The sequence below is a fragment of the Camelus bactrianus genome, chromosome 16, assembly GCF_048773025.1.
Source record: "Camelus bactrianus isolate YW-2024 breed Bactrian camel chromosome 16, ASM4877302v1, whole genome shotgun sequence".
In the NCBI taxonomy this organism is placed as follows: domain Eukaryota; kingdom Metazoa; phylum Chordata; class Mammalia; order Artiodactyla; family Camelidae; genus Camelus; species Camelus bactrianus.
In genome coordinates this window covers 42782240-42923850 of record NC_133554.1, presented here as the reverse complement: position 1 = coordinate 42923850, position 141611 = coordinate 42782240, and the positions used below count along the sequence as shown (strand labels likewise).

The 141611-nt window shown below is 46.0% G+C and overlaps 4 protein-coding genes across 12 annotated transcripts; 3 read left to right on the top strand and 1 right to left on the bottom strand.

The window, feature by feature from the left end:
• Positions 1 to 54970: 54970 nt before the first annotated feature.
• Positions 54971 to 67686, top strand: MEIOC (meiosis specific with coiled-coil domain). Its single transcript, XM_074343300.1, has 8 exons — positions 54971 to 55284; positions 55827 to 55961; positions 58856 to 59013; positions 61013 to 61117; positions 62000 to 63866; positions 64333 to 64467; positions 66838 to 67018; positions 67457 to 67686. Exons 1-8 carry the CDS (start codon positions 55279 to 55281, stop codon positions 67684 to 67686), a joined length of 2817 nt encoding a protein of 938 aa, XP_074199401.1. The 5' UTR covers positions 54971 to 55278.
• Positions 67687 to 70534: 2848 nt separating this feature from the next.
• Positions 70535 to 80002, bottom strand: CCDC43 (coiled-coil domain containing 43). 2 transcript variants are annotated; one of them, XM_074343306.1, is made up of 5 exons: positions 79727 to 80002; positions 75937 to 76024; positions 74604 to 74739; positions 73148 to 73259; positions 70535 to 72136 (listed from the first exon to the last, which is right to left on the bottom strand). In XM_074343306.1, the coding sequence occupies exons 1-5, from the start codon at positions 79928 to 79930 to the stop codon at positions 72011 to 72013; spliced, it is 666 nt and encodes a 221-aa protein (XP_074199407.1). In that variant the 5' UTR covers positions 79931 to 80002; the 3' UTR covers positions 70535 to 72010. The 2 variants fall into 2 exon arrangements, with proteins under 2 accessions (XP_074199407.1, XP_010957882.2); XM_010959580.3 differs by having other exon boundaries at positions 73201 to 73259; positions 79727 to 79996.
• Positions 80003 to 80035: 33 nt separating this feature from the next.
• On the top strand, positions 80036 to 111503 carry DBF4B (DBF4B-CDC7 kinase regulatory subunit). 6 transcript variants are annotated; one of them, XM_010959515.3, is made up of 16 exons: positions 80086 to 80152; positions 89387 to 89473; positions 90066 to 90114; positions 90677 to 90915; positions 91374 to 91436; positions 93640 to 93794; positions 97225 to 97410; positions 98236 to 98286; positions 99075 to 99138; positions 100286 to 100359; positions 101935 to 101968; positions 103447 to 103492; positions 105618 to 105734; positions 108186 to 108294; positions 108445 to 108569; positions 109433 to 111503. In XM_010959515.3, the coding sequence occupies exons 5-16, from the start codon at positions 91403 to 91405 to the stop codon at positions 110295 to 110297; spliced, it is 1860 nt and encodes a 619-aa protein (XP_010957817.1). In that variant the 5' UTR covers positions 80086 to 80152; positions 89387 to 89473; positions 90066 to 90114; positions 90677 to 90915; positions 91374 to 91402; the 3' UTR covers positions 110298 to 111503. The 6 variants fall into 6 exon arrangements, with proteins under 6 accessions (XP_074199402.1, XP_074199405.1, XP_010957817.1 ...); XM_074343302.1 differs by lacking the exon at positions 90677 to 90915; XM_045520001.2 differs by lacking the exon at positions 93640 to 93794.
• Positions 111504 to 117058: 5555 nt separating this feature from the next.
• On the top strand, positions 117059 to 136667 carry ADAM11 (ADAM metallopeptidase domain 11). 3 transcript variants are annotated; one of them, XM_074343299.1, is made up of 26 exons: positions 117059 to 117213; positions 117690 to 117865; positions 125887 to 125963; positions 126143 to 126209; positions 127181 to 127266; positions 127353 to 127428; positions 127819 to 127885; positions 127954 to 128021; positions 128387 to 128461; positions 128541 to 128612; positions 128808 to 128974; positions 129438 to 129522; positions 129640 to 129730; positions 129849 to 129900; positions 130414 to 130513; positions 130596 to 130667; positions 130769 to 130861; positions 131195 to 131275; positions 131813 to 131863; positions 131967 to 132030; positions 132253 to 132352; positions 132561 to 132680; positions 132772 to 132940; positions 133030 to 133144; positions 133232 to 133322; positions 134515 to 136667. In XM_074343299.1, the coding sequence occupies exons 1-26, from the start codon at positions 117144 to 117146 to the stop codon at positions 134528 to 134530; spliced, it is 2301 nt and encodes a 766-aa protein (XP_074199400.1). In that variant the 5' UTR covers positions 117059 to 117143; the 3' UTR covers positions 134531 to 136667. The 3 variants fall into 3 exon arrangements, with proteins under 3 accessions (XP_074199400.1, XP_074199399.1, XP_045375956.1); XM_074343298.1 differs by having other exon boundaries at positions 133977 to 136667; XM_045520000.2 differs by lacking the exons at positions 117059 to 117213; positions 117690 to 117865; positions 125887 to 125963; positions 126143 to 126209; positions 127181 to 127266 and having other exon boundaries at positions 127954 to 128017; positions 133977 to 136667.
• The last annotated feature ends 4944 nt before the right edge of the window (positions 136668 to 141611 follow it).

Sequence of the window (141611 nt, the reverse complement as noted above, 5' to 3'; positions counted from 1 at the left end):
GCCACACCTAGAGAGGGGTCTGTCTCTGCCCCCTTGTTTGGAAAAGCCAATTAAACACATGGGCTTGGAGGTCTGCTTTTGTAGATTTCTAGGTCGCCCTATAGTTAGGGAAAGGTTTACTCCTTGTAAGTAGGTTGGTCCCTCCCTCTGGAAGAGTGAGGCTTTGGTGGAGGGTCTAGGGCCCAGAAAGAAAGCCCTTCACCTGAGGCTCCCAGGCTTGGGGCAGGTGTCAGACCACAGATGCTTTCTACCTGCCCTCCCACCCTCTGCACCCCCTCCCGCAAAGGAACGATGGTGCTGGTTCTCTAGGAACAGGGCATCTCTCTCCCAGACTCCCCTGCCTCCTTGATCAGACTTTTGCTTTTCCTCTCCCCAATCCGACTCCCCTCCTGAAGATGCTTCCATTTTCTACAAACTCTTTGTCCTCTAAAATGCCCCAGAAAAGAACACTAAGATTTTTCAAGACAAAATTCTTCTGAACATCCCCAAAGAGTGAGGGTCAGTGGGATTTGGAGCTGTGGACTTTCAGATTATTCCAAAAGGCTTTCCAAGAGGGAGTTGGGGTCCCAAATCTGAGCTGGATTCTGGGAGTGGGGAGATGCTGTCCCAGGGTGCTGTGGGGCACATCTGGGGGAGCAGAGCCCAAGCTCTGCCACTTCCAAAGCATCATCCCTTTGATAGTCTCACCCATCACTGTAGTAGGGTCCCTTCCTTCTCCAGACATACTATTCACATCTTGAAATTGCTTCTTAAGCTTCTGGGGCTTAGTGTCCTTTTCTGGGGCATTTTAGAGGACAAAGAATTTGTAGAAAATGGAAGCATCTTCAGGAGGGGAATCAGATGGGGGGAGGAAAAGCAACCTTCAGGTTCCTTTGAGAACCTGAAATATCTTTGGACATCCTCCTGAGAAAAAAAAAATGGCTAGATCCTGGTGAACACAATTTTGCATGTAAATTTAGGAGGTTTACGGACTGTCTAATCTGTGCACACCCCTCCCCCACCCTACCCCCAAACTGGTTTTTCAGTCCCTGGTTTAGACACTATCTAGTCTTCATCACTGGGTATCTCTACTTCTTTTGGGGCAATCTTTACCTTCTCAGACTGCAGCGTCCCCCAGTCTGTAATTCCCTCTGCTATGGAAAGGCGGGTCTGGAGGGAAAACCATCAGACCTACAAAACCAGGAACATCTCCAAACTAGATTATTCACTTGAGCCTGTCTGTTCCGCAGGTATCAAGACACAACAGAGTGGAATGAATGTGTAATACTTTTATAGTCGAGGGAAAAAAGGAAAAAGAAACAGGCCATGTATGGGGAGTTACAGGCGTCGGCATGAGACAGTGCCAGCTGTGAGCCCTTGTGGTAGTCTCCTAACCTCTGAGCCTCAGTCCTCATCTGTAAAAAAGGTGATGGTACCTGTCCAACAAGGTTGTTGTGAAGATTAGATCAGATGATTCATGATGCACAGAGCCGGCACATAGCAGAATCTCAATAAATTGTAACACTATTCCAATTACTTAGGACAAGTTCTGAAAATGAGAATCAACGGATCAAATGATGGGCATGTCTTAAGGACTTTTTGACTTGGAGTTACTGGTAGTTTTTTTTTTTTTTTCAAACAGTCCTTTTTGTTTGTTTGTTTCCTTTGGTGATGGGAATTGGGTTTATTTATTTATTTGTTTTTAATGGAGGTACTGGGGATTGAACCCAGGACCTTGTGCATGTACTCTACCACTTAAGCTATATCTCCCCGCTGGTAGTTTTAACAAAATAGAATGATTTCCTGTGCTCCCACTTTTTCTACCTGCCTTGGGGTGCCAGCTCACAATTCCAGGGGTAGTGGTAGGCAGTGTTTTTCTCCCTCTCTCTCCTCTGATTAGGACAGAAATATCTTACCCGCCTGAGTGAGCAGAGCACACACGCAGGCGGGCTTTCTCTCCGGCCGGCTTTGAAGCTGGCTAATTAGAGCTAGGGCTGTCACAGCTGGCTTCCCCTGCATCTACCCCTCCCCCTGCTCTGCCCCATCCCCAGCCTCACAGCCTGAAAGCCCCTCCCCAGCTGCCTTACCTTCCAATGCAGGCTTGCGACTCTTCTAAGCCATCTGGGAAGACCCTGGGATTTGAGGCCTGGAAGGGCCAAGGTGAAAGCAATTGAGAAAATACAAGCTAGGACTTGGGACATGGAACAAGCTCACAGACCATTGACTGGGTTCAGAGAAGACGGCCTGGGCCCGGGACCCCTCCTTATTTCTCATGAAGCCTGGAGAGGAGCCGGCCTGGGCTGGGGGCTGAGCACTGGGTCCTTTGTTTGAAAGCCAAGCTTTCTGAAGGCTCCAGCCTCCCAACCTGGCCCTTATAATTAGTCCCAATCAGAGTGTTTATGTCGGGGCCTCGTGCGGAACTCAGAGCCCCATGATTTCATTCCAAACCTGGGGGAGGAGAGGGGAGGGAAGGGAAAGGGATTTGTGTGGGGATGGGCAAAATGGAGGATGAAGGTAGGAAGTGATGTGGGGATCCTGGAGAGGGGAGGACCACCACCCTCCATTTGACCATTGCAGGGATCAGGACCCCTCCCAGAGTAGCTGGCGCCCTAGCATCCTGGGCCAGGCCTGCACGCCTCTGGGCAGGCTCTGTGGGTGGGTGGGCTTGTGCCAATCGGAAATGGCTTGGATATAATTAACGCAGCTAATCACCAGCCTCAGCCTGGTGGGAGGGGAGGGTACAGCCCAGAGCCTTGGCTCCCCCAGGAAGCTCCGGTCTCCCTGCTCTCCTTCCTCTGACTGGGGCCTGGGGTGTGCCTGGCTTTGCAGCTGCTTAGGATGGTGGAGTCAGAGGGTGGGCGGGGAAGGGATGTAGGAAGGAAGGGCACTTCATTCTGATCTCTGGCCTCACCCAGCAGGTGACAGGAGGGAGTGTGCCTGAGGTGACTACAGTGGTGGTGGTTGGGGACTGGGGGGTGACAGTAGGAATCCTAGGCAGGAGGGAAAGAAGATTCCCAGGTGGTACTGGATGTGTATCAGACTCAGCATCTCACTCCATGTCTAGGCCCCCCAGGGCCTCTCTGGGGTGGGATGTGGCTTGTAGGGAATTATGTGTACTGGGTTTGGTGTCCTGTGGGTGGAGAGGTGGGCAGAGTTCGGAGTCTGAGCTTCTTAATTCTGTGAAGCCTCCAAGGAATGTCCCAACTCCTGCCCTCACTCAGCACATAAAGCTTTCCAAGAAGTGGATCTGGCTCCTATGTCTCCAGTCTCACTCCCCACCTCTCCTCCCTACATTTTTACCTGCCAGCCTCCAGAACTCTTCTGTTCTCAAACCAGTCATGCTCCATGACTTCACACATACTGTTCCTGTGACCCAAATGCCCTTCCTTTCCCCTAGCCTGGATATTAACTACTTGTCTGAGTTCAGGTGGCCCTTCTGCAGAAAGCCATATCCCAGGCCAATCCTGCCCCTACACCGTGTTCTCACCTGTCACAGCATATCCCATTATTGTTAGTTATCTCCTTTCTTGACTGTGACCTCTTTGAGGAAGAGTCTGTGGTCTTTTACCTCTGTATCCCTGAGTTCAGCGATATCCCTGGCACATAGTGGGTGCCCAAGATCACAGGTTCTGGAGCCGGACTACCTAGGCTTGAATCCTGTCTCAGCCCCTTGCTAGCTGTTGAGCTTGGACAAGGTGATTAACCTCTCTGTGTATTATCTGTAATTGAGGATAGTAATTATACTTACCTTGCGAGACTGGTTTGAAAATTAAACAAACTGATTCAAGTAAAATGTTTTAAAAAGTGGCTGGCTCATAGTAAGTGCCTAATAAATGCTAATTAAGCTTATTCATTCATGTGTTGTCTCCATAGATGTGTATTTAGCGTTTACCATGAGTGAGGCACTTGCTAAGTTTTAGAGATGCGTGAATTCAGTCCTTGCCCATATGTAGCCTACCATCTAGTTTGTTGAATCAATCAATGGATAAGTGTTAGGTGTGGTAGTTGTGACTTTGTTATGTGTTTTGTTAAAAAAGCTCACTATATAACTAAGAATGTGTCCAGGCTCAAATATGGAATCACAGTGGTGTAACTGGATTTTGTAGAACAAGCAATGCAATTGTGGTCGATCCCTTATAAACTTGACATATGTAATCTGGTGTTTGTAGCACATGAGGAAGCTTATCCAGGACAGAGGATCCTGGAAGCCTCCTGCTCAATCTTCACTGCTAATGAGAATATTAAAATTTTTTTCTGCAAGGCAGAGTAATTACTCTTATAGAAATATACAATGAACACATCCAAATTTTCACTTAACTCATTACTTAATGATGGAACCAGTAAGACGTTTGAAGACGAATCCAAAGAACAGAACATATCCAGACGATCAAGAAGGCTGAAATAAACTTGCTTAATGCAAAACTGGGCAATATCCACTGGGCAACAATCAATTGCATCTCCACCAGACACAATTTACATTTTTATGAACAAAATCATTTCCATTATTATCAGTTGTCTGAGTCGTAAAATAACTGAATGATAAGAAAACTCAGTGATGATCTTTAAGGACATACAGTAATCTTTTTGTATACTTCAAAGTCTTTTAGTTTTCCTCAGTAAGAAGTTCTGAGCTCAGACACCACAAAGTGACAAGTACCACTCTCCCCTTCCAAACGAAGAGCTTTAGTGCCAGTAGGGGGGCCAGTCCCATCCAGAGAGAGCTGGAAATCTTCCAGCCATCCCCAGACTTTGCCCACCTATTCTTCCCCACCCTTATCTCTCTGATTCTTCTCTCTCCCTTGCCTTCATCTTCCCCACCCCCACTACTCACATCCCCTCTAATTGTGCAGCCCATCCATTCGTCCCTGTACATGGTAGCCATCATTTATTGAATAGTTTCTATGTGCTAGACACTGTGCTAAGCACTATACATTCATCATAGCACTTAATGTTCAAAAGAGCTATGAAATTAATGCTATCTTCACCTCAAATGACAGCATACTAAAGTAACTGAAGCTTGTGAAAACAGTTATTCTGAGGGTACCTAGGTAGTCAGAGCAGAGCAAAGGCAATCAGACTCTTAACCACAATACCAGAAAAAGCAAATGGGGTCATTTCCTATGCCAACTGTAATTAATTGGTAGTGCCTACCTGGAATACTGTGTTAAGATGGATTCTGAGGCATCCCCTTGGTTCAGTGGGAGATAGTGCTGGGATCTACTAGTGATGTCTGCCATGATCACAGAATCAGAGAATACAAGGGTTGGCAAGCATGCCAGGTATTTGTCAGGCTGGCTTTATACTATATTGTCTCTTGCATCATCTCCTGAATTTTTTTTACATTGTGGATGGCAGTGTATCCTTTTATTGCCTGTGCCCTGAGCCCTCCCTCAGTGTCTGGATCTTAATGCCAGTTTTCTAGATCTTTGCCACTCAAAGTGCATTTGTTTTCTGCCCTGCCCTCCCCAACACCCCCAGCAGTGCCATCACCTGGGGCTTGTTAGAAAAGTAGAATCTTGAGTCTGACCTCATACCTACCAAATCAGAAGCTGCATTTTTAACAAGATTCCCAGGGGATTTGTTTGCACATTCAAGTGTGAGGAGCACTGGTCCAAGGGACCTCTTTACTCAACTGCAGCTGCCCCCACCTCAATAGCCAGAATCATCTTCCAGGAAGGTGCTGGCTCAGGACCAGGTCTAAGTATTCACGAGGGATCCTAACACTTAACCCAGCAGAACCAGGTGTGTTTATAGACTATTTCAATTGAGGCATAAGGACTTTAAGACATCCTCCCCCAACCCTGGAAAAACCTTGCAGGATTCTCTGGCTTTTCCCACTAGGAGTGTGAGTGCCTCTGGGTCTGCTGGCCACACCTCCACAGCTCAGCACCACGTTCTTTCCTGTTTTCTGAGACTCTGCAGAGTCTCCCTGGGGCCTTAAGAATCCAGCCCAAACTTTCCATCCTAGCCTTTGAGACCTTTGCCCCTTCTCACAGGGGTCCAGGGAGTTGGGGTGGAGTTGGACAGCACAGAGATGTGGAAGAGAAATCATTGCTGAATCTGAGAGCAATAGCTGCTCATTCAATCAGTGGTCTAACCAGTGTTGTTGAGAACTGCTTTGTGCCAGGAAGTGAGTGAATACAGCACTGGCCTCTGCTCTTGAAGAAAGTGGACATGTAAGCAGATAATTGCAATGGCAGGTGATACAGAAGGCAGACACTTGGGTTTTCAGGAAAAAGACAAGGGTGTTCAATGCAGAGGGAACAACATAGTCAAAGCCATGGAAGTTCAGGGAACAGTGAGAAGGAGAGTGGATCTGGGACATAGGCTGAGTGTGGAGGAGAGTGGCAGGGCTGATCTAAGTGAGGATTTGGGCTGATCCCCAGCAAAATTTAAATCTCACGCTGGCTTGGCCCGACAACATATGTCTGAGCCACGCCTGCCTGCTCATCAACACCAGATCTCATTTCTTTACTGACTTGAGCCAATGAGAATCAAGAGACATTTACACACAAGTGCAACATGTTTAACAAGACATGTTAAAGACAAGTGTAAGTGGGTTTGGGATCTATGCGCCCTCTCCAATCGAAGACTGGTTCCATTGCTGCCAACATTCCCTTTCACACCAGGAGGGGCAGGAATGGGCAGTGAATTAGGGAAAGAACTCAGGGCAGGACTTTGGGTCTCATCTAGAGATGGGGGCAGGCTTGACTACAGATCTGACTCTGACTGTGCCTGTATGTGTGTGGATGTATATGTGTGAGCATACACATGCACACTTCCGGAAAGGGGCAGGAATTGGTTCCCTCGAAATTTCAAGAGATATCATCCCAATTCCTTATCAGAGAAAGAGGGATAGACTGTTCCATTGACACCCCTCTGGGATTTACATGGGAAGCCTACTTAGGGCTTGTGGTGTGAGGGGGCTTTAATACATAACTTCAAATATTTGACACTCTTCCTATTGAGAGATGGGGTCTATGTCTCTTCATCTTGAATCTGGGCTACTCTGACCAGTTGAATATGATGAAAGTGATGCTCTGTGACATCCAAGTCTGGATCATAAAAGCCAGTTTCAACCATGTTTGTTGGAATTCTCACCCCTTGAGCAGCTTGAGCTACCATGTAAGAAGTCAGACTATCCTGAGGCCGCCATGCTAGCAAAGCCAAAAGTAGGTGCTTGTTTTCATAGTTCTCGCTGAGCCTGGCCTTTCAGCCATCCCCACTGACACACCAGACATGTGGGTGTTGAAACTCTTGAATCACCCAGACCAGCCCATCCACCAGCTGAATCTCATCAAGTGTCCTCAACAATGCCTTGTGGAACAGAAGAATCACATAGCCAAACTCTGCCCAAATTCCTAACCCATAAAATGGTGAGATATAATAAAATGGTGGTTGTTTGAAGCTACAACGTTTAGGGGAACTTTGTCATTCAGCAATAGATAATGGAAACAAATGGAAATAATAAAGTTTGTTAAGTACTTACTGCATATCTGGCACTGTTCTAAGTATTTGACATGTATTATCTCATTTATCTCATATCTAAGAAGAGGATGCAGAAATCAGAGGAATTAGTTAATTTTCTCAAGGTAACAGCTTGTAAGTGGGATCACTTAGACTTGAACCCACGCAGTCTAACACCATAGTCTATGCTCCTAACCCTTACCTTAGACTGTAGAATAATAGACATCAAAAGAATCTTAGAGATCACATGACTGAACTCCCTTATTTTACAGAAAAAGAAGTGAATACCATTAAATTCACCCTTGTAAAATAATTAATTGGTTTCAGTTATATTCATGAGCTATACAACCATCACCACTATCTAATTTTAGAGCCTGTTCATCACCCCCAAAAAGGAACCCTGTATCTATTGGCAGGCATGCCCCTTAATTCCACTTTCCCCTCCAGGAGCCCACTAAAATGCTTTTTATCTCTATAGGTCCCTGTCTCTACAGATGGATATTTCATATGAATGAAATTATATAATATGAGGTCTTTTGTGTCTGGCTTCTTCCACTTGGTATAATGTTTTCAAGGTTCATCTATATTGTCTCGTATGTCAGCACTTCATTTCTTTTTATTGCCCAATAACATTCCATTGTATGGATATATCAGTGTATGGAGAACTAGGAAAATTCTTTCTTTTTAATCTATTTTTTAAATTCCTTTCTTATTTACAAACCCTTATGTCGAGGCAGACTTTCAGTAGATCTCAACGGGGGAGCTGCTCTGCTACTTATGAAACCCCCATCCAGAATCAGGTTATCTACTAATGGTTTAGCACCAGGTTCCCCACGAACCTGGTGCTTTGAGTGACGGGCTCAGGGGCGGCTGCCACGACAAAGGGCTCCCTGCAATGGACCCCGGTCCCAAAATGTAGCAGGGTGTGCAGTGCCACGCAGGGACGCCGCGTGCGTTCCCACTGGCATGGACTGTGGGGGACCCGCTATCTGAGGTGAGAACCAGGAGAATTAAAAGAATAACTCCAGGACCCCACAGTCTCTTTGTGCTGAGTCAGGACCAGATCCCAAGTTTGTTGCCTCCCACTCCATGAAAAAATACAGAATGGAACACTCTTCTATCTCAAAACCCATTTCCTTCTGGACCACCATGCCTACTTCCTGTCCTAGGGTCACCGTACCAAAAATCTTGGTTTCAATCTCTGCTATTCACTAGATTTGCAAAACTAACTAGGTCCTTCTGGGGACTTCCAGGTACACACACACACACACACACACACACACACACACACACACACACACACACAATTTCATCAGACCCTACATAAAATTTCTGTTGATACCATCTCAGTGATCAGGATTTTTACTTTCAAAGGTATTAACCTGGCTCAAGATCCTGCACAAAGAACATCTCTTGTCTCTCTCTTCCTTTCCATTCTTTCCTCATGTCATTTAAAGTGGAAAAAGTCTGACTACATGTGGTTGGCAGCTTCTAAGTTGAATCCCTGGTTCCTGGTGTTCACATCTCATATAATCTCCTCTCTATGAGGGACTCGGACCTGCTCACACCCATATAAATGAGTTTGGAAGCAGATTCCCTTACCCTCACCCTGCCCTAGTCAAGTCTTTGGATGAGACCCCAACCCCAGCTGGCAGCTTCACTGCAGTCTCACAATATGTCGGGCCAAAGACAACCACCTAAGCTGTGCCCAACTTCATGACCTACAGAAACTGCAAGACAATAAATGTTTGTTGTTTAAAACTACCAAGTTTGGGGGTAATTATTTACACAACAACCAATAACTAATACACTGCATATTAAGGAAAGCTTGGGGGTGAAAATGAGCTATATGTTAAGGAAGAGATAGATGTAAGAGAATTCTTTCCATCTATCTACCTGTTTGCTCATTCTTCAATATGTTTTTACCTCCTTTGCCTCTAAGGGTATAAAGATTAATGGTATCATTTCTGCCACCAAGGAGCTTCCATTCTAGGGGAGAGGCAAATTTTTAAATAAATTAATAAATCTATTAGTCAGGATTATGTAGATTACGCTGCGGTAACAGATAACCTCAAAAATTCATTGGCTTAACAAAACAAAGGTCTTTTTTATTTTCTCACTCATATTACTGGACCCTTGTGGTCACCTGAGGTGTTTATGCCATCACTCAGAGATCCAAGCTGACAGGGGCTCCACCATTTTGTATCTGCACCATCTTGAACACGTGGCTCCTTCAGGTACCTCTTCAGTCACATGGCAAGGGAAGAGAGAGACACTAGAGAATTGTGTATGGATTTACTTTTTTACCAAAACCAGCTCAGCAATGATTCACATCACTTCCACTCACATTTCATTGGCCAGAAACTGTATATGGCCTCTTCTAACTACAGACGGTTGGAAAGTATAGTAGAGCACATGGAATACTTGGTGAGCATGATTGTCTCTGCCATACAGAGGTAATAAACACATTACTCAGTTTTGAACACATTTACCTTGAGGAGGAGATATGGAGTAGGCAGTTGGAAATGTGGTTCTGAGGCTCAGACAGGAGTTGGGAGTCTGACCTGTAGGTTTGAGCACTAACATTGTCTCTTCCTTCTAGAGGGCTTACATTCTAGACAGGGACAGAAACATACAGAAATAGCTGTGATCTACAAAAGATCAAGTTACATGCTATCTGTCTATGAACAAAATGCCATGAAAAGAAAGATAGAGGAGCAGGGAATCCCATGAGGGTGAGTAGGAGACCCCTAAGCAAAGAGCAATGATAGCTGACCTCTCAGTGGACCAACAGACCTAAACAGGTAAGGAGTTCATGGAAGCAGCAGAGTATGGTGGACTTGAGGAGAAAGGGCACAAGGCAAATAGATAAGCATAGAAAGGCAGGGGGTGGGCAGATAGAATGTTTTAATGCCAGGTCAAGAAGCCCAGGCTCTATGCTATAGTTGTGGAGCAGCAGTGGAGGCTTTGGGTTGGGGCAGGTTGATATGAGAAGAATGGATGGGCAAAGTTTTTGCATTACTTTCCTCCTTTCAATATAAACCAGCTTCTTCTCTCATTTGCACACATACATGTACACACACACATACACACACACACACACACGACTTTTTCTGCCCAAATGCCAGTTCTATACCTTAGTCCTAGATTATAACTAGTTTGTCAGTGTTTCCAACCAGGCAGTTTGCCTGAATTTCTGGCCAGATAATTCCCTCATTTCCTTCTTTCCTTCCTTCCTTCCTTCCTTCTTTTCTACTTTCTTATTGACATCTAATAGAAAAATACATAAAGTGCATTTTAATTTTAAATAGAGATTAATGAATTTTTACATGTGTCTACACTCAAGTAACACTACTTAAATCAAGATACAGGACATTTTCTTCTTTCCAGTGAGTCCCATTCTAGAGGAACCACCATTCTGACTTCTGTCATTATTGATTAATTTTGCCTGTTCTAGAACTTCTAGAGATGGAATCATATAATATGCCCTCTTTTGTTTCTAATGTCTGTGAGATCCATCCATGTGGTGGGATCCTGGCCACATTCTGAGCTGCTCCAGCTTTTCAACCAACTTGTCTTTCTTCTCTTCCACTTTCCTCCTTTTCTTTCTTCCTTCCTCTTTCTTTCTTCCCCCAGTGTGTAGTAAGTACCCTGGCATAGGTGCTCAGGAAACAGCCGTGAGCAACACAGGCTTGGTTCCTGCCCTGTGGGAAGTGTGTGCTCTAGTGGAAGGGATGAGGTGAAGCAGCAGGTCATTACAATAGAGCATGGTGAGCACAGTGCTCATCAAATCCAGGCACTATGGGAATTCATAGAAGAGGTGTCAAATCCCAACTTTATGGACTATGGAAGATTTCCTGGAGGAAACATCTAAGCTAAGGCCCAAAGGATGATGAGTGTTGTGAGGAGTCACCTGTGCAAAAACTGCAAGGCAAGAGAAAAAATCGTGTTTTCAAGGAACTACAGGAAGTTCGAAGTACTATTTCTGCTCAGGTGGAGCACAGAATGCAAAGTGGGTGATGAGGCTGCAGGTAAGGCGGGGCAGATCATGAAGGGCTTTGTAAGCTCCACTTAGGAGTCTAAACTTTTTCCTGGGAGCCCTGGGCCATCACTGAGGGGCTTCATTAGAAGACTGAATGAGGGCTTGGTTAATTTGATCTATTATTAAATTTTATTTTGATTGTGAATAGTTTTTTAAAAGGCATTTTAGTTTTGGGGGTAGGTACATACATGGTACAAAAGGGAACATAATGTACAGAAATGCAACAGGTTTATGTATGTTAATTTTGTATCTGCCACTTTACCGAGTTCATTGACGAGCTCTAGTAGGTTCTTTGGTGGCATCTTTAGGATTTTCTCTTTATAGTATCATGTCATCTGCAAACATTGACAGTTTTACTTCTTCCTTTCCAATTTAGAGTCTCTCTTTTTTTTTTTTTTTTTTTTTTTTTGTCTGATTGCTATGGCTAGGACTTCCTATACTATGTTGAATAAAAGTGGCAAGAGTGGGCATCCTTGTGTTGTTCCTGATCTTAGAGGAAATGCCAAAAGAGCACATAATTAAGCACAGGTCTCACTGGCTCTCTTGTCCCCAACTCCCTCAGCACCCCCATAGGTGTGGCTTTTAGAATGATTGCGCTGGCTGCAGTATGGGAAGCAACACAGTAATGAAGCTAAGATGGAAACAGGAGATCTTTTAGAAAGCTATTGAGCATTCCAAGTAACAGAGGATGGTAGAAACCATGGGAGTGATTAGAGAGACACTGAGGAAGCAGAAACAATAGAACTTAGGCACTGATTAGACATAGATATGAGAGAGGAAGGGGTTAAGGATGACACCCCACAGAGGAGGAGAGTGCCCTTCAGTGAGCCAAGGGGGAACCAAAGGGAGCACAGTTAGGGGAATGTGGTGGATGGTGTGCAAAAACGGCCCCCAGCAGTGCCTTCCCCATACTTTCATCTATTTTTCTCTCTCTTTGAATCTGGGTGGCCCTGTGACTGGCTTTAACAGGATGCAGCAAAATTGATGTCCTGACAGTTCAGATCTAAGTCTTAAAAGGCTTGGCACAGCTTTCTCTTTTGCCCTCTTGGAAGCCAGTCACCATGTCCAGAAGTCCAAACACCCCATAGGAGAGAGAGAGACTACATATAAAGAGAGGGAGAGAGACACCCTGTGGATGATGAGAGACTATGAAGAGAAAGAGAGAGGTCCAGCCAGCCCCTGTCTCTTCCAGCCATGCCAGTGGAGCTGCCCAGGCTTCAGACAATACTGAATGGAGCTGAGGCAAGCTGTCCATATCAAATCCTGCCCAAAGTGCAGAATTGTGGGCAAATAAAAGATTGTTCTTGTTTTAAGTTTTGGGGTGGATTATTACTCAATAGACAGCTGAAAGAGGTGGGGTTGGGGGTGGGAGAGAGAGATTATGAGTTTAGTGTCTTGCCCATCTCTACTTTAGAGTTCCATAACCATGGTCTGCTGCTTTCTTCCTTTCATTTTTAAAATCCCTAATATAGTCTGGAGCTTTCATCTAGGAGGTTCAGGTGTCCTGGTCTGTTGTTTCTCCAGTGCCCACATTCAACAGCTCTGCCACCCATTGCAGGTTGATTACTGTTTTCTTAAGCCAGCTGAGGGTTGGTTCCAATTCCATCTTTTGGTTTGGGGGAAGTAATTTTTTTTCTGACATCCTACCGCTGGGGGAAATGTTATTTCTTTGTATTCCTCATTTTCTAATGCAGGACTGAATATAAAGTAGTTGTTCATTAAATGTTAGATGAATGGGTAAGGAAGCTTGCTTGGAGAGAGTCCTAAATGGAGTCCAGTTCCTGAGTTCCTGTCCCCAACCCAAACCCTTCAGTTTCTCTATTTATTTGAGGAGAAGTTCTCACCTCATCCTTTCTCTCCAACTCAGGAGCTGGTCCTTAGCTGGGGGTGGAGAGTGAGGTGGTAATGATGAGTTAAAGGGCTCAGACACCATCAGAGAGCCATCCCCTCTGTGCCTCCTAAGAGAATAGCGGGGGCCCAGGAAGAAGCAGATGATGTGATATGGGCAGGTGACTGATGGGGACAAAGACGTGAGAGGTGTGTCTGCATTCCTCAGCGGGGCCCGGGAGGAGGGCATGTGTGTCTGCTGGTGTACATGACTGACCCCAGGTTCTCTGTCTCAGTGACCCTCTTCTCCCCTAACACAGGACTGCCACCAAGAGCTTAGCCATCTGGGAGAGATGCCATTACCTGCCTCCATGTCTAGTGTTTCCCTAGGGCAGGGACCACCTCCTTCCTCTGAACTGCCCCTCCAGGGCACCCTCCTTACAGTCCCTGTTGACTGCTCTTTGTGGTCACCCAGCACCCATTTCTCCACAGCTCTGAGGGGACGGAGCATCTTCCATGGGCCCCCAAGCCTAGCTCAGTCACAGTGAACTCTAAGCAGGGATGCAGGAGAGACTAGTTCAACCTTCTCATATTCAAAATAGGAAACCAAGGCCAGGTCATGGGAGGCACTTGCCCAAAGTCCTCAGCTGGTTCAGGGCAGACTTGGGGCCAAGACCCACATTTCTAAACTCCTAAGTCGATGCCCTTGGTGGCCTCCAGCCTCTAGAGGGGCTCAATCCTCTCTGAGTTCCATTTTCTCTTTACCATTCTCTTTTCTGTGCGTCTCTGGTCCACACCCCCTGGGTAGAGGCACTTTCCATGGGGGAAGGCCGGCCAGCAGGCAGCCTTTCCTAATCAGCATGGAACTTACAAAGCCCATTTCTGCACACTGAGGTGGGTGTGCACTTGCACACACACACCCACCTGCAGACACCATCGTGGTGCCGCTTACCACGGTTGCTGGTGCTTGGGCACCAGACATGTGCGCACCAGAGAGTCACAGACACGCCTCCACTGGGATCGCCTGTGCTCTCCACAGTCCCCCTCTGCAGATGGACCCTGGCACAAACACAAGTCATAGGACTCCCCGCCTGGCCTCAGCCCTTGGTGTCCTCCAAACTGGCCTAACTGGTGGCAACTGAGCAAAGACAGCTGAACGACCAGTTCTGGCCCCGAATCCAGAGGTGGGAAGCAGAGACAGACAGGTGCAGAGCTGTCCTCAGTCCAGACACAGCTCTGTCCCCTTAGCGCTCCTGCCAATGGGTCCCTGAATGTTCCTTCCTGAGTGGATAATGAGAGGGTAAGGACCCCACTTTCCTTCTTCCTGCTCCCTGGGCCACCCCTCCCCCTTCTTGATAAGAATCTGTTTGAATGAAGCTCCTGCCAGGCCGGTTCCATCTGAGACACAGCTGGATCTCTTAAAACACAAGGGGAGATGTTTACCTTTCCTCTCAGCCCTGCCCTGTCACCTCCTCCTGGGCACTGCCAGCCAAGGGCACTGCCTGGTGAGACAAATTAGGTAAGACGGTGCTGGGCCCCTGGAACCTACGGTGTCAGTGGGGAGGGTGGGCAGCAGAGCCGGAGGGGAGGGGCAGGTAGGGCAGGAACTTCTGAGGTCCCTTCAGTGTTTGTTCACCTCTTCCCTGCCCCCACCTCCCCTGGCCCCAGCCATTCCAGTGCCCCCACCTCTGGAAAAGCTGAATTGGGATTCGATCCTCAGCAAGTTGCCAGAGTTCCGGAGCAGCTGTCCCAGGCTTGAGGGGGAGGGGGCCAGGAATGCTGGGGCTGAGGCCTGGGCCGCCCCAGACAGAGCCGGCTCTGAATTCTGGGAATGTTTGTGCAGCTGGAGCCCATTAGGGGAGGGAGCCGGGCCGCTTATTAATCCCAGCCTTGTTCCTTGGGAGGGGCTGGGGCCCTGCACATGAGCGGAGGGGGCCAGGGCCCTGCTATGGGCGGCCGGGCCCCCAGCCCTCAGCCGCCTGCTTGCTTGAGTCTCAGACAGGAGTTTGGAGATCTGGCGCCCTGCACCTCGGTTTTGCATGGTGACCATGTGTGTTGGGGGGTATGGGCACGTGTAGGGGGCCTGTGGGGGCCACACTAAGGTTTGACAGAAGTGCTCCTACCTGGGAGGTGGGAGGCACACAGCGGTCCCGGGAAGGGGTGCTGGGTACTCCTCAGTGATCCTCACCTGCCCAGCAGGGACTGTGGCAGTCACCCTTGCTAGGGAGAGAAGAGAAGGAGGGAATGAATTACTATTGCCCAATGTTTGAATGTGTGCACAGAGGGGGCTGAGGTGTGAGTGTGGAGGCAGCCACATGGGTCATATCCGGCCACAACTCCAGAGGATGCCATTTACAAGGGGCACCCTCTGCAGTCCTGCAGCGTGTGACGTGCTCAGCCACGCATGGTGCTCCTGCGTGCAGGGAGCCTGGGGGCCTGGATTTGGTTCCAAGCTAGCACGGCTATAGGATATAGTACCCCAAAAGACCTGGCATGGTGTTCCAGCTCTACTGACTAGCTGTGGGGCCTTGGATATATTTCTTACCTCTCTGAGCCTTACTTGCTTTATCTGCAAGTTGGCTTAAGGTCTGTTCTCGTAGGGCTGTTGCATAGATCATGTTCCTCTGCCTGTCCACGTATCCATCCATCTGTCTATCCGTCTAGCCCACAAACCTGATGGCTACTATATACTACACACTCGTTTGGTTACTGGGGCCACAAAAGTGAATAAGGACCCTGACCATTAAAAGCTCATCCTTAATAGTATGGGGTGGGGTAGGGTGGGGTTAGTTACACACACACACATACACACACACACAGTGTGAATGGACAGCACTCTAACTCTGGGCCATAGAGAGTGGAGGAGGAAGCACTGCTGGCCAGCCTGTTACCTGTATGTTCTTAAGATGACATCTGTGAAGATGCCTGGACACTGTGAGGCCCAGCCCAGTGTGGGGAGAGGCTGTGCAGGACCCTCTGGGACAGAACTGAGGTCCCCTGTACTGCACATGCTCAGACTCTGCCACATCTCTGGCTGGCGGCCGGGGCTGTTAGATGCTCAGGATGATAATACCAGAAAGGTTCCAGAAGGAATTCTACTAGAACCTTGAACAGGTTGGCAGCTGTGACCAAAAGCAGCACCCTCCTTTTTTCTTTTTTATTGAAGTGTAGTTGATTTACAATGTTGTCTTAGTTTCTGGTGTACAGCATAGTGATTCAGTTATACACATACATATTCCTTTTCATATTCTTTTTCAGGCTATTACAGTAGGACCTTGTTGTTTATCTATTCCAGCACCCTCTTTAGGGAGCATTGAGGAAGGCTCTATGACCAATTCCTTAGAGAGAAGGTTAGCTTTGATGTCTTCACTGAAGTACAGTCCCAGTTCATCACGGGAGATGGAGATGGGAGGGACCGGGGCAAATGAGAGGGAGAAGGTCACTGAGGGGCAGGGGCCTGGGGAGCTTTGAGCAGGGATCCTCTGCCTCAGCTGTCCCAAGGCCTTAGCCAAGGGGAGGAAGGAAGGCCTCCCCTCTACCCCTCATTTCCCACAAGACTCCCTTAGTTCATTCACAGGGTCTCCAGTTTAGGTAGGGTGAGCTCCTTTCAAAACTTAGAGAATTTCCCCTAAAGGGCTGATGGGACGGGAATCACCAAACACCAAACCTGGTAATTAGTGTGACAAAAATTTGGAATCAAGGGATGGGCAAGGAGTGGGAACAGCTGTCTGAGAATTCCCTAGTCATATCCCAAAGCAGTGGCCCCAGTGGCTCCAAATGCCACCAGCCATTTTAGGCAGAGATAGTCTCTGAATTGAGTACTGCTTGTCCAAGGGCCTCATTGAACTTGAGCCCCAGACCCCATGGCTAAGGGACTAACACCAGAATGTCTCTGTTGAAGAGAATCATGGGGGTGAGAAGGAGGCTCCCAGCATTCTGGAGGCTCAGTTCCTGCTTTTAGGAAACCCCAGTCTAATAGGGGAGATGGCCCCTGCCCTCAGGGAACTCCTATTCTAATGGAAGGGAGACATCATTTGTCGTCTAGGAATACCTAGACTGATGGTAGAGGCATAGTTTCTGTCCTTGGGAAACCCCCAGTCTGATGGTAGAGGCTGCATGCACATACTCACACACACACACACACACAAACACACACACACACACACATGGCACAAAAAGTTATAAACATGCAGTGAATACAAGATGACCTATTCATGACTTAGTATCAGTTATGAACAGTCAGGACTAGTAGAATGAGTGACAGGGGAGGAGAAATGTGGACTTGAATCAAGGAAGACCCCGTGTACTGAAATGGATGAGAGTCAGTTGGGGGAGGGCATTTTCTATGCACAGATGCCCTGACTCTCTCTCCCCTTAGAGGGGAGGGCTGTAAAATGTCCAGACTGAACTAGCTGATCCCTAAGACCCCTGGCAACTCTAACAGCCTAGACTTCCTGACCCCAGCCCTCTCACCCCTGCTTCCTCTCCCTCAGAGCCTCCCCCACCCCTGCCCTTCCTCTCAGCCTCCCATTTGGTCTCTCCTGAGGCAGGTGGTCCAGCCAGCTGCTTGGCCTGTGTGGCGATGAGATCCCACCCACAGTGTGGGATGGCGTTCAGTGGGGGTGGGCTGTGACCCGAGGAGCTGACAGCTGGGTTTGGGGCTCTGGCTGGGGGCGCTGACATGGCTTGGGACAGTTTTCCCCAATACCCTCAAGAAGGGGAGATTTGTGGGGACGGAGAGAAGTTTTTGGAAGTCATCATGGGTTCAGGCTGTGGTAGGTCTGGGTCCCTTGTGGAGACCTGGGCGGGGCCATCAAGGAAGAACAGGTTGAACTTCACTTCCCCTGAGCTGGGGGACACTGGGGCTAGAGTCGGGCCAGGCTGGGTGGTTCCTGCAGCTGCTGGGTGTGCTTGTTGTGAGGGAGCTGGGGGGCGTGGGGGTGCGATGCGGATTGGAAAGGACAGCTGGCTCTGCCGGGAAACATCGCCTGACACCCCTCCTGAGACCCTTCCCCTCCCCCACCCCACACACGTGGGCCAGGGTCGGGTGGGGGGACTCTCCACCTACCAGAACAAGAGGCCAGAGGCTGGGGAGAGCCTAGAGAGGGAGTTGGGCCTAAGGGAGCCCTGTTATTTCCATCTCCGTGCCTTTCCCTTGACAGGCTTCCATGAAAAGAGTGCCCAGCGTAGATGACGTAGATGACGGCTGGATGGCTGAATGGATGGATGCATGAAGGACTCAGCTCCTATTGTCACAGATTCAGCCTATAGCACTTCCTCTATACCGCTGGTTCTTAAACTTGCACAGCACCTAAGTATCCCTTGGTGGGCTTGTTAAAACATAATGCCAGGAAGGCCACCTCACTTCAAGATTTTGATTCAGTAGGTCAAGGGCGATGGCTGAGCATTTGAATTTCCAACAAATTCCCTGGCGATGCTGATGCTCCGGGTCCCCAGGCCATGCTTTACTCCTTCTTCCTCCCCTCCCTGCTCAGCTGTCTCATCCCTCTCCCAGCCACTGCCTGCCTGCCCCAACCCCGCTACCCCAAGTTCAAGCCACCCCAGCTGTTAGGGGCTAAGCACATGGCTGGGGTGGCAGAGGGCCAGAGGCAGATCCTGTGGGAGGAGAGTGTGCGGAGCTGGGCTCAGCCTGGCTTTTTCTGTCTGATCCAGACCCTAGCAACACACTGAGGTGATTTTCTATCCCCTCCTTTCCTCTCTTCCCCAGCACGGTGACCTTCAACCTGTGGGGGCCCTGAGAATTCATAGATGGACCAAACATCATCTGCAGATTGCAGATTTCCTACTGTCCCCCAGATCTGGGTGCTGTTGTTCTTCAAATATGGCTGGATGCTGTTGTGGTGAAAAAAACATAAAATCACTTAAAAGTCTTAATGAATTTATTCTTTTTTAACTTAAAAACTTATAAAACATATCATACTTATAAAGCATGTTAGCATTTTGGCAAGGTGAATTTTGGCAAGATGAATGACCATTAACAGCCTCTGAGAGCATGCAGGGCTTGCTCCAGTCTCATTTAAGTTCCCTCTGTGTCCTCACCACATAAGCCTTTCTTCAATTATACAAATGGACCTGTTCCCTCTGGCCTCTGGGCCTTTGCATATGCTGTTCCCTCTGCCTACAACAATCCAATAACCTGTCTCACTTTACACCCACTCCCTCCAGTCCTTGGCCTGGTTAACTCTTACTTTTCCCTCAAATCTAGACTAAACACTTCCTTAATGAATCTTTCCCATCCCCTAACCATGTTAATTCTCCCATTAGAGGCTCTCTCAATACATATTTATGTATTCTTCTGTCCGTAGCCCTCAACATTGTTTTAACTTTACATTATGTACGTGGTTTTGATTAATTTCTGACTCCCCTATCAGTCTGAAATTTCCTTGAGGCAGAGCCCATTTGTTGCAGCTCTAGAGCTAACCACAGTGCCTGGCACAAACTAGGTGTTTAATAAACATCTGATAAGTGATGTAGTCAATTAGCCAATTGACAAATAAAAGACCCCCTCCATCGCTGAAAGCACTGGCCAGGGGCTTCTTATGGGGATTTTCTGACCACCTGTTCTCATAGGTGGACCATGGCTTTGACTCCCACAGTGGAAGTGAGAGAGAAGCAGAGGTGATTGGCTGGCAGCCAGAGAAGTAGGAGTGGGGAGGAAGAGAGGACATTGGAAGGAGAAGAGTAGAGAAGGGAGAGAAGAAAGTGCAGAGAGAGAGAAGAGAGAAGCGAAGAAAGATCCGAAAAGGAGAAAGAGGACAAAGCCCTCTTAGGATAAAGTGAAAGGAAGAGAATTTCCAGAGATCAGGATGGGGTCATAGGGTGGGGTCAGAGGGGTGTCATTTGACTGCCTTGCTTTGTGACCTCCTCCACCATGCTCAGTCACCTTCTCTCTTTCCCCATCTCTCCCTCCCCCTTTGCCCCAGGAGCTGGGCTAGTTTATTTTCCTTGGGAAGGCTTCCTGAAAGGGGAGCCTGGTTTTCCTGACACATGAAAAGTGTCTCAGACTGCCATCTGACCCCTCCTGCAGAGCCCCAGCTCCAGGGAGTTTGTCTGACATGCAGTCACACACGTGGACACATGCATATATCCTGGCACATGGCACACACATGCACCCAGGGACTCCAGGGTAAGTCTAGGAGTTGTGTAACCTCAGAGGTGTTTGTAAACAGGCACTCCTTCGCAAGCAGATGAGATGTAATGCACATAAACCCAAAGCATATCCCCTACATGGGTGCCTGGTACCTGTGTTTGCCTGCTGGCAAGTGAAACGTTCGCACGTGAGACGTTATTCTGAACACCCTGAGTGTATGCATTTCACTGTACTCTTGGTGGCAAGAAGAGTTAGAGTGATGGACACATGTGGTGTGACTGGTGGTGTGAATGGCGGGTGTGGCCCAGAGCCAGCTGCAGCTTCTCCCTGAGTCAGAGGAGGAGTTGGCCCAAGAGACCACCCACTGCGTTGAAGTGGGTCCTCCCCTTGCCTGTGGGTGGGAGGTGGGATGTCTGTGTCCTCAGCGCTCCCTGACTTCAGGCTCTTGTGGAGTCCTTACACCATCTGTACTTCCATAGAGGGCCCCTGGGAATTGGGAGGGAGTTTTCTGCTTCACACACACTTCTTCCTCCTAGACTCACTGTCCGGGGACCAAGCCCGCTCCACTGGGCTTAGGGCTCTTGCCGTCTAAGAAGAGCCTCATTGTGGGGTGGAAAGCTCAGGGACTGCTCTGCCCGCTACCAGTTGTGGGACTGTGCGAAAATAATAATCTCAGCACTGACTACACATCACTTGTCAGGTATTTCTTGCACTATATATTATTTAATACTTCCATCAAGTCTGTGAAGAGCTTTATCCTTTAGGAATGGGGAAGCTGAGGCTTTGGGGGATAAAAATCTTGCCCCATTCATAGAGCTAATGGGGCCAAGAGCTGGTATTTGGTCTCAGGTCTGTTTGCTGCCCAAGTCCATGGTCTTGAACACTGCACCATACTGCCTCCAACTTCGCTTGCCTCACCCTGTCTTTGGCTATAAAAATACCTACTTCAGAAGTTTTCCAGCAAGGAATTGAGATGATTTTTGTAAAATGGCCTAGCACAGTGCCTGGCATGTAGGGAGCATTTGAAAACTCGGTTTTCTTTCTCCTTTGGGTCCCTGTATGGAGAAAAGTGGGGCGTGCAATGCTCCCCTGACCTGAGGGAGTAGGCTTTGGCAGCAGGGAACAAGGTGGGAAGGTAGGCAAAGAGGTAAATTAGAAACCAAGCCCTCCCATCTACCACTTTGACCTCTAGAACCTGGCTCTCGTGGGAAGCCAAAGAGACCAGTGATCATCATCCCACACCCCCAACACTGACCCACGCCTCCTCACCCGCTACGGGAGGCGTGCAACTGGAGTGGACAAGGAACCTCCCCACCCAGAGCTTGTCGGCCTTCTCTCTGACACCCCCCAGGGAAAGGAGGCATTCCCAGACTCCCAGACAGAAGGAGGAAAGGGAGGGGGTGGGGGGAGGGGAGGAGGGGCCGCCACACACTGAAGCCTTTGTGGGATTCCCAAGCGTCGAGGTGGAAACACTTCATATATCAAGTGTGTTTGTCCCTCCCTGGGGAAGGTGGAGGCAAGAGGGAGGGAGGAGGGGGTAGAGGCCAGGCCATCGGCTTGGGCTTTGGGCCTGAAATAGGAAACACCAGCGTGTAACCCGAGTCGATGGGGAGGGGTCCGCCCAGAACCCTTTCTTGAGGAAAAGACCTGTTCTTGGCTCCTGGGATTCATAATGGAGGCTTCGGCTCCCCTTCTCGAGGCCTCAAGTCACTGTGCAGAAACATGCACACCCGTCACTCCTTCCAGATCCCAGGTTCTTCCTGCCAGGCTCTGGAGCTCCCTTCCCTGCATCCTACTCCTGCTAACCCCCTGGCCTGCCCTTCAGTCCTCCCAGAGCCCGCTCTTCCCTCCCTCCCATCCCCCACCCTATGCCTGGATCCCTTTCCCCTTCCTTCAGTCTTCCAAATCCTGCTCTGGTTGAGCCCCTGAAACCCCTGGCCTCCACCTCACCTGGATTTCCTCCTGGACCTCACACTCTCTTCAACTACAACCTTGCCTCCTTCTGCCCCAAACTGTTCCAGGACCCTAGTTCATTTTCCTCCAAGTCTTGACACATTCTCTGCCTCTGTTCCCTAACTCACGGCCTTGACCCAGCTGACAACATGATGATAACAAGGATGCCAGGCTGGCACTGAGTCACTGTCCCAGGAACCTTGTAATGGCTATGACTGTGATGATTTTGGAATTTAGTGCTATCCATTCACTTATTCAAGAATTATTTATTGAGAGCCTCCTACATACCAGATCCTCTGCTAGATGCTGGACACCTTCATGGAGCTCACAGTTAGTATGCATTACCCTTGGGGTCTAGGCAAGAGGATTCTCTGTTCTGGGAGCCTCCAGTTGCTCACCACCCCGCAGAGCAAAGAGTTCATGGGATGCGCCTACTCTGAGCCTACATGGCCCCCTCCACTCTCCCTCCTAGATCATGCTCTGGGTTCCTGGCCCAGCGCTGTGTGGAACTGTATTGAAGTCTGAGTCCTCCCTCCCCCCCAACACACACACAAAAAAAACACCATAATACTGATCCCATCTTAGAAAAAAATGTTATTTTGTTTATCATGGGCCTTTTACATTCATTTTGATTTTTAAAATACTGCATTAAAGATTATTTATCATTATTTTGGGCATCCATTAAATTTTGCACCTCAGCTGGAGGCCTCACTGATCCCCAGAATTTCCTATTTAAGTGACCCCAGACTGTTTTCAAGACCTTCAGATTTCTTTCCCCTTTCATCTTACCTACCCGTAAGGGCAGGCCAAGGGCAAGTGTGTGTACCCTTGGGGCAGACAGGTGGGTGGGACTTGCACATGGGAGTTGGGGAGGTGTCCTCACCTGAGCAGAGCAGAAAGGAACTGTTGGTGAGAAGAGAAGGTGAGTAGGTGAGAGGATGGGCAGAGCTGTCACATTCCAGCACTAAACTCCAGAGTCGTTTTGAAAGTAGATCCATGAAGGTTAGAGGGTAGGATAGATCTTAGTTAACATTTGTTCACTTGATTGATAAATTTTAAATATTTAGAAATATGGTTTGCAGCTTTTTATTTGTACTCTTGCCCCAAGCCTGCAAGATGTTAAGGGCAGCCCTGCTTAGAGGGATGGCGAGTGGAGGGACGGAAGTTACCAGGGTACAGGAGATCAGTCTGATCTCTTCACCGCGACTGAGTTCCCACCTGTGTACCTTTGCTCCTGTTCTTCCCACCATCAACTCCTACCCACCCTTTAAGTCCCTCTCCTCCCTCTGCAAAGTCTTCAGTGATCCCCGCTGCCCTTGGTGGCCTCTCTCTCCTCCAAACTGTGCCATTTACTGCCAGCACCACTCCCCGGGCCCTCCTTGCCCGCGCTGTCTGGTATCAGTCCTCCAAAAGCTATTTTGCGCTGTCGTCTTAACTTTCCCTGCGTGTCCGTGCCCGCGCATGCGCACGAGCATAAAGTCCCGGGAACTGGCTTGTCAGTGTTTTAATGGTGCTGACGATGTATCCTTCAAGTTTATTCTTCAAATTCCCTACAGTGTTAGGCCTCAGGGGGAAATGGGTTTGAAATTAGCCAGAGACCTAGGATTGATGCTGTCCCTACCCGTTATTAGCTATATGACTTTGAGCAAGTTAACCTCCCCAAGTCACAGATTTCTGCTTATAAAACAGTAAAGGCTGTTTGGCAGGGTGTTATGAACGTAAGAGGTAATATATATAAAAGGCCTGACAACGTAGGCAGTCAATAAAATGTTAACTATAATAATTATGTTATTACACTTGGTATATTACTGTATAGTTTACATTTATTATGTGCCTGCTATTGTTCATATAAAAATTATAATTAAATATGATTAAAGGAATTATATAAACCGGATGGCTGAATGGGATGATCGGAAGGCCGAAGAAACCTAACAGAACAGAGATGGAGCTCTTCTGACTTGAGACTTTGCAGACTGGGAAAGACTGAGGACATCTGGAACTGGGCTGCTTTGATAAGGGGATCCTTGGACCCTGTGGTTCCTCTCTAGGCATTTAGCATAGAAGTGAGCAATACAGGGCTCAGAATTAATCCTTCCACATGGCTAAAGCCTCTTGACCCCGAGTGCTGCATTTAGCCACACCAGCCACACCCTTGGCACAACCTTGTCCCTGCCCTGCTAGCAGAGGCTGCTGTGTGTCAGGCATCACTTCCAACTGCGGTGGAGTTGGCCGGTCTTCCCAGGTGGGTCTCCTGCCCCAGCACACCCCAGAGCACCCGCTTAGGAGAAACCACGAGAACCAAGGGCTAGGGGAGCCAGAGACACTGGATCCCAGCTCCCAGGACCACCCACCCTGACCTCCTCCCCTAAGATTATTAAAAACATATTTCCAGGGGATTAGCAACTATGCCTGGGATGTTGATCGCTAACCTTCAGTCCAACCAATGGTTTTAATCACTAGCTGCAGCCACATTAACATTACTAACTAATGAGCAGTCTGCAAGGTGGCGTGGGCATAGAGTGAAGGATTGGGGTGGGGAGGAAGGCACCTGCTGTGTGACTGAGCCAAGGGGCCACCCTGGGAGAGAGTGGCTCAAAACTGCATCCCCCCTCGCCAGGAGACCAGCTCTGTAGGGCACTGAAGACACCAGTTTGGGGATGGAGAGCCTAGGTCCAGGCATTCTGAATTACTACATCTTGGGGTAACCACCAGTTAGATTCCCTGTGGGTGAGTCCAGAACAGGGAGCTCATCTGTGCTTGGCCAACTTCCTAGACTGGAACCCTTGTAAAGACCTAGCTCTTGGCTCACAAGTGTGTGCAGAATGTAGATGATCCAGATTCAGAGCCTTTGCTATTATCCCATGGCAGGAATGATGGCTAAAAGTCCACTCCTAGTCTTACCTCCACCCTTCCCAGCTGGGATCCCATTTGCAGCAAGCTATGGGAAAAGAATTGTCCAGTAAGGGAGGCTAAAAGGTGGCCATTGGGGTACTCAAGTTCCCTCTGTCTGGGAGCATTAAGAGAGCAGATGGGAAGTCGATAAAGCAGGAAGAGCATGGCCCAGGAATATGACAGGAAGGAAAAAACAGAGGTACATGAGGTGGTGGAGTGAGAGTTAACAGGTTAAGGAGGTTCTGGAGACCCCTGTGGCTTTTTAAGAACACCCTGGAAGAAGCTAGCTGACCAGAAAGGATTCAGTCCTTGTAGATCATGGCTGGAAACTTTGATGTTCAGCAACTGGTTACCAAAGCCCTGGCCCTGTTACCATCCTCACTTTTTCTGTCTCTCTCTGTCTCTGTCTCTGTCTCTGTCTCTCTCTCTCCCTCTCACCTCTGTTTGTGCTCTAATGAATGGCTAAGGCCTGGAGTTGGCGTCCTCTTCACCCAGTGCAGATTTTCCCCCAGGGATGGTCCTAGGAGCTCTGCTCTAGGGCCACTAGCTCTTCGTTCTGTACTATCAGCCTCTCAGAAAGCAGCTCCTCCACTCATCCACCTGGACAGAGCACCCCCTCTCCTCTGTGTGCACACTCTGTGCTAGCCCCCTGAGAATGAGCCATGGGAAGGAAGGGTCCTGCTAGAACCTGCAGGAACTCAGAAGTAAGAAAGGTGCAGATTCCAGAGACAAATGGAGCCAAATGTTAGTCAAATAGCTGAGTACATGTTCAGCCAATCAGTTGAAAAGAAAAGCAAGAAAGGCTCTTCTGAAGAAGACGAGGAGGTGTAGAAGGAGCTGGGGTCCAGGCCCAGGTACAGAGAGGCTAAGGTGCAGAGTGGAGAGCTGTTTGCTTGGAGTAAGCCCATGGGCTCTGAGGTGAGGGCTGGTAGTAGGGAGGGGGATGTAGTGTGGACTTGACCCCTGGAAGCTCAGATTAAAATGTCTGGTGTAAATTTGAAGGAGATGGAGGCTCCTCTGTGGAGCCCTGGGCAGAACAGCATCCCTCTGTGCTTTCCCCAGGCAGAGGCAGGCCTGGTGGAGAGAGTGTCCTGGGACAGTTACCCTGGAAACTGTCCAGTAACCTGCTACCCAACCCAATCTGATGTCTCTGAAATCAAGGGCCTCAGCAGCCCCTCCTGTCCCACCCCGCACTGCCAGTGACAGCAGAACCATCTCTGAAATAAACACCATATAAGAACAACAACCTCTAGAAACTCCAAAGGGGCTTTGATGTTGGGGCCAAGGGTTTTGACTAAACAAACTGGAAGCGATTTAGGCCAGAGAATGCTGGCGGCGGCGCTGAGGCGGCTGCACTGGGGAATTGAGTCAGGCCGCCAGGAGCTAGAAAAGGACTCTACCCTCCCCACCCCCAATCAGCCACCCTGGGACCTCAGAGACCAGTCCAGAGATTCACAGAGATGCATGCATCTCCCCTACTTTCCTCCTTCCTCCTGCCAGAGGGGCTGGACCATCTAAGGACATCATATCCACCCAGCCAATGCTGAGCTATGAAGTGGACCAGACTGGTGGGATGTCCTCCCCTCCTCCAAAATCCCACTCCAATCACACACCCACTGCCCTCCATTTTCTCCCTGTCTTCTCCCCAGCCAGTCCTTATCTCAAATGTCTACATAAGGAACAACTAATTCTAGGAACAAATCTGGATTCAGTCTGAAAAGTCCTTGACCCCGTAACAGCCACCTCTCTCTGGCACTGAGAGGGGTCAGTCCCAGTTAGAGTGAGAAGTTCAATCCTTAGAGTGTCACCGATTCCCTCCCTAGAGAGTGGCCTCCATGAGGGCAGGAACTGCATCTTTTCCATCTCTGTGTACCCCATCATGCCTAGCATCATGTCTAAGGAAGATAGGTGTTCAGTACCTGTTTGTTGAATGAACAAATAAATTATCACTTGGGGAAATCATGGAGGGTTAAATTCCTGGCACAATCATAAGTCTCAGCTTCCTCTGCCAAGAGGTAATACCCAGCTCATAATTGGTGTTATATACTCATACGTACATACCTGCACACATACATACATATATACTTACATTCATACATTTATACATTCTGTTGATTCAAAAAGTATATGAAGTGTGCAGCCAGGGTTCAACAGGCAACAGGCACAATATGGCTGAGTTTAAGTGTTTTTATGATTTAGGCTACTTCCCAACTGGTCAATATCTCATTTGTAGCAAAAAGAACCTACATTTGTGAAAGTGCAGAGAAGAGCTTAGAAGAAAGGGGTTGATAATCCTTTCAGGGTGGTGATTCAGTCAAGAAGGCAGTAGCTGCTCCCTCCTCTGCCCAGCCATGGAAGCAGGGAGAAAGCTGAACCTCTCTGGAAGTGTGTGATGTCTTTCTCTATCAGAGATGAGGCAGGAGCGGGGGCGGCGGGGAGCTGAGGCTTTAATCTGACCCCTTAAAAGAGACTCTCTGCCTTGCAAGAAGGTCCCCCTCTTCTCTCCCCTCTGACTCTACTCTGGCTGTTTCCAGCCCTCATGTCCTCTCCCTGAAGGCCATCTGCCTTCCTGCCTTCCTTTTTTTAAATCTTAATTATTGTTTTACATTTAATCACCAAGTCTTGGGTAATAAGATCCTAAAGAGCTAGCGAGGTCTCCGCAGGCTGGACTGACTCTCACAAAGGAACAAAACAAAACAAAGGAGCCACTAACAGAGCCCCAGACACATGCTTACACACTTTCTTACACATACACATACACATATAAGAGTCTTATACACAAACAAAAAAGTATCAGGAAGACAGGCGTGCCACACAGACACATGGGCACACGCACTTAGACACATACACACACTGTCTCAAACACGGACCGCTACACACACACACATACATTCAATACAAACAAAGAAACCCCAACAAAGCAGCACATACACACGCTCACACACACACACACACGGAATTACAGGAGGCCCGATGACTGTACTTCAAGCTTCACCTCCCAACCCAAGTCCAAAAATCTGTCTCCAATTATCTGGCCCGTGTTGGGAGCAACAGGAAATCCAGAGCTGCCTCTGTCTTCTGGGGGAGATGCCGGGATTTCAGCCATTTCTCCATCTTTGGAAAACAAAAGCCTTCTGGTCTTGCCTCCTTCTCCTGGCTTCCAAGGCAGCTGGGGCTAGGAGGGTGTGGGTAGGGGTGGGAGGGGGTGTGGAACCCAGCCTAAGAACAGCTTGACGAGGCTGGGAAAGCAGCTAGGGGTCTCTGAATCCCGAATACGAGCTTTTCTGACTTGCCCCAAAACACCGAATGGGGCAGTTGCTTGGGTCAAGGATAGGGGCCTACAGTGGGGACCTGGGAATCAGTAATGACCCTAGGCACCAGCCTCGTAGGGTGACAACGCGGCACAGTGCAACAGACATCAGCCTTACTATTAGAAGACCTGGGCTCAGGTCCCAAGTCTGCAGTGAACCAGCTGCCAGTGATTTCACGTCTCAAAACCTCACATAGATATTGAGGGTGAGACAGTGACATGCCTTACAGGGTGGCTCTGAGCAGTAAGTGAGCTGGTCCAAGTTCTCGTGTAGTTATTGGCTATGGGATGGTGTCTCAACCTGTGTAAGTGGCCGATCTCATCCCATAATAGGAAGCTCTCCTTTTCTCCTCCAGATATGTTTGGCTATTCCCACAGAAGAGAAAATACTGTTTCAAGGTTACTTGACTGCACAGCCCGCTCCCCACCACGTCCACCCACAATGATCCTCATATCATCTGAAAAATTGGAAGTGGCTTGGAGTAGTGGGAAGATCACTGGATTCAGGGGTCTTATTTTTAAAGACTCCTAACCCAGAGGGCAGCTTCCCCTAATTCAGCCCAGAGTTAATTTCCCTTGACAATGGACACTGCTTGGCTTTGTTTAGGGGAGTGTTAGAAATTATGACCACATACATGTGATGGTTCCCACAAGGGCTTTAAGGAAGGAACTTTTGAAGGACTCTTGTCACAATTCCAACTGCTCTCTGGAGCTTCTGCATTTTGTAGGATTTGCAGCTGGGGACATACTGCTCTGGGGAAGAGCATTTCACCAATTTTGTCTAAATTCCTCTACTCAACGGAGAGTTCCCAGAGACCAAACTCTGTCCTCCTCACCAGACAGAGAGTTCTGGGTCACCCACTCAACACTCCAGTCAGGTCCTGACCCAAGCATGTAAGGAGAGTGGGCTGTGTGGTGTGCCAGAATCGCAGACAGACGGTAATGACTCAGCAGCCCCTCCCTGGGCCTCTGGCATGGGGCGATCTTGCTGGAGACCCAGACTTCAGTGGGCACTCAAAATAGAGGGCCTCCTATGAACCAATAGAGTAAGATGGAAAAGGAAGACATTTCCCACCTCTCTTCTTCATATTGTGAAAGATCTGATGGGCTGATGTAGTTAGGTTGGGAGGGAGGTCAGTAGGATGATAGGGAGGAGGAGAGAGGAGTGAGAAGAAAGAGGTATGTGAGTGCCACAAGGTCAAGGAACAGCTTTGAACATGGGGAAGAAAATAATGGCAGAGTCCGTTGGGGGTCTTGCTTGATTCCTGCCAACTCTAGAGCTGGGTCTGGGTCCTGGCAGCCAGTCAGCAGAGCCTGAATCTGTGGGGGAGGGAGGGTCAGGAGCTCAGATATGTCCCTCTCCTCTCTTGAAAAGCACAAAGAGGACACCTTTTCTTGCCCTCTTCAGACTCCCAGCACATGACCTTTTAACATGTGGGGTCAAGGGGCGTGACGCAGTCCAGCCCAGGAATGAGGAGATGCCAAGGCTGCTGGCCCGCCTGGCCCTCAGAGGCTTGCTCAGGGGGTCCACCCGCAGTCCGCAGTCCGCAGTCCGAGCGGCCCTCCTTTGAAGGCCAAGCTGAGAGGTTCAGCTTTCCAGACTGCGGCTGGAGTGAGTCACGGTCTAACAATGTGATCTGTCAAGTGCTGCAGCTCCCCCGGCTGCTTGTACCCATAGCCTCTCACAGCTGGATCCTCACTGGGCGATCAGAGATGGTGCCGAGGCTTTTCCGTGCACACCCCGCTGTCCCAGCTCCAGTCACTCCTTTCGGGAAAGCCCATCTAATGGAGGCTCCCAGCCAAAGAGATGGGTCAGAAGTGGAAAATGCTGGAAATTTGGGGCAACTTTTCCAGAATTTGAGTCCAGACTCTTAGGGAGTTAAGAATTAGGGTAGAGGGGGAGACCGAAGGAGAAGAAACTGTGTGGGTCTGTGTCGCAAAATCCCTGTTGGTCTGGTGCTCAATACAAGTGGTTAAGAGTGTCTAATGGGGAGGATATCGTTCATGCTAAGCATGCATGAGGTCCTGGGTTCGATCCCCAGTACTGTTAAATAAATAAATAAAATAAAATAAACCTAGTTGCCTCCCCCCACCAAAGAAAATAAAAATACAATTTTTAATAAGAGTGTCTATATACTAAAGTCCACTGAATGGTACACACTGAAAAGGGTGACTTTCACACTTTCACCCACTGAATGGTGTGTAAATTACATATATCAATAAAGCTGGTTTGTTGTTGTTTTAAATGAGTGTCTGAGTGGGAGGTAGGTGACTCTGTCCCCAGAAGGAGGTAATACTGGCTGTGCCGGGTTGAGGGGATGGGTAAGATGGTTAGAAGGACCTGGCTGCCTCCAGGTTCAAGTGAATCTGGGCTGGACTAAAGCAATGGCATCTGTGCAGAGGGTGAAGATGGGACCAGTCCCTGCCCACGGAGATCCAGGCTCCATTGAGAATGTGACAGCCCTGCTGTGAGCCTTCAGTCTCCGTGCTGGACACCCTGCAATACCACCACCCAAGTGACCCCTTCCACAGATTCCGATCACGCTTTACAGTTTACCAACAATCTTGAGGTCCACCCATAGCAAACAAGGGATGTGTTTAACTCATCTGGAGCTCAATATGTCCTCATTCTTTTTTTTTTTTCCTGCTTTTACTCTCACTTTTAATTTATGCTAGCTTACATCTTCTGTCTCTTTCAAGTCTCTTGGAAATCCCTTGCACAAAACAAGGCAGGGTATAAATAACATTCTCTCTCTCTCTCTCTCTCTCTCTCTCTGTATATATATATATATATGTATAAAATTTGTAAAAGACTTTTAAGTACATTTTCTGTTAGTGCTGAAAATAGCCCACATAGAGAAGGTAGAGCTATTTCTATTTTTAGGCTAAGTGATTAAGGGACTAGGTCAGGGTCATCTGGCTATTGGATGTGGAGTAAGAACTAAAACTGGGGTCTTGGAACTCCAAGGTACCACTCTTTCCTCTGTGGAAGGCACTAGAAGAAAGCCCTGGAGAAGGCCAAGGTCATCTTCCTCTAGCCTTGCCAGGGCACACACCACCTCCCAGTGTTGCAGACAGGACTTTTAACAGAGAAGTGCCTCTGCCCATCTGCTCAGCTGGGGAGGCTAGGGCCATAGGGGGAGCGGGGAGATGGCTTTCCATTTTCTTTTCCTGGCTGTGTTTCTTCCAAGAACTCCAAGGGAACAAACGCTCCTCCCTCCAGGCAGTTAGACATGTAACCACAGTACCTTCCCTCAGAAAAAGGGCAGGGGGTACAATTTTCTCCCAAGCCCAGGCATAGGTGCCCATTATTCTCTGTAGAGTTTGTGTTGGGGGGTGTGGGGTGGTATTATCTCTTGACCCTAGTGGGGTGGCTCCTAAGCCAGAGAAGACCCCCCTCAGAGGAGGGTCTGAAGGGATGGCTGCAGTGGTCCCAAACTCTCCATGTCTCAAACTCAAAGTGAGAAAGAGACCGGGGCAGCAAGAAGAGGCTCCCCCCACTTCCAGGAGACTCATTAACAAACGCCAAGCAACCGGAGGGCATACAGGAATGGGTCATGCTGGGCTCTGCTTTCCAGGCTTGGTCTGGGATGGGGCACGAATCAGGATGCAAGATAGAGCATCAGGAGAGAAGCAGAACAGTCTGACTGGGGACCTATGTGAGAAAAGGTGATACCTGCTGGGGGATCTGAACAGGAGTCTTTGAGGGCAATTACATTTGAGAAGGACCTGGTGGTTATGTAAAATTGATTTTTTTTTCATCTTTTTAAAAACGGATGACCTTACTTTTAGTCTGCTTGTTCACTTAAGTTTTAATTTTTTTCTTTTTTTTTAAATTGAGGTAAAACTGATATATAGCATTGTATAAATCTCAAGTGTACAACATTATGATTCAACATCTTTATACACTACAAAGCAATCAACACCAACATTCTAGTACCATCACTTACCATGTGGTTGATCCCCTTCACCCATTTTGTCCATTCTCAACCCCCTTCCCCTCTGGAAACCACCAATCTATTTTCTGTATCTATGAGTTTGTTTTTTTGTTTTTCATTTGTTCATTTGTTTTGTTTTGTTTTTTAGATTCTACATACGGTTGAAATCATACTGTATTCGTCTTTCTTTGTCTGACTTACTTCATTTAACATAACACCCTCAAGGCTCACCCATGTTGTCCTAAATGGCAAGACTTCATTCCTAAATGATAAGACTATCATTCATAAGACTTCATTATGACTGAGTAGTATTTCATTGTATAGATATACCACTTCTTTATCCAGTCATCCATCCATGGACACTTAGGTTGTTTCCATATCTTGGCTGTTGTAAATAATGCTGCAGTCAACATAGGGGTGCATATGTTGTTCTGAATTAGTGTTTTTGTGTTCTTCAGATAAATACCCAGAAATGGGATACTGGATCATACAGTAGTTCTCTTCTTAATTTTATTTTTTTTGCGGTAGTTGCTGCACCAATTTATAATTCCACCAACAGTGCACGAGGGTTCTCTTTTCTCCATATCCTCTCAAATACTTGTTATTTCTTGTCTTTTGATAGTAGCCATTCTAACAGGTATGAGGTGATATCTCATTGTGGTTTTGATTTGCATTTCCCTAATAATTAATGGTGTTGAACATCTTTTCATGTGTCTATTGGCCATGTGTATGTCTTCTTTGGAAAAATGTCTATTTGGATCCTCTCCCAAATTTTTAAAAATACTTTATTTTATTGGGGGAGAGGTAATTAGGTTTATTTATATATTTACTTATTTAATGGAGGTACTGGCGATTGAAGCCAGTACCTCATGCATGCTAAACATGTGCTCTACCACTGATCTATACCCACCCCACCTCTGCAAAATTTTTAATTGGTTTTTTGTTGTTGTTGTTGTTGTTATTGAGATGTATGACTTCTTTATACATTTTGGATATTAATGCTTTATCAGATATATGATTTACAAATATCTTCTCTCATTCTGTAGGCTGCCTTTTCATTTTGATGATGGTTTCCTTTGCTGCCTAGAAGCTTATTACTTGGAGGTAGTCCCATTTGTTTAACTTTGCTCTTGTTTTCCTTGTCTTTGGAGTCAGAGCCATAAAAATATTGCTAAGAGCAATGTCAAGGGGCTCACCGCCTATGTTTTCTTCTAGGAATTTTATGATTTCAGGTCTTACATTAGTCTTTAATCCATTTTGAGTCGAGTGTTGTGTGTGGTTTGAGATAGTGGTCTAGTTTCATTCTTTTGCATGTGGCTGTCCAGTATTCCCCAACACCATTTATTGAAGAGATTGTCCTTTCTCCATTGTATTTTTGTGGCTCCTTTTTTATAAATTAATTGACCATATACACATGTGTTTCTTCCTGGGCTCACCATCCATCTGTTCCATTGATCTGGGTGTCTGTTTTTATGCCAGTACCATACTGTTTTGATGACTGTAGCTTTGTAGTATAGTTTGAAATCAGGGCATGTGATACCTCCAGCTTTGTCCTTTTTTTTCAAGATTGCTTTGGACATTTGGGATCTTTTGTGGCTCCATACAAATTTTGGAATTTTTTGTTCTAGTTCTATCAAAAATGCCATTGGAATTTGGATAGTGATTACCCTTACTTTTTAAACAAAGGGTGGAGTGGGAAGAGAGAGAGAAGAGAGCATCAGTGATGGAAGAAGAGCAAAGAAGAGTGTGTTCCAGGCAGAGGAGGCCTGGCAAGGGCACAGACATGGGGGTGGAATGTGGGCACACTTGAGAAGCATTGAGTAATTCCATTTGATTAGAGCATGAGGTAGTGGAAAAAAGGACTAGGAAGGTAGACTGGAGCCATATCACCACAGAGGCCCTTAAATTCCAAGCTAAGGAATTTTCACTTCATTTAGTAAGCCACAGGGAACCCCCACAAGTGACTGGCTTAGAGTGTGCTTTAGGAGGAAAACTCCAGCAGCCAAACATGGGATGGACCGAGGTCCCTCTAGTTAAGCTACTAGAGAAAGATGCAGGCCTTTGTGAGGACGGTGTTCTTGGGAACTGGAAGGCAGGAAAATGTTCATTCAGAATTCCCATGTATTGATTCTCCCTTTATTCTGACAACAGATACAAAGATAAACAAAGATGCAGGCTCTAGTTGACTCATAAGCTTGTGGAGAAGGCAAGTAAAGGAGCACTTACCCTCTGATGAGGTCCAGTAATCTGGGACCCCCAAAGAAAGGGGGATTTGAAAAATGGTTCAGAGGTTTCTCACCAAGAAGAGAACACTGATCCTAACATCTTGTCCTCCCCACTTTAATCTAAATATGTTCTCTTATCTTTTCTCTGGGGCACCTAATCTAAGGAATTTCAACCAGCCAGTCATGAAGAAAATAACATCTGCTGAACACAGGCAAGCATCCAGGTACCTGCTCTTTGTCTACCTTTCTAATACTCCAGAGGGCTTAGGAGGGGAAAAGTGAGGCACTGAATGATCCGTTGGACTGGGTGGGTCTGAGAAGCCCAAGGACTGGGAGCTAACACTGACCTCAAGACAAATGTCCCCCACCTCTCAGCTTTGCTTAATTGGGTTACAAGAATTAGCCTTGAGAAACAGAGAAAAGGCAAGAAACTACATTCTCCTCACTCTTAAGCCTCTAAAGAAGAGGTCAAGCGAAGTTGCCCCTGCTTGACCTGGTGAGGATGGCCAAGCAAGGAAAATGGCTTCTTGGAGAATACGATAGGGCAGGCCAGTGCAGGGCAGACAGGAAAAGACAACGGAAGTCTGTCCAGGGACAGTGGGAAGAGGATGCCCCAACACAGTGCCTGGCACACAGGAGGCACCTGCTAATTATTTATGGATTGCGTGAATAAATCTCAGAGGTCAGAGGGCACTCATTTTCAGAGAAGTGCAATTAAAACTGCAGTGAGAAGCCGACTTTGTCCTATGGAATAGGCAAAGATCAGAAAGCTTGATAAGATTCTGTGTTAGTGAGGGTGTAACAAACAGACCTTTGCATGCCCTGCTGATGTGGCCATAAATGGATAGCTTCTGTGCAAGGCGGCCTAGCAATATTGATCAACATTACAAATGCATGTAATTTGCAGGCGAGCAATTTTACTTCTGGGGATTTATCCTGCAGATATGCATGTGAGCAAAGTGGCCTATGTACAGTTGCTTATAACTGTAGAAGATCAAAAATAACAGGAGGCTGGCAAAATTGATGATGGTTAATCTATCCAGTTAAATATTATGAATTATGGATGGAGCTGCAAAATAAATCACCCCAAAAAACTAAAGGAGGAATAGCTGGTATAGTATGGTACCATTTGTGGGAACAATAAAAAACAATGTGTGTGTGTTGGTATGCTATTTTTTGCGTGGGAAGGAAAATACATATTTGCTTATATAAGCACAAAGTATCCCTAGAATGAAACAGGAGAAAACTTCCTGGGTTTGCCTCCAGAATGGTGAACTGGGTAGCTGGGGAACAGGTGCATTGTATACATGCTCATCTGTACCTTTAAAATTTTATACTATGTACAAGTAGTACTTATGAAAACATTTTTTAATATAAACAGACTAAAAAGAAGAGTGGGAGGCCTACAGCTGTTTCCTCTAACAGGGGCTCCCAGGGCAGTACCATCCCTGTGAGCTGGTCGACAGCGCCCCCTGCTGCTGTTTGTGAGTAAGTACTGCAAAGGGGGTGTCGGGGTGACAGGCCGGGGATTCTTTGTGGGAACACTAAGGGCTCTCTAGAGAAACACAAAGAGGGAAGAATAGTGTACGATGTTGGCGCTGGAGAAGGCTTAGAAAGAACAGAGTGTGCCCTTTGGCATTGGAGGTATAGCAAGAGGGGCAGTCCTGGGTTCAAGTCTTGCTTCTGCCCTCGCCTGCTGTGTGCTCTCAGACACATGACTCTCTTAATAAGTCTCAACTCTTGCCCTGTAAATTGGCCCAATAATGTGTACCCCTAGGGTTGTTGTGAAGATCAAATAGAGTACAGAATGTGAACAGTGCTTTAGAATTGGAAAAGTGCTATAAAAATGCTAAGGGATTATTTTTAATTAGATCCACTCATTTTATGAAAACAGAAGAGGTAATATAGGGCAGTGGTTAAGACAAGGACTGTGGAGCCAGAACTGCCTGAGTTTTAAGTCCAGCTCCACCACCCACTGGTTGGGACGATCTACGGTGAATTATTTACTTTGAAGACTTCCATTTTTTTCATCCGTGAAATAGGGTTAATAACAACATTTTCAGAGGGTCATTGTGAGGATTAAGTGAATAGATATATACAAAGTTTTTGGCATAGTGTCTGGCACACATTAAGTGCTATGTAAGCATCTGCTATTATTGATTTCTTATAATATATGCAATGCTTATGTACTTTGTGTAGGTGCTTGATAAATGTTAGCAAGTTTTACCATTTTACATGTGAAGAAATTGAAGCGTGGAGAGGGGATGTGACTTGCCCAAGCCACCCAACTAATGAGTAGTAATCATCCCTGTCTAAAGAACCCTAGGCACCTCCTGGACATAAGTGCTCTCTCTAGTTCAGAGGGCATTCCCAGGTGGGACTGTATTTAATCCCTGCAGCCTGAATTAGAGCTGGACCAGATGGGGGACGGAGGAAGAGGGGACCATGAAGAGGAGAAGCTTTAGCGGGAAGAAGATGTGGAGAACAGGACTTGTGGGGAGACCAAGGGGCATGGTCTATGAGAATGTAGCAGAGATGTGGTACTAATAGGACACGGAGTGGGATGAGGAGTAGAGGACGCTGGAAGAACTGTAGGGGAGAGGATCAAGGATGGGGGGTTTTCAGCCAAGTTCCTGGAGGTTGGGAACTGAGAACATGATGATAATTATCATCCTCACTATGAATAAATATTTCCTAAGAAAGGCAATACGGTGTAGTGGAAAAAGCACCATCCACTCTGTGCCAGGCTGTCAACCAAACAGACTGAGTTAAAATACTGCTATTTGCTAAACTTCTTTACAAAACAGAAACAGACTCACAGACACAGAAAACAAATTTATGGTTACCAAAAGGGAAAGGAGAAGGGAAGGATAAATTAGGAGTTTGGAATTGGCAAACACAAAATACTATATACAGAATAGATAAACAACAAGGTCCTATTGTGTAGCACAGGGAACTATATTCAATAGCTTGTAATAGCCTATAATGAAAAAGAATATATATATATATATATGTGTGTATATATAACTAATCACTATGCTGTACACCAGAAACTAACACAACATTGTAAATCAACTATACTTAAGTTTAAAAAAAAAAGATGCGATTTGCTAACTGGGTTCTCTTAAGCAGATTACTAAACCTTTTGAGCCTCTATTTTCACAACAGGCATCATAGTACTTACCTGGAAGGATTTTCAAGAAAAATGAAGTTAGGCGGTAATGAATGTAAAAGCCACGCACGGTGCCTGGTAGCCTGATGGCATTCACAGGTGTTACCTGAATTTGAGTTGAGCCTCTCTATGTAGGAGACAGAGCCAGGTGCTGTGAGGGACACAGGAAGCCTGAGATGGGAACCTCGTGGTCAAAGGGCTTAGAGTCTAGTTAAAAACAGGACAGCTGCACAAAAGATTTAAAAACAAAACAGAAAAACATTCACGATTGTACATTCTGAGGACTGGGAATGAGCAGCACCCATCAAGGGCAGGGTTGCTGAAGGGGGTTCCCTGAAGATGTGTAAGCAAGACCTTGAAGAACCTAGTCAAGGCAAGAAGAAGGCGATGCAGACCGAGTGGAGGAGAGCAGAGGGAAGGTGCAAGCAGTGAGCTGGCACAAGCGTTCCCTGAGTGCCTGCTCCATGTCAGTGACCATGCCAGGGTCTTTCCCCGACCTAATCTTGCCGGATCCTCACAGTGAGGTACTCCCCTCTCCCCTCATTTCATAATTGAGAGATGCTGTGAATCAACATAAAACTGAGATTCAATAATAACATAACTGGGGGGAGGGTATAGCTCAATAGTAGAGCACGCGCTTATCATGCACGAGGTCCTGGGTTCAGTCTCCAGTACCTCCATTAGAAAAGAAACAAACAAACAGACAAACCTAATTACCTCCCCCTCCAAAAAAGCCAAAAAAAAAAAAAACTAAATGTCATTAAAAATAATAATAACATAACTTATTAATGGTCACACTTAGTAAATGGAAGAATCAAAACTCAAACCCAGAACTACGACAACAAAACCCAGCTAAAGGGATGACAGTTAGAAATATCAGGCTAAGGGAGTCTGTGTTTTACTCCCACTCATTCATTCATTAATGAGTATTTACTGAGTGTATACTACATGATAGGCATTATGCTACGTGCCCCTAACAGGGCTTTATGGCCTGGAAGGTTGGGCAGATTTTAAACAAATACATAGCCCAATAAATGCTATGAAAAAAATAAAGAGAAGGCTATGCAAGAGAATAATGCAGGGCCCAAGTAAAGTGGGGAGTGAGCACAGACTCTCTGAGGAGGTCACACTTTAGCTGAAGCCTAAAGAATGAGTAGGATTGGGGCTTGTGTGAGGTAGCCAGAGCCCTGAGCAAGGGGAGCATCTCAGGTAAAGGAAATAGAAAGCACAAAGGACCTAAGGGAGAAACTAAAGATCGCAGGAGGGAGCCTTGCCAAGGCAAGGAGCAGTCTCCAGGAGAGGCTGGAGGAGTAGCACTGCCCCGCCATGTATGTCCTCAGACACCACGTTCAGGGGGAGAGAGTATAGCTCAAATGGTAGAGCGCATGCATAGCACGCACAAGGTCCTGTCCCCCAGATATAAATAAATAAATAAAGCTAAATACCTCCCGCTCATTAATCAAACAAACAAGTCCTTAGACACCACGTTCAGAACTTTGATCCCAACTCATTGAGAAACCAGTGAAGGGCTTCAAGCAGGTGAGGAACATGATCCAACTGATGTCTGAGAAAGATCATTCCGGGACACTGTAGGTAACAGGATTGGTTTACTTTATGTCACATGAATTTCACTTTAATTTAAAAACTTGTGGAAATAAAATTTAATATTTTTAAAGGAGTAGTCCTACCAGATGTTAGAAAATATTTTTAAGCTGTAAAAATTAAAACAATGTGTTATTGGCACAGAAACAGCCAATAGATAGATCAAGGGAACAGAATAGAGTCCAAGAGTAGATTCAAATGTACTTGGGAAATTAGTATATGCTAAATTAGACAGTTAAAATCAGTGTGGAAAAGATGGATTGTTCAATTGCTCAATAAACACTGTTGGAACAAGTGCTAACTATGTGGGAAAAAAATTAAAGCTAGACTCATACCTCATAGTCTATAATAAAATGAATTCCAGATGGATTAAAGGATTAAATACAGAAGAATGGAAGCATGAGAGTTCTAGAAGGAAAATATGGTAGCACTTTGTATAATCCTGGGGTGAGGGTGTTTTTAATAGGCTTGACATGAAGCCCTGGAACCAAAAAAGAAAAGATTGATCAATTTGACCACACACACAAAACACAGACATGAAAGCAGCTTTCTGTGTGTTCTGTATGGCAAAAGTAACCCTAAACAAGGTTGAAAAATGACAAATTGGGTAAACATTTTAACTCTTATGATAGATAACTGATTTCTCCAATATACAAAGAATTTTTACAAGTTAATGAGAGAAAGCCAACCATTTCTACTGACATGAGCATAAGTATGGGTAATTTATAAGAGAGAAACTGGTTACTAGGCATATGAGAATGTGTTTAACCTCATTAATAATCAAAGAAATATAAATAAAACCAACAAGGAATGTATATCTATTGATGAAGAAAAAAATTACGATTCTCAGACAATAGCTCCTCTCTGCACATCTGGAAAAAGTATGAAGTAGGACATAGAACTTTTCTGGAAGGCCTTTTGTCTTGTGTATCAATATATTAGATAAGCTTACTCTTCAACCCAGGAATTTCATTATTATTATTTTATCATTAAGAGTTAATAAGTGAACAAAAATAAAAGGTTAAAATTGGGGGGAAAATCTAAATGTTAATCAATAGAAGATGGATTCATACTATTGGAATACTAGGCAGTCATTTTAAAAAATTATCTACTTCGATCTATGTACCATGATATATTGTTGGTTGAAAAAATTAAGTTGCAGAATCATATTACACTGTACTATAACCTCACTTTTGTAAAAAAAAAAAAAAAAAAAAAAAGGAAAACTATATATTACTTTCTTTTGTTTGTATCAGAAGTAAGAAAGTCGGGAAGGATACATACCAAACTATTAACAGGAGATACTCCTAGAAGGGAGTGGGGAAGATGGGGGGGAAGAAACTTACATTTGACTTTGTATATTTCTGTAGTGTCTTAAAATGTTTTAAAGCAAGTATGTATTACTTTTATAATCAAATAAAATTAAAGGTTAATTATAAATTATAGAACATCTGCATAAGGGACTACTTCAAAGGAATATAAATAGATAGAAAGATAGATAGCTTTCTAAGTCTACTTATGGATTTAGAAAGTCTTTTTGTAAACTTAGAAAGCTCCCCATAAAATATTGTCTTGTGAAAATGGGGTACACATCACAATGTGTCCTCATCTCTTTATAACATTTTCCAAACAATGTAGTAACCAAAAGCCCCAAAGGGAGGGGGGACTTTTTTATAACCACCCTAAATCTAATAAAACACACATACACAGAGATGTACAGGAACATGCTACCACATGAACTGATCTACATAAATTGTGAATTGTAATTTCACAATTGTCAGGACAGAAACTAAAAATAAAAATAATCTTTGAGCACCATCTTATGGAAATATTTACCACTACCATGTTCAGTTATGCCCAGTATTTCTACTTGTGATATGAGGAGGAAAATTAGATGACATGTCCTTTCAGTTATGTGTTATGCTTGTGTGTGTGTGTGTGTGTGTGTACATATATACATAGAAGAGAGAGACGGAAGGCTTTGACAGTATAGTGGGATTTCTAGGGAATTTTTCTTTTTTCTTTAACCTATTTGACCTCTCTACAACAAGCAGTGTTATTTTGTAAATCGAAAATAAAGTTTTAAGAAAGAAGTGAAAATTAAGTTAAAATGTATATTTTTTTCCAATTTTTTTGTAACTGCTCCCAGCATGGAAATTCCTGAAAATGTTTTCTAATAGCACGCTGGTCAAAGAATACGTAAAGGTCATGATCCATACAAATCCCTCATCCCCGCCCAATGTTTGACCTTTTCACAGAGCCAAAAAGAAAGCTCAAACAACAAAAATAAATCATCAAGATGGGGGGTATATGAGGCTGAGAGTACTGGGAAAACAAAAGCAGTTGAACTCTCTAGGCATGATTTGATCTTAATAGCCAGTGGGGTGACCTGCAAACCACATCAACACAATCCTCTTAACTCCCTTTGAAGATCGTTTAGCAGCTCTCACTAGTACAGAAAACAGCTTCTCACCAGGGCTAATCACAGGGAGTCCTCCTTTTTCCTAAATTAGAACAGTACAATAACCATACAGATGACCAGACAGAACCACATCACACATGGGCAAGTTCCAGCCAAGTACTGTTTACTTGGGGATTTTATCTGAAAAACACCAAAACTGTTCCATGATTGGTAGAGTTTATTCCATTCACAACAATCAAGTTACTTAGGTATGTCAATAAAATATCAACACACCCCATTAAAAAGTGGGAAATTTTCAGGGACAATGGAGAGGGAAAGAGAGAATATTCTCTTTTTTTAAAGAAAGTGGAAAATTCTGATCCCAGTGTCTTGGTTTACTCTGCATAATCCCAAATGAATGACTGATTTTCAGTTCGAGAAAGCATTACTTTTTTTCCCTCTGGTAAATCTAACTCAGTTTCCTAAATCAAACAGTTGTTTTTATACTATATGCACATAAATTTAGTGGGCAAAAAAAACCCCATAGTTTTTAAGAAACATTGTTGTTTCAGAATCATACTCATGGCTTAGTGCTTTCAACTGGCTCTTGTGAGCAATGGTGTAAGGTTCCCACCATTGGTCCATATTACATTAAAAACTATGATCTCCTGGTGGGGAGGGTATAGCTCAGTGGTAGAGTATATACTTAGCATGCAGGAGGTCCTGGGTTCAATCCCCAGTACCTCTTCCAAAAATAAAGAAACAGATATACCTAATTACCTCCCTCCCTTCCCCACTCCCCCCCAAAAAAAAACTAAATAAAAATGTAGAAGGTAGCAGAAATTCTTGTAATAGGCAGAAGGCCAAGCATGGTGCTTTGTTTCCAGCTAGGAATCTTGCAAAATTGAGGTTGAAATCTATGGGATCAAAATAATTATTGCCTCTTCTATTAGATGAGCAAGTTCTGTCAGGATATTCCCTGATTTTTCATACTTAGACCAGAAGAGGTAAAATTATGAAATAGTTTGCCTTTTGAATATGATGATAATATTTAGTGCAATAGACACTTGTTTTCTGAAAATGTAGACAGATTTGCATTGCTGTGTCCACACTCCCTCATCTAGTCACACTTTGAACATACTTGAAAAACAGCTGGCTGGCATCACAGGGACACATTGTGGTTGAAGAGCAGTGACATTAAAGGAAGATTCTAATCCTCTCAGCCAAATGGCAAAGGAAGAATATCCATCATTTGAAATCAGGTAGGCATCTGGCAGGAAAGTTGTTCTAAATAGAAGTCAGAGGGAAACAATCACTGACCGAAAAAAAAAAAAAAAAGTTAATTTCATTGTAATGGAAAGCACTGGAAGGCTCGAGGTCCAGGTTCTGGTCCTGGTTCTGCTGTTAATAGCTATGTGATCATGGACAAGCCAGATCACCTCTCTTGGGTTAAGAGGGGAATGATAATTTACCAGGGCTTCATGTAGGTAATCTCAAACTTCCCTGAAAAAGGCTTTGGGAATCCCTAATCTCAGTTGAGCTAGTGTTTACTGTGATGATAGAATGGTGAAATTGTTCTTTTGAGGGGGTGGGGAGTTAATTAGGTTTATTTATTTATTTAGCAGAGGTACTGAACCCAAGGCCTCATACATGCTAAGCATGTGCTCTACCACTGAGCTATACTCTCCTCCTGCCCTCCCAGTGAAACTGTTCTTGACCTGGCTTGCAGGGAGCAAAAAGTAACAGCAATCAAAGGCCATCACCTGCATCATTCATGGAATTCACCACTCAGTATTCACCTGCAGCCTCTTGGCTGGAAGGCAAGCAGTAGTTCTCAAATCTTATCCCCCTAGGTGAGAGGCATCATCATCACCTCTGCACTTGTCAATGTTTGAGATTTACAAATGTTAGCCACTATATATAAAAATAGATTTTTTAAAAGTTTCTATTGTATAGCACAAGAAACTATGTTCAATATCTTGTAATAGCCTTTAATGGAAAAAAAATGAAAACAAATATATATATGTATATGCATGACTGGGACATTGTGCTGTACACCAGAGATTGACACATTGCAATTGAATGTACTTCAATAAAAAATAAATAAATACAGTATTAACTGATGGGAAACAATGCAAATCCCAGGGCTACACTCCTAATCTACTTAATTAGAGATTCTAGGAGTTGGGTCAATCTGTCTTTTTAACAAGCCCTCTATGAAATTCTGATGTAGGCTGAAGTGTGAGAACCACTGGAATAGATAAAACTATTCAACTGATGACTGATGCCAGTCATATTGCTTATGACACGAAGAGTGTTATTGTGGTAGTTCAGAACAAGACACTTGACACAGAACATAGTTCCTAAAATTTGCATGGCTATTGCCACATATATAAAACTGGTGTCTTATTCCAAAGGGCCCCAGCATTTGCATGTTGAGGAGCTACTTTCTAGTGCTGTGGAGTTCTTGAGTGTGTTTGTTATAAAACCATATATATATACACACACACATATATATTTTATATATATATATATATAAAACTCTAAGTATATACATAGAGAGAAAAAGCATTATTGTAGAATCTCCTTTGTACCAAAGAAATTGGGGCAAACCTAGAGCAGTTACCTCTAAATTTACAGGAAAATATCTAATCACTAGTCAGGGATCGACATGAAGCCAAAACATCTAGGTAAAGGATGAAATTTTATGTAAATAAAACATTTGGTGCCATATAAGTTTTAAAATTTTGGTTTCAAAAAACTTAAATAGTATTTCTTTTTAAAAAATGGTACTGATTGTTTCTAAAAGATAACAGCACTATCCTGTGTAGTGGAAATTATCTCAATGATTGAAGATTAGGATGATGATTACATGAATAGATAATCATAGGAGATTATTAAAATGCCTTACTACAGACTGAGAATTGAAAACAAAGTGACTGTGATCTTATAAACATCTGTTTCACCAGGAGGCAGTCTTTGCAGGAAACGTGAGTTCTAGAGTCAGCTCTGGCACCACCAGCTCTGTGATTTGCACTTCTCAGATTTTTCATCTGGACATTTGAGGATTGGGTGAAATGGTCCTCAAGGGCCCTTACAGATCTAAAATTCTGTAATGCTATGGTTCTAGTAACTTGAGTTGTTCTAAATTCTACTGTTGTGAGAAGGAAAAATTATAAACAAAGCTTTCAAGAAGCAGTTTTAATTATAAATGATTAACTCACTCCAATCTAGTGCTGTACAATGATTGTAAGATTCAGAATCTATTCTTAAGGCATTATAAGATGAATCAAAAAATTTATGTTATGGCTATCATAGTCCTATTGTTGGATATTCTGTTCTAATCACATAAATATTTCCTAATGCATACTTGTTATACAACTTCCATATAACCACCACGTGGAATAAACAGTCATACTCCATTACTTGCTCATTCTGAGTAAGTGGGAGTCCAATGAATCTCTCTCTCTTCATGGGAATTCAACAAGACTTTATTTCTGGCAGTTCATTAACATTTCTCAGTCTTTGAATAACAAGGATAGAGATTATTGTCTCTAGGTTATAGATGGAGATGTGAAATCAGAACAACTTAGAGTTGGAAGGAACTTTAAAGCTTGACTAATCAGACCCTTTATTTTATGGATGAGAAAAGCGAAGCCAAGAGAAGGTAAAGGCCAGAAATCTGGAGATTGTCTGGACAAAAGTTGAAATATAACAGTAGACCACTTAATCTCCCTGGTTATTTTCCAACAGAAATCCCTGTTAGATTTCCCTCATGGTGCCCAATACTTAAGATGAGCTAGATAAGAAAAGCCAGGTTTGTGTAGGGTTTACCTAGGTGAAAAGACTCCTGCCTCTTCCCATCCCCAGGCTAAGGCCTAAATTCAATTCAACCATAAAATCTAAAGACACTTGTCTAGATGAGAGAGTTCTAAAATGAACAAATACACAAGACCCTTTCTTAACTTTGAAAATGAAGTGTGGCTGAAATGGAGAGCAACACTTCTCAGTGAGGCCCCTTTTAGACACTGATATTCACCTCACTACAATGTTCAGGGAGCTTGCTTACTAACTAGCTCCTATTAGAAAGGTAAACAGTCCTAGGGATAATCCATAAAGAGAGGGGTAAAACAATGAAGGACGTGTGTGTGTGTGTGTGTGTGTGTGTGTGTGTGTGTATGAGAGAGAGAGAGAGAGCAAGAGGAACTCCAGACTGGTGCCAATCTGCTAAGGAATGATGTTATTATTATGGGTGGAAGGAGCAGGTTAAGGAGAGAAAGCCAGAAAGAGCATGGTTGCCAAGAACTGTTATCAATTAACATTCTGGAAACCACAGCCACATTTCTGTTCTTTGGGGATCCCATAAAATGAGACTGTAAAGATTCATTGAGCCAACAAAGCTTTGGTTGCATATTGGTGCAGGTGGTAGGGAATGAGGATCAAGAGGTTCACAGGGAATCCAGATGTCTGCTTCACTGGAGTGGAAAAAAACCATCCATAGTGATTTCCACACAATATCTGGCAAGATGGGGTGTCGCAGAAGCCAACTAAACTGGCTGAGGGTAGGCATAAGGGTGAGCATAAGCTTTGCAGAGAGAGAAAGAGACTTTTAATTCAAGAGATGTTGCTGAGTTGTGAAAGAAACAGGCCAGCTCTAAATCATAGGCTCACCTCTCAGTCTGATGGAAATGTCAATCCTGGGTTTTCTCGTTTTCTGAGAAGAAGGCCCCACCTTTGAACTACTGAATATCTCCCTGTTCCTTTTGGCTGGGTCCGTAAGTTCCTTGTGCCATTCTGGAAGGCAAGAACATATTTGCCTGCCTCTTTGTACAATAATGCACAAATCTGGTAACCCCCAAATAATACTGAGATTTGGGCATAAAGGTCAAGGAGTTGGGCCTAAAAGCTTAGCAAAAGTTGGGAACAAAGAACAGAAGCAAGTTAAAAGCAGGGTCCTCTCCCAGGGACTATGTGGAATTTAACAGTCTAGACTAGGGGTCAGCAATTTTTTTCTATAAAGGGTCAGATAGTAAATATTTTAGACATGTAGGCCATAGGGTCCCTGTCATAGCTAGTCTTCTGCCATTGTAGAGCAAAATCAACCATAGACAATACATAAATAAATGAGTGTGCCCATGTTCCAATAGGCCTTTATTTATGGACAGAGAAACTTGAATTTCATATAATTTTCAAACCATTCTTTTGTAAAAAATTTTTCAACCATTTAAAAGCTTAAAACCATTCTTAGCTCAGGGGCCATACAAAAACAGACAATAGATTTGGCCCATGGGCTATATTTGTAGGCTTATGGTCTAGAATAATGCAGTCCAGTAGCAGTCTGGTGGGAGCCAATGTGTAACTTAAAATTTTCTCATAACCCCATGTCAAAACTAAAAAGTAACAGAAGAAATTAATAACCCAATATTTTATTTAACCCAATATATTCAAAATATCATTTCAATGTTATTGATACAAAAATTACCAATGAGCTATTTTACTTTCCCTTTTTTCATACTAAATTTCCAAAATCTGGGGTGTATTTTACACTTAGTGTGCATCTCCATTCATTCTAGCCATCTTCTAAGAGCTCGATAGCTACATATGGCTGGAGGCTACCATGTTGGACAATGCATGTCTAGAACAATGTTTGCAAACCTCAGTTTGTATCAGAATCATCTGCAGGGCTGTTAAAATACAGACTTCTGGGCCCCATCCCCAGAACTTCTCATTCAGTAAGTTTGGGCAAGGCCCCAAAACTTGCATTTCTAACAAGTTCCTACATTGTGTTGATGTTGTTGGTCTGGGAACCATGCTTTGGGAACCATGCTTTGAGATCCACTTGTCTAGAAGCTGAGCAGTAAGAAAAATCAGAGAAGCAGTTACAAGCCAGGAATATGTAAATGCAAGAGATAAAAAATGAACACTAATAAAGCAGTTGTGATACACACACACACACACACACACACACACACACACACAATGGAATACGACTCAGCCATAAAAAAGAAATGTCATTTGCAGCAACATGGATGGACCCAGAGATTATCGTACTGTAGTAAAGTAAGTCAGAAAGAGAAAGACAAACATCATGATATCACTTATAAGTGAAATATTTATAAAATGACACAAATGAACTTATTTACAAAACAGAAACAGATTCACAGGCATAGAAAACAAACTTATGGTTACCAAAGGGAAAAGGGAGGAGGGATAAATTAGTAGTTTGGGATTAGCCGATACAAACTACTGTATTCAAAATAGATAAACAACAAGGTCCTACTGTATAGCACAGGGAACTATATTCAATAGCTTATAATAACCTATAATGAAAAAGAATATGTATATGTATAACTGAATTACTATGCTGCATACCAGAAACTAACACAACATTGTAAATTAACTATACTTCAATTTTTTAAAATGAACACTGAACAGCAATGAGATACCACTACACACTAAAATGGCCAGAAATCAAAACACTGACAACACTGAATGTTGGTGAGGATGTGGAGCAACAGGGACTCACATTCATTGCTGTTGGGAATGCAAAATGATAGTTATTTTGGACCACAGTTTGGCAGTTTCTTACAAAACTAAACATACTTTTACTACACAATCCAGTCATCATGCTCCTTGATTTTTACCCAAATGAGTTGAAGATATATCTACATTAAAAGCTGCACATGAGTGTTTATGGCAGCTTTATTCATAATAGCCAAAACTTAGAAGCAACCAAGATGTCCTTTGGTAGGTAAATATATAGACAGTGGTACACCCAGACAATGGAATATTATTCAAGTGCTAAAAAGAAATGATTTCTCAAGTCTTGAAAAGACATCGAGGAATTTTATGTATATTACTAAGGGAAAGAAGCCAATATGAAAAGGCTACTTACTGTATGATTCCAACTATATGGAATTCTGGAAAAGACAAAATATGGAGAGAATTAAAAGACCAGTGGTTACCAGGGGTTAGGAGGGAGGGATGAGTAAGTAGAACACAGAGGATTTTTCGGGTAGTGGGTCTTTTCTGTATGATACTATAATAGTAGACACATGTCATTATACATTTGTCAAAACCCAAAAAACGGACAATACCAAGAGCAACAGTGAACTCTCCCGTAAACTATAGACTTTGGTTGATAATGATGTGTCAATATAGGTTCATTAACTGTAACAAACATACCACTCTGGTGTAGGATGCTGATAGTGAGAAGGTTATGCATGTGTAGGGGCAGAGAATATTTGGGAATTCTCTGTACTTTACATGCAGTTTGCTATGAACATAAAACTGCTTTAAAAAAATAATGTCTATTTTTAAAAGAGAAAGAGAGAGAGCACTGAATCATCAAGCCAGACAAGCAGTGGGACTCCAGATCAGAGGTAAAGACCTTGAAACAGCGGTAGAGCCTCACAAGTAGGGAACCTCCCATACTCTGCCACCAAAGCAGGAGTCAAGGAATCAGCTTCTCTAGGTTTTAATTTTGTTTGTGCCCTAAGAAAGGGCAGGCTGGAGAACCCTGCTTAATTAGGGGTCAGCTCAGAACTTGAGCAGGTTTTAAAAGCTTTTTGCCATGGAACAACTGTCTTCAGACTCTGACAAATTCTGATAAGGATGCCCAAACTTCATTATTTAATATGATGATTTACAAAACAACCCAACTTTCAGGTTGACCTATAAGTATGTCCTCTCCCAGTATCTTAGACTTCTCAAATAGAAAGCGAGACAGATAATGTAGAGATTTCGCTGCTTAAAGATTGCAACAAGTGAGTGGGCTGTGCATTTTCAGGAAGATACTATAAATCTAGAATCTATTTCCCACCTTAAGGGTACGTAATCATCCAATCATCCAATTTGGAAACCATATCCTTTATGAATGTCCTTTAAATTTTTTTCTTTTTTTTTAAATGAAAGTCTTTTAAAAAACTTTTTATTTTTTGTTTGTTTGTTTTTGGTGGGGGAGGTAATTGGGTTTATTTATTTAATTACTTTTTAAATGGAGGTACTGGGGATTGAATCCAGGATCTCATGCATGTTAAGCACGTGCTCTACCACTTGAGCTATATCCCTCCCCACTTCATCCTTTTAATTTTTACCTTTTGGAAGGAAGCTTGCTTGCAGTAGTATATCACAACATGAAGTTTTAATGGACCTTTAAAAATGGGCTCCTCATAAGTTCACAAACTCTGTGTTCTAAATTAAAACTCTGGATCTTAATTTTTTAAATGAAGCTATTTTCAAAATATGAAAATGAATATATGTATGTATATTCATGACTAGGACATTGTGCTGTACACCAGAAATTGACACATTGTAACTTATGTTACTTCAATTTTTAAAAATAATTAATTAATTTTTTTAAAGAAGCTGTTTTTTGGTCCATTGGTGTCAGAGGAACCCTCATTCTATAGTCTTGGGATCCCTTAAATTCAGGAGAATTTTAAAGGCCTAAAGGAAATTTATAAAGACATTTTTTAAAAGATGTCTTTTTCTGGTGGCACTCTTCTATGAACCTTTTCTAACCTCTGGTTCCAATCAAGTACTGATAAATAGAGACTCAGTTTTGGAGGACAATGAAACAGAGCTATTTGAAGCTTTTCATTTTACAATGAAAAACTTAGTTCAACATCTAACTCATCAGTTTAAATATCAAATATACTTCTATTAAAATTTATTCAAGAAATAAATGTGATCCTTAGAAAAAGATCAAAATACAAAGAGATGAGAAAGAACATTGATTCTGACCTTTGAAGTGAGAAGAGAAGAATTTGCCATAGGAAGCACACATTAATATTATCTTTGATAAACAGTAACTCAAGTATCTCCCCCTACTCCAAGCAGAAACATTTACTCAGCAATGGTAAATGCAGGAATCTTTCGGGGTCTTGTCTCAGGCTAAGCAGAAACTACAAGTTTCGCGGAGCACAGATTAATAGAGAATGACCTGGATCACCTCACACTAGTCAGAATGGCCATTATTAAAAAGCCTACAAATAATAAATGCTGAGAGGATGTGAAAAAAAGGAACCCTCCTACACTGTTGGTGGGAATATAAATTGAGGAAGCCACTATGGAGGACAGTATGGAGGTTCCTTTAAAACTAAAAATAGAGTTATCTATGATCCAGCAATCCCACTCCTGGGCAGCTATCCAGAGAAAACTATAATTCAAAAAGACACATGCATCCCAGTGCTCACAACAGCATTATTTACAATAGCCAAGACATGGAAAAAACCTAAATGTCCACCAAGAGAGGACTGGATAAAGAAAATGTGGTGTGTGTGTGTGTGTGTGTGTGTGTGTGTGTGTGTGTGTGTGTGTACAATGGAATATTATTTAGCCATAAAAAGAATGGAATAACACCATTTGCAGCAGCATGAATGGACCTAGAGATTATCATATTAAGTGAAGTAAGTCAGAGAAAGAAAAATATCACTTATATGTGGAATCTAAAAATATATATACAAATCAGAAATCATAAAAAACAAACTGTGATTACCAGGGGGGAAAGATGGGAAAGGATATATTAGGAGTTTGGGACTAATAGATACACATTACTATACATAAAATAGATAAACAACAAAGACCTACTGTATATCACAGGGAACTATATTCAGTTTCTTGTAATGAGCTGTAATGGAAAAGAATCTGAAATGTACACACACACACACACACACACACACACACACATATATATGTATATTTATGTACAACCGAATCACTTTGCTGTATGCCTGAAACTAACATTATAAATTGACTATACTTCAATAAAAAATAAGAATTTTTTTAAAAAGAGAGAGAATGACCTGGAACCCCACTCAACAAGAAGGGGAAAGCAGAAATCTTATCTACCAAGGAAGAAGCTCTAAAAGTAATGCTAGAGAGTCAGAAAAACACTAATTTGAGTATCCAAAAAGGAAGAAGTAGTTTCAAACAGCTCTAGTAAGTAGCATTTTTGTAAGGCTCCCAACGAACCATTAGAGGTTGAGAAACTGTATCTGGCAGCCCGGGTAACTTCAGAAGGTAAAATTTAAGGAATTTAGTCCCTCAAGTCAGAGAAGCCTGTGAAGAATTGCATGGTTTGAATCACAGCAAATTTGCAGCCCCTTTGAGTACTAGGCCATTGAGTAACTGGAAAAGTCATTGACTACAATGTGAGTAATCCTGCAGTGATTTAATTATATACCGACTTAAAATTATATGACTGCTTTCTATAGAGAATTAATTCAGAGTTCTCTCTTTGGCATTGAGATTGGACCCCTAATACACCCCTAACTTTCACAAATAAGTGCAAATAAGCTTGATTTGAACTCAAGAGTTTTACCTGGGAGAATAATGAAATTCTATTTTATTAATCAAAACGTTTCTAGGGGGCAGGCTGACTTTTTAAAAATGAAATCAGTCATTTATTTTTGTTATAAAACAGAATATTTAAGTATCTGTAAAAGTATTAAAAGGGCTTCATTAATGTAACTAAAGAGTACCACATTTTACATTGTCTTCCAGAGGTGGGAAAAAAAAAGTTAACCTTTAAATATATTTTGGAGGAGAAAGTCTGCATTCTGCACCAAGTTTTCAGGGTGGAATAGGCATAAATTGTTCCCAGTTTTTAAATATCTTTAGGATATCTTTAGGATATTTAAAATAATGTTCTTAAATATCTTTTAAAATATCTCAACATAAATCACATTCACTTAAATATCCCAAAAATAGGAAGAAAAAAAATGAGTTTGTTATTTGAGGGTACCATTATTCTGACTTAGATCAAACTTACTGAAATGTGATCTTATGTAAAAATCTTCATGGTTGCTCCTATATAGGAACATTCAATAAATGGAGAAAGGTCACCATTCCCCTCTTAAAAAAACTTTAAATTCAGACAAAGGCAGCGGAGACATAAAACAATTATTTGAGCATTTCTAACTCCTTCTCACTTAAATCTGAGGTTTGTATATATCTTTAGGTAAGATTGTAAAACCAAACCCATCTACCTCTCAACATACTGGTTCAGAATGAGATCTTCCAAAAAGGAAATACAAGAGCTGAAAGAAAGAACTGACTATACACTAAATACTTGTTCTGCTCCATAACCAAAATGTTCCCTTTTTAACATATTCAATGGAGTGTTAAATTTTCCTATAACCTTCATTTTCAAAACAAACCATACCAATACTGAACAAGGCAGTACAATCTCAAAAAATGAGCAAAGAACTTAAATAAATATTTCTCCAAAGAACATATATAAGTGATCACCTAGCACATGAAAAGAAGCTTAACATCATTAGTCATTAGGGAAATGCAAATCAAAACCACAATGAGATACCATGCCAGAATGGTTATTACTGGGGGGAATAAAAAGGAAAACAAGTGTTGGTAAGGATGTGGAGAAACTGGAAACCTGGCACATTGCTGTGGGAATGTAAAATGGTGCCACTGCTGTGGAAAAGTTTGGTGTTCCTCACTCACCATGTTAAACAGAATTACCATATGACCCAGCAATTCCCACTCTTAGGTATACACCTATCCAAAATAATTGAAAAAAAGAATCAAACAGATATTTGTACACTAATGTTCATAACAGCATTATTCATAATAATGAAAAGGTGAAAACAATCCAAGTGTTTATCAGTTGATGAATGGATAAACAAAATGTGGTATACATACAGTGGAATATTATTCAGCCATAAAAGGAATGACATTCTGACATGTACAACAACTTGGATGAAACTTGACATTATGCTAATGAAATAAGAGTCACAAAAGGACAAATATTGTATGATTCCACTTTTGTGAGGAACCTAGAATAGGCAAATTTATAATGACAGAAAGTAGAATAGAGGTTCCCAGGGAGTGGAGGGAAGGAGAAATGGGAGTTACTTTTATTGGGCATAGAGTTTGTTTGGGATAATGAAAATTTCTGGAAATGGATTGTGGTAATGATTGCACAACATTGTGAATGTACTTAATGCCACTGAATTATATGCTGGGAAATGGTTAAAATGGTAAATCTTATGCATATCTTATTACAATAAAAAGATACATAAGAGCATTCATAGTTTTTCAGGGTACTACAGGAAAAGAGAGAGAAAAGACATACTCTTAATGCAAGGGGGAAATTAGCTCCTTGTCAGCAACTCCAAGGGTGAAGTAGGGAAAGATATGTAATTGGTACAGCCACTTCACCTGATCAGCTTTCTTAACTTAGAGCTGAGTAGCGATCTGAAATAGCTATCAGGACAATAAGGACCAATAAAATGTGTCCCCTTATCCTATTCCCATTTGTGCCTGAGTTAAAAGAGCATCTTCCACTTCACCAAGTGCTTCTCAGGTTTTAATTTTAAACATAAACACTCTAAAGGTGGCTACTATGTTGTTGTTGTTGTTGTTTTTTTTTTTATCATCCTCAATATTTCAATACACACAAAATTTTTTAGCATTGTTTGGGGACAAAAACATGAGATATCACATCCTCAAATAGGACTGCCAAAGCCAACGGCCTGTCCGGTATAGGTCAGAGTGAATTTTGTTCAGGAGTTCCTTAGCACCAAAATGCGTCCACCCCTACAGAAGCCTGGGGCCTAGGACAGAGGACGGCTCTCTTCCCCCTCGGAAGGGGCTCTCACGACAGCACCCAACTCCATAAGTGGTTCCTCACCCTCCGTAAACGGGCCCAAGTCTATTACTCTCTGGGCGGCGCCAAAGGATTCTGGGAGTTAGAGGAAGACCCAGGGGCAAAACTGAAATGCTGGCACAAGCTGCGCAGCGGATAGGTTCAGGATTATTGGCGGGTTGCTGAGCGACTTCTCAAATCTTCCGACCACCTCCATCACTTCTCCCACGGGGTAGGCCCGCGCTCTCCTACTCCTCCTTGCACGCCCCACCCCTCGGCTGCCCTTTTAGCCAATCATCGGGCGGGCGCTTGCCTGGCCAGGCCAATCCCGAACACGTTTACTTTGAGCGGGAAAAGCTCAGAGGCTCTGGGAGAGCGAGGTCGGCTAACCGCCCCTTCTTGGCCTTGTCTCTGGGGGTAACAGGCCCCGGAGGCGGCTGCCCATTGGCTGGGCAGGGGGCCAATGAGGGGGTGCGAAGCGGGGGGTGGGCCTCCCCAGAGGGGGCGGGCCGGCGCCAGGTCGCGTGCCGGGTCGCGAGCCCCGGGTACGCAATGTAACGGCCTCTCCCCCCGCCCTTCCCTCCTGGCTCGGCCCCCGCACCCACAGACCGGCTCCAGGCAGCGCCCGGGGCGGCAGCTGCAGCGGCGGCAGCGGCGGGGTGCGGGCTGAGGGAGCCGGGCCTCGACGCCCCCCCTCACCCCCGTACCCCAGGAGCTGTGCCTAGTCCAAGAGGGGCTGGGGGTGCCCCATGGAGGTGAGCGGCGGAGACACCCGCCCGCCCCCTCACCCCACAGGCCTGAGGGAGGGACTTGAGGTAACCGGCGGGGACGGTCGAGGTCCGGGTGGCGGCCGGGCTTGGAGGACGGCGACGGTGAGGAGAGGCTGAGGAGCCGGCCCATCGTCAGACGCGGACCTCTGAGACTGCCGGGGCCGGGCGGGAGAGGCCGGGTCGCCGGCGAGGAGCCCCGACGGGATGCCCCGGCCGCGCTGCAGGGACGGTCGGGAGGCGCGGCAGCCGGTCAGGCTGGGGCTGGGGATCGCGGCGCGGGCTGACAGGACGGGCGGCCGAGCCGGGCCGCCCCGTCGGGCGGGCGAGGGCGGCGCCCGGGGTATAGGGCTAGAAGGCAGAGAGGGAACCCTGGGGGCGGAAGCGCGGGGCCCCCAAATGAGTGTCCTCGGAACATATTCCGGGTGAAGGTGGGCGCAAAGGCGCGGTGGAACCGTCATCAGCCGTTTCGGTCCCGGCGCTGCCCTGCTTGATGGCTGTCTCCCGTTTCCTATTCCCGTTTGGTGCAGCCGAAAGTCGCGTTCCGTGGAGGTGCGAATCGCTGCTGGAACCTCAGTGCCGACGCCAGCAGTCGGTTAACAGATGTCTTCAACAGCGTGATGCTGACTGGCTCCCCTTCCTTCTATGATTGCTACAAATCGCAGGTCCGTTACTCAGCTCTGCCTCTGTTAGAGGATTTATTCTCCATCAAATCCAGCGCCCCCAACCCTGAGCCGATTCACATAGGTTTTTGAATTGCTCCACGTTTAGGACCAGACACCAGAAAACAATATGCCTTATTTTAAACACAGAGTTTTCAGAATACATACTCGCTTCGAAAACAGGGAATAAGATTTTTCATTAATTCTTGTTTTCGTCTTACCCTCAGCGTGACATGATGCCCGAAATGTAAGAAAATACGTATTTATTTAGTAAGGCCATAAAATACTTTTTCCTTCAGGCATTTATTGCAAGTCGGTACAAACTTTTGATAATTTAAAGATGAAATTTTTCTTTACTCCTTTATTCTCTGGCTTTAAACAATGTCTGAGATTACATGCTATCTTTTACCTCACCTAAAACATTGTTTTGTTAATCGTGTTCAGTTAAGCTTAGGGTAATGTTAATCATTTTCATTTTAAATTATTTAACCAGGACATTAATGTTGATATTGTTATACTTTGAATAATATCTTGAAATAATTTTATTTAATTCATACTTCAGTCTTGTATAGTATTATGCCCGCTGTACAGATGGAGAAACTGAGGCTCAGAGAGTTTGATTTGTGCCCTAAGTGACAAAGCCCAGGTGGAACCCAGGTCTTTTCAATGGCAAGACCAGCATTTCACAGCTCTCTGTAACGTTTACATGGCTACTACAGTTTACCTAGATTTAATTTCAGTTGATTATTTTAAGTATATCAAGGATATAAGTGATACACTTTGCAGTTATCTAGATTAGTTAATATGCGAAACCTAAGTATTTGCATTTTAATCTCCAGAAATGTTTTAACTGAAAAGGATACAGATATTTAAAGTATAATTATATTTGAGTCCAGTACATTACTTTAGTTGCTTGTTTTATTTTAGAATATGAAATTTAAATCAATCTTTTGATTTAATTTTTAAATCAAAAGGATTTAATTTTTTTAATACTCAAATCTTATAAATTCTGAAAGAATAATTTTTAGTGGCACTCTAAGCAAAATCCCTTTTGTGCCTCAGTTTCCCCAGCTTCAGAATAGTTACCATAATATAAGCCATAGATAAGAATATTATAATGTATACGTTTCAAATAGTAATCATAACCAGAATGTAAAGAAGTGGCTGGAAAATATTTGAGATTCTTGAAGTTGGGTGATTGGAAGGTATTAATTTTCATATTTTATTGGTATAGTATAAACTCAATGAATATTCAAAATGTTTTCAATTATGTCTATGAAGAACAAAAATTTCAGAATGATTTGATCTAATCATTTTCTCTCTCTTTATACATAAATTTTGATTACAGAATAAAAGTGGTTAGAAAATCTTTTTTAGCCAGGATTATATATCTTCTGTATTTATAAGAAAATACCATTTATTCTGTGTCTGTGTCTGGATATTTATAGTTACTACATTTCTGGTTTTAGTAGTTCCTTATTTGGAGAGTTAAAAATTATGAATCTATACTTTCAGACTTCTTTAAAGAAACATTTTCTAGAATAAAATGCATCTAAATTAGTTTAAATCTTTTTTATTTGTTTGTTAAAATTCATTTTGCTATTTTAAGTATTTAAAATTTGAGTTGCAGTATTTTCACTGCACCACAATTCCTTTTGGAAGGAGGCAGAATTTTAAATAATTCATTAAAAATCTTAAAACTCAAACTTTTTACCTTATTTACTCAAAATTCATTATAGTAGTAGTAAGAAAAAGAAAAATGGGCTTGTTTTTCATTCTAATTTTATCTTTAAAATTTCTGAAGCTATCATAATATTTTAGTATTGTCTCATTCTTACATTTTTCTCTTGGAAATAGAAACTAGGCTGAAAATTAAAAGATATTGTTTTATTTTTTTTTCCAAAGAGCCAAGATTTCTTTTTCTTTTTTGAATTTTTTTAAAAACATTTTTTTATTGAGTTATAGTCAGTTTACAATGTTGTGTCAATTTCCAGTGTAGAGCACAATTTTTCAGTTACACATAAAGATATTGATTTAAAAAGCCCTAGAGTAGGAGTACGAAGGCCTTGAGTTTGGGTTTTAGTTTTGTCTCCTCTTAGCTCAGTAACCTGTAGCCTCTGTTTCCTCATTTTTATTTTTTTTGTTTCTTCATTTTTAAAAAAGAGAGAATATTCATGTCATAAAGTTGACACAATAAACGTATGTGGGATTTCTTTGAAAATTCTGTATAGGGGGGAGGATAATAGTTCAGTGGTAGAGCACATGCTTAGCATGCACAAGGCTCTGGGTTCAATCCCAAATACCTCCATCAAAAAAATAAATAAATAAGTAAATCTAATTACCTCCCCACTGCACAAAAAAAATAAAATAATAAATTTTAAAAAAAGAAAATTCTGTGTAAATGTACATTCACTTTTTTTTTCACAGATTAGGGGCATTAAGACTGAATTTTGTAGATATTTATGAAAAATAATACTGCTACAGTCCACATAATGCTTATCTGTTCAAAAAATTTAAACTGCAATAATTGTAGGTGTTTATACCAGGAATAAGCAACAGTACTGGATAGGAACTGAATCTGCGTGTTTTTGTAAACAAAATTTTATTGAAATAGCCATGCCATTTGCATATTGTCTAGAGTTGCTTTGGTGCTAGGAGAGCTAAGATGAGGATTTTCAACAGAGATCTTAGCATAGCAAAACCTAAAATATTTATTATCTGGCCCTTTGCAGAAAAAATTTTCCAACCCCTACTGTAAAGCAAGTTTAACGGCTAAGTCTGGATTTGTCTCCCAATTTTCATACATGTGTTAGTTCTTCAAATTTCCTATTATTTTGCTAATATTCTGTAATATAGTTTTGATGTGTCTCATATACCATCATGTCTTTAAATTTCAGAATGAAGACAATGTTGACCTAAGGCAGACCTATGCTCCACTTTCTTCATCAACAGAATATGCAAGTTCTGTAGATTCTTCACTTTTCTATGCACCATGGTCTACTTATGGAGATGATATTAAGCAACCCTCTAATTCTCAGATCAATGTAAAGAACAGGTAAATTAATAAATTAGATTTCTCAGGCTAAATTGTTTTTTAAGTTTGATTACATGGGAACCCAGTTATAGTAACTCTTTGTTTCCCATATCAGCATTTTAATGTTATGACGTTATGATTTTATGTCTGTCAAACTTTTAAGAAGCTGTAAACTAAGCAGTTATGTTTCTATAATTTTTTTCTAATTACTTTTTTTCATTCATTAGAGGCAACCCTTAGTGATTAAATCTTAAGTTCTTTCTAAAGATAACTTATATAAATGAGTTACAGTTTTTCCGTTTATTTTTTAATCCAATTCTAAATTTTCAGTAACTTTTTCCTTTAGAAGTACACAACAAACAGGATTTTATCAAACATAAATAGTTTAAATTATTTTTCTATTCAGATCCACTAATAATAAGGGCCTACTCTATGCCAGATTCTCTCCTACTGGGGATATTAGAATTAACATGGCAAACATTATTCCTGCCTTTATACTTATAATAGCGATGATGATGATGATGATGACTGATGATGATGACTGATGATGATGATAATGATGATGATGATAATGATGATGATTACTTACCTGCCAGGCACTGCAAGTATAGTGAGGTTTAAAGGAAGAAGTATAGAATGTTACAGGAGGTCATTGCAAAGAAAAAAAAAAACTTAACAGAGTGACACTATATTTATGTTAATTATAACAAGGGAGCAGTTGATAAAAGGCTGATACATCTTTAGTTTAACCAGGAAATAATTATTTTTAAAATCTTATTAATTAAAAAATTGTTAAAAATGTAAAAATTTTGGTAAGTTCTCTAAAATAGTGATTTTATTAGAAAGACTATATATTTTTAGAAAAAATAATTTTTTAAGTTGATACATGTTCATTGAAAAACTTCAGACTTTACAGAAATATATAAAGGAAAGCAGTTCACCTTAACTCTGCCTTCCCACTTCTCAGTAACAACTGTTAACAGTTTGATATATATTTCATTGAATATTTTTCTAGACATATACTAATGCATTATTATACAAAAAAGCTTTCTATTGAATCTTTATGAAATAAGATGTAGTGGAAAATGCATTAGACTTGTAGGCAGATCATTTGTTCAGCAAGTGTATAGCAAAGCTTGGTAAATCATATACCTTTGAAAAATTCAAGTTTCTTAATGTCTCAAGTGATCATTTACCCAATAGCTTAATGATTACTAATACCTGCCCTTCCTATTTTATGAAGATCAATGAAATGTTTGAGTGTTATACAAATATAAGATATTTTTATTTCTAAAATGTCCTGATACTGTGAAATATTAGAAATAAAATATGAAAAAAACAAGAAGTTACAATTTAAAATAATATATTACTTCTAGGAACAAATTGCCCCAAATCCAAAAGAGGTAAAAAGGCACCAATTTTCCATCTCCTTGTGGTTTTTACATTTTTTATTATTTAGATAGTGTTAGTCACCAAGTAGGATTTCAGATACATGGAGCATCAGTCACTTCTTTGGCAGATTAAGGGATAGCCCCCAAATCTTTTAAATTTATGGGACAACTGCAGTGTTGCTGTGGTATCTAGGATAACCATATCACATTTCACTTTTTAATCCAACATTTAGTATAAAGAGTCACAAAAATAGAGCAGCAGGTTTATATGGTTTTCAAACTGCAAATGAAAAACTGTACAAATGTTGATGGAATGATGTATAATAGGACTCGACATGCTTTCAGGAGCAGCCATGGTACCAACCTTGTGTACAACATCATAGATCAGAGATTTATATCTTGGTCACAGGATTTGGAATGAAGGAGGAAATACTTATGTAGCATAAACACTATGCTAAAGTGGAAAATATTCTTGAGTTCTCATTCCCTCTTTATTTGAAATGATGGCATAGTTTCAATCCAAATATTTTATAGAAAAATAAGGGTAGAATAAGTCTGGAAACAGAAATCAATATATTGTATTTTAATATGAGAAAAAGAATTTACATGTGATATTCATTTATCTTTAGGATTCAAACAGAAAGAAATGACTATGGTAGTGAAACAGACTTATATGGACTTGTGTCTAACATTTTGGAAGAACAAGATAAATCACAGCCATATTTTGCTGAGGGGTTAGTATATTATATGAGTTATATAATGTGTAATAAACTTTTAAATTCCCATATACTGGATTACCCTATTTATTAACTTTTATTTTTACTTAATAGAGGATCATCTGACAGTAGACATCTTAATTCAGGTATTTGTTTCTAGAAGCCTTGATTTTGCTGAGGTACTTGCCATACAACTGACAGTTTAATTTGCTATTAAGAACTTTGATTTGGTCTTGCATAATTCAGAGCTATTTCCTTTGAGTTCATGAGTTGAAATTTGGCTTAAAGAGTATAAATTCCAAAGAATTTCATACTTATACCTCCAAAAATAAAACTTATTATTGTTGTGCAGAAATATATATGGATTTTATTCATATAGTAAACATTTTAAAAATATGCTTTTTTTGGGGGGGTGTGGAAGCCATGTTACCCAAATATCCTATTTCATACATAGGGAAATATGTAGCACTCATCTAACTAATTGTAATTTTTAATTTCAATGATAATTTCAGGAAAGCACTTTTTTTTTCTGTAAAAAGGGATTGTGGTCAACAACACTTTTGTATTATATAATAATTAAAGGAAAAACTTATTTTGGTTTCTACTTACTATATATAAGCAATTCACGTAAGACCATATAGTCACCAGCCTCAGGCCATAGTTAATGTCTCTTGGAAAAGTATAGTAAAGACATATTAAGATTAAAATGCATATTTGTGTAGCAGATAGCACATTTCAAGTGATATTATTTAGATGTAATGGTAGCTTATAAGGCAGAGTTGGAAAGGATTAGAGAATGGTAAGGTGGGTCAATAAAAATGTTTTTGAAAACCTTTCTCCACTAAAGGAGTAAAGACTTTTAAAACCTAAGTTGTAATTAAATATATTTACTTGTTCTAGGACCTGCTTCTCCAATTTAAAGTCAATTTGGCCAGTGAACACAAGCAGATTTGCAGATCACCATGACCTCTTAACAGAAACCAAAAGGCCAATAGATATAGCCATCTCTCAGCAAGCTTTTTATAGCGGTGAATCTGTGTCAGCAGTGGAAAAGCAGTATCTGCATAATAGTAATCTCATACCGCAACAAAAAATAGATGAACTTTATCATGGATTTACTGGTTTAGACCTTGAAGAACAATGGATGTACCCCTCACGAAGTGATCATTCTAACTGTTATAATATTCAGACAAATGATACAGCTAAGACAACATTTCAAGAATATCCATTTATCAAAAACTGTTTTACACCACAAACTGGTCTGTCTGACATCATGAAAGAGTCAGGAATTGATACGTACTCTTACGGAAGAGAGAAAATATGTGCTAAAGGTCTTGAAGCTCCATTACAGCAAAAGAGGGCAGAGATGTTTCTTTCCCAATGTAATAGATACAATGAAAATGCAGATTATTGTAGATACCCAGAATATGCTCATCCTAATAAGGCTAAGCTGAATAAGTGTTTGAATTTTAGTGTCCAAGATAGTAAAAAATTAGCCAGTGGCACACCTGAAACACCAACTGTAGAAGTAGACACCTACACAAAGTTATTTCAGATTAAACCAGCAAACCAGAAAAAATTGGAGGAGACAATACCTGACCAGCAGAATTTCACATTTCCAAAAACTACACCACATCTGACAGAAAAACAGTTTGCAAAGGAGGCAGCATTTACTGCTGATTTTGGCTTAAAATCAGAATATGGACTAAAACCTCACACAGCTTGTGCAGCTAATGATTTTGCTAATGCCACAGAAAAACAACAGCTTGCTAAATCTGACCCTCCAAATTCTGAGTATTTTAAATCAGTGAATTTACTAGCAAACTCAGCAACATCTTCAGGAGGTATCAACTTAAATAGAACAACATGGATGAATGTCCAAACAAAAAATAACATTCCTATTCCTTATCGAAATCAAGGTAACTTGATGAAATTAAGTAGTCATTTAAGTGCAGCTTCAAAGGGTTCTAACCGTTCTTCAGATTACCCCCAACTATCATCTACAAATTTAACCCCAAATAGCAATTTATTTCAGAAGTATTGCCAAGAAAACTCTTCAGCATTTTCTAGTTTTGATTTTGGTTACAATGGTGCAGAAAGAATTCAATCTGTCAATCACATGGAAGGACTGACAAAGACTGGAGAAGAAAATCTCTTTGAATCTGTTACCGATAAAAAAATAAAGCAGCCAAATGGATTTTGTGATAACTCTTCAGCTCAGCAGTATGGGATCATTGAAAATGTAAACAAACATAATTTTCAAGCTAAGCCCCAGAGTGGACATTATGATCCTGAGGAAGGTCCAAAGCATTTAGATGGCTTATCTCAAAATACTTATCAAGACCTGTTGGAGTCACAGGGTCATTTTAATAGCCATAGACAGGGAAGTGGAGACAATATTAACAGCCGTGTGAATCGCACACAGACGTCATGCTTTTCTAATAATTTTATGATGGGAGATTTAAGGCATAATCAGAGTTTTCAACAACTTGGTTCAAATGGGTTTCCCCTAAGACCCACCCACCCATTTGGCCATTCAGTTGTTCCACTGTTGGATTCCTATGATTTGTTTTCTTACGATGACTTAAGCCATTTATACCCTTATTTTAATGATATGATGTATGGTGATAATTCCTTTTCTGGTCTTGTACCAACTTTTGGATTTCAAAGACCAATTAAAACTCGTAGTGGACCAGCCAGTGAACTTCATATTCGTCTAGAAGAGTGCTGTGAACAATGGAGGGCATTAGAAAAGGAGAGAAAAAAGGTAATACAAAACTATCCATTTAGGTATATCTTTGTTTAACTTAGTGTAGTTTAAGAAAGAGTGCTTGCTTTATGTGTAAGCTGAATTCTTCTGTAATGTGTAGTATTTGTTAAGTCCATCACTATAAAGAACTAACTATGTGACTTAGAGTCTAAACAAGCTTGGGGTATAAAAATTTTTTATTTTGAAGTTTATTTGCCTATGAGGTAGATGTTTTCCTTAATGGGTTAAGTTTATTTCTTTGAATTTGTGAAGTATTAAATACCTGTTGAAATGTTCAGGTATTTTATGCATTAAATATGACAGAAAAATACTGTGGTATTGTGGTTTGAATTTGTTGCCTTTTGATACTAAAACAATTTTTATTTAAGAGTAGTTTTCAGTTTACTTGTTAGGCCTATGAGAAATATTATTCATGACTGATTCATATTTTAAAAACTTAACATCTAAAAGTAATTTTTTACAGACTGAATTGGCCCTTGCCAAGAATTATCCAGGGAAAAAAGTGTCCAGTACTAACAATACTCCAATTCCAAGACTGACCTCCAACCCATCTAGAGTTGATCGCTTAATTGTGGATGAACTTCGAGAACAAGCCAGAGTAAGCTGTAAAAATATCCAATAGTGGATTTTTTAATTGTTTGATAAAATTTTAAAATACTACAGCAAGTTAGAGTTCTGGCGGATTTTTAAATCACATTTATATATTCTTTACCATGTTTGGTCCTAGAACTATGATTAGTCATTAGGAAAGGGAAAATAGCCCCACTCAGTCATTTAAACAGTAGGTTTAGTGGTTCCTCTTCAAGAAACTCAAATTAGCAATGGAGCTAATCCTCAACAGGAAATTTTTTTAAGCATTTTGAATATTATTTATAGGGTAAGTCCCATTTCTTAATCACAAACATTTGTTTTCTAGCTTCATGAGCAAGCTATGCCTGCATTATACAAGATGGTATATTAACAGGGACTTACCATATTCCATTTTCTTATCCCTGTACTCTTGAGGTAACACACTATTAAGTATATCCAATGATGTATTAAATCCTAATAAACTGAAGCATATAGGTATGCATAATTTTATAAAATAGCCTTGTTTGGGAAAAGCAGTGTATCACTTCAAAGAATCTTTATGGTAAGAATGATTATTCCTATTATCTCCTTTGTAATTTCAGAATTTTCTAAGCAACTTTAATAAAGTTTTTTCTTTTCTGACCTTCCTCTCTTAAAAACTTAACTGTTTTCCAAATAAAATTTGATAAAGATTCCCAGGAAATACCATGCAGTGACACAGGTTGCTTCTGTGCTTGAATAAAAGCCATTTTAAGAATTAGAAAAATCAACACAACAGAGTCTTACTTTATTGAACATCAGTTTCTTATTTATACCATGCTGTCTTTAAAATACAGATATGAACTACTTCAGTGGAAAAAGAACTAGCTTTCAGCCTCAGTCTAAATTTTTAATCAAATTTGTAAATTTGTACAATGAACTTTATTAATGATATAGTCAGATACTGACATGGGTTATAGCCAAATGTTATTAAAAACTTCAGTCTTTTATTTTTTTCTTAAAACTGGTGCAAGTTAAAATTCCTTTTTCTCAGTAATACATTTCTGGGCAATAAATCAAAGGATTGCTAACTGTAGATATTAAAAAATATACTTTTCCCAGCCTTACTTAGTCTTCACACTAATTTAGAAGGTTATGTTTATAGTTGTTGTAATAATTTTGTTTATCTATATTTAGCATCATTAGATCAATAATACACAAAGGGCAAAAAGATTTCTTTATGTTTTACTTTCTAGTTTGCTGGTTTTATAGAATTCTGAAAAAAAAACTTTTAAAAGTTTACTAAAAATCACCTGTGCAAATTTCTTTCTTTACATGTATCATTTGGAAATGATTATCTTATTTTAAAGTTACATAATTTGTAGTTCCCTGGCGTTTTTTCTATGGTATTGTTTCTTTTGTTGCCTTATTTTCCCCTCAAGAATATGGCTGGTTGTACAGTTGGGAGGAAAATATTTAATACCTGTACATTTGTGTTTTCTCCATGGGCTTGAACTGAAGTAGACTTATTCCAAAGGAACTTGATAGGAGTGTGAGGTTAGAGGCATTCATTCAAGTGCTGTTAGCTTATTAATTGAGAGGTATTTTTCTACTCTCTTCAATCACTGAACACCAAGTTCATGTGAATTTTAAATCATTTAGTTCCCAAAGGTAAAAAAGTTCTCTTTCTTTACACCTTCCAAGTTTAGAATTTGAAACAAGTTTGACATACACAACTATGAAACATACTCCCCTTTACTGATCTAATATATACAGTGCCCTTTTTTAAGCTTAATTAACCACAAGATTGAGACTTCCCAATTTTCCTTAGCAGTTTTGATAGCTGTAGGATTTATTTTGTGTTATTTCAACAAAAATTTAAATCAGTATTTTCTGAATTATGGATTCCTTAAAACTACTGCTAGCCAGTATTATTTCTGATTTCCAAAAGTGGAATATTGGAGGCCCAGAAAGGACTTGATGAGCTCAAGATTAATCAATCTAGGACTTCTCACTTTTAGCTCAATTTTTTTTCCCTCTAGATTACAATGACTCCTAATAATGCTCTATTTGCAGCCTGTTCTCTTATTTGCCAGAAATAATGTTGGATCTTATATTTGCACTTACTGTTAATAACATAGGAATATTTGAATGTTTAACTTTTTCACTGTGGCTTATTCCCAGTAATTGATTGCTCTGGAAGTTTTTAGAATAATATATACAAGTAGACACAAAAGACTGACTTTCCATCTTTGTTTCTACCAGCATGGTGTCAGGACATAGTAAGCATTCAGTTATTTCTTGAATAAATATTATTGCTCTCATCTCTATTCTGCTTCATTAAAGATTTGTTTATACTTAAGTTAATGACAGGACAATGTGGTTAAATGCCTCATCAAAATTAAAATGTTTCCCTCAGGTTGTGACTTTACTAGGCAAAATGGAACGTCTTCGAAGCTCTCCCCTTCATGCCAATATCTCTACAGCTCTTGATAGACACTTGGAGTCCATTCACATTGTACAGTCACGTAGAAAGGACGAAATTGTTAATGCTTCAAATCGGCAAAGGCAAGGGGTTCCTAGATGCCAAGATGACAGAGGTACTAATGCATATTCTTTTGATAAGGTACTGAGATAATTTGAATGTTAATAAAATCAGATTCTGAGGTTAAACAGTTGGATTTCTAACATTTACACTTACTAAAGAATAAATTCTTAAAAACGAAGAATAAATTGTTACATAGTGCCCACATAATTTACTCCATTTTGCTAATTTTGCTTGGATCTATTTTGCTAATTTTATCCATTTAATTATAATAACTCTTGTCAGTCTGTGTTCTTCCCAAAGTATAGTCATCGTCATACAAGTATTAACACTTTTAAACAGTAAGTCAAGTACTTTGGTTAGCTCAAATAGCCATCCTTCTTTCATAAAAATAATAATGTTTGATCATTTAATACAGCACTGGGCTTTGTAAGAGTTAAGGGGTACTTAAATGGTATCTAATATGAACTGACCCCGGGTTTTTTATTTACAGATGTTTTTGCCCTTGCTTCAGCAATTAAAGAGATGTGTGTAGCTACTCGGAAAGCACGCACTACCCTGTGGTGTGCACTGCAGATGACCTTGCCAAAAACAGCCAGTACAGCTGGCCAAACAGATGCGGAGAAGGTTTTACAAGATATAGTAAACTGTGAAGATAAAGTCCATGAAAGCCTAAATAGTAGCAATCCAATGAACCAGAGAGGTGAAGCAAACAAACATTAAGGAAATGCCAGCAGAAAGAATAAAAAGCTGATAAGTAAATGTATCAAGACCTGCTAAAAAATTTTAATGAACTTGTCAAACTTGAAAATTTCAGTACATTAATTTTCTTTCAGGTTTAAAGTTAATACCTTAAAGAAGTCTAACTTCTATTTAAAAATCTTCTATTTGGAATGAATCAGATATAGTTTAAAGAGAACTCAAAGGTAAAGTTGACTACTCTAGGAGTTCCAGGTAGTCAAAGATAACAAGTTTAAGTAAACTAAGTATTTCCTAACAACTAAAATATTACTGAAACTCATTCTGCAGTGCAGGTAAATGCAAATGTGAAGTTCTTCTAGAAAATAAGTTTCATGTAGGTCTGCCTTAGTAAGTATAATTCCAAATAATGAATCTTCAGTGACTGTAACCCAATTATGGCTACAGTCTAGTAACAAAGACAAGTTTTGATTGTGATATAAGTGTTTTCCTTACAAAACTGGATAATACCTAGGGAACAAAGGAAAACAAGGATGAACCCAATATTCATGTAAAAATTTAATATTTAAAATACTACCTTATTTATAAATTTGAAATCTTAGCGCCTAAGTATATGGAGGGAAATGCATCTGATTCTCCTAAATTAGTGATAAAAGTGCCAGTGTAAAAACCATGCAAGTTACTGAATATAAAACCTGTTCAAATCATTTGTGTATATTCTTTACAATTTAATTATACTATCAATTATTAAATATTTCCAGTTTTAAAATATTTTAATTGAATCAAAACCAAAATATTTCCTGTATCTGGACCTTTTAGACTTGATGCACAGTAACTAAAATAATGACTATTGTTTTAATACCCTTAGTTTGCTGCCTTTTATGAGGGTATCACGAAGTTCTAAAATGTATTTTTTTAAGGTTAATCTTTCACTAGTTTAGTTTGCAATTGGTTAGTGTATGTTTTGTGTAGTTGTGTTCATTAGTTTGCTTCTGTATTTTTTTAAAAGAGCGCTTGAAAGCTTGGCCTTTTCTGTTTCTCATCACTTACTATCTTTGTATGGAACCCGAGTATTTATTCATTAATACGAATGTTGGTATTATGTGACTCAGAAGATCTTGGGTTTTAACATTTCTCGCATGAATTAAACTATAATATAATGTACTGATGAAATTTAATTGAACTATCCTTGACTAGAAACACTAATGTTTTAAATGTTGGTGTTTTTCCTAGTTTTAGAAATCCTGGTATTAAAAAAAGGAGTGTAATCACACCACATAAATTTTCTTTAGATGATGTGCAGAAGAAACTGATTGAGGATGCAGGAGTAACTGTAGGGAGAAACATTTTGATCACTGAAATGCTTAGAACTACCCAAATGAATTACATTGAGGGTAGTTAAATAAAATAGATCATCCCACCACAGTCACTGCATAGAAAGTGGTTAAGTTTGATATAAGACACGTTGGATGTTATGAGAACAAATATTGTACTGAATTTAGTCTCTCAAGAAAAATAAATAAATTACTTTGTTGAAAATACTTAGTTACTTTTTTTTTTTAGTTTGTATTAGTTTCTAACCTTAAGCATCACTCATGTCAGAAAACCAATCAAATTTCATTTAAATGATAATAACTGGTGCTAAGTTTAAAATTTCATTATTAACAAGTAATAATGCTGGTAGATAATAAACCAATACCATTCCAATATCCTTGGACTTAACCTGACCTCCTTCAGATATGAAAAATTTCCTCTGCCTTTACGCTAATCCAAGCAAATCAGAATAAAAATTCTGGGGAACCCTTACATGACAGGGGTAAGAAATGAAATGCTAGTTAACAAAAACCAAACACAAAAATGTGAAATTTTGTTAATCACGTTACCCTGCAGATAACTCTCAAATTAGTTGGTTGTCCCTTTCTATTGTATACCCTCTAATGGGTGGTTCTTATGTATTGTACTTCTGAATTACAGCCTATGAAAATGTTGTAAAATTTGCATCAGACAGGATTTATAGTGAAATTGATAAAACTCAATGCTCCCATTGCTTGTAATCCAAAAGAACTTGGCATACTCAATTTTTTTTAGTTGCCAAAGCAATTTATATAAAGATGATTGTAAATTATGTACCTTGAAAATTTTATCACTGTCCTTCCCACTTGAATAATCTGGTACTTTAAAGTTTTGGAGGGTTGGTAATTAATGTTATGACTGAAATCCTGAATTTAGCCTAAAATGTCAATCATATAATAGAAAACATGGTTGTTTAAAATTTGTCTTTTGCAATATTGAATATTTTAGATATAAAGGATTTATTAGCACCTGAGTCAAGTGGATAACCTTATTCAAAACCTAATGAGCCGATCCTTTTTTTCTATTTAAACATTAATTCAAGCATACACTTTAACTGTAACCTATCTAATAGAGTACCAAAAGAAAGAACTGCCTACTGTTAGAACAGACTGAAACCAGTACCCTTCAGGGGTCCATGGATATAACCTGACTGCTTCAAAGACCAAAATCAAGGTGAGAATGAACCAAAAAAACAAAATAACGGTTATTAAATTAAAACAGGCTCTCTCGCATGCTATCTGTAGCCACAGCCACATATAAAACTAAGACTCCAACAGTACTTCAAAATTTCAAAGCCAATTTACTGACTGTCCAAAAAAGAAGGTAATCTTTCTTATCTAATATCCAACCTCACAGAAAGAAAAACAGGCAGAGAATTTGTGGATTCCAGGAAGAGGTTCTATTAACAGAAGAAATCATTTGGCTAATCAAAATGTAAGTAAAGTTCAACACATTCCTAAGTGACTATCCACACAGAATTCACTTCCAGCTGGAAGGAACCAGAATGAATTAGAAGACAGTGATTTAAATAGTTTATTTTATTTTTAAGGTGGTTATTTAAAAATTTTTTTGCAATGCCATGGTTATAGGAGTGTATAGAGGTAACACATCTTTTCCTTAACCATGCTTTTTACCTTCTGCACGAAGGTAAAAATTTTTGTTACTCTCATAGTTAATGGTATAAAACAGAGGTCAGCAAACATTTTCTCTGAAGGGCCAGGTAGTATTTTAGGCTTTATATGTCCATAAGGCCTCTGTCATGTATTTTTTTCTTTTACAACCCTTTAAAAATGTAAAATCCATTAACATTTGCACCAGAAAAAAACAGACTGGGCCAAATTTGGTTGCCAGCAGTAGTTTGCCCATCCCTGGTATAAAATATCTACTTTCTGTCTTGTCAGAGAAACTGCTTTCTTCAGGCTTGACAGTCTGCTGCCTGAAGTAGAGAAAGGCCTATTTACAACTGAATGTGACATGTGACAAAAGTAGAAATGGAGAGTTCCTGCTCACTTTTGATTCTCCCAGTTTTTCCATTCACTCATTCAATAAATTTGTTGAGCAACTACTATGTACACTCTTAAATATCTTTCTGTTAGCAGAGATTTCCAGTGTTTCTTCCTTAAAAGAGTTCCTCTAAACCTGTAATTAGCAGGTAGGTCTTTATACTCATGTTTTAGGGCAGATCAAGACTAGAATCTCCAGTAGCACTCAAGAGGATTCATGATTATAAGAAATGAATCTAGCTAACAGTGATATTCTTGCATTCAATACTGACACATCCTTCTTAAAATCACAGCCTAGATAAGGAAAAATACTTAACTATCTCTATTTAAAAGATACTGTTTCCTACCATAGGCTGAAACAAACAAACAAAAAAACCTCAAATGTAGAATATCCACCAACTAACTTCTTCTCACTTTCCTAGTTTGTTGACATGTAACATAAAAATCTAGATCCAGACAGAGTTCTTCATTAGCTTCCTATTTCAGCCATAAAACAATACATTCGGAATACTACTTCCGAAGCAATTGACACTCCTACATTTCACCTCAGGGAGGGAGTGGTCATGATTCTGCTCCTTCACGATAAAAACTCAGCTTTCTGAACATTCCTGCTGTTTATCCAAGGTGAGGGAAGACTTTTTAAAGTGGCCAAAAGGAGTACAGGACTTCAGGATTAAAATATAAAGGTTGCCCCCATTCCAGATCTTTGGTACAGACACCAACTACAATAATCTGATTACCCACACCACAGAGACAGCACATTTTGTAATTAGAAGTGTTTGTAATTTTCCTTTTGACCATGTAAACAAAAGGGGAAATGCCTTGGGAAACCACTTTGCAATGTTCTCTCATTTCTCTTAAATACACATGTGCACAACCAGTTCTCCCATTGACCAAGTTCACGAGGAGAAAGAATAGAGTGGACCAAGGTTATCGCTTTCGCTCCCCTCTTTGTGTCCTTTTCTTCTCCTTTTCCTTGCGCTCCTGCTTGGCTAGTTTGTCCCTCTCCCTCTGCAGCTTGTCTTGTTCCTTCTTCCTTTGGGACTCATCCCGAAGCGAGTCTCGCTCCAGTTTTCGGGCATTGAGGACATCTTCCACATTGGTGTTTCGGAACAGAGCTACAGGTGAGTTAAGGGATGAGGGTTTAGGTTACACAGGCCTCAACTACTGCTCTTTCCTTATTCTTGCTGTCATTTCTCCACATGCTGAGTTTTGAATACTCTCTCCCTATCCCTAGTCTTAAAAAAAAAAAAGAAACCCTTATGTTTACCTTTGGTCTAATGAGAAATCTTAAAGCTACCATTACTAAAGTTTAAAACTAACCCTCAAAATAAAAATCTCATTTAGGCTTATCTAAATCTGAATGTTAAGTATTTTGTGAAAATAAAATTTCACTCTACAGTAAAGTACTTACAGGATTCAATGGCAGAATATTGTTGGGAGTATCTAGGCTACCTTTAGTGACTAGAGTATTAATGTAACTGGCAAAATTTTATGTACTTGGCACTATTAAAATGCTTGAAAAGAGTTAAATAAGTTGTTTAACCTTATTAAGCTTTATCTTTTTTTTCCTAGACCACTAAAGTTTAAGTGAAAATTTGCTTTTTTTCCCTAGACCACTAAAACTTAAGTGAAAACCATGTTCTAAAAAAATAGTAAGTTTAACCACTTTAAAGAATAAGTTAAACCAATAGGTATAAAAACCTTACCCCTCCTTTCTTACAACTTTAAAACATAACCTGTTACTACCAGAGAAGCTCCTCTTTACTCTTAAAACATAACTTTTTTCTGCTTTAGTGCTTTAAAATGAGTAAGTCTCCCTGAAATAACCCCCTCTTCTCTGATAATCCACCATACTCCTCACCTTTAAGAAGGTGGATTTTTAAAACCACCTTCCCTAGGAAGTTTCTCATAACTGATTCTGTTGGTAGGGACTTTCCTCAGCACATATGTTTCAATCTGTCCATGTTTTCAGCTGAAAGTATTCAGTGTTTGTGCTCTCTTTCCAATGAATTATCAAGTCTTTCAGGACAAAGATTAAAACTGCAATATTATTCTAATGCTGGCCTGACATGTGTTCTTGGAGGTAACAGGAGTCTCCTTGCAATGACAGCAAAATAAAAACTGACCCTCAAGAAGATTCTATGGAGAAACACATGGTGATGGACACAGAGAAGGATACATTTGTCAGAACCAACGTTCATCGTGGTGGCACCTGAATCATCCTTCTCATCTGCTTCAGTGAGTGATGTTAAGGAAAGTCGGATGGAAAACAAAGGTTAGCACCTCCTAACCTAACACCAGAAAATAGTGAATAAGCCAATGGGCAGGAAAATGGAAGGTGAATGAATGGAAGGACTCTGTCAGGGATGTGATGGTGAACCTGAGTCATCTTTAAAAGTCTCAACTTGGGGAAGACTGTTCAGAGCTTCTGTAAGATCCTTGTCTGTTAGAGGCTGAAAAGAAACTTAAGCTGCTCTGGGTGGACTGCCACATTACCTGGAAGCCATGGGATGGCAAGATGACCTCTAAAACAGTGGTTCTCAAAGTATGGTTCCCCAAACTCCTTGAAAACTTATAAGAAATGCACCTTCTTGGACCCCTCTCTGGATCTATTAAATCAAAAACTCTGGGACACAGGGCCCAGCAATCTGTTTTAACAAGTCCTCCAGGAGACCCACTGCTTAAATCATTCTTTTTTGGCCTAAGAAATGAGATTTTGTAATTGGAACCATAGCTCTGCCAAACCTGGCAAGAAAAACCATGAGGGAAACTAGAAGAGAAGTTGGCACAAAAGAGCCTAAGAATTCTTTCCTAACCTAGTGATTAGACAGCTGTCATTTCTGGTATGACATCTACTCCACTCAAGTAGGTTTAGTAAGCTAAGCACTTCCTAGACAAATTTCAAATTCACGGGGAACCAGACTTTCTCCTTCAAGCAACACTGTCTTTTCACCCAGTCCCCATTCAAATTCCAGGTTTATTCTGGTGTTGCTTTGAGAGTTCAGTCTCACTTTTAATTATGTTGTCACTGGAATATTTTAAAAAAAAAAAAGATTCAAATGAAACTGCTCCAAATTTGGGAATCCAAATCCCGGTTCTAGTCCTGGTTTTGCTATTAATTCTATAAATGTCTCTAATCACCCATTCATGTCTTAGTGCCTCAGTTGCCTTATCAACCGTGAAAAAATATAAAGATGGATTATACATGTAACACTATACTTCATAGAAAGGTATTATACAAAGAATCATAATTGTAAATCAACCATATTTCAATTAAAAACAAAAGAATCATAGCTGTATCTTATTTTCTGAAAACACAATAAAAATGGTCCATTAAGGCATGATTTGTTTCACACTGAAGTTTCCGGGAACATACTGATTGTGTCTTGAAAAATGTTAAGTCCAGTATCAACCATTCCAACATCATTCCTCACACCCATGAAGGGCCGTAGATCACTGCCATTTTAGAGGAGAAAATTAACCTATAGAGGGGAACTGGCAACTTCACAAAGCTCACTGTAAACCAACAAACGCTTATGGCTTCAGCCTGAGGGAACGGCACAGAGACTTCAGAAAGGATATTCCTCTTCGTCTGTCACGTCAGCATACTGGGCCAGGAGGGCAGCTTTCCTCTGCTTCTCCTCTTCTGACACCATCCTGGGCTTCACCACAATCTGCGCCTGCTTCTCAATGAGGGTGGCAATGGCCTGGACCTCATCTGGGAGGTGGTGGGAGGGAAGGGAGGGACAACAAGGTTGTATGTGAGAGGAAACACGCTCACCAAACCACTAGTCCACCCAGGCAGTGCTTGGAGTAAAGGCAATGGCATCTGCTGACTCCTTAGAGCCCTGGGGTTCAAAGGAGGTGCCTCGGGGGCCAAAGAGAAAGGCAAGGAAAGGCCATGCAGGCCAGGCTTTAGGTCTTGTATCCGTCTTCAATCAGAGCAGCCCTGCTTTTACTTGTGTTACATATTGAAGCTCTGCTGCTTTAAAAAAAAAAAAAAAAAAAGGTTGAAAAGCACTGCATTAGAACCATAGAAAAATCAGGCCTCCAAACGTGCAACTTTCTCCCCTCTCAACCCAAAAACCTAAGAAGCAATCTAGCGTCACCTTAGGCTGGTCTTCTCCATGGTGATAATTATGCCAGGTGAAATTCTTAGGTTATTTTAAAATAAAATCATCTATTAGCCACCATTCTCAAAGAAAAGAGGCAGTGGTGTCAAACAGTGATTCTCATGCCCAGCTGCACATTAGAATCATCTAGGGGAGCTTTAAAAAAAAAAAATAGCAATGCCTGGAGTCCCACCCCAGAGATGTTTCTATAATCAGCCCATGGCGTGGCCCAGGCACCAGCACTTTTAAACATACATCAAGCAATCCTAATGCACAGCCAAGACTGAGAACTACCATGCAGGTAGCTTAGAATAGATTTCATTCAAGTTTGGATTTATACTTTGAGTTTTCTGCAATTCATTTCTCGTCCTAATGGTGAGTATATTAGCCCATCTCTCTTTCATTTTAAAAGGTGAATGGTTCAGCTGAATAAAGCAAAAGCCCAATCATAATTTGTGTTATGAAGTGAGAATATGAAAATGGTTGGAAAATATAGTTATTTTTCCTATACCCGCAAAGCAAATCTACAAGGGAGAAGGGAAAGAGCAATGAAGAAGAAAAAAGCAAAAACCACAATGAAGATAATCATGGTCAGCAGAAGTGGAAAAATGTAAAAAGGGAAAAGAAAACCATGTTCAGTTAATAAGTTAAGGTAAACTGCTGGGTGTTTGTCAGTTTAAATTATCTTAGGGAAAATGAGGATCCAAAGGAGAAAACTAAAAACTCTCCCTAAGAGCCGTACAAAAGTTGTTGTAAAAGATCCAAGGATTGTTGGAAGTTAGACATAAAAACTCCAATTTTACCTTCTTTTTTCACTTTGATGACAATACTCTGAGTTTCCGACCATCGTTCCACAATCTCCTTGCAGATGTTAAGGAGGGAATCTTCTTCCTGGTTGGAAAAGTAGACCAATTAATTTCTTGAGAGCCCTCAACCAGAACAAAGCCTATGAAGAGGGCAGAGCTCCCCCTGCTGGTCATGAGAAGAAATCACAGGGAAGGTTTGGGAACCAAAGAATAGAGATTGTTTCTCTTCTTAGGCTTGGAACTCAGAGGTTATCCTGTATATGAGTCCCAATCCATACTTGCTAGGTCAGGAGCACCCACTCCATCCTGCCAAGTTCCAGGGGAAAGAAAGGATTTCCACAAACTCAGGTCAGGCCTTCTCTTCCTTTTGGAGCAAAAACCTGTTGCTCGAGTCAACACTCTCTTCTATGAAATCTTCCCTGGCCAATATACTCAACTCAGTACATTCAACAAGGTTTATCAACTTTCTTGCTGGAACATATGCACGAGCTTGCTGATCCACAATAAACAGGAGTTAAGTAAGTAGACGGTCTGCTCTCCAACCACCCCTCTGTCCATTTTACGTAAGAATACATATTCTGCACGCCAACCAATTTTCCTCCTTAGCATGGCATGACAAAAAGGATGCTGGCTTTGGTGTCAGACTTCAGTTCAAATCCCAGATCTATGAGCAAGCTTCTTGACTTTTCTAAGCTTCACATCTTCCCAGGATTTTAGTGACGGTAAATGAGAATTTGGATAAAATGCCTTCCCTTCTTGGCAAAGAATAGGCATTCTAACAAAAATGGGTATTTCCCTCCATCTTCATTATGGCTGCCTTCACCATCTTCATGTTCTGCCCCTCACGATGAGCTGTCAGTACTTACATTTACTAATGTGCCAGGCACTATTCTAAATACTTTACATAAGAACTCTCAGTTCTTAAAACAATCCCATGAAGTAAATACTATTACTACTCTCAATTTAGAGATAAGGAAACCACGGCACAGAGGGTTAGTAACTTGCCCAAGGTGATGACAAGTAATAAGTGGATTAAATAGGATTTGAACCCAAGCAGTCCATGTTCTCAACCATTATACTATACCATCTCTCAGAGAAAAGTGAGGAGAGGCAGAACACAGACGTACTGGGGATATCCTTATTTTGTACCCAACAAAGGATTCCATCCTCTACGCTGTGTCTTTTTAGTACACATGCCAGACATACAGAACTTCTTTGGTGCAGAGTTCCTGCCGTGCTTGGATCCCCAGCAGGAAAAGTGAAGAGAGAGGAATATAATAAAGGGTAGGAAAAGGAATGGAGAGGCAAAAAAGAAAGGGCACTCTTGGAGGACAAGGTGGTTTATTCCCCCAGTCTCCTCACCCAAACCAAAATAATTCATTACTCCAATTATTGATTTATTCATCCAGATCGTTCCTGCCATGTTCAAAGCACTGAGATGAGTGCTAAGAGGTGAATAAGAAACAGTCCCTAGCCTCATGACACAATTTAGAAGGCTGGTATATAAACAGCTGCCATAAAATGTAATATCCTGTTCACTAAACTTATTGTGATAATCATTTCATGGTGTATGCAAGTCAAATCATTATGCTGTACACCTTAAACTTGTGTAGTGCTATATGTCAATTATACCTCAATAAAATTGGAAGAAAAAAATGTAATACCCTACTTAATGTAATGACCTTACTTAAATTTTAAAAATTTTTTTTGGGGGGGAGATAATTAGGTTTTACTTATTTATTTATTTATTTTAGAGGAGGTACTGGGGATTGATCCCAGGACCCTGTGCATGCTAAGCATGCACTCTACCACTTGAGCTATACCCTCCCCTCAACCTTACTTAAAAGTGCAACTCATCCCTACATTCCGCTCCTGATCCTCTTACAATGCTCCTTTTTTTTACTAGCACTAATGGTTTTCTAACATACTATATAATTTACATATTATGTTTTTCTCTGCTGGAATATAACCCCCTTGAGGGTGGGGACTTTTGTCTGCTTTGTTCCCTGAGGTACCCTCAAACACTTAGGGCAGTGCTGGCAGATAGTAATCCATCAATAAAAATCTGATGAATGACTCAATCAGTGCAAGTGCAATTAGAAAGAATACAGAAAAGGGTGATAGGAAGCTTTTGTTTACTGTCATTTGCTCCCAACTATACATACTGTTTTTGAATCTTATCTCAAATTGTTGTTGACAAACGTAATTCCTAATATTGACTCCTAGCCCAATATGGTGATTGATTTGGCTATGCCTTTTGTTTTGCCTAGAATGGGATTTGGTACAACAGTCAGGACTTTTATAGGCAGCTCTACTGACAGACAGACAGCAACCAGCACTGTGAGTTATGTGTTTGATTTATACCATATTCTTTGGCCTTGCTGCCCTGTAAAGTTGCTCCTCAGTTGTTTCATGGACAGAACCCCTACTCACCATATAATTCCTGTCCAAATCTCCCCAAAGTCATTTTCTACATAGAAAGGGTTGGGGAAACTATAAGAAAATTAAGCATCGTGTGTGAATTGGACAGAGGGAGAGAGCAAAGCTGCCTTAAAAAAAAATGAGTTTGTGTTCTGCAGTTTATGCAAACAGGAGATATAAAGAACCAAATCTGGTCTATATAACTCTTCTACCAAGAGACTGCCTTCATCAGCAGACATACAGTTTCAAGTAATGATATAATGAAAAGAACAGGTCAAGGAGCAGGTATCAATGAGCACCCAAGTTACTTCAACTTTTCTTGCATGGAATCTTTAGAAACTTCCTAGCAGGAAATTTAAAAACTACCTTGAATTGCTTGCCTCCTACTCTTTCCCCTTACAACCTGCAATGTAAGATTTCAAGAAGAGTTTATTCCACTCTGCTGTATTTCCACTCAACTTACAAGCTGCATCACAAGCTGTGTTATGGCTTTCCCATTTATAGGTCAATCTCACCAGAACAGGCTCTGGAACTAAAAGGGCGCCCTTGCCAGGAGGACCTGGGACAGCTGCACTAGTGTTGTATTTCAGTCATGTGCCCAATCAATGAACGGCACTTTCACCAAGTAAGTGTAAGTGGAGATGAAGGCACCAGAAACGATCAGGTTGGAAAAGTGGACATCTTGGTGATTTACTACTTAAACACAGTATAAAGCACACATTTTTGAATTCTTGAATCTGCTTCTAAGAGGTTAAATACCAAGTTTCTCTCTCTTCTCTAACTCTGATCTGTCTTATTCCCCGACTCCCAATGATTACCGCATTTCTAAATACAATAAAGGATCAAGCACAATATTTGCTTCAGTTCTGCCTAGGCATGAAAAGACCTCTAACGCCTAACCTTACCGTTTTTGGACTCCTACCTCCAAAACAGGAAATTGATTAGGTACTTCCTGCGGGCTTTTGTCAGCCTCCTAGAGAGCACAGACATCCCAGAGCATTTAATTCCCACCTCTGAACACTGTCAACGGATGAGAATGAAATCGGTCGTTAGACGTTTAGAGTAAAACTCATTTAGACATTTCAATGCCTTCGTTAGAATACTCACCCAGCTCAGCTATGGCATTTGAGAGGGCCTTGTCCCTACGAATAAGGGAAAACCTCTCCTCTCTTATGCACCTGCAACCTTCCGGCTCCCAAAACCCTGGATGGGAAGCAATCCCCTTCCCACGAGGCCCAGACCTCAAAAGAGTATTCCTCTCCCAGGTGAGACCACTAATCCTCTGGGACACTGGGTAGGCGAAAGGGGATACGAAGTACTGACAGAGGCCGGCAAGAGGCTAAAGGAATGTGTCTGGGTTTCTCACCAGGAAAGCAGAGAGGATACCCTGCAACGCGTCCAGCTTCTCTTCTTCCTCCTCCTCCTGCAGGACACCCAGGATGTAGGCGCCGTAAACGGCTCGGTCCACTCCCAGCGCCTCCAACCGTCCGTCTAGCCACGATCCAAAGCCGCTGCCCACTCCATCGTTTTCGCCGGCGGCAGCCGCGGCCTCTTCGCTGGGCGCCGCCATCTTGGGGCCAGGGTCCTGCCGGCCCCCAGGGCGGCCTACCGCAGTGCCTGACGGGCTGCGCCGCGGGCCCACTGCGCAAGCTCGGAGAGAAAATCCACGCCCCCGCACGCCGGGCGTAGAGCCTAATCGACCTGTAGTGACCCGTCCGGGCGTTTTGTACTTTCTAAATAGAGCGCATTTTGGCTTATGTAAGGTCATGCGGTCTCTGAGGAATCCCGGCAGGTGAGGTTTTTGTTGTTTTTTCTTTAATTTTTTTTTTTTTTACTTAAGTATAGTTGATTTACAATGTTGTGTTAGTTTCAGGTATTCGGCAAAGTGATTCACATTCTTTCCATTATAGATTATTGCATGATACTGAACGTAGTGCCCTGTGCTATACAGTAGGTCCTTGTTTAATCTGCTTTATGTATAGTACTTTGTATATGTTAATCCCTGACTTCTAATTTATCCCTCCCCCTTTCCCCTTTGGTAACCGTAGTTTGTTTTCTATGTCTGTGAGTCTGTTTCTGGTTTATAAGTTCATTTGTGTATCTTTTTTCTTTCTTTTTTTTTTAGATTCCACATATAAGTGACATATGATATTTGCCTTTCTCTGACTTACTTTACTTAGTATAATCTCTAGGTCTGTCCATGTTGCTGCAAATGGCATTGTTTCATTCTTTTTTGTGGCTGAGTAATATTCCTTGTATACATGCTACATCATCTTTATTAATTCATCTGATAATGGACATTTAGGTTGCTTCCCTGTCTTGGCTTTTGTAAATAGTGCTGCTGTGAACATTGGGGTGCATGTATCTTTTCAAATTATAGTTTTATCTGGATATGTGCCCAGGAGTGGGATTACTGGATTGTAGGCTAAGTCTATTTTTTAGTTTTTTAAGGAATCTCCATTCTGTTCTCCATAGTGGCTGCACCAATTTACATTGGCAGGTGAGCATACTTAACCCACTCTTTTACAGTTGGGGTAGTTCAGAGGGGTTCAATAACTTGGGCAAAGTCATGCAGCTAATAACTAGACAGGACTGGAATTCAACTTTGATTCCAGCACTTTGGCCTGCCTCACCAAAGCCACCCTTTGGCTCACTAGTGGGAAGCTAAGCCATCCACTCCCACACAGCTTTCAAGAAGGACGCAGTTTGCTCTGTCTGGAATACCGACTGTCGTTATCAGCTGCTACAACCTGTGCCTTTCCACCTCCTCCCCTATCAACACTCAAGCTCCAGAAAACCTTCCCAGATTCCCTGCAATCTGTGTTACATAGTAGGTGCTCAATAAATGAACAGAAAGTCTCGAGTCATTCTTTTTTTCCCTCAAGTCACTCTTTCACTCACTCATTCCACACTTACACAGGAATATCTTTGAGGAGTCTTCTTTACCAATTTCCAGGCATTGTGCTAAGAGCTTTTAATGCATTATCTCCCAACAACCTTGTGAGGAGATGCTTTTATTGTCCACATATTAAAGATAAGGGAAATGAGATACAGAGAGCCTAACCAGGGGCAAGAGCTCCTGCAGACAGGCAGAACCTCAGCTGACTCTCAGAACACCTGGCTCTGGACTGCAATGAATTACTCAAGAACATGAGTTGGCTTTTCCTGAACTGCAGAGGAGGCTGTCAGGTTACTGGCCTGACTCCTCCATTCACCAAATATTTATTGGGTACCTACCGCATGCTGCTAGGCACTGAAATACAAAGATGAATCTCACAAAATCTCTGCCTTCAAAGGGTCTTCAGTGGGAACAGACATGCTTAAACTAAGAATGACAATTTAGTGAGGTAAGTGTTTCAATGGAGCTTTGTCTAGTAGAGGCTGCAGTAGGATGCCTGGAAGATTACGTAACAGTTCCCGATGGAGCAGAGTTGGAGCCTGTGGATATGGGAGATCAAGGAAGGCTTCCTCGTGGAGGTAATGCTTGTACTTTTTTGAAGAACAAATAAAGCATTCTTTCGGCAAAAAGTCTAGAAGAGAAAGGGAGCAGCCCCAGGTGCAGGGAACTGTCTGTGAAGGCTTGTTAGGGGCCCTCCAGAGAATCATGTATAGCTTGAGTAGCAGGGTTCAGATAGAAGATATTCAGGGGATGCCAACAAAAAGAAAGGAAGGGTCTTGTATACTTGGTAGAGGGCCTCTCTTGAGAGAGTTCGCTACCCGTATTATCCCTGGGATAATGTAAATGAATGGACATGGAACACTGTAACGCTCAGTAGAAATACGAGACAGTGTGACTCTTAGCCCCATGGCTTCTCTGTGCTCACTGAGTTAGAATGTGGCAGCAATGGAGTCTGAGTCCAGAGTCAGCCCCCAAACACTTGCCCCTAGTTCAAGTCCTCAGATGTACTTTCTAACCCAGTGGCTGTCCTGCAGGTGGGGCTTGTTGGTTAACACACTTGGGAGCCATCATGGCTTAGGGATCATAGTTTGAGGTCAGAGCCCCCTGAGCGGGAAAAGGAGCACAAAATTGTGTCTTTTTCTTTAAGTTTTTATTTTGAAATAATTACGGACTCACAAGGAATTGCAAAAATAGTATCCAGAGACCCGTTCGCCTTCACCCAGTTTCCCCCAATGGTAACATCTTACGTAGCAATAATAGCACAGTATCAAAATCAGGAAATTGATAATGGTACAATGCACAAAGGATCTTTGAAGATATCCTATAAGCTTCTCACAAAACTGAGTGAAGGCTCTACAGACCCTGCATGTTTAAAAAAATGATCATTGTCTATTTTATTACCAAAGGAACAGCTCACGGTTCAAAAAAACAAATTCATACCACTGGACAAATGACAGAAAGCTTACAGAAAAAAATCAGAATGGCTTTTTACACTTAAAAAAATGCTGTCACATTTATAATTTTTAAAATACGCAAGTTAAACTTGCAGTGAGATACCATGTTTTCTTCTCAGATCGAAAGTCAGATATTACTTGATCAGTGTTGATCTGTGATTGGGTAACAGGCCCTCGAAAATGTTGCTGCCAGAAGTAAACTGGTACAGTCTTTTAAGAGGGCAGTTTGAAAAGACCCAGCATTTTTACTTCTGGGAAATTATCTTCACGCATTCATGTGTGCAGAATGACATATTTATAAGGATATTCATTGCAGTGATGCCTATTGTAGTGAAAGGACAGAAATAGTCTACGTTCTATAGGAGACTGACTCAAAAACCACAAAAAGAAGTATTGTGCAGCAATAAAAGTGGAGGAAGCTCTTTATGTGCTGACATGTGACAAAATTCAAGAGACATTGTTAAAGAAAAATGAGTAGTTATAGAACAGTATGTAATATTTGCTACCATTTGTGTTTAAAAAGATCAGGAGGTATGGGGGAATACATACACATATGTGACCTTGCATGTGCATAAAATATCTCTGGGAAGATACACGGGAGTGTGAAGATGGTTGTCACTGACGAGGAGAACTCAAGGAGACTAGTTTTAAAACATCTTGTTTTAAAATTATGAGCTGTTATATTAATTTACCTTCCGTCTTTTTTCTTTCTTTAAGAAATAAACCCTCAGCAGGGAGGTACAGCTCCGTGGTAGAGTGCATGTCTAGCATGCACAAGGTCCTGGATTCAATCCCCAATACCCCCATTAATAAATAAATAAAACCTGATTACCTCCCCTCCAAAAAAAAACCTAAAAAAAAGCCTCCACTCTCATTTTCTTCCCTCCCTACCCAGAGGTAACCTCTATTCCTGATTTTGGTGTTTGTCTTCCTCTTGAATGTTTCTAAACATAGTACATATTACGACACATGGAATACATATTATAACATGTATGTATGCATCAATAAACAATATATCACATTGTTTTGCATGTTGGACCTTTCATTCTGCAATATGCTTTTTTCACTTAATCTTGAAAATATTTACCCATGTTGATACATGTAGCTCTTATCCATTGATTTCAACCACTGTGTAGTATTGCACTGCTTGACTGTACCCTAGCTGATCCATTCCTCTGCTGATGGACATTTAGATGATTTCCCAGTTCTTTAAATAGTGCTTCAAGTCACATTCTTATATATGTCTCCTTGCCCACTTGCGGGAAAGTTTCTCTACGCCAGTGAGCATTGAGCATATTTTTGCCATATACTCTTAGCATTAAAAATTTTTTTGCCATGCACACCTAATGTTTGCATAAGTATTTATTTATGAATTACATATGTGAACCACTATGCCTAACTGGTGTGGCCATCATAAGATATACAAAAAGATAACTGTAAAAGGGTATTAAAAAGAAGTAAATTATGTATTACAAATACTTATTTGTAGTACAAAAATCCTTAATGTGGCTAAAATCCTTGAATATGCTTCATTACTATCCCCTTATTATTTATTGTTTCAAAATTTTTTTAATTGTGATAAAATACACGTAATATAAAATTTACCATCGACTCCTAAGTGTACAGTTTGGTAGCGTTAAGGATTGATTACTGGCCAGCATTTCTCTTGAACTTCAGTGATTTTTCATTCATTGACCAGCTGACTCCCTCCCAGTGCTGACTGGATTCTCATTGAGCCTGAGAGTGTGTACCTGGAGTGTTCACTGGTGTGTGAGTCATTAGGATTATTTGTAATCTTAGCTTGCTTCTTTGAGAGGAATCTTGTTAAGCCTCTTATTCACTTTTGGGGGTTAGGAAAATTACAGATAGCATAATCAGTAAATCCATTTATCCGGGGACACGTAAAGTGTGCGGAACAAACACACCACGGAACCCTGAGAAGAAAACACAGACAACCCCTCCAAATCTGAAGCTCCTCTTACCCTTTACTCAGACAACTCACTTCTTTTACTGCCTAACCCATGATCTCTGACAGGAAGAGAGGCCAGGGGAGGGCACCAGTGTCAGTCTGCTTAGTAAAGATTACTTGTTTTTCTTTTAGATAAAAAAAATGTATTTAAATTCTGATGCTTCCTCTCAGCACCTCTGTGATTCTCTTGTGTCTGAGGAGCGCACACCTCTCTTGGGAGGGCAGGATGTACCTAGAAACAGAATTGCTGGCTTGCAGGGCGTGCACCCTGCTGGAGTGATGTCAGCATGTTGCTCTCCACAGGCTTGTCCCGGTTTACGTTCCCGCCCTTGCCATCACATTTGCACTAAAACTTGCTTTTAGTATTCCTTAATTTTTGCCAGTCAGAAGGGTGTGAAAGAGCGTCTAATTGTTTAATTTGCCTTACTAGTTTAATTTGCATTTAATTATTAGTGAGTCTGAGTCCTTTTTATATATTTATCAGCCGTTAAAATTTCTTCATCTGTTTATATCTCTTGTGTTTTTTCCTGTTGGACTATTTGTCTTTTCCATGCGAATTTGTAGGCGTCTACTTTTTCTTTCCTTTTTCCTTTTTTTTCTATTAATTTCATTAGCTTTTTTCTTAACTAATTTCACGAATTTCTATCCTTTATTATTTCTGAACTTTTGGAGTCTTCGGGTGTTCTCTGTTCATTTTCTGATCTCTCAAGGAAAACTCTTAGCTGATTTATTTTCTATCTGTCTTATTTTCTAACATAGCATATACATTTAAAGTCATGCATTTCTCTCTAGTTACTTTAGCTGAATTTTACAACTTTTTAAAAGGAATCTCACAGTTTTGATATGTAGTTTTTCATTGCTGCAGTTCTAAATATATTGTAATTTCTATTGTTTTATTCTCCTGTCATGAATTTTCAGAAGTGTGATTTTAAAATTCCAGAGATATGCCTTTTGTTTTACTCCTTTAAACAAACACAAAAAAAGCTTATATTTTGTTATTGATTTGTAACTTCACTATTTTGTGGTCATAGGATGTGTTCTGTATGACGCTGATTTTTTTAGTATTACTTAATACTTCACTGGCACAGTATAAGTTAATTTTTATAATGTTCCATGTATATTTAAAAATAATATTTTCTAGCCTTTGTATATTAAAGTTTGTTAGTTATATCATTTAATATTTTATGTTACTAATTTTGTTTTATTTTTGTTTCATCTATCTGTTTTTTGGAGAAAAGTATGTTAAAATGTCCTCATATATTTATAGATTTTACAGTCTTCCCTTGTTTTTCTGCCTTAAATATTGTGATGTTGTTAGAGTCAAATAAGTACTAGGTTATTTAGTTCCTGGTGATCTAGTTATCATCAAGGGATGACACCTGTATTCCTAATAATCCTTTTTTTCTTAAAATCTATTCTGTCAGATTTTAATATTGCTCTATCAGTTTTCCATTTTGCCCTACATTGAGAGGCAGCAGAGAGCAATGTTAAAAGTATGGACCCTGAAGTCAGGCTGCTGGGGTTCAAATCCCAGCACTAACACTTTCTAGCTGTGTAACCTCAAACAAGTTATAACCTCAGTGTTCCCACATATAAAATGGGCATAGTTACTACCTATCTTAAAAAATTGTTATGAAGATTAAATGAATTACTGTTTTTAAAGCACTTTGAACATCGTAGTAGGCACTCCATATGTACTTGTAAAATTAAATAAATGAATATATCTGCATCCCTTTTCTGTGTCATTACTTTGTAAGTAATTGCCTGATAAATACCATATAGCTGATAGATACTGACATGTTGCCGTAGATAGCTTTATTACATAAGCCATATCACATATGTGTGAATATATCTGTAGAATAACTCCTAGAAATGGGATTGCTGGGTGGAAAAATATGTGCATTTGTAATTTTCCTAGATAGTGCCAAATTGCCTTACATAGGATTTGTATGTAAGGCAGTTTGGCGCTATCTAACAAAATTGATCTTTGCCAGTCTGCTAAGTGAAAAATGGTATTACGGTGTAAGTGTAATTTACATTTCTCTTATTTTAAATGAGGTTGAGCATATTTGAATGCTCTTTGTGTTTCCTTTTCTGTGAATGTTCCCTTGCCCATTTTCAGTTGGGTTGTTGATTTTTTTCTTTATCTAGTTGAACAAGTTTTTTAGATATTGGGAAATCAGTCCTTGTTCTATGATATGAGCTGAATTTTTTTTAAGCCCTGCCCGTCAGGAATCAAGAAAAGCAACGATAAAGAACAATTTATATTATTATCTCGAAATATTTTCTGCTAAGTAGTAAAAGCTACTGTTCACAGATCTTGTGTAAACACATCTTTAATCTTCAAAACCTCACTCCCTGGTAGACAATATTATCTTCCTTTTACAAATGAAAAAAACTGAAGATTAGAGAGATTCATTTTTTTCACTCAATAATATTCATTAAGCACCTGGTGCTAAGTATCTTTACTTTGGAGATATAGCAGAGAGTAAAACAAGAAAAGGTCCTTGCTCTGTGGACTTACATTCTAGGGAGGGACAATAGATCTCAAACAAGTAAACGAATAAGCTACTTTCTGATCATGGTAAGTGCTATGAAGAAAATAAAACAAAATGGTGTACCTGGCAAGGAATGGGGCAGCTACTGTTTAGGTTGGGTGATCTCAGAAGTCCTATCTGAAAAAATGAGATTTGATCTGATGCCTAAAAAGAAAGAGAATATCTGGGAAATGGAACTGTTAGTGCAAAGGCCCTGAGGCAGAAATGAGTTTGGCTTGTTCAAGACTCAGAGAAGTTTGGTTTGAGGCACAAACTGGGAAAATCACTGGGAGTTTTTGAAGGGAAGGGTAATTTGACCTGGTTTTATTTGTCTGTCAAGATAAGGTAAGTTAGCAATTCTGAAAGTTCTGGTTTTAGGCCCTTTTACATTTTTGAAAATGGAAGATTCACACACACACACACACACACACACACACATACACACACAAAACACCCACTTTTTTGTTTGTGTGTGTATATTTGTTATCTGTTGCTGTGTAACAAATCACCCCCAAATGTAATGACTTAAAACCACAGTAGTCATTTATTTGGATTTCTGTGGGCCTGCAATTTGGGAACAGCTTGGCTGGGATTTTCTGACTTGGGATCTCTTGTGAGGTTAGAGTCATCTGAAAGTTTGACTAAAGCTGAAGGGTCTGCTTGTAAGATGGCTCTATCACAGGAGTGGGAAGCTGGGGCCAGCTGTTAGCAGGAAGCCTCAGTTTATCCCCCTGTGAGCCTCCCAGCAGGCGTAGTTGAGTGTCCTCCTGTCATGACTGCTGGCTTCCCCCACAGCAAGCAATCCAAGAAACAGCAATACAGATATTGATATATCTTTTATGACCTAGCCTCAGGAGTCACACATTGTCATTTTCTCAATATTCTGTTGGTACATAGCCCTATTTGATATGGGCATGACTATCAGGAATTGAGGATCATTGCAGGCCATGTTGGAGACCAGCTACCACAATGTGGGTATTTTACAATTTATACTTAAAAACAACCTAAAAACAAACAAAAAAAACCCCTAAATGCCCAATGACAGATGACTGGATAAAAAAGCTGTGGTATAGTTATACTACTCAGCCATAAAAAAGAATAAAATAATGCCACTTGCAGCAACATGGGTGGACCTTGAGATTGTCATTCTAAGTGAGGTAAGCCAGAAAGAGAAAGAAAAAGACCATATGATACTACTTATATGTGGAATCTTAAAAAAAAAAAAAAAAAAAAAAAAGGACAAATGAACTCATCTACAAAACAGGAAGAGACTCAGACATAGTAAACAAACATGGTTACCAGGGGAAAGGGGGTGGAAAGGGATAAATTGGGAGTTCAAGATTTAAAAATACCAACTACTGTATATAAAATAGATAAACAAAATACCTTCTGTATAGCACAGGGAACTGTATTCAATATCTTGTAGTAACCTGTAATTTAAAAGAATATGAAAATGAATATATGTATGACTGAAACATTATGCTGTACACCAGAAATTAACACCTTGTAAAATGGCTATACTTCAATAAAGATAAATAAATAAAATTTATACTTATAAATATTTTATGTTTGCAGATCAAATTATATTTGATATTCACCATATTAGAAATTAAAATTTTTAAATGCTAGTTTTTCATTTAAAAATATGTCAACTATGTGTTAACATACATAATGCATTTTTAATGGAAATAGAAGAATGGCATTTTTTTACATTTCTGCAAATCTCTTTGATATTTGATTTAACAGAAAAATGTTGGATCTTCATTTTTTGCCTCTGCATATTCCACTGAACGTTCTTGAGAGAATGAGAGCTAAAATGGAAAATGATGTCTTAGTATTATTGTAAAAATAGTTTTAACTTCATGGACACTTCTGAAAGGACTGAAACACACTTTGAGGACCTTGAGCTAGATTATCATATGGTAACAAATGATGCCCAAATCTCAGTAGCTTACAACAACAAAGGTTTATTTCTTGCTTATGCTACACATCCAGTATGGCTTGCCCATGGTTCTGTTCCATGTCCTCTTCACCAAGGAACCCTTGTTGACAGGGCATCCTCTGGCTGGACATTGATAGATAAGGGGAAAGAGAACTTGATAAACCATCCTGGCTCTTAAAAATTATTCTTCTGGGTGATGGGTCACTTTCTTTCTTTTTTCATCAGCCAAAGAAAGTCACATGGCCGAGCTTGAGTTCTTCAGGGCTGAGATGTACAATCTGCAGTCAGAGACCCCACTGGAAGAAATACCAGGTATATGTGGTATATATAACTCTACCATGGTGTTTAATGAATATCGTTGGTTGCTCGTGGGGAATGGATTATATTGGGGAGAGGTAGGAAGCTATTTAAGGGTAGAAGTATGTTAGGAACTGACTGCAGTACTTTGGGCAAGAAATTACGGAGGCTTGGACTAGAGTGGTAGCAGTAGTCTGATTCAAGATGTACTTTGGAATTAGTAGAACTAATTTTTGGAATGGGGTGGGGTTAAGGGAAAGTGCTGAAAGATAACTTGTAGGTTTTTAGTTTGAACAACTGAGTGGATGACATGACATTTACTGAGATGGGGTAGGTTGGAAGGATAGTTGGTTTTTTTGGTGGGGTGGAACAAATGTTGAACATGTTATGCCTGAGATTCCTATTTTACATCTAAACGGAAATGTCCGGTGGATACTTGAATATATGTCTGGAGGTCTGGAGAGAGGTCAGAACTCAGGTACTAGCACAGAGCTGAATTGTAAAGCTATGGAGTTGGAAGATACCTCCTAGGGAGAAAGTGCTAATAGGGAAGGGAAGCGGGCTAAGGGCTAAAGGCTAAAGCTTTGGCATACTACAACATTTATAGGTGGAAGTGACTTTGGATCGGCAAAGGAGATTGAGGAGGAGCCATTGAGGTAAGGTGAAAATGGGTAGGAATGGAAGCAAAAAGAAGAAAGTGTTTCAAGAAGGAGGGAGTGTTACCGAACTCACAGGTGTAGTCTGTTTCGACGTTCTAGAATTGGGATAGGACTGAGGAAAATGGGAGTCACAGGTGACCTGGGTAAGTAGTTTTAGTAGGGAGGTGAGGATTAGGTGAGAGTAAGAAAAGATGGGAAGTGAGGAATGGAGGCACCATTTTTGAGAATTTTCTATTTTGGTTGGGTCAGTAAGTGAAAAAAAGGAAGAGAAAAGATGTGAAGATGAAATTGTGTGTATGTGGAATCTTTCAACTGTAAATGCTCTATCTATAAGTATTAGGCTTATTTTGCTATTTATTATTGAACTCCTAGGAATTTCAGACTAGCTCAGTGTGAGGAATCACAAAGACGCTACAGCTAGTCCTCAGCTTGGGGCTGTTATTAATAGGCTCAAAATATCTCCAACCAATGAGAAGCCGAGAAAAGAAGAGACGGAAAGGAGTGGAGGGGGAAACGAAGGAGAAGGGGAGGGTCGGCTAAGTTAAGATTGTCCTCCCAGGGCCTCCGTAGGGCAGCTCGCGGCCCTTACGTAACTTCAGGGGCGGGGCCGACAGGAAATTTAAACCGAAGCCGCGACCGAGGGCGCTTAGAGAATGATGTTATAGCTGGAGAGGAACAGCGGGTGCAAGGATCTGAAAGAGCTCAAGGAGCCCAAGATGTGATACGGCGGCCTTGAAGGAGTACGGGGGCCAAGAAAGAGCCGAGAATTTGAGGAGGGAGCGGGAAAGGGAAGCAGAGGTAAGAAGGAAGGCGGAAAGGGTCCTAAGAGTTAAAGAGGGGTATGGGGTCGGGAAGTGGGCACAGGAATTGGGGAGCAGATAGATGCGGAAGCTGGGGAGGGTAGAGGGGCCTGGAAGGGGTCACAGGAGTTGAGGGTACTGAGGTCTAAAGGAGGTAGAGGGACTTGAGGGGACAAGAGCCTGGAAAGAGGCACGGGAATTGAAATGTATTAGGGGTGGCCAAGAGGCCACTGGACTTGAGTCAGCAGTCTGAAAGGGGGCGGAGGGACTGAGGGACAAGAGCTTGGAAGGAAGCGCAGGAGCAGAGAGGGGATGTGGGTTTGGATGTAGTTGAGTCTTGGGGTTCCTGGGAGCCTCGATGGGAATTGTGCGGGATTTGGGAGTCAGGGGAGGGGATAGTGGAAGATCGAAGCCTAGTGAAGGTGATTCAGCTGCTGTTTTGTCTTTCTTTTAAAGGCAACGATTGGTTTGAACTGGAGGGTTCAATGGCTGAGAGTAGGCTCCAGGCTCCGGACCTAGGTAAGTAATAAGTCAAAACTAGGGATGCGAGGTCAAAGCTGCTACTCCTGCCCAGAGCCTTTTGCGAAGAAAAGGCAGAGAAAAAGCCCTCTAATTACTGTGTGTGTGTGTGTGTGTGTGTGTGTGTGTGTTGAGGGATGTCATGGATCATTTAGGAATTCATGATAAAGGTCAAACGAGAGCTTTCAGTCTGATATTAAAAACAAGATTAGCAGATAGATGCGGAGTCAGGATGGATTAATTTATTAAACCCATATTCATTACTTTTACCATAAAATTCTTAAATTTATCCATAAATTTAAACACCCCTATCCAGTTAGACAAGTATTTTAGCACATAGTCATTTCCTTCAATATTGCTCTCCTCCCCTCTTAGTATCATCTAGTTTTGAGTTCTGGATTGTTACAGATATGCCATTTGGTTGTTGTCTTTTAAACAGTTATATACTTCACCAAATTATTTACTCTTCCTTCCCATGTCTTGTTGCTTTCTTCTGAATCTATTTCTCTTTTTGCTGATGAACTTTCTCCAAGAGTGTTTTCAAAGGGGGCTTTATGTGATAAACTTTATGAGGCTTGTATACCTGAGAACATCTTTATTTCACCTTTGTATTAAATTTCTTGAGTCAAAGGTCTTTTCCTTCAACACACTGAAAAATTACAGTGGTTTCTTCTTGCAAAAGGTAGATACTGAGGAAATTCAGGGAACCCTGGACTGAGCTATGGACTTCTGGAGTTTTGCTTTAGATTCTTTGAAGTGTGGCCAAGGTGTTATTAGCTGGGATTACTTTTTATGTTTATCTTTCTGTTTGATGGTGGTAGTAGTGGGTTCTTAGACCACACGACTAGTATGAGTTTGAATTCCAGACTCTTGGGAGTCCTGTGGTTTTGGATTCTCAGTGAAGACTTTCCTTTCGTGGGGAGCCCAGACTAAGATACACAGTGTTCCTTTTTGTCTCTTCTGGTGGATGGACTATTTTCTGGCTTACCTTTTTTCCTAGATTGGTGCAGGAGTTCCCAATTCTCACTCCCCACTTTAGGCTGGCACAAGACCTTATCTCCTGGGCTCCATCTGGCTCTTCAGTCCTAAGCGCTTTGCTATTTTATTTTATTTTATTTTATTTTATTTTATTTTATTTTATTTTTTTTTTTTTTTTTTTTTTTTTTTTTTTTTTTAATGGAGGTACTGGAGATTGAACCCAGGACCTCATGTATGCTAAGCATGTGCTCTACCCCTGAGCTGTATTACCCTCCCCCCACTCATCTTACCTTTGATACATTTCAGGTAATGTGTAGGCATTTACCTTGCCCTATAAATAATTCAGCAAGCATTTCATTGATCAGAGTTCCAAATTTATTTATAGTTTTTTCCTTTCAATGTAAAATTTATTTACAACGAAATGCAGAATTCTCAAAGGTATGTTCACTAAGGTGGGGTTTTTTAGATTTATTGAGTTATAATTTACATAAAATTCTTTTGTCATAAATGTACACTCTCAATGATTTTTATTTAATTTACAGAGTTTTGCAATGAACACAACATCTAATTGTAGAACATTTTCATCACCCCAGAAAGAACCTTATGCCCATTTGCAGTCACTCCTCATTCCCACCCTCAGCCCTAAGCAACCACTAATCTAACTTCTGTCTCTCTATATTTTCCTTTCCTGGACACTTCATAAAAATGCAGTTTACAATATGTAGTCTTTTGTGTCTGGCTTTTCTCACATGGCATGTTTTGAGGTTCATCCTTGCTGTAGCCCGTGTCAGTAGTTCATTTGTTTTTATTGCCAAATAGTATTCCATCATATCACATTTTGCTTACCATTTTATTTACATTTGAATTGTTTCCACCTTTTGGCTAAAATGAATTAACACTGCTGTGAACACTCCTGCACAAGTTTTAATTGGACGTATCTGGATGTATGCCTTGGAGTGGAGTTGCTGGGTCTTGTGCTAACTCTGCATAACATTTTGATAAACTGCCCCACTGTTTTCTAAAGTGGCTGCACCATTTTATATTTCCACCATGGATGTATGAGGTTCCGGGCTTCATCAGGGCAGGAATAGGAGTCTCGGGTCCATCTTGGTGCCCAGGGCCTGGCTGGGTGCACTGCGCAGGGGCTGTCGGCGAGGCTTGCTGGACCTGCAGGGCTCCCTCTCACCTCGGGCTTCTCACTCTATTCCCCTTTGTTGTTTTCTAGGAGCTCAGCTCGGAGTTTCCAGTTGTCTGGGAAAATGCCAGAAGCACTCTCCAGATGCTGGGAGGCAGCCCTTTTCTGGAAAGTCCTTTTACTTGGATCTGCCTGCTGGCAAGAACCTCCAGTTTTTAACAGGAGCCATCCAGCAGCTGGGTGGGGTATGCAACCTGCTTCTCTCCTGCGGGACCGTGTGCCTCTGCGGGTTGTAGGGCAGGAGCTGGAGAGGGATTATATCTGTGACTTGGGGCATTTTCCGTGCTCTCACTGCGTTCTCCAAAGCAATTTAAGTATAAACCTTTTTTTTTTTCAAGTAAAGTTAAATTTTTTTTCCTGATTAGAAAAGTAGTATCTGTTTATTCTAGAAATTTCAGAGAGCATGGAACTGCTCCAAGTGACAACCATCATTTTGATGAATTTATTTTCTTGTGGACTCTTCTCTTTTCTTTGTTTCTCTCTCTCTCTCTCTCCCTCCCTCCCTTTTTTTTTCTTTCTTTCTTTCATGACTTTATTGAGCTATAATTCACATACCATACAGTTCAGCCATTTAAAATATACAGTTCAATGGTTTTTAGTATATTCACAGAGATATTGCAGATTGTGTAATTACAGTAGAATATTTTCATCACCCCCAAAAAGGAATGCTATACTATTATCAGTCACTCCCCATTGCCCCTTAATACTCCCAGCCCTGGGTAACCACTCTTCTGCTTCTGTCTCTATCCTTTTTTTTTTTTAATGCTTATTTTCTGTGTGGCTATGATCATGAATATATTTTTGATAACCAACTTTTTGCCCATAACCTTAAAGCAATTTCCTATCAATATTACCCCTCACATACATCCTTTGTAATGAGGATATACTTTTGAGTGGATTATTAATTTACTTAACCTTAACCTATGGACATTTAGATGATTTTTAAATCTTAGCTCTTATAAATAGCACTGTGGTGAACAGCTTTGGGGGAAAAAAGCATTCGCTGTGTTTGAGTCCATTACAATATTTTCAGAGCACATGTCCTACGGCACTTTTAGTAAGGGGTTGACATGGGAAACTCTTGTGTTTAGCAAATAGGTTGATAGCACTTGGCCCCCAAGAGGCAGGTAACTGGGGAAACTGTGTGAAGAGGCTCAGAATGCAGAGGCTCTTTGCCGTCCAATGAATGGAAACTTAGCAATGGGGATGGAAAGAATGAGGATTATGCACCCAAATGGGCCCCAAATCACATCTTGAATTTTTAGTGTGTTCTGTCATTTAGCCTTTGCTGTGTAAAACACCACCCTAGAACTTGGACTTAAAACAACAATTTACTATTTCTCACTCTCCTGTTTTTGCTGGGTGGTTCCTCTGCTGGTTTCATCCAGGCTCACTCCCGCAGCTGCATTCAGCCGGAGGGTCAGCTGGGCTGGAAGGACCAAAGATGCTCTCACGCGCACATCTGGAAGTTCATGCTTGCAGCTGCTACGTGACTGCTTACATATTGTGTGAAGAGTTCCTTACACACGTCATCTGTGTACACACAGGCATGTGGACATATAGTGAGCTAGACCAGCTGGTTTACACGGTGGTCTCGGCAGCTTTCCTGGAAGGTGACGGGAGAAGCGACAAGGCCTCTCTAGGCCTAGGCTCTGGAATGCACACATACTGTACACTTTCACCACATCTGTTGGTCAAAAGGAGTCCGATTCAAGGGAGTGGACTCAGGCTGCACCTCCTGATGGGAGGAACAGCAGAGTCACCTGCAAAGGAGTGGGTTCGTTGGGATGGGACGAGTGTGTGGCCATTGAATCATCTGTCATTTAGGTGGGGTAGCACTGCCCTGCTCAAACCCTCTAGTGTTTGTTTTTGCCGAGTTACAGGAGGTAGATGGACGTACTCCTTCAAGCCATAGCTTTAAAGACTTTAATTGTGATAAAATGTATATGGCACTTTATTTTTTAATTTTTTTAAATTTTAATTTTTTTTTGTTGGGGGGAGATAACTAGGTTTGTTTATTTATTTTAATTTTTTTTTTATTTTAGGTTTATTTATTTTAATGGCAGTGCTGGGAGTTGAATCCAGGACCTTGCGCATGCTAGGCACACACTCTACCACTGCACTATACCCACCCACCATTTATTTATTTATATGTTTTCTTATTGGAGGTACTGGGGATTGAACCCAGGACCTTGTGCATGCTAGGCATGTACTCTACCCCTGAGCTATACCCTCCCTCCATATATGGCATTTTAAAGTATGCGGTTCATTGGCGTTAACTACATTCACACTGTTGTATAACCATTGCTCTGTTTCCTATACTCGTATCTCCTCAAACAGAAATTGTAACCTTTAAGCAATAACTTCCCATTTCCTTGTCTCCCACCCCTGTAACTCAGTTCCATGTTATGTCTCGGAATTTGCCCATTCTGGACACCTCATATCTGTGGGATCACAGATATTTCCTTTTGTGTCTGGCTTATTTCACTTAGCATAAAGTTTTCAAGGTTCATCCATGTTGTAGCAGAGATCAGAACTTCATTTCTTTTTTTATGGCTGAATGACTCCCCAGTGTATTGGTGGACCACATTTTGCTTATCCAGTCATCTGTTAATGGACTCTCAGGTTGTTTCAGCTGTCTAGCCATTATGAGTAATGCTGCAGTGACCATCAGTGAACAAGTGTCCGCTCAAGTCCCTGTTTTCAATTCTGTTGGGTGTACACCTTGGAGTGGAATTGCTGAGTCATATGGTAATCCATATGTTTAGCTTTCTGAGGAACCTAAACTTTTTTTTTTTTTCCTTAACATAAGTGCCAGGTTCCTCATCCAGTCACACCTCAGAGATATCACCCATCCTTACTTTCACGGATGTGCTGGGGCTGGCTCACAAGAACGAATTTTTAGCATCTCTTTCAAGTTGCACATTCAGTGACATCATACGGGTAGCTTGAAATCAGCCATGGTAGGATTTTACCCCACAGAATTCAGCAAATGCTATAAAGCAGGGTTTTTTTTTCCCCCAGAGAGTTATTAAACTACTGCTTATTTCTGTCTTGTCTTCTTTCTACAGACGTGAGTTAAGTGTCATTGTGTTTCAGGCACTGTGTTGGGTTCTTGTGATGCAGGATGTCAGACCCTCTCAGTGCCATGCAGGGCTTACAGGTAGGATGAGCAGGTACTTACGCAGCTGAGTAATAGCCAAAACCCTTTTTTGTTTCAGGCTCCTTTCAAGGTGACAGGTGCAACGTCTGGATGTCCCAGTGTATCTTCACAGCAAAAGCATGGCTTAACCAAGCCATTAATTCTCTCTGGTCCTTTCAGTGTGCTCTTGCTCCTAGCAAACTCAAACTAGTCAAATACCCAGAGCCTCTGGGCTTCTGCTGCTGGGCCAGGAGGAGCTACAGTTCTGGAGCAAGAACCTGTGTTATATATATAAACCCTATTGTATTTCAGGATGATGTCTTCTTGAGGGCCCGCACAGAACTGCACTTGGTCTATTTAAAGACATTGATCCTGGAACTTCTGGCAGCCAAGATTTCCTTCCCCACCCTCTCGCTGTTGGTGATTCCACATCTGCCTTTTCAGTTTCAGCCACCTCTGTGATCTGGTTTCAGGTAATTGAGGGTTTTCTGAGCAAAGAAGTAAGTTACATCGTGTCCAGCCGCAGGGAGGCGAAGGCAGAGAGCAGTGGGACGAGTCACAGAGGCTGCCCCAGTCCCAGCAAGATCCGAGTGGAAACACTGCCCATGGCCCACCCAAAAGGCAGCCATCCCAGGCCCGCACAGAAACCCGCAGACTCGGTGAGAACCTCATGGGGTCAGAAAGGGGTACCCTACAGACGAAGGAAGTAAGCCTTGGTGAGCCCTTTTAGGCAGTTTCTGGTTTTAGTTTCATCTGGTTTATTTTAATCTCTTTTGAATTCAGGGGCTGAAAATATCTTATCATAGCTCTGGATCTCAACACCTCGGCAACATGCCCTTCCTTCGGTGATAAATGTTACTTTTTATGGGAATTCAGAGTCTGAGGTTCAAAAACAGTAGGAGGGCCCTCTGTAAACCAGAGAGGGCTTGTTGGGATTGGCCGAGGCTTGTCTTCTCGGCAGCGTGGGCTTCTAAACAGAGGTCTCAGAATTAGGAGTTTAGGACTAGCAGATATAAACTACCAGATATAAAATAGATAAACAACAAGGTCCTACTGTGTAGCACAGGGAAGTATATTCAAAAGCTTGTAATAACCTATAATGAGAAAGTATATATGTATGTGTAACTGAATCACTATGCTGTACACCAGAAACTAACAACATTGTAAATCAACTATGCTTCAGTTAAAAAAAAAGAGAGAGCAAGGTCTTAGGACGTTTGTAACACTTGACCTTGGGTGAATGCAGAATGCCCTTCACCAGGGTCCAGGCTGCCCGGGCCACAGCTCCCTGCAGGTGACCTGAACTTGGCTGTGGCTGGACCTTTTCTTCTGAAAGGGTCTCCAGGCTCCTTGGCTCTCACTGCTCCCAGCTTTCCGAGGGACGTGACTCCAAGACACGTGACTCCTTGCCAGCTCCGGTGGAGACATCTGTTTGTGCACAGGTGGTCTCCCCAGCTCACCTCATTGCTCCTCTGTTCCATCAGGTGCCTCTGAGCAGAGGGAAGGAGCTCCTGCAGGCAGCCATCAGGAACCAGGTGAGCTGGCGGGCAGGCTGGAGTGTGTCTCCGCACGGCGAAGGAGTCAGCCTTTCCTCCAAAGGTTCTGCTGAAGTACTGACGCGAAAGGCACACCCTGCGAGACCTGTGGCAGTGTCGTTATTTCCTCCTTATGGATGAGGGAGTGGGGCTCAGAGAAGTTAGGACATCTGTCCAGGGTCAACCAGGGCTGAAGTGGCAGAGCCGAGGTTTGACTCCATGATCTTTCCAACTCCAGAGCCTCCCAGGAGAACCTTGGAGGGATGCTGTGGGGCATGTCAGACTTTGTATGTCTTTCACAAGAGGCTGTTTATCCTTTTTGTGAGAATCCAGGGCCGTTACAGTTAAGTGGCAGGAGGAGGAGTTGAGGTGATCCTGTGAGAGGAGTCGCTGAAGTGACCGCAGCTGGGTGCCTTGCCTGTGATGAGGGCAGCCTGGCAAGGAGGGAGGTGGGCAGCAGGCGTAGACAGTGGTGACTGTTGGTGGTGTTTATTGTGTTCTTCCTGTGGGCTGAGAGCTTTCCTCACAGAGGCTCTCCCAACAAACAGCTCTCATGTAAGCGTGTCCCTTCCTGATCACAGGATGGCCAGAGCTGAGCCTGTAGGCAGATCAGCAGTCCGTCCCCTCCTGGGGTGTGGAGGACAGAGGTCTTCCTGGGGGCTAGGGTTGACTCTCCAGGTTCTGGGCTCTCTCCTCCCAACAGCTCCCCACGTGGATGACCCAGAGCTCCCAGAAGCCAGGACAGCCATGGTGTCCATTCCCCTGCCTGATTCTGCTTGTCTTTCCAGGGGAGCAGCAGCAGCCTCCTGAGCAACGCCCGCTCCTGGGGAGTGCGGATCCTGCACGTGGATGGTACCCTTCCTGCCCCGGGGCTCCTGCGGACGGGAGGGTTGGTGACTTTGACTGGGAATATCAGCTGGGGGAGGGATCAGAGTCATGTACCAGCTGCAGCCAGGTGCACTCAGTTACTGTGTTGATCCACACAGGCGGGGAGGGGGAGAGACCAGCAGTAACACGAGGAGAGCGCAGGTCGTGGGAGGTGCTGTTCTATTTAACCCGACAGCTCCTCTTAGCTGGTAGGATAATCCTGTTTTACAAATAGAAGAAGAATCCGAATATCCATGACACCTTATCAGGCATTTACTCTGTGCCAGGTAATTCCCTCACCACTTCCCTCTGCCCATTGTACAGATGAGGAAATTGAGCCTCAGAGAATGTAGTAAGTAAATCATCCATAGTCTGACCAGGAGTGAGTAATGTGGCCCACATTCCCACCTAGTTTGGCCCGGCTAAATTTCATGTTCTTTCTGTCCTCTAGGTTCGCCTCACACTCTAACCACCCGTCTTCAGGTTGTAATAAATTCACACTAGAATAGCTGTTGTGAATCAGCTGGCAGCGACTGGCCCTCACATCCAGCTCCACTTTGATTCTGGGGTTTGCTCTGACCCACTGAAAGGGGCTGGTCCACATCCTGCCTGAGATCTGCCAAAGGATAGAGAACTGTGCTTGGGAAGGTCCTGGTCTGGGATATGGGGGGTTCCACCATCGCTGGAAAACCATCCGATTCCCACTTGATCTAATTTCCTGACTTCCTGAGTATTCGAGAAGCTCCAGCACGTATAGCCCCTACTGAGTCTCTTCCCCTCTGAGGTTAAATCTGAAGAACTCCCGTGGCTTGGTTGCCTGACAGAAGCAGCTCTGCAGTTGTACCTTAAAGCCCTTTATGGGCTAGAAGGCACCTCCTGTTCAAGACTTGTACTCAGTGCTTCCAAGGAGCCTGAAGCCAGCTCAGGGGCTCTTCCAGGGATAGAGGACCCAGCCCTCTCTTTTATTGTCAGCAGGTGCAGGGATGACACGTAGCCAGAAGGTGGCAGGCAAGGCTGGTGTGATCCAGTGGGCCAGGCTGGGTGAGAAGTGTAGTCCCCCAGCCCCAGGAAGGGACTGTGCTGGGGAAGTGAGGAGAGGGAGCCCTTGGCCACAGCCCTGTTTCCCCCACAGAAATGGTGATGTACGTGCAGCACCTGTCTCTTGATGCTCTGTGTGTGAAGAAGCAAGGGCCAGAGAAGCCAGAGGTAGGTCCTCCCACTGAACTGAAGGGTAACAGTAAAGCCTGTGACAACTTTGGTAAATCCATGACACCCCACCAAGCCATCTCCTCCCAGCTGTCCTGGGGAAAGTGGGAGGAACACAGCCTCTCAGTCAGCTCTCCCTGATGCCCACAGCCCCACATTGCCCGGTCTTCCCTCCTCCCTGTGCCTGGGCCCTGGACTGCCTGCAGGTTGTCTGGCCTGGATAAAACGCGAACGCTCGTGGCCTGCTGGCCAGGCTGCTGTCCTAGGGATGGCTTTTGGCCCGGCAGTGAGCCTGCAGATTGCATGGGTGGTGCCAGGTGTTGGGGTTTGAAATAGCTGCCATTTTCCAAATTCTTGTTTGGCTTTTCCTTCTTTTGCTGGAGTTAGAACTGTGTGTACCTCATCAAGAGAGCCCAGGCTGATTTAAAGCCACAGGGTCTTTGCCCAGCCTGAGTCTGAGGACCCTACAGGTCTCTTGGGAGCACAACCAACAGTGGTAGATCCACACCAGATGGAGTGCTCAGCCTCGGCGCCCCTTGTGCCACACCCTCTGGTCTCGGTGTCTCTGGGGTTCTGCTGCTGAATAGATCCACATTGCTCACAGTTGAGAAAAGTATATAGTGAAAGTCTCTTTCCCCCCCAGCTCTGGTTCCCCAGCCGCTAAGCCTGAGGTGGACTGTTTCCCAGTTAGCCCTCCAGGACGCCAAGCATCTACCAGCAGATGTGTCAAAAGCCCCCTTCTATGCAATTGCACAGTATTTTTACCTTGCTTTGTTCATTTAATAATCTCTTTTGTAGATACTTGGGAGTCTTTTGGAGCAAGTTCTGGGTGCAGCCTGCCAATAGGCGAGGGGATGTGGAAGGCTTCTCGGGGCCGTGTCTACCGTGGCAGTGTGGCCTGGAGGACAGTCTGGAACCTCCTCGGGCCCAGAGGCACAGTCCCAATCAGGCCTCTCTGGATCCCTTTTCCTACCCATGCCCTCTGAGCTCTAACTGATTTTCTTAAAATTTGTTCCATTTGGTTTTTTATATTAGCCTTGTTTGACCTTGGCCTAAAAGTTGGCTTTAACCAACAGAGTCAGGGGCCGCAGGATAGGGCACCAAAAAGCAAAAGCCGTTGTCTTCACCTCGTCCTGTCTGCCGCCCTGGGAAGGCAGCCGCGCCTAGAAAACACAGGCTGCCATTAGTGAGCGCCTGCTCTGCATCGGGTCTGCTACCTGCTTGAACTTCACCTGTGCCACAGCTGAGGCATTAGGCGGGAACTCTGCACAGCACAGGTGGCATGGCTCCACCCTTGCCCAGGCCTGCGGGGCTCCCCAGCCCTTGCTCTTTGCTCCATCTTGCAGTCCCTGCACAAGGTCAGCTGCCGTTGAGATTCATGCACAGAGCTCCCCTCGCATCAAGTCCTTGGGGAGACAGAGGGAGCCGTGGCACTCAGGTCTGCTGCAGCTCAGGGTCCAGCCAACAGCAGAAAACAAAGTGGGGCAGACTCGCAGCAGCTCGGCTCACCAGGCCCTGTTCCTCAACCCCTCCCGGCTTCCTCACATCCTTAACCTAGTTTCCCTTTCCATTTAGGGAAAATGTCCAACAGAGTCAAGAACACGGAAAGGTCAGTGCAATAGCTTTTCCTCATCTAATTGCCATCCCTCCCTCCCTAAATGCTTCCCCATGTCTCCCTCTGTGGCAGCATCTGCTCACTTTTCTGCGGCAGGAAGCGAGTCCAGGTTGTGTTGCCCCATCGTGTTTCCAGGGCCTGGGCTTCGGAGAGAAGAGCGGCAGGAGAGGGGCCTCCGCGATCAAGTCCAGGACTGCTGGGCCAGGCCCTCTTCTTCGAGCTGAGACCTCATGCAGTCACTCTGGCTCCTGCATCCTCTGGCTGTTCCTGGGCACTGATCAAAGTTCAGCATCCTTTTCCTTCTGATTCAGGAGCAGTTGGGGTGGGCAGTTTGACAGCTGCCTACCCCTTTCAGAAATGCCAGACTTCCCTGAAATTGACAAACAGGCAGATTGATGGGCCCGGCTCCCAGCTCCTCTTGGACAGCAGGAGAGTTTCTCCCCCTGGATGCTTCTCCCAAAGATGCTCTTTAAGTGGCATTTATTCGTGCACAAGCAGGAGCTAAGAAAAGTTACTTGGCACCTCTTGTGTTTGAAATTCAAGGAAATCTATAGGGGAATTGATTTTAATCACCGTCTCAGTTAATTAAAAAGACAAGAAGTTGTCCCAAAAAAGTAATTAATGGGAGCTGCTGCTGTGCAGGGAGAAAGGCTGCTTTTTACTGGGGCGCAGGTGGCCTTGAGCGGGTCTGAGAGCTGAAAGGCTTCGGCCTCTTTGGGGATCTGGTGACTGTTCTGCCCAGGCTTCCAGTGCCTTGGCTGCCCCCTTGACAGGACTTCTGGTCATTGTGGGAAGGCAGAAGTGGTTTATAATGCCTTAGAGAGTCTGTAAACCATGCAGATAGCCAGCTAGTAGGGGATGAATCTCTTGATTAATTGACTCCAAATTTATCTTCCCAGCACCCCTCTGCCCTATTTTTTTTCAAGAACCAGATTTCGATTTTGATTTTTTTTTTTTACCCTCCTTCTGCTAAGACCTCTAAACACTCTTTAACTCTCTTCCTCACTTCTCCTTCCCCCCAAGAAACCTAGAGTTCTTGTAGAGAACCCTGTCCAGGAACCATTCTCAGGCCCCTCGGATTCTGAGACACCAGGAGTCAAGGTCTGGGAAGGAGCTGAGGCTTTTAGTAGAAACCAACAGGGGCTGGGGTTTCTCCCACCCAGCCTGGTTTCTAATGGTCGGTTGACAGCCTCCAGAACCCACATGCAGGAGGCTGAGGGCACACTGAGGACCCCAGGCACCCTGCACCCTCCCCACAAATAGGGACCCCTTTCTCCCCAGGTTGAGGCTGGAGGAGATGGGAGTGGGTGCCTCACCCCTGCAAATGGAAAGGTGCATCTTGGGGCAATGAATGTTCTAGCCCTGAGAGGCTCTTAGGCTTTGGCAGACTCTAGCCTCGGCCCTTCCTGTGTGTCGAGCCCGGGCCAATGCCAGGGCAGACAGACAGCTCACTTGTGCCTTCTTCCTTCCAGTGGCCAGACTGAAGGCACCGTTCCTCAAAGTCGAAGATGAGAGCAGGTGAGGGGGCCACAGACCCACGTGGAGGAGAGGTACTCGGGGCCCCACACTGACACGGGGACACGGAGCCCTCCAGCCCTACGCTTTTGTCTTCCCCAGAAGCCACTTTATCCCCCTGTCATGGAGAAGTCACACAGGTCAGGAGGAGCTTCTGCAGGTGCCGTGCCCAGCTGGCATTCCTCAGTCATGAGCCACAGGTTAATGACCCTGTGTGTGAATCCCCTCCTTTTCACACTCTGCTTTTATGTGCTCTTGGTGTCCCATCCAGACAGTTTTACTCCTCGATTCCCCCTAGGTGTCCGCTGACACTACCAAATCGTTGCCGGCCCCAGGCCAGTGCTAGTACAGCCTTGGCTGAAGTGAGGATGTTTGGGGTGATACTGGGGTTCCCTTGTCAGATCACCCTGTCTTTGATGAAGCCTTTCTGTTTTGCTCTGTAAAACCCTTTCCTGGTACATGTTACCTCAGGACAACCCTGGGTAAAACTAGCCTGAGAGTCCATCCTCTTCCTAGTGGGGAAACAACGGAGGTCAGAAATTAAGGAACTTGGACCTGTCCACTTTGCTAATGAGTCTTGGCCGGAGGCTAGAATCCACATCTTGCCTGGAGCCCTCTCCACTCTGCCCTGGCCCCGCCCCATGAGGGCCCTTCTTACCTAGAGCAGGAAGGTCTCGTTGATGATAACTCGATGGGCTATTGGCCAACTGGGTTACCACTGACTCTTAAGTAAGTGCTAGGTCAAAAGTCTGAGAATCGAGAAATACCTCAAAATTAAAAGTTGTTTAAGAGAAAAAGCCCACGTGTACCCAGCAGAGACTCCTGAGACCAGAATTCTCTGTGTCCCTCAGCCTCAGGCAGGCCAGCTAAAGACCTAGCCTCAGGAGCCTGGCATGCCTGCCCGTCCTCCAGATGGCTCCTGCACATGGTACAGAGTTGGCTCTGGTGCCCCAAAGCAAGTAGAAAGAACGCAGGGATGGAATGAGGTCCCGTCTTCTCTAGTTCCAGTGGGATGTCCTTCAGACTCAGCCCCTTCACAACCAGCTAAGTACAAGTATCATGACTCACACACAGTGGCTGAGACGCCACCAGTGCCTCAGTATCTCCGCACACGGCGGGCACAGGCTGTTACCGGAGTTGCAGGGGCAGTGTGCTGTGTGCCTCTGGCATCACCGGCAAGACCAAGCAGAGCTGAACCTTATGATCCTTTTTACATGCTGTTCTGAAGCAGGTGCCCTTCGAAGCCCAATAGAGCCTGACCAGCGTCAACTTTCCAGCCACCTAAGCAGGAACAAAACAACAAGGAGAAGGACAAAAGGGTGGGACCGGGGCTGTGAAGGGCACCTCCTCCTTCAGAGTCCAAGAAGACTCATTTGTTAACTCAGTCCTGAGGCCGCAGGGCTCTCACTGTGCCCCCCAGGGACCAAGGTCTGCGCTCTCCCCCTGCACTGGCCACTGAAGCCAGACATGGTGTGCCTGGCACCCCCGTCTGCGGGGTTTGCTGAGTATCCAGAAATCACCAGATCTGGCTCTGAAAGTCTTGAATGTGAGCAACTTGAAGCAAACCACCGAACCACTCAGTTCGGGTCTGACTCTCCAGAACCTTCACTACGCCTCTTTTCCGGTCAGAATACTAGAGAACCAGCCCAGAGCAAAAATGTTCCTCTTCGTGGAACAGGAAGGTTACTGTTCTGGTTTAAACATTCTTGCATTTAGATTCTGCCAGACTAGAGTCCTCAGACGTCGTTTTGAGGGCCGAGATCCGGAGTCAGGAGGCGTGGCTTCCCATCTGGACTTGGCCACTTGCTGGTCGTGCGTGAGCCCTTGGGCAAGTCCCAGAACCTTGTGGGCTTCGTTTCTTCTTTTATAAAATGGGGTAACACCAGTGTTCCCCTCAGCTCGGCGGGTAGCTACAGGGTCCAGGGGAGCAGCGAAGGTTTGGAAAATGGAGAGAACATAAGTATTCTTTTAATCCAGCAAGATAGATGAGAGCACTGTTCTAGAATTTAAAAGGTGGGCAGGTGAGAATCTGCTTTATCAGGATTGGAATTCTAGGGAATCGGGCTGGCCCCCCTTCCTCATCCTTCCCCTTCCCCACGGTACTCAAAGTGGAAGTTTTCTGTTTCAGGAAGTTTCGTCCTTTCCACCATCAGTTTAAATCCTTTCCTGAAATTTCTTTTCTGGGACCCAAAGACACAAGTCCCTTTGAGGCCCCGACAACTCCGGGCAGCTCACACCATACCAGGTGGGTCTTTCTGGTTCCTGAGTACCAGGGGCTGGGTACCGGCCAGAGTCCTCCCCGTCAGGGGCCTGCTGGTCAGATTGGGGAATGGCCATGTGTTAGCTCCTTAGGCAAAGTCTATTCTGGGAACTTCGCCCAGAGAAGAGAGACACTGGAAGTGCTCATCCGTTTCATTCGCTGTTCTCCATCCATACTGTAGGATTTGACTGGTGTCCAGAGGGTGACAGGCTGGTTTCTGAAACTCAGATTATAGATCACCTTCATCAGAGTTTCCTCGGGTCCCATTAAAAATGCAGGTTCCTGAACTCCACACCTACAGAATCACAGTCTCTGGTGCTGGAACCCCCAAAGCTGCACATACACAGGCTCCCCGAATGAGTTCAGTGCATGTCAAAGTTTGAGGCCTTTCAAGCTAAACGTATGGGGCGGGGGACCTGAGGTGCCTGCTGCACTAGGTGGCCCAAAGTGGCCTGTAGGCTGACTGGTGCTCCTACTCTACAGACCTGTGAGAATTTGAAGCTTCACCGACCAAAGCACAGAAGGAACGCAGCTCAGGTGATGGACTAGACGCCTTCTCAGACCCTTTCTAACTTAGGGGCCACAGGGTTAGTTCACAGACCAGGAGACTTGAACGGGGCAGACACTCAGCCCAAGAGTCCCCAGGGCCAAGGAGGGCCTGTGGGTTCCACTGGTAGATGAGGGCCATGGGGTCAGGAAATAGTGCAAATAGGAAAAACAGAAATGGAGTGTGGCAGTGGATGGAGAGGGGAGGAGGGAAAGACAGGCTGAGGTGAAGTCCAGGTGCCCCTCATTCCTTTCCTGGAAGGCACAAGGGGTCAAGAGCAGTAGCCAGGAGGCCGCCCAGGTGCACGGCTGGGGGTGGCCCTGGGGTGGCAGAGGAGCTGAGAGGTTGTAAGGGGAAGACAGTGAAGCAGTGAAGCTTTGGTGACCACGTGTGAGGAACAGAGGGTTGGCCCAGGGTTCTGGGGCAGGGGGTGTGTAGAAAATCTGCGGGAGGAAATGTTCAATTTTTTTAAATTTCAAAATCATTATTATATTTTGGTTCAAAATTTAAGAGTTACAAAGAGTTTAAAGTGAAAAGTCTGTTATCTTACACCCAGCCTTCATTCTCCAGGTCGAGTCTCCAGAGAGACTGTGTGTGTACAGAGGCGCATTGTGTGCCCTCGTTCCCTCTTCTCACAAAGAGTAGCATGATATTCACTGTGCTGGATCTTACTTTTTCCACTTAACACATCTTAGATTAATTTATTATTAGCACCTAAAGGGCTTCTTCATTCCCTTGAATGGCTGCAGGGTATCCCATGGTATGGAGTTACCGTATTTTATTTAACAGATGCGTAGATGATTTCCAGTCTTTTGCTATTCTAAACAATGCTGTAGTGAATAGCCTTGTTCAGAGTAAATTTATGATCATTCAAGTATATTTGCAGAGGAAATTCCTGAAAGTGGAAATGCTGGGTCAAAGGGTGCCCATATTTATAATTTTGAGAAAGGCGGCCAAATTACTCTTCATGGAGGTGATGCCAGTGTACACTGTCACCCGCACTGGACCAGAGCCTGTTTCCCCATCCCCTTGGCTAATACTGTGAGCTGTCAGAATTGTTGACTTAGGCCAATTTGATAGGTTAAAAACCATATCTCAGCATAATTGTAATTTTCCTTTTTTCTCTTTATGAATGAGGTTAAGTATGTTTTCATATGTTTGATCATTTGAATCTCTTTCTGCGTGAAACTTCGTCATAGCCTTTGCCCATTTTTCTATTCAGTTATTGATCACTAATTGATTTGTAAGGAGCCCTTTGTGTTTCAAGGAAATGAGCCCTTTCCCATGTTATTAGTTATAAATATCCCCCCCCCCAGTTTGTGGTTTGTCTTTTAACTTTGCTTATGATTTCTGCCAAGCAGATGTTTTTTTAAATTGCATGTAGTTGAATTTATCTGCTTTTTTCTACATTTTCTGGGTTTTGTGTCACTTTGAAAGTCCTTAGGGGAATATTTTGGACCTGTTGAGTTGGCTCAGCCAAATAGCAATGCCCTATGGGCTGTTAAAAATACAGAACTGAAATTCAGATGAGAAGTCAGGTTTCAGAAAGATATGAAAGTCCTCAGTGAAGGCGCAGCTGTGCAGGTCAAATGAACGTGGGCTTGTGTGTGAGCTCAGCCCTGGAACGTCCTCAGGGATTCTTGCTGCCGCTCGTCCCCCCACGCTCACCTGTGGTTTGAGATGTGTGGGCTGGGAGAGGACGGAGCTAGGACAGGGGGCCCACAGGGTGGTCTCGCCTTCCTTGCTGCCTCTCCTGCCACCCTTGGACGAGTGGCACCAAGTGTAGGCAGGCTAGCCTGTGCCTGCCCGGCTCTGGCCATTTTGGTCCATCCCCTCCCTGGCCTGGGCTCCAGCAGTGACAACTCTTCCTCTCCGTGTGCCCTCCCCAGAGAAGCCAGGGACCGGGAGCCAAGCCCACAATCAGCCGCCCGCACAGTGCCCCGGAGGAAGAAAGGCTACTGTGAGTGCTGCCAGGAGGCCTTTGAGGAGCTGCACAGGGTGAGCTCCTTCCCCACCACACAGCTGCTCACAGACTGTCCCATGAGAGCCTGTCCCACCCAGTCTCTCCACCCTGGTGAGGCTGGCTGGTCTGCTTGCGTCCCACCTGGCCTGGTCTAATGCCCTGTGCCTCCTCTCACCCCCGGGCAGCATCTTCAAAGCCCCCAGCACCGGGGTTTTGCCCTGGAAGCCCATTCATATGCTGAAGTCGATTGGATCATCGCCCAACTCAGCCACAGCTTTGCAGACATCCCCTTCCAGGCCAGCCTCCCTGGGTAAGCGCCACCTGCCACCCTGCCACGGGTGGTGGGCACACCCGCCTTTCCACCTGTCCTGCTGTCGCCCTCTCTAGGTGGGGAATAACCCTCAGGTAGGCAAGAGCAGGGACCAGGCTATGGCATCCCTGTCTTTCTCCTTCCTTCCCTTTCTTTCCCACCATCTTCTGTCCTGTTGGTTTTGGTGGTGTCGGGATAAGAGGAAGACCTCCGAGGCTTCAGCTGATCAGGATGGGCCCAGGCCAGAGCGTGGCTCCCTTTAGAACTCAGAGGCATCACCACAGTTGAGGGAGCAGGGGGAGCATTGCAGCAGCTCCGGTCCTGGCATGTGTCTGGTCTCATGCCTCTCTGGCCTTCTGGAAGCGGGGAGGGGGATTCCTGAGTCCTTCCCCGGGTCTTTCTGCTTCTCTAGAATTTTACCCCCAGGAAGGATTGCAGGGGATTCAGTGGAATCCCAGGGCACTCTGAGCCCCAACTTCCCCCTGGTGCCCACTAAGGAGCTGTGGCTTCACCTTCCACCCCAAGTCTCCACCTCAGGGAGCCTCCCTGGGCTCAGCTTGGCCAGCCAGGATCTGTGCTGCTTTCTCCAGCCACCAAAGGGCACAGCCTCCTCTGTGAAGTTATTAAATGGAACAGCCTCTAACCTGTTCCTCTGGCCAGCCCTGACCACAGGCTGCAGAACCAAGAACCACAGGGCCTCCGAATGGGCAGCTCTCTTCGGCTCACCAGAGCCTGGAAGGGCAGCACCGCACGTGCCCTGCCCCACCTCCACCCTCAGCCTCAGCCCCGCTCGGGAGGATCCCAACTTGCCACCTGCTCTTGAGTTGCACCCTTTGGCCCACTGGGTGTTTTTGTTCCCACAGGCAGTCAGGCTCCCTGGCTTCAGATTGTGACCATCTGTGCCCTGAGACTCTGCCTCCCAACCAGCCCTCCCATCCCAGGACAGCATCTCCCAGGAGGAGGAAGGAAGATGATCGCCAGGCCCCAGGTGCCCCAGAGCAGGATGGCACAGTGGGCGACACACAGGCACCAGCTGAACCTGTGGAGGCTGGCAAGACACCTGGACCACCAGCAAGCTGCCAGGAGCCAGAGGAGTTGGCTGATGTCTTTGTGGACCCCTCAGGAACACCTGCTTACCAGTGCCTCTTGACCAGCTCTGGGTTTACCGAACTCTCCTCAGGCTCAGACCTGGCACTTGTTGGCCACAAGCGGAAGATTCAGTTTCCCAGTGGTAATGCCGAGAAAAGGCCACAGGCCTCATTCTTTGTCCCAAGAGCCCCCAGCCCCTGTGGCACCAGGACAACTAATGGCAAGCATCTTCTCTCCCTTCTGCTTCCAGGCCATGAGCCTAGGCCTCTGGCCTCCCTCCAGCCCTTGTGCCACCCACAGACCTGCCTCTCCCTCCCAGGCTCCTTACCTGGGCTGCCCCCAGGATCTAAGGAATCTGAGTGTGCCGCCGCTGGCCCTATCTCCCAGAAGACTGACCAGCTTCCCAGCTGCCCCACAGCCCCAGGCCAGCTGTCAGGCCACCTGCAGACAGCTGCGGGCACACAGACCCCAGGGGGATCTGCAGAGAGCCAATCTACCTCTCTCCCTTACCCTCTGCCAGCCAGCGGGGGAGCCAGCTGCTCCCGATGGCTCTGGGCCCCCCAGCCTCTCCCAGTCCCCTGCCTCCCTGTCTCCCAGCCCCAACCCCAGCCCAGCGCCAGCAGAGAACTGCTCCTGTGAGTCCCCCTAGGCATGCAGCTCTGGGGCCAGACAGGTCCCAACTCGAGGGCTGGATACACAGATCCAACCAAGTTAGAGCTCTGCTGAGTGCCGCACACCCAGCAGGGCTGACCAGACAAGGAGAAGCAGCGTCCGGGGCCTTGGCCTTTGAAGTCCAAGTGAACAGCTGTGGTCATAGCCAAACTCTGTGGGGTTGACCAAGCTGGTCCTCACATCCTCTGGATCTTCACTGGGACCAAGAGAGTCTGGGCAGAGGACTGCCCTCTCCCCTCACTCCAGCTATGGTCCTGACCAGAAGGCAGTCTACAATGGGCTTGTCCAGCCATGGCCAGCTGCCCATGCCAGGAGGCAGAGGCAAGGTTGGCATAGGGAGGGACCACAAAGAAGCTGGAGCCGCAGGAGCCCTGGCCTGGCTTCCTGTCCCTCTGCAGGCACTTGCTCTGCAGAGCAAAGAGGGTTCGTTGTTGGTGGTGTTCCCCGCCCCCACCCCCAGCCTCCTTTCCCACCAGCATGTGGCTCTCCTGCTTTCTGAAATGCCTGTGTGTTGTCCCCTCCCCCAGCCCCCCACGCTCTGCACACAGATCCTCAGGAACATATGAAGCAGAGGAGGGGCTCGGCTGCGCCACTTCCAGAGCTCCCTTCCCACTGCACTTAGTAGGGGCCCAGCACTGACTTCTCTGAGCCCAGGATGTGGCCAGAGCCGCCTTCAGGGACCCCTCTCAGCTCTTCCCTGTGGCCTCAGCCCTGGCTGCCCACCCAGAGTTCTGTTCAGGGTCAGTGGCTCACCTGCCAACTTCTGCATCACCCTCTTCCCTCCCTCCTTCCCCCAGGACCTCCCCCCTCCTTTCTTTCAGCCAAGCCATTAATCTGGAGACAGAGATGGGTTTGCTATTGATTCTCTGACCACTTTTTTTTTTATTACTACATTTTGTACTGTGGTTCCTCTCACCCGTCTCTGCCTCTGTGTGTTTGTCTCTTTAAATGCTGAAGCTACCAGAAGCCTGGTGCTATTCTGTGTCTCATTTTGGAGGAAGAAAGCGGGGCCTAGCTGCTGGTGAAGACCTGGGTTGTTAGTTTGGAAATAGAGCAACTATGCGTACAACCTTCAAGGAGGTCATGTTTGGCCTTTTTATGCCATCCTGTTAAGTTTCACAATTAATCTTGGTCTAGGAAATGTAAATAAATTTGTTAATAACAAATAGCAAAGAGATGGGGCTGGAGTGCAGTGTGTCGGGCCTTGATCTGCCCTCCAGGGACCCAAGCAGATACGGACAGAATAACTGGGTTGCAGGATGGGAGCCTCCTGTGAGTGGGAGAGTGTGTGTGGGTGCCGCCAGCCTCTGCCGGCCCAGTCTCCCCAGGTCACCCACTGACTGCTGCCCACTGAGCAGTCACCTAGAGAGGGCATGCTTGCCACCCACTCCCAAGGAAATGTCTTTGCCCTAACAAAGGTTCTGCTCTGGGCCCTCTTCCCTTCCCCAGGTCCCAAACAATGGCTTCCTTCTGGGCCCTGATTGGTGTATCCCTTTCCTTTCGTGGCAAAAGGGGATGCCTTGTCCCCCGGTGCCTTTCCCATATCTCTGCTACTCTGGGTGAAAAGCTCCCCCCCGCCCTTTACTCAGACCTCTGATATCCTCATGTGCTGTTCACCCAAAGACTGATGCACCAGGTTCTGACACCTGCATCACTGTCTGCCCAGGACCTCACAGTTGACTGTGTGGCTGTCCCCTCCCATCTCAACAGCTGTGACCTTGGAGAGGTCAAGCCCTGAGACTCTTATCTCTCCACAGCCACATCTGTGTTCTGGTCTCCAGGATATAAGTTGAGAGAGGAACCCAGAATACCTGAGACTGGACCCAGGACAGGTAGGTACTGCTTGACATAAATTAGGCCCCTTGGTGGCCCCTCCACATGGGGACTGTTCAGACCTCCTTCCACAGCCTCCCTCAGCAGATGACTTTGACTCAGACTCACCAGGCACTGCCTCATCCTGCTCTCAGTCCCCCTTCAACATCTGATTCTCAAAGGATGCACTGTCCTTCCTCCCTGCGCTCTCATCAGTTTCTTCCTCAGATTTACCGCCTCTCCTTCCCTCTGCCCAAAAACTCCATCCTGGAAACACTTGGATTGATTCAGCAGCTTGAAGAAAGCTCACTCCTGTTCTCTGGCTACTTCCTGTGGTCTATAGCCTCTACCTCCATGCCCGAACCTCCTTCCAAACCTCCGCGGTGGCTCTGCCTGAAGATTAGCCCATACAAGGTCACCAGATAACCTGATAATGACCAAAGTCAGGTTCCTTTTCTCCTTTTCCACTGTGTTGAAACGTAGCTCCCTGGCTCCCCGGTGACCCTACGTGAGCGTGGTTGCCGTCCCTCCCCCAGCCTCTGCCCTCTGGAGCATGAGTACTGGTTCACCACCAAACTTGGGTGTCTGCCCTGAGCTTGCATGAACCCCCCAGCCCTCACTGCCTCCCCAGACATGGGCCTGGGACCTTGTTCTCACCTCCGTGCTCTGGTTCTATCACTTAATTGGTAGCTCCAGCTCTGACTCCCTTCTGAATTCTAGTCCTCACCTGTGCTGGGTGGGAAGGAGCTCCAGCTGCACGCAACCCACACTGTCACTTTGGGTAAGTCCCTTTACTACTCTGGACCTCAGTTTCCTTATCTTTAAGTGAGGGGCTTCTTTTGAGATGATTTCAAGGGTCCTTCCTCCAATAATAAAATGCCCTGACCTACGAAGCCCTGATATCCCCCCTGTCCTGCTGCCACTACAGAGGGACCAACCTAGGACTCCTCCCTCCTCTGAGGCTGGCTTCCCTGCCTGCTTCATCACATGATTCTCCTGTACTCTGACTCCTCAGCCACGCCATCCAGTCCTGTTCCCTTGTCCTGCTGACCACCCTCCCCTTACACCCACCCTGGCCCCCCATCCTCGAGGACACCCGAGTGCCCACTCTGCAAGGCATGGCTTCCATATTCTCCCTGAACCCTGGAAGGTAAGCCTTCAGGCAATGGAGGCTTGAGTTCAAATTCGGATCCTGCCACTTTATGACCTTTGGCAAACTCCTGAAAGTGAGTTTTCTTAATCTGAAAAATAGAGGAATTAGTCATTGCCATCCCACTAGGAAGCCAGAATTAAGTCATATGTCAGTGAGGTGCTTGGCACAGAGCTTGGCACGCTGTAAACACTCAACAAACAACATTATTACAGCCCCCTCAACACACACCTGTGAGACCTCCCTTCTAGACACTTCGAGAGAGCAGATTTTCACTAACCTCCCACTTGTGACAGCTCTCTGACCCACAGCCCCATCTCCAGTGTAACTTTGTGGATGAAGCTGGAGACACCCCATCCCTGGGGCCCCCCACTTTCCAACAGCTGGTTCCCCAGAACTCCAGGAGGAGCCCTTGCATGGGAGAGGAGGGGCAGGGGGGTGGGCATGTTCTTGGACCCCTGGGGGCATGACTGCATTTGTGCATCGTGCACCCCTAAAAGGATGGGTGTCCCCAGGGTTCTGGCATCCCAGGTGCCTCCAACTCCTCCCTGAGGCCAGGCCTCAGAACTTCAAAGATTAAAGGAGGGGCCACTCAGACAACTGAGAGGAGGAACATGAGGCCTCCCTTGGAGGGATATTTGGATGACAAGAGTGGTCCTCTCCTGGTGGACAGGACAGGGTGCAGGGTGGAACCTGGGAGGAAGCAGAGTGAACATCTTATTCCAATGCTGCAGGGTGTTCCCTGCTCCCCACCCCTCAACATCATGTCATCAGGCACAGTCTCCCCATGTGTGAGAGGTCTCCAAGGCCCCCAAGCCATAAAAGAGTCCTTTGATTCCTGGACAAGGGCCAGGAAGCTGGTTTTCTCCTCAGCACCATAAGGACAACGTGGACAGCGGGAGCCCAGGGTGAGTGCGCCCTTCTGTCACCAGGACAGCTCTGAGCGCCTGAGGCTTGTCCACTCGTTTATCCCCCCAGCAGCACTGTGGGGAGGACTTTTTAACCCCTATTTCACAGATAAGGCAACTGAAGCTCAGAGAGGTTGAGAGACTTGCTCAAGGTCACACAGCTGTGAACCCAGGACTGAGACCCCAGTGGGTTGCCTGGACCTCTGAGTCCTGCTCCTCACAGACTAGGCAAGGGGGCCTGGACAATCTCCGTTGGCAAGAATCACCGCCCACCACACCCCGGGTCGGGGACAGCTGACACCCCTCCCTTACCTGCAGCTGCCGGGAAGAGGTCTTCACTCCGCATCAGCCCAGCCTGGCCCCCTTGCAGGAAAATGTGAGGGGAAAACTGGCTGAAAGGCAAGAAGAACTGGGCAGGGACGGAAGCCCCAGTCAGGTGCTCCTGAGGCAGGGCTGGGGGTAGGGACGGAGCCTAACAGCTCCCTCAGAGGGTGTCCCTGAGGGTGGCATTAAGACAGAAGGAACAGTGGCCACCAATCTCTGATTTCTTCCTCGTGGGGGAAGCAAGTGATGGGCAGAAGGGACCACAGGAGCCCATCATCGCCATGGGGCTAGGGTGGGCATTCCCTGAAGGAAACCCCTGTCTGAGGATGAGACATGGTTGCTGCCCTCAGAGAGCCCCCATTTTGAGGAGAGGCTTCTACAGTCCCCAACAGGAGGGAAGATAGGTGAGGGATGTGAGGCAAGCTTCCTGCTCAGGAGAGGCGTGCAGCTTGTATTAGTCCTGACACGGAGGACAAGATGGGGAGGTGGGGACTGAGGTGTGGTCAAGGGAAGGTCAAGATGTCCAGCTGGGCCTGCTTGGTGTTGAGAAACCAGGGAGATAAAGGGATGCTGGGGGCCACTGGGCCCTTTGATGAGCCTCAGTGGAGCTGGCCCAGAATGCCACCAGAGATGTGTCACTCGGGGCCAGGAAGATCTCCCCAACATGAAGCCCAAGGAGCCAGGGCCACAGAAATGGTAGGAATGTGCCTCAGCTGAGGAGGACTAGGGCCACTGGTAGGGCTCTCTGTGTGGTCTTGGGCATGTTGGAGGGGATCCAGACTTGCATAGGCCCAGGGCCCTCCACTGTGAAATGACAAACCCCACCTACCCTGGGGGGCACACCAGGTCAAGACTCAGTGACATGAGCCTGTAACATGGCAATGGTAGGGCAGGACCAGCTTACCCTTGTGTTTGTGGTGCCAAACGGGAGGGGTGAAGGGATGAGATAGATGGGCCAGTCCCTTCCAGGTCCCAGATCCCAGATAGAAGGCAGAGGTAAGGATGGGGGTGCCAGGGAGGAGAGGGACCCTGGAGTATGGGATGCACCTCTCCCTGATCAGCTGTTTGACTTTGGGAAGGGTTCCCAAGTTGTCTCTAGAGTGAAGGAACAATTGGCTCAGCCTCGCTGAGCATCTGGGTCTGTAATGGCAGGTGGCTGAAGTGGAGGGGGGAGTCATCCCATTCCCAGCATTGATGTCAGCGCCTCCTGGGAAATCGCCTTCTCACCTCTCCTGGGCCTAAAATAGAGCTGGGGGGGCCTGTCACAAGCCAGAGGCAGCTCCCTCCCCGGCAGAGGCCCTGGGTCCCTGAGGAAGCAGAGGACCCAGCGAAGGGATCCCTGCCTCCACTCTTGCTCCTCAGTGATTTGTGGTCTCCCAGTGTGGGTGCGAGGATGCTCTGGCCTGGGGCACAAGGTCAAGGTGAGGCCTCCCCATTGGTGCCCATGCCTTGCCACATCCTAACCCATCTCAGGTCTCTGACTCTTGGGATCCCTAGCAGGGGTCAGAGATCCCAGCCCCCAGAGTGCGGACCCATCTTGCTTAGGAGCCTGGGGGCTGGGCTAGGGGCCCAGCTGGAGAGATAGGTTAGGAGGCCAGACAGTCTGCAGACAGGGCAACCTAGTCTGGCAGAGAGGGGAAGCTGGGGGCTCAAGAGGAATCTTCTGCTCAAAGATTTGGGTTGGCAAGGGAGGGGCAGAAATGGGCATACTAACCACATGTAAATTACCTGGCTAATTTATGTATTTAGAGGAAAGTATTGGGGTGCCCCATAGAGGGGAGGCTAACCCCATCCGGTGACAGCAATCCCTGAAGTCCTCCTAGAGGCAGAAGGCATCATTCACCCAGAGAAGCCTGCAGGATGGAAAGAGGTCTAGACCGAGGGTGTGAGAGGACTCCGCAGTGCCCTGCTCCGCCGCAGGTGGGCGAAAGAGCCCAAAGGCGCGGAGCCAGCTGTTAACCACGAAAGCCCCAGCTCCTCGCTTCCGTCCCTGGTCCCACAGCCTTGGTGGGGCTGGGTCGGGCAGCCCCGTTCTGGGTACGAAACGGGAGGGGTGAACCCGGGCGTGGTAGCCACGCCCCCGCACCACTATCGCGCGGGTCCCCTAAAGGGCCATCACCGGCTCAGAGCCCGGGGGGTCCCTCTACCCTGACTCCCTCCCCCTCTCCCCTTACGAATCGACCGGTTGGAGCTCCCCAAGCAAGGGCGGCCGAGGAGGGGACCGCGAGGTGGACGCCCAGTGTGCCCCACCCTGCACCTGCCTAGGGGATTGAGGGAAGTCTGGTCCCGGGCGGCGCCTCTTTTGTCCTCCCGTCGCAGCCGCCCCGGCCGGCCCGCTGGGGGGGTGGGGGGGACACGGAGGGCGGGGGCGGGCTCTCGGCTCACGTGCTCGTCGCTCGGCTCTTAACCCGGCCCGCCGCCCCGCCGGGATGGCCGCGGCCGGAGCGCGCTGAGCCTGGCTCCCTCGCTGCCGCTGCCGCCTCCGGTCCGCGCCCCCCGCCCGCCTAGCGCCCCCGCCCGCGGCTCCCGCAGCCCGCGCCTCCCCGCCCGCCCCTCCTCCCGCCCGCGCCGCGCCGCTCGCCGCCGCAGCCCCCGGACCCGGAGGATTATGAGCGAGCCATGAGGCGGCTGCGGCGCTGGGCGTTCGCGGCGCTGCTGCTGCTGCTGCTGCCGCTGCTCCCCTCTCCCGGTGAGTGACCCCCGCCCGGCCCGGCCCCTGCGCCCCCTCCCTGCCCCCGCCCCGGGTTTTGCGGCGGTTTCTGCTGCAGCCACATTTTCCTGCAGTGCTAGGGGTGACAGCCGGTCCAGAGCGCGGGAGAGCGGAGGGGGGCGGGGGAAGAGGGAGGATGCGTGCACCCACCTGTCCCCATCTGGCCTGCCCCACCGCGGCCAGCACCCTGCCGCCGGCCGGCGGACTCTGCAGGTCTCTGCGGCTTGGGGCAGGGGAGGGGCGGGCAGTCGTGACGGTCAGGCAGGAGTGCAGCTCCTGGCCCCCTCCCCATCGGGCTTCTTCCCTCTGCAGGGCAGCAGATCCTCCACCCAGATCCCGCCAGAGCTCCAGGGGCCACATCAGAGTGGGGGGTGGGGTGTGCCCTACCCACCTCATTCCCACCTCTCTTGTCCCACGGTGGGCATCTGCCTGCAGCTATGGCCTTTTCTCCCCAGGTCTGGGGACTCAGAGTCCTACTGGAGCTCTGCACTGGCAGGTCTCTCCCCAGTTGGAGAGCCCGGAAGCCCCAGAGGTCACAGAACCCAGCCGTCTGGTTGGGGAGAGCTCTGGGGGAGAGGTCCGAAAGCAGCAGTTGGACACCAGGGTCCGCCAGGAGCCGCCAGGTGGCCCGGTGAGTGGGGCAGCACAGCGAAGCAAGGGGTCTGGTACAGGCCTTAGAGCCCAGGGGAGACCACGGGGCAGCCAGGGTTTGGGTGCTTCCCCAGCTCCTGGCTCCCGCAGCTTTCCCTTCTGTACGGTGAGCTACCACAGGGGTGCTGGAGCCCACTAGTGGGAGCACCCACCTGCCCCACTCCAGGGCCCCTCCCATCATGGTGAGGCTCCCCTGCCCTCGAGGAACCCAGAAGGCCCAGGACTCAGTCCAGCCTTGGTCAGCCTTCCGCCAGCCCCCACTCCTCTCCTGCCTAAGCAGGCAGTCCTACCACAAATGGGGCTTGGGGAGGCAGTGAGGGGCAGGGAGAAACATGTGAGAGCCCAGTCCAGGATTATGGCTCCTGGTTTCTCGCCACAGCCACCCTCAGTGGGCTTTTTGGAACAGTTTAGCGCTTGCTTCTGCCTCAGTTTCCCCCGGTGCACTGATAGAATTGTTCTCCTTCCTGTTCTCCATGAGGGTGGGGCCTTGGGAAAAGCTTGCCCACAAATGCCAACTCTACTCACCCCGCTGTCCCTTTCAGCTGCCGGGCCCCTCCTGCCTCCCTGAGGAAGGTTAGGAATGAAGGAGATTAATTGCAATTAATAATTAATTAATATCATGTGAATAATAATCACCCAGATGGAATATTCATTCAGCACGCCTCGGCTCTCCAGGAGCTTGAAGCTGAAAGTTAGCCAGGCCAATGGGGGTGGCGAGGGCGGGATGGCGAAGGCCTGGCAGAAATAGGAGGTGAAGAGGAGAGACTCAGAGGAGGGGTACAACCAAGGTCTGGGGAGTTTTGGCAGCTGGGAGTGGTGGGAGGTAAATTGGGCTGGGCAGAGTGAGGAAGGAGGGAAACGGAGGCTAACATTACAGACATCTGTCAGACTGGCATCTGGCCCTGCCTAATGTACTTGGTTAAAAGCCCTTAGGGGGGGTGGTGGGGGCTGTGGGGGGTGTGGGGCGGGGGAACTCGGGAAATGGAATGGAGCAGGAAGGCGGCATGCATAATAGATGGACCATCACTCAGGGCAGTGTGGGGGGTGGTTAATGGTCCTGAGCAGGCAGGCCGGGTGAGGACTGGGGGGGGGGGGATTGTTGGTGGGAGGGAGGGGAAGAGGGGAGAAGGAGAAGGGTGGAGGCTGCCTGTGGGGCTTGGCCAGGCTCCCTGGCGGGTGGTAGATGGGCAGCAGGGTTGGTCCCAGGGCCAGGGATGGGGTGTCCTGACTGGGTTTGGCCCTTAGTCCAGCTTTCTTCCCTGGTGCCCCATTACCTGTGAACTGCACGCCCCAAGGCTGTGTTGGCTGGGAGTTGACTGCCACTCCTGGCTGCTGGGACTCCTGACTGGTGCTCTAGGGGATGTCCAGATTGGAGGATGGGGTGATGCCACAGAGAGGCCAAAGGACAGAGATGAGGGAAAGCAGAAGGACCAGGGAGGGATGAAGAGTTGAGGCCCCTTCAGTTCTTCCTGGAGAGAGAGTCAGAGGGAGAGCACATCCCGGGCTACGGTGATGCTTGTGACTGAGATCAGGATGCATACAGTTGGACTGGGCAGGTTGTGTATGCAGAGGTTGGGGGAGTCTCTTTGGGTGTCGTTCTGCTGGGTGGGTGGGTGGCATGTGTGCCTGTGTGCTGTGTGTGAGTGACCCAGACTGAATAAGCCTAAGAGGGTTTCTAGGGGGTGGGAGCAGAGGGTTCTGTGGCTCTGTGGGGCCATGGTCACCTCCAGTGAGGATCTCTCTGGGACTGAGCCTTCCCTGGAACCTCACTGCAGCCTTCCCAGGGGACTTACTCATTGTCCTGCCTGCCTTGTCTGTACCTCAGTTTCCCCAAAGTAGAATCCTCACAACTCTGGAAGGTGAGTGTGCATTTTGCATATGAGCAAAGTGTGGCTCAGAGAGGTTAAGTAACTTGCCCAAAGCCAGTGAGATCTCAGTCAGTGGAGTAATTTTATCCAAGACCAGGGCACTTCCCACTGGGCTGTTCTGCTTGCAAAGACTCTGGATTTTGTCTCCAGGGCACTTCCCAGGCCTACCCAGCACAAGGTGGAAGAACAAGGGAGACAAAAAGACACTTCCAGGATATTCCTCCCTGAGAGGAAGGAGACCCCTCCACCTCCCACTAGACATTTCTCCCTGGAGCGCATCAGGTCTCAGAACCGGTGGAGCCAGTGCAGCATCGAGCCCAAGTTCCCGCCCCGCCATTGTTGGGCTTTGTCCGAAGTTTTTGCATCAGTTTGGGACCTCGGGCCAAGCAAAGTGTTGGGTCAGCAGCAAGATCTCCACGTGGCAAGTTTGGAGGCACATGGGGGCACCCGGCAGGGCCAGGGTGAGGGGGTCTTGGGTGCCAACCTGTTCTGGTCACAGCATCTTTCTGAGCCCTAGCATCCTGATCCCTCAAGTCAAGATGATGAAGCATTCATCTCAGACCCATCCACCACCAGGAGATGGTGATGGGGAAGGACTCCTGGCTTTTGTGAGGGGGAATGGGAGAGAGGGAAACTGGCCAGGAAGGAATTAGAAGCTAGAGAAATTACAATTTATTGGGCCCTCACTGGGGCAGGTACTGTTCTACCTTTCTGTGTTACTAATTTATTTCATTCTCATCACAGAACCAGAAGGTGGGGCTATTATTATTCCCATTTCACAGATGGGGAAGCAGGCACAGAGAGGTGAAGTAACTATCCCAGGTCATGCAGCACTTAAGTCGCGGGGTCAAGATGGATATCCAGAGCAGTCCTCTTAACCATTGCATGCCAGCCTCATGCTCAGGGGTATAGCGAAGAGGGGCAGAGGGGACTGTGTCCTCCTTGCCAGGGCTCTCAACTCCTCACTTCTTCCAGTTTGGAAGGAGGCTGGGCCTGAGGCCCACAGAAGTGGGAGAGTTTCTGGAAGTGCAGAAACCTGTGATCACAGGGAGCCTGCAGCTGAGGGTGAGGCGGGAGAACAGGCAGGTCTAGTGTACAGTTGGGCAGGTTGTTCACTGTACAAGGGTGCCCAGGCCAGTGACTGAATGAAATTGATGGGTTTATGAGCCTACATGTGTTCTGAGGGGATGCTTTTTCTAATCCACACAAAGCTGCTATGTGGGTTGTGCCTGCCCCTAGGGAAACCCATACTCCTTCGAAACCCAGGAGAGGGCAGGAACATGGTGGTGTGTGCAGGGTCCCAGGTCCAGAAGACAGACCTTCATCTGAGCCAGCTGGGGGAGGGGACCTCAGTCACTGGGTTCATTTCCTGTGAGAGCTTCCCAGACCAGCATTTGCTGGAAATGCCACTCTGGAAGCCCTTGACTGAGAGCGTGTGCTGCGGTGTTTGTGTTTTCTTGCTGCAAAGGGGTGGGGGGCAATTAGGCAAGGCTCAGTCCCCAGCCCTTGAAGATGGTAGTCACGGACAGGGAGCCACTGTGTCTCTGTCTGAAGCCCTAGTACCCCACTAGGGCCAAAGCCATGCTGTGGTTTCTGTGGCCAAGGTCACAGCTGTCCTAGGATCAGAGGCAAGAGGGGTTCCTAGGAAGGGGCTGGTGACTAGAATCCAGGACTGGGATTTGTGCTGGACTCAGCTTGCACAGCGGGGGGCCGTGAATGGGCCCTGCCAGGAGGTTGGGCAGAGAGCTGAGGCTGGAAGCCCCTCTTCTGTTTGAAAGGCTGTACCATGTGGCTTTGGAGAGGGACAGCTTCAGTGGGTTCCAGTTCTACTGTTTCTGGTTGAGTGACCTGGGCAAGCTGCCAAAGCCTTCTGAACCCCACCTTCCCTATGAAATGGGGATAACAAGAGTCTCCACTTTGCCCAGGCTGTGAGGATTAGAGGAGATGATGTTTGGCAGGTGTCCTGCCTGGGATCCAGGGCCAGGTGTGGCATGAGGGCAGGGTGTCAGAAGCAGTAGCTGGGGCATTTAGGGGTTACCTCTCGGGCTCCAGGCGGGGGTGGGAGGGGCAACATGGCAGGAATCTTGGGTCCTTCAGAGCCAGACTCTGGCCTGTGGGCTTGGCCTCACCTCAGCACCTGGCTGCCTAGAGGGACCCAGCTGCCCAAAGTCTGTCCCCAGAGGGACTAATGACCCTGGAAGGAAGTGAGTCTGTCCTCAAGAATTTAGGTCAAATCCCGTTATCGGAAATTTGTCCAACCATCTCACTATCTGAGACTCCGGCTGTCCCGCTAATAAGTGGAGCCTCAGTGCATCTTGGGGACTGGGGCCCGGGGTGCAGATTTCTCCCGGGCAGGGCCCCTGCCTCTCTGGCTCCTCCCCATCTTCTGCCACCAGCCCATGTAGTTTGTCCAGTTTCTCAAAGCCCTGTTCAGCTGGAGCATTTCCACTTCCTTCTTCATTTACTATTATTATTACTAATCCTTGTGATAATAACACATTAAAAAGGGCTTTCATTTAGTCCTCATGACAATATCATTTTACTGATGGGGAAACTGAGGCTCGGTGAGGGTAAACAGCTCACTCATGCATTCCGATGCCTTTCCTTCAACATATGTGTTGAGCCCCCGGACAGCGCAAAAGGTGGGTGTAGCCCAAGCCCCAGGGGACTAAAGGTCACCCATGTGAAAAGTTGAATCAGTGACCAAAGAAATCGATGTGCCTGAGGATCCAGGAATAGAGGGGGGCCAAAGCCCTGTGGGGTGGGTGGGTGCAGGTTTTGAGGAGGAGAAGGGCATTGATGGAGATGGAGGTTCGGGAGGAGGGATTTGGGATGACTGAGGGGCGACGCCTGGATGTTTGAATTTTCTGTGGCATTTGGGAACTCAAGTGATCTGTAGTCTCCCCCTTCACGAGACTGATTCTGTAGGTCTGGGGAGGAGGCCTGGCATCTGTATTTGTGATTTGGGGACTTCAGTGGGGTCTTTGCTTCCTTCCCTCCACACTCATATCTAGTTGGGGCTTGACACAGGGGGTGGGGTGAGGCAGGTGCTGGGAGAGTGGACCAGCTGGCATCGGGGAGGGCGAGGTCACCCCAGCCAGGTGGTCAGCCTGAGGGTGAACCTTGACCCACCTCCTTCCCAGTGTGGCCCTGGGCCAAGTGTTTCTCCCTGAGCCTCCGCCTGGCATGTATAAAATGAGTAGCAGACGGCCAGGGCAGGTTGAGATCAAATGAGCCTGAGCACGTGAGAGTCAGGTGGCCAGGGCGCAAGAGGCAAGCGTGGGGCACAGGGTGGATGGAGCCTGGTCAGCTGGTCACCAGCAGCACTGAGCTGGGCGCAGAGGAGGGCAGCAGTCAGGGACAGAAGGGGCTCCCGAGGGAGGGACTGAGTGATAATGGGAGAGGTCGGGGACAGGTCAGGGCAGGAGGCAGGCCAGGCCAGGAGCAATTTGGTTTTGACAGAACATGGGCCAAAAGCTTGGCTGGGTGTGTGTGTGTGTGTGTGTGTGCGCGCGCGCGTTGGGGTTAGGACTCTGATGCCAGCAGGAGTCCCCTTCCCAGATACCTGAGGTGCAGAGGTCCTGGGGACTGAGATGGGTTTCCCTGATTTTCTCTTCCTGAAGACAGGAGGTGTCCCCCTGTGTCCCATCCCCATTGGGCCAGGTCACACAAACCTGCCCAGCCACCTACTTTCCCTCACCTTCCTCCTGCAGCCTTTGGTGGCTCCCCAACCCCTCCTGGGCCTGCCTCCCAGCCATAGCCACTGCCCTTGCACTGCCCCAGGATCTTATCTGGCCAGAGCCCTGTGTCCTGCCGGGGAAGAGGGCCTGCCAGCCCCAAAGTTAGGCCTTGCCAGGCAGGGAGGGGGGTGAGGCCCTGGCAGCCTGCAGGAAGTGGACAAAGTGGACAAAGAGGACCTGGTGTCTGCCCCCTGTCCGTCTGGGCTTTCCCCCAGGCAGAGGGTCAGCTTGGTCTGCACACACAGCGGGGAGGCCCAGATGGGTTAGCTCACTGACTGACTGGGGGAGAATCTGCAAGCGCCAGGGTCGACTCTGCCAGGATCCTCCAAGTCCAGGACAGCCCCAGCCACACGAGACAACCTCAGCCTTGCATCTGGGCTCGTCTTACCATTTTCAGTGGGAAAATCTGAGACTCAAGAGAGGTTGCTGGATCACCCCTGAGGCTGCCAGCCTGAGAGAATGGAATCAAGGCAAGGGGCCTGGACAGGCTGCTCCCCTGAGCATAGGGGCAGGGACAGAGGCTTGTCAGTGGGGGGCAGGATGAACAAATAGGAACAGACCTGAGGGCAGGAGAGATTGGAGGCAGTTCAGGCAGGGATGGGTGGGGAAGGCAGAGATAGTCCAAGGCCAGGAGGAGAAAGGCAGGGCAGGGATGGTGCAGACCAAGGAGTTAGGGTGCTGGGGATAGAGCGAGTCCAGGCCCAGAAGCAGTGGAGGGAGCAGAGATGGTCCAGGCCGAGGTGGGGAGAGGGAAGCAGTGACTCCTTGTCCTTGACTTTCTATTTCAAATCTGATCGATGCTCTAGGGGCTCAAGGATGGAGCTCGGGGCCTCGGTCAGCCTGGGAGGGGGTGAGTCAGTGTCCCTGGGGATCAGGGGCTGCCTACCCAGGCTCTGGCCCTTCACCCCACCTCACTTCTCTCCCAGGGCCTCTCTGGACACTGGGCCATTTTCATCTTACCTCACCTTTGGGCTGAGAAGGCCCTGGAAGCTGATTGCCTAGGATTGCATCCCAGCTCCACCACTTCTTAGCCTTATGATGGTGGGCAAGTTAGTTAGCTTCTCTGTGTCTCAGTTTCCCTATGTCAGATGAGGATAACAGCAGCATCTGTCCCACTGGGTTGTTGTAAGGATCAAATATGAGAACACTTGTAAAGCATTTAGACCAGTGCCTGGCACATACTAAGCGCTCAGTGAAGGTTAGAAATCTAGGTGGTCAGGAAGCTAACAGGGACCAGGTTATGGGATTCTGTGACACCGGGGCTCCCCTCCATCCTATAACCTGCTCCCCACAAAAGAAAGGCAGCAAAGAAACTTCCTCACATCTACACAGCCCTTATCTGGGGATCTGGATTTCAGTCTTCTTAAATGGACAGGGGTGAGAAGAAGGCTCCAGCCCTTCTCAGGCCCTTCCCATGCTTCAAGATCTTTTGTAAGACCTGAGGCTTGGGGAGGGGACATGGGAGCTCAAACTCTCCTGCCCCTTCTTCTCTTGGGGGTCGCTTTCCCTCCAGGCACACTGGCTTCAGGTCTGGAGTCCCCACTTCCCATAGTGGCTGGGCCCCCAGGCCTGGGAGGGCAGCCATCTTGCTCAGACCTGGTATGTTGCCATGACAACCAGAGCCTCCCAGCCCCACTGCAAAGGCCCCTCTGAAAAATTTATCAGGAAAACTTCCGTGTTTAAAAATTAACCATGGGATTGAAATATTAAAGATGAGCTGCTTTGGGCAAGGCGGAGGGCAATGGACTTGGGGGTAGAGGAGCCAAGATCTGACAGGACAGCATCTGCCCATCACCTCAGCTTCTAGGGGCCCCACGATCAATTCTATCATTCCACCCCTGTCTGTGCTGTATGAAGCCTCCTGCATAAATTGAGGCTGGGGCATGGCAGGGGGACAGGAAGGAAGGGGTCTGCTTCAGCAGGACCCGAGGTCACACTGCACCTCATCTCCTGTTTGCCCCTTTCCCATGATACTTCTAGGCCCTTCCTTTTAGTCCATCTAGGGGTGGGGTGGCCCTGCCAACAACAGGTAGGGCCTGGCATGTGGCAGCAGGCAGGCTGAGTCACCCCTCACCATCCCTGCTACTCCCATAGATTGGCTCCAGGGAGGCACCTATGCCAGAGAAGGTGGGCTGGCACCCAGAGGGCAGGGAGGCCTGTGTCCAGGGATGTGCATTCTTGCCCCTGCCCCCAGGAAAGGTACAGGGTCTAGGAGGAATATGGGCTTGTGTAAAAGCATCTTCCCCCCAAATCAGTGGTCCTCACAGCTGCTGGGGCTGGGCCATCCCCTCCTGTGAGCTACTCCCTGTACTGAGGTTTCCCTGATCCCCCAATTCCCACCTTCAGTCCTCCCCAGGTTAACTCCCCTTCTGCTCCCCTCCCCACTTCCCCAGCCTGTCCACCTGGCCCAGGTGAGTTTCGTCATACCAGCCTTCAACTCAAACTTCACTCTGGACCTGGAGCTGAACCAGTGAGTGTGGCCTTGAGTCTGGGGGCAGTGCAGCAGGGGTGGACATGGCCTGGGCTTGGCTGGTTACAGGGGATGAGGACTGGGCCAGGGCAGGGGACCTGGATCTGAGCTGGAGTGGGACCCAAGCCAGACTCAGCCCCACTATGACTCCCTCCTTCCTCCCACCCACTCTGTTTCAGTCACCTCCTCTCCTCACAATACGTGGAGCGCCACTTCAGCCGGGAGGGGACAACCCAGCACAGCACCGTGAGTGCCTTTGGAAGGGGACAAGGAAGGTTGAATGAAGGGATAGGTGGCCGGTGAAGATGGGTCCGGGGTATACTCTACACCTGGGACGGGCCTGGCCCCTCGAGGATGGGTGGCACGTTGAATGGCATGGAGCCCTGCCTGAGCTCCCCTCACCCAACTCAGGAGGGCTGACCCCTAGCCAGCCTCTCTGCCCACATGGAGACATTCCAGGACCATCATTGCCCCATGCCCAGACTCTTCTGGGAGGGGACAGTTGGGGAAACACCCCTCTTGCTCAACATCAAGGTCCAGGGAATTCCTGGCTGCCTTGGGACCCCAGGGTCCCAGCCCTGGAGGCCCAGGGTCCGGAGCAAAGATGAATGAGTACCTATAAATAGCCTCCACCCTCCCCCTCCAGCCCGTTCAGTAACTGGAGCACAAGTAATTCTGCAGGAAGCAGAAGGAAGGGGGGTCCCCTCTGACCCATGAGCCAGGCCAGGAGGACACACACTGCTCACAGTTCCTTAGCCACAGACCACATGTTGGGGGTGGTCCACGGAGGCAGTGGCATCTATGAACACACTGTGTGAAATGGTGTGTGCGTGTTGTGGGTGAGTCCATAGCTTTCATCTGATTGAGCTAACCCACAGTAAGTGCTTAGACCGGTGCCTGGCACGTAGTAGGTGCTATGTGAATGTTGGCTATTCTCAAAGGTGCCTGGGATCCTTGTACCAGCCCCAACTAATGGTTAAGAGCCACTGATATAGTCCAATGTCCTCATGTTTTGAAGTAAATGAGGCTCAGAGGCTAGGAATGTGCCCAGGGTGAAACAGCAAATGAGGAGCCAGAGTAGACCAGGCTCCTGATCTCCAGGTGCGCCCAGGGGACCGCAGCCCCCTGCACGCCGCGCAGATTCGGTGGCCCTCACCCATCCTCCTGCCACTGTGCAGGGGTGGGGGCACGTCCACTCATACTCCCTGCTCCTCCAGGGGGCTGGAGACCACTGCTACTATCAGGGGAAACTCCGAGGGAACCCCCAGTCCTTTGCTGCCCTCTCCACCTGCCAAGGGCTGCAGTGAGTACGGGGAGGGGCTGGGTGGCCCGGACAAGCCTCCAGCAGGGCCCAGGGGATGGTGGGGAACTGTGTCTTTCTTGCCGCAGTGGGGTCTTCTCTGATGGGAACTTCACCTACATTGTGGAGCCCCTCGAGATGGCCGGGCCACAGGAAGGCCCCCAGGTGAGCCCCTCGCTGTCCCCTCCGACAGCCAAGGCCGTCTTCCCAGTGGCTCCTCCTCCTCCTTCTGCGTGGGTAACCTCAGCCTCATTGCCCTCTGCAGCAACCCCAGCTCTGGTTCCCTCCCCCTGTGTCCCTGGCTCCAATGTCCCTTCTGTCCCTCAAGTAACCTCCCTCTGGGCTCCAGTGTCCTTTGCCCCTATCTCTCAGGGCACCCCTGGGTCTTGACCCCGGAATCTGAGCATCTGGGAGATCAGATCCGACATGGGAGCTCTGGCCAGTTCTGGGTCACCCTGGGGTGGGGTAGGGGAAGAGCTTGGAGACATCCCCCCACAATTGAGCTCAGAACAGACCTGGTCGGCCCCCCCAAGAACTAATTTCCCCTCATTGCAGGGACCCCTTCCCCACCTCATTTACCGGACCCCTCTCCTCCCAGTCCCCCTCGGATGCAGGGAACCAGGTAAGGGAGGGAAAGTGGGGCTAGGGAGGGGGCCGGCTGTGCCCCCCTCACCTGTACCCTCCCCCCAGGCTGCCTGTTTGCCGCCCCTGCCTACTCTGCTCCTCCAAACCGGCCGAGGCTGAGAAGGAAAAGGCAGGTACGGGGACCCGCACAGACCTCTGGCTACAGAGAGCTCAGTCTGTGGTCCAGAGCAGGAGGACACTCCCATCCATAGCTGGGGGCAAAGGAGGGCTCTGATTGATGTGGCTGGAGGCCAGGGAACCATCTCTGAGAGGAAGCCCCCACCCCATTCCCTACCCTAGTGTCTACACATGTCCTCCTGGTGGGCAAACTGAGGTTGCCTGCCCTCAAACCAAGGATGGATGGGACCCCCCAACACTTGGGGAGCTGGCACTGTCCCTGGCTAGAGTCCAGCCCCGCCCCCTAGTCACGTCTGTCCATGGCTTGGCCACAATGCCAGACATAGAGGGGACTGATCCCAAGTGCCCACCCGCCCCCCAGGTCCGCCGGGGCCACCCTACAGTGCACAGTGAGACCAAATACGTGGAGCTGATCGTGATCAACGACCACCAGCTGGTACGTTCCCAGGCTGGGGCAACTTTGGGAGGAGGGGCCAGAAGCAGCCTCAGCCTCTGCCTACACTCTTATCTCCCAGTTTGAGCAGATGCGACAGTCGGTGGTCCTCACCAGCAACTTTGCCAAGTCCGTGGTGAACCTGGCAGATGTGGTGAGCAGCCCTCCTCCCCTTCCTTCTCCCCCCACCCCGGTGCCACTGCACGTATCCTTGAGGTGAGCTCTCAAGGGCACCGTCAGCCTCTGATCCCTACTTTCTGGAGGGACAGACTGAGACCCTCCTCCAGCCCTCTTCCCCCACACCCACTCCCACCCTCCAGCCCTCTCCTCATCTCCCCTCTGGGTCCAGATGTACAAGGAGCAGCTCAATACCCGAATCGTGCTGGTTGCCATGGAAACGTGGGCAGATGGGGACAAGATCCAGGTGCAGGATGACCTTCTGGAGACCCTGGCCCGGCTCATGGTCTACCGGCGGGAGGGCCTGCCTGAGCCCAGTGATGCCACCCACCTCTTCTCGTGAGTCCCCCACACTACAGACCCTGCCAGCCTCTTCTGGTTGCTGCAGCACACAGGGTTACTGGCCGGTGCTCTTGCAGGGTGTGGGGACTGGGCTCACCTTGCCCCAGCCCCCAGCCACTTCCAAAAGTGGCTAGGCATCTTCCCCTGCATCTTAAGCTAATGCCCTTTCCCCCTACCCCTGGTGGCCTCCCTCTGCCTATCACCTTCCTATCATCCCATATTCCTCTTTTATATGGTCCCAGCATCCCTTCCTTAGGGACCCAGTGCCCTGGTAGGGGAAAAAAATCTGATCAAAGGTCCTTGCAATTAGAGATGCTCTATCAGGAACCTGTTATTTGACTTATGAGGGGAAGGGGCTTGCCTGAGGTCCAATAAGCCGCCATGAAGGGCAGTGCTCACAGCCCAGGGGAGCCACCCTGGGGAAGGCGGCCAGTTCTCCTGACAACTCTCTCTCTTCCAGGGGAAGGACTTTCCAGAGCACCAGCAGCGGGGCTGCCTATGTGGGGGGCATCTGCTCACTGTCCAGGGGTGGGGGTGTGAATGAGGTGAGCAGTGTGGGGGTGCAAACTTGGGGTTTGGACGGAGAGGGGTGCAAAGGGCATGAGCCCTGTCCCTTTTGGAGGAATATAGACATCTTTGTGTTCCATCTTCCTCATCCCAAGTATGACAACATGGGCGCCATGGCGGTGACCCTGGCCCAGACGCTGGGGCAGAACCTGGGCATGATGTGGAATAAACACCGGAGCTCGGCAGGTATCAGTGAAGACTCCCCCCCCCCCCCAGGGGCTCTAGAAGTGAAGCGGGTGTCCATGGGAGGAGGCAACCTCCCTTATATTCATCTTCCCTTATATTCACCTGGCTCACCTCTCAGGGGACTGCAAATGTCCAGACAACTGGCTGGGTTGCATCATGGAGGACACTGGGTGAGTTCTTGGGGACAAACTGGGGAAGGATCTTGAGTAAGGGGTGTCCCAGAGCAAGTACTGGGTGCCATTCTAGACCCGGTGACTTCTAGAGACCCAGCTCTCGGGACAACTTAGGATTCAAAGAAGCCCAGTTGTCTGTGGACACCGTTCAGAAGCCGATTCCCCAGCTGGCCGCTAAAACTGTCCAGGCTGCAGTGCGCACTGTCGCCACTGGGCGCCGCCAAAGCCTTGTTTGGAGGCACTTTCTCTTCACCGTGCACAAACTTCCGCCTCTCGGTCCTGAGGTTTCAGGGAACTGGAGCTGCGTCTCCTGCCCACTCCCCCCTGACGGGCAGGCGGGAGGATTCTCGAGCAGTCTCCGGGCGCAAAGATCTTAAGCCTCTTGGAGATAGTGACCGAGTTCCCCAGTGTACCCCGTCCCAATCTTGAGAAGGAGCGTGAGAACTGGAGGGGAGGGTGCAGGCCGGGCCGGGCGGGACTCAGCTGCACGGTCCCCTCACCCCCACCCAGGTTCTATCTGCCCCGCAAGTTCTCGCGCTGCAGCATCGAGGAGTACAACCAGTTTCTGCAGGAGGGTGGCGGCAGTTGCCTCTTCAACAAGCCCCTGAAGGTACCAGCTCCAGGGCGGGGAATGTGGGAATGGGACTTGGGCAGGGTCCTGGCCAGACTCCCGACACCCTTTCCTTGTCCAGCTCCTGGACCCGCCCGAGTGCGGGAATGGCTTCGTGGAGGCGGGGGAGGAGTGCGACTGTGGCTCGGTGCAGGTGCGAGGCTGGTGTGGACGCCAGTAAGAGGTGGGGGAGGCGGGACGAGGGAGGGTCTGGGTGGGTAAGGTCAGGGCCCGCCTTCTCCCTGCGTCCTTCAGGAGTGCAGCCGGGCGGGCGGGAACTGTTGCAAGAAATGTACCCTGACTCACGACGCCATGTGCAGCGACGGGCTCTGCTGTCGTCGCTGCAAGGTGAGGGGGACCCGCTGCTGTGATGGGAAGGAGGCGGGACCAGGAGGGACCCACCTGCGGACGGCCAGATGAGGAGAGGGACTTTTAGGAGGAGGAGACGCTGCAGGCAGGGCAAACCTGTGGGTGTGGAGCTTGAAGTGAAGCGCCAATGGGGAGGGAGAAGGGCTGGGCGTGCGCCCCCCGCCTTTCTGTTGAAGGTGGGGCTACTATGAGTGGGGCGGGTCACTTGCAGAGTAGTGGGAGGGGCAGGACCCTGAGCAGGCCTGGGGGCGGGGCCGAGGCGTGGTCCATGGTTCCTGCTTAAGCATCACAATATATACATCTCTTCCCTAGTACGAGCCACGTGGTGTGTCCTGTCGAGAGGCCGTGAACGAATGTGACATCGCAGAAACCTGCACCGGCGACTCCAGCCAGGTCCGCCTGGCCCGGCTGCCCTGCGGAGCTCCGGGCGAGGCAACCTCCATCCCTGTCGGTTTGGCTCTGTGGGAGTCGGTTCTATGGGCCTCTCCTCTCTGCTGTTGGCGTTGCCGCCGCTGATTAGCCGTTTCTCATCTGAGAACGGGATTCTTCATGCCTTCTGGCTTCGCTTCTCCAATCATTAAACCAGTATTTATAGCCTGGCTGGTGGGTCCAGTGCCTAGCATGGCGCCTGGTTAGGGATCACAGTGGATAATAATATTTAACACCCAAGTCCTCATTACATGCCAGGCATTTAGTACTCCTAGCCCTGCGAAGTGGGTGTGGGTAACTGAGGGGGACAGGAGAGGCTCTAGGACCTGCCAATCCATGTGGTGGGAGTTCCCAGCCATACCTCTTGTCCTTCACATGGGGGAACCCTGTGACATGAGCCTCCACGTGGCAGGCCTTTGGGACCCCTTCATTCCTCCCTGGGGCCAATCTCAGCTCTCAGTCCTGGGGCAGCTCTACTCAGTCCAGCCCTTTTCTCCACAGTGTCCCCCTAACCTGCACAAGCTTGATGGTTACTACTGTGATCATGAACAGGTATGATGAGGTGGAGGCTGCTACCCCTCTGGGTCTCTGGCTCAGTGCAGTCTCTTTTCTTGTCCTCAGTGTCTCTGTCCCTTGTCTCCTGTCTGTCCCTCAGGGCCGCTGCTATGGGGGTCGCTGCAAAACCCGGGACCGGCAGTGCCAGGCCCTTTGGGGCCATGGTGAGTCTTTGGCTAGAGATGGGAGAGGGGACTCTGGAGGACCTAGAATTGAGAGGCTGGAGAGGGGGCCCCGGATGGAATGCCCTTCACCAGATGTGCAGCTCCCCAGGATCTCAGGGGCCCAGCTGGACTGGAGGCCCGGCCAGTGTTGGAGGTGCAGGCCTGAGGTCCCAGGTGGATTTTGAAGTGGGTGGGGTGACACCTGGCATCATCTCCCTACAGTGGCTGCTGATCGCTTCTGCTATGAGAAGCTGAATGTGGAGGGGACAGAGCGTGGGAACTGTGGGCGTAAGGGCTCAGGCTGGGTCCAGTGCAATAAACAGTGAGTAGTCAAGGCCACTGGTTGGGCCTCTCCAGCTCTGCGGCTAGGGCTCCGGGGCTGGGGAGGATTTTTTCAGAGATGGGGTAACATGTGAGTCCTAATGGGAGACTATGTGAAAAATCAGGGGATGGGGAGAGAGCAAATACAAGGTCAGTAGTTGGGTCTGAGGTCAGACTTGGGGTTCACTGTCTCCATACTACCCCAACAGGGATGTGCTCTGTGGCTTCCTCCTCTGCGTCAACATCTCTGGAGCTCCTCGGCTGGGGGATCTAGGGGGAGACATCAGCAGTGTCACTTTCTACCACCAGGGCAAGGAGCTGGACTGCAGGTGTGGCTGAGACCATGGCTGGGGAATGGGAGGTTGCAACTGTGATGGGGTGGGGAGCAAATGGCTGAGGCTAGCTGTGCCATTTCTCCAGGGGTGGCCATGTGCAGCTGGCCGATGGCTCAGACCTGAGCTATGTGGAGGACGGCACAGCCTGCGGACCCAACATGCTGTGTCTGGACCATCGCTGCCTGCCAGCCTCTACCTTCAACTTCAGCGCCTGCCCTGGCAGTGGGGAGCACCGGATCTGCTCCCACCACGGGGTAGGTGCCCGGAGACCGGGGATCATAGGCAGAGCTTACTAGAGGGGACAGGGCCCTGCTTACCTCTACTGGCCCCACCCCATCTCTAGGTCTGCAGCAATGAAGGGAAATGCATCTGTCAGCCAGACTGGACGGGCAAAGACTGCAGTATCCACAACCCACTGCCCACATCTCCGCCCACGGGAGAGACAGAGAGATATAAGGGTGAGACTGGAGCTGGCCCAGGTGGGGTTCTATCTTTCCCGTTCTCCATGCCTGTCCCTGCCAACCGAGCCCTTTCCTCCTCCCCAGGTCCCAGTGGCACCAACATCATCATTGGCTCCATCGCTGGGGCTGTTCTGGTTGCAGCCATCGTCCTAGGCGGCACGGGCTGGGGATTTAAGTAAGATACTCATGCATCCCCCACCTCCCCCCAGCATCCTTGGGGGAGGGTATCAGAACCGCAGGCTATTGGACTTGAGGGGGCCTCCCCAAGAGGTTAGCTAAACCAGAACTCATACATCACAGTCCAAGCCAGCACATAGGATCTGGTTTTAACATTTAAAAAATTGGCTGCTCAGATTAAAAAAAAAAACAGATTTTACATTAAGAATCCTGATTTCCAGCTTCTCTTAAAAAAAATGAGAAGACTGGGCCTCCCCTGTGCTTCAGTGCATCCCAGCCTGGCCACAGAATGGAGCTGAGCAGGGGCTGCCCAAGTCCTCAGTCCCCAGGCCCCACCGAGCCTACAGTGTTCTGTGGCATCTGAGTCTGGGTCCCTTGAGCCGGTCTAACCCCTCAAAGTACAAAGGGGGAACCTGGGGCCCAGGGTCACTCAGTGAGTTAGTTGCAGTCAGGATTCAAACCCAGGACCCAACTTTAGTAGGTCTTCCTGGTAGCTCTCCCTGGGCATTAGCATCTAGGTCCCAGGGCCCCTGGCCCATCTCTGGGGCAAGGGGTCTCCTGGGAGCCAGAAGGCCCCTCCCTAGGTGAAGGGGAGGGTCACAGATGGCTCCTTTTTCTTTCTCTCTGCCTGTCCTCTCTTTGGCTCTTGAAGAAACATCCGCCGTGGAAGGTATGACCCGACCCAGCAGGGGGCAGTGTGACGCCAGCCACGTCATCCCTCCCGCTGTCCCTGTCTCCTCCATCTCATTCGTCACCTCGCATTCTGTTGATGGGGAGCTGGGCCTGATTCCCCCACCCTTGCTGTCACTGCTGTCACTACAGGGGTGGGAGAACCCCGCTCCAGGAAGAGGGTCCTCAACCTGCCTTTTGCCCCTTCCTCCAGTCCCCCATCCCCTCAAGGCCTTGGTCTTTTTACTCTTGCCCTTGCTATGACCAGACAACTTCTGGCCCAGCGGACCCTGGAGCTGTGCCTCCACAACTCCCATCGCCTGGGAGGGGAGTCTACCTCTGCGTCCCATCCGTTTTGTCTTTCATGTCACCGCTGTCTGACCTCCTGCCAGATACCCACCCTGGCCAGCCTGTGACTTGCCACCTCCAGGGCCCAGCATTGACCTCCTGGGGCCTGGCTCGGGGGCTCTGCCTCTGGGCCCTGCCTCATATCTTCCCCTGATGCCCCCTCTCCGTTCCAGGTCCGGAGGGGCCTAAGTGCCACCCCCTCCCTCCGAGCCTGGCGCCCACGTCTCTGCCCTGAACCAGAAGGCTGCCCCTACCCAGCCACGGAGGGAGGCACCATGCAAATGTCTTCCGGGCCCAGCCCTTCAACTCCTGGCCCCACAGGGGCTTGGGGCTGGGTTGTGGCCCTGCCCTCACACCACCAGGGTGGACCAGGCCTGGAGGGCATTTCCCCTATGGTCCCCCACCCCACCTCATGCGGCTTTGGCCTTGCACACCACCTCTCCCTGTGTGAATGTAGCTTCCATCATCACAGACTGCCACAGCTCAAGTTGGTTGGGGGGAGAGCAAGAGGGGTGCCCCAGTGGGGCAGGCAGCCATCAGTGGGCATGGCCTGGGATGGCCCCTCCTCAAAACCAGGCAGCTGGGACCAGGCAGGGTTTTAGCTGTCTGGGACCTAGAGGAGGGGACTGACATCTACATTTTTTTTTTTTTAATACTGAATCTCAACTGATGAATGTAACTTTGGGGGTGCTGGGGCCAGGGCAGTTGGGGGGATGTTTTGACACTTGCAGGAGGAACTGAGGCATGGCCATCCCTTGGGCGCTCCCCCAGGATGATCATAACCTGGAATCCTCTCACTGAACACAGACGGCCCCCAGCCAAGCAGGAGCCTAGCATCCCTGCTTGTCTGCTCCGCCCAGCCCTGCTGAGCTTGGAGAGAAGTACGCGTGCTGATTCAAACCAAAGCTGCCTGTTCCGTGCCCAAGGCCTAGGTTATGGGTACGGCGACCACATGTCCCAGATTGTCTTCAATTCCAAAATGACCGTCCTGCTGTCCCTGCCAGGACGCTTTTTTTTTTTTTTGGTGGAGGGGGTGGTTCTAGAAAATATAGTCCCTGAAATACATGGCATCTTCCCCTTTACAATAAGGGTGATTCTGGGGCTGACTCAGGGTTTAGGTGCCCCCTGGCATGGCCTGGAGGTCCCAGGCTGGGCCATCTTCCCAGGGAGCGCTCTCCCAAGGAGGGAAGTCCAGGGGTGGGGTGGCCCAGTGCCTGGAGGATAAGGAGCTCTGCCTGTGATATGCAGAAAGAGGTAGGAAAAGGCAGGTCTTGTGTTTGATCCTTAGCTTCTAGAAAGGTCCTCAAGGCCCTGTCAAACCCATTCTGCTCCTTAACCCTATTGCAGGGCTGAAAAGTAAGTTTACAGTCATTACCCCTGTTAGTCCTCTGATCCTCTCTGCAGCTGAGCCCAAGGGTAAAGCTGGGCAGAATTCCTCAATTCCCCCAACAGAGAGTCCTGCCCATGGCCTTCCCTCATGACCCTCACTTGGGACAGAGGCGCTCTGGCTCCTTGGCTGCTGAAAACCAGCTGGCAGGGGCAAGCTGGGGGTCAAGCTACTCTCTGGATGAAAGCCACAAATGAATGGAGCCCTTCTTCCCAGGGATACCCCCTACTCAGACTTAGCTTGGGTTTCTGAACACCCCAGGGCCTTTGAGCTGCCTGTCTCAGTCCTTCTGGGGCATCTTTGAGGAGGAATCATGGAAGAAATGACTCCTTATTTATCTGTACTACCCCTCAGGACAAACTGGGGACTGAGACCAACTGACACCCTTTAAGGTGGCCAGATGTGGCTGCAGTGAGGCCCTTGATACTGAGCTCCAGCTGGCACTGCCCAACTGAGGGGGGTGGGTGGAGTACCCCTCTGGCCAGTCCTACCCCACCAGCCCCACAAGCTGAGGCGGGGCAGGAGGCTAAGGGCTGGGTTTTGCACTATTGCTGCAGTACCTTAACACATCCTCTGGTGGTACACACATACACACAGGTGGTGATGCATCTGGCACAAGCATTTGGACCCACATCTCCACACAAGTATGAATACCTCTGCACACATGGGCATGTCTGTGTGAGCGTGCACATGGGGGTGAGAGGGGATGTGGAGAACACAAGACTTCCTGTGACCAGTCCACCTGGCTCCCAGCAGTCTGCATCCTCCTGCCCCACCCCGGCAGTGCCCAGGGAGGAGTGGAGGCTGCACTGACCTGGGCCTGGAACTGGCTCCATACAGCATCCTGTAAATATGTCATCTGGGGCTCGGGGTGGGGAGGCAGGGACAGGAACATCAATTAAAGATCATGTCCTGGGGCTTCCATGGAGCTCACACCAACTTGTATCTCTTCTTTCTGTAAATGACCACACTGACCTGGGACCCTGCCCTGTCCTCCCTGACCCTGGAGGCAGCGTGATGACTGGGCCCTGAAGCACCCAGGACCGGGCGCTGGGAGGCCGGGAGGAAGGGGCGTAGTTTTCCATTCAAGGCCAGGAAATAGGCTCTGACTGAGTGGAGGGCCTGGCCCTTCCGCTTCCTCGCTCTCCCAACAAAGATAACTGCCCTCTCTGGCTTCACAAAGCAGATGGGGAGTTGAGTAGGAAAGTGTCTTACTAAAAGGCCAAAGATTCAACTTCCCTTTTATGGCTGAAGCCAGAGCAGCCTCTCCTCGACTCCCAAGGGAGTCCAGAAAGCTGGATAAAACCAGCTATCTGGTCCCAAGGGCCCCGTGCTCTTGAGCCCGCAGAGAATTTGCTTTCCTCACCGCGTCTGAGGCAGGAAGAGACTGAGCAAGGCCAAGGCTGAGGGCTCCTCCCCCACTGGGGGCCCAGTTGAAATCAGGAACCCATCCTCCTCTCCAGAGCGCTTTGAGCCTGGAGATATCTGTCTCTGAAAGTCCTGCTTGTTCAGGGGAAAGATAAGATGAGAGAGGCTGGGGCAGAGATGAAGGAAAGCAAGGGTAGAGAAGAGATAACAGGAGCAAGAAATAGCAGCAGCCGGCAAGGGCTTGGAAAGAGTGAGCAGCTACAAGCCCCACTCCCCCAAAAGGCAGGATTCCCAGGACCACCTCCATTCACATGTGGAGAGGGTAGGACTCAGGGCAGTGCTGGCCTAGATTCCTGGTCCCCACCCTGTCCTGTAATCTCAGTCCCCCAGGACATCTGGAACCTCTACCCCAGAATCCCCGACTGCAGAAGGTCAGCTTTTCCCCATTGGGTTCATGAGTGAGGCAGCCCTGCAGGAATCACTCTCAAACCTGTCATGCCCCAAAGTCTAGGCTTGCCCTCTCTGCTCTGCTCCAGGCTGGAAACCCAACTTTTAACTTTCTTCATTGCTCCTGCTCTCAACTCTTCCATCTCCGTGCATACCCCTCCTCAGTCCCTGGCCTGTGGTGACCTTCAAACTCCATCTGACGTGTACCTACAGCTGACACTTCAGGTAGTAAAAAGTGTGGCTGCTGGCAGACAGTGGCAGAGGGCAGCACTTGGCTCTTGAAGGTCAGTGCTTGGCTACTCAAGACCTGCCTCTCAGGCTCAGGCCAAGCCCAGAGCCTCACATGTTATACCTGCGTGGGTGTGCAGAGGTGCAGGAGGCTGCAGGGCAGGTGCGGGTGGCAGTGGGAATGCCAGGGAGGCAGCACCTCTGATGCGAAGCACCTCTCATCAGCCCAGGCGGAAGGCTCTATAGGCTGGAACGGAACATCAGATCTGGTCCAAACAGGTCATCTAAAAAGTACAGACATCCCCTGTTTTTTGGAAGTTCACTTTATGCCCCTTTGCTTTTACAAGACATCTACATTTGTGCCCTGTTTCCCTAACTGAAAGAAATCCGAAGAGGATTTTTGCTTTCATGAAAAAAGACAAAAAGCGAAAACAGCGTTCAGCATCTGTTTGCAGCAACCCTTACAGAGGCTTTGCACACCCTAAGCAGTGAGAGTGGCACCACTAAGCTCCTTCCCTGGGAACCACACTCAGCATCCCAGCATTAAGTCTCTATAGCTTTGAAGTAGGTCTGCGAGCATCTGTGCTTTATCTCAATTTATTTTGTGCATCTGTTAGCAAGATGTGACCTGAGGTAATTGCTTCTTCACTTAACGCCATTTTGGCTTATGAAAGGTCTCACAGGAACACTCTACTTTTGAATAGTAGGGAAGCCTGTACTTACTTTGGCTTCAGAACATGTCACAAGCAGTCTGGCAGAGTGGTACCTAAAAAGTGTGGGGTGGAACTAGGCATTTGAAATTTGCTATGAAGGCCACTGATTGCAAGGGATTCCCAGGTATCTAATTTTTCAAAAGCAGAAAATCCTTTGATCAAATTACTGCCCCAGACTGTCTCTGAGTCTCCCTCCTCCCTAAACCAGCATCTACCTGTTGAGGATTTCTGGGTGGATCACAGGTGCAGATTTCAATTCCCAGTTCTATTTGTTTAGCCAAACAAAGAGTGCGTGGGCCCCCTTGGTGCCCTCATGAGCTGGAGGGAGCCGGGATGGAGAACTGGGGTCGTTAAGCCCACTCTGCACCTTGCAGTTACTCAGAGCCTACTTGTGGAGTTGAAAGAATGATTACAAATTCATTCTGGCTCATTCCAGTGTCTAGACGGGTGCTGTCCAACAGAACTGAATGTGGCCCACAGATACAAGTTACGTACATATCTTAAAATCTTCTAGTAGCCCCATTAAAAAAAACCATAAACTTCGTATTAATACATTTTACTAAATCCAATATATCCAAAATAATCTCATTTCAATATGTAATAAACATAAAATAATCACGGAGATGTTATATTGGAGTTTTTGGGTTTTGGGTTCAGTTGTTTTTTGCACCACGTCTTTGAAATCAGGAGTATATTTTCACTTAAAGCACATCTCTAATTTGGACGAGCCATAATTCAAGTGCTCAATAGCCACATGTGGCCCATGGCTACCAGAGTGGACAGCATAGGTCTAGACAATAACTAACACTACCAAGAGGCAATATCTAAACCCAGGCAACTTGGAAATCAGGCAAGGACAGAAGAGAGAAAACAAACTACAGCAGGAAAGACCTGGACCAACTGCGCAGACAAGACCTCATAAAAGGTCAGAGGGACCTTGTGTGTATCTTTCCAGAAGTCAAGAGGAGAGCTAAGATGACTTTGGCAGGATTAGGGAAGTTGAACTTACATAGATCGAGAGATCTAGATGTGTCCTGCCTTCAGAGCGGCTCTGGCCCCGTGGAATTTGCTGTAGGTAGAGTCAGACTTCTATCAACCATTTCAGAAGGTCAGTGGGAGAGAGGCAGCCCAAGCCCTGGGGCCTGCTGACTAAGGATGCCTCTTCTTGCCGAAAGGACTTCAAGGGCTGTCAGTAATGGCTTGAGCTTCATTTGGTCTTTGAAGATAGAGATTCATTATCATTTCTTGAGATGTCACAGATACATTTAAGGGAGTGAGACCTGCATCTCACGCTCACATAGGTCCCCAGGAGCTCCCACCAAGCCCAGGAACCCTCCGTGCTCCAGCCTGGGCTCCAGCATTCATTGCAGGGGCAGAGGGGTCGGTGCTGTGACTCAAGTTATCACTATATTTTAAGATATTACAACCTGGACGCCATCCCTGGTGACAGCTACTGAAAGGTGTACTGGTGGCCCTCAGGGCGGGAGTCCTCAGGAGGGCTCCTTGTCCCCTAAACCTTTGGGAGAAACAGCTCCCCCACCCCACAACAACTTTCTGAAGTTAATGAGGCTGTGAAGTCATGGATAATATCCTCCATGCAGAGGACTGGTGAGAGCCTTCCACTCAGTCCCAATGCTGTATTCCAGGTCAGCTGTAAGGGGACAAGGTGTACTTGGTCCCCCAGAATGCTGACAAAACAGAACACCCCTGATGCTTGACTGCCCTTCATTCTTGCACAAAGCTATTCAAATAGTCTGTCTGACCACAGACCTGGACAAAACCTGACCTGTCCCCCGGGGAAGGGACGGAGGGAGTGCTTGGTATAGTCATGGCCCCAGGGCAGCCCGGCCACTGGGCTAAGGCCTCAAGCCCCCACTGCCTTCTTGGGCTCCGAAGTGTTAACTCCTGCTCCCCTCACCTTCACCCCGACCCTCAGGCACAGTCCTGGCCTTCAGCCACCTGAACCCCTGCCCACTTGGCAGCCTACAGGCTTCCCAACAAGTGTCTGACCAGCTGCCAATCTCTATTCTCCCCAAGAGCCGTCTGCTCCTCCCTGGCAGCTGTAGTGCCCACTTGGGTTTAAAAATAAACTCACTGTCTGCGTTTCTTCAGCCTGACCCCTGTAACTTCCTCCAGGTCGAGCCTGATCTTAGCAGCCTCTGAAAATAAGGTACCATCATCATTCCAGAGGCCACCACAGGGGATATATCCACTGAGAACAGACTATATGAAGTTTGTCCCAGAAAATTCTGTTTTGTTGTGAGACACCGGTCACTTCTCTAATCTGAAGGTCACTCCTGGGTTAAGGATTTAAGCCAAGTGTGGGGTGGTGGGAGGCAAGGCTGCTCTTAGGGAGAAAGAGACTCCCAGGCTTGCCCAGGTTGACATCATTACAAAATCGAAGTCCCCAACCTCAGCTGGGCGCTCACAGCAACAGTGCAGGGACACCTCCACTTACCGGTCGGTGCTCTTCTGTCTCCCCACCATCTAATCCCACCTTCTTTGCTCCCTACAAAACTCAGCCCATCCCATCCCTTCTCACACAGGTAACCTCTCCCCTCCTACTTCACACTCAGTCTGAAAGCCCACCCTTAAGGCCCTGCCAGAGCCCCATTTGCATTCTTACTAGTGCTCTTGGGTCCTTTCTCCAAGGGTCAATTCCTCCTTACTTTGAACTCCAACCCCTCCTACCTTCTCAGGATATCATTCTGCCATTTACCAATCCTTTCCTCTGATATCCTCTACTTCTTCCTAAACTCAAGACCTTTCCAGGTGTATATATCTATCAGAATTCATCAAATTGCATATCCAAAATATGGGTAGTTTACTGTACAGGAATTATACCACAATAAAGGTGTTAAAAATAATAAATAAATAAAGTGAAATGTTAAAAAAAAAATAAGAGCTTTCCATCCTTAAAAACAGCGGGGAGGCTTTAGCTCAGTGGTAGAGTGCTTGCTTAGCATGCTCAAGGTCCTGGGTTCAATCCCCAGTACCTCCATTAAAACAAACAAACAAACAAACCTAATCCCCCCCCAAAAACAAACAAAAACAAAACAACCACTACCAAAACACCCTCTGGCCACCAGCCCACATCCTCATTGCCACACTTCTTGATAGAACTGGC

Excerpts from the sequence above, each read along its gene's own strand:
- ADAM11 (XM_074343298.1), top strand. The coding sequence starts at position 117,144 with ATGAGGCGGCTGCGGCGCTGGGCGTTCGCGGCGCTGCTGCTGCTGCTG. Across the intron at positions 117,866-125,886 it reads AGGAGCCGCCAGGTGGCCCG|CCTGTCCACCTGGCCCAGGT; the intron begins GTGAGTGGGGCA and ends CCACTTCCCCAG. Across the intron at positions 128,022-128,386 it reads GGCTGAGAAGGAAAAGGCAG|GTCCGCCGGGGCCACCCTAC; the intron begins GTACGGGGACCC and ends CCCGCCCCCCAG.
- MEIOC (XM_074343300.1), top strand. Across the intron at positions 61,118-61,999 it reads CAGCCATATTTTGCTGAGGG|GACCTGCTTCTCCAATTTAA; the intron begins GTTAGTATATTA and ends TACTTGTTCTAG. Across the intron at positions 63,867-64,332 it reads TAGAAAAGGAGAGAAAAAAG|ACTGAATTGGCCCTTGCCAA; the intron begins GTAATACAAAAC and ends AATTTTTTACAG.
- CCDC43 (XM_010959580.3), bottom strand. The coding sequence starts at position 79,930 with ATGGCGGCGCCCAGCGAAGAGGCCGCGGCTGCCGCCGGCGAAAACGAT. Across the intron at positions 76,025-79,726 it reads GTATCCTCTCTGCTTTCCTG|GAAGAAGATTCCCTCCTTAA; the intron begins GTGAGAAACCCA and ends TTTTCCAACCAG. Across the intron at positions 72,137-73,200 it reads GAACGTTGGTTCTGACAAAT|CTCTGTTCCGAAACACCAAT; the intron begins GTATCCTTCTCT and ends ACTCACCTGTAG.
- DBF4B (XM_074343301.1), top strand. The coding sequence starts at position 89,401 with ATGGCCGAGCTTGAGTTCTTCAGGGCTGAGATGTACAATCTGCAGTCA. Across the intron at positions 93,795-97,224 it reads CCATCCAGCAGCTGGGTGGG|GTAATTGAGGGTTTTCTGAG; the intron begins GTATGCAACCTG and ends ATCTGGTTTCAG. Across the intron at positions 100,360-101,934 it reads AAGGGCCAGAGAAGCCAGAG|GGAAAATGTCCAACAGAGTC; the intron begins GTAGGTCCTCCC and ends CTTTCCATTTAG.